Here is a 142,300-nt window from a genome sequence, read left to right as displayed (position 1 = left end):
ATTTTTTTCACCATTTTACTGTATTTGGATTTTTTCCCGCTTCCCAGTCCCACCTACAACTGCCATTATAGTCACAAGGCCCCCTTCCTCCCACATTGCGGCCCTTCTCCCCCCATAGCGGCAATTACAGGTCCCCCACTCTCCCCACAGTTGCCATTACACGAGCACCACTCCATAATAATAATCTTTATTTACATAGCGCCATCGTATTCTGTAGCGCTTTACAGATTCTGGGGAACATACAAATAAAATAAGACATTAAATTGTAACAACAGTCATGTGAGACACAGGGCCCCGTCCCCCAGAGCAGCCAAAGGGCCCGGGCCCCCCCTCCCCCAGAGCTGCCATTACAGGGCCCCGGCCCCCCTTCCCAGGAGCTGCCAACAAAGGGCCCCCCTCCCCCAGACCAGCCATCAAAGGCCCCACTCTCCCATAGAACAGCCATCAAAGGCCCCCCTCTCTTAGAATAGCCATCAAAGGCCCCCCTCTCTTAGAATAGCCATCAAACCCCCCATTACAGCAGCCATCAAAGCCCCCCCTCCACTACAGCTTCCATCAAAGGCCCCCCTCCCCTACAGTAGCCATCAAAGCCCCCTTCCCCCTGGGTCTCCCAGCGCTGCCATGATGCCATCTCCGAGTGGAGACTGTTATGCGCGTGCGCCTCTGCCACGCGCCGTGCACTCCCGCCCTTTTCACAAGTGCTGCGGCGCCCACAAGACCACGCTCTGATGTGGGCAGGCAGCAGCGTACAACATTGATGTGCGCAGCGATTCTCTGCCAGCGGCCCTGCTGGGGAATGTCTGATTCCCAGCTGTGATCGGGTGCTAGCGGAAACAGCATCTGCCAGCGCCCAATGAACCCAGAACCCCGCCCCTTCGTCTGTTCTGACTTCTCTTGTCAGCGTCGGTACTCAGGGCCCACCGGAGGTTTCTCCAGTAATCCAGTGGGCCAGTCCGACTCTGCTCCTGCAGAGGACATCCAGGTACAAACCATAGGCAAGGAGGATGATAAGGCTGGCACCACCTTCTCCACACAGCCTTCAGACTCAGGAGCGTCCCAGAGTGAGAACTGACATGTACTCGCTGCTCCCCGGAGGTGCACGTGCCAATATACACTGAATGAAAATGTCTCAAGAAAGGTGAAAACACGGCACTCACCGGTATGTGCAACGTAGAAATCTTTTATTCGGACGAACACAGGACAGGAGTGATGCACGCCACTGCTAGGCGACGGGCCGTTTCGCGCAAAAGCGCTTTCTCAAGCCTCACACCTCGCGAGATCTAAGGGTCCGGGTAAAATACCCGCCCTCGACTCGCGTTGGCTAGGCAACATCAAACAATGCAATTAAAAAACATATGGCGAGTGTCTAGGGCGCACATAGGCAATGATGCGCACAAATACAAACGCCGTGCAGTTTACATTAAAATATCTGGTACACTACAAAGCAGAAAAGCATCTTAAACATGTGCTACATGAGTTAAGGAGTGAAAAAGGGATTAGAAGCATAGATCCAGATATATGTCCATACAACAATGATACAAAAATTACCTGGGAAGAAGACAAATGGTTAAGCATGTTAGCTAGAAATTTAGACAGAGCAAGGGGGGAGGGAGGGAGGGAGGGAGAAAAAGAGAAGAAAAAGGGCATAGACCAATCAAACCATAGATGTACAGCAGGGTATAGATACATCTAGGGTACATACGGTCACTTATAATGCCGTGCAAAAGACGAATTCATTAAACAAGAATGCCTTATAAAAAGACGCTCATGTCATTCCTGTCGTTCAGTCCCATCGGACCTAGTGCGTTATATCTTAAAATCAATCTCCCTTCTCGTTGGAGTAAGTATTTTTGACGATCGCCTCCCCGGGCATCTACGTCTATTCTTTCAAGTCCCATAAATCTTAATACATTAGGGTTCCCCCCATGTTCCTCTCTAATGTGATTAATTAACCGGGGGCAGCCTTTTCCAGTACCAATGGAATTGAGGTGCTCGCGGAACCTAATAAATAGATTTCTGATAGTCTTTCCAATGTAGAAAAATTGACATGGACATAGTATTACATACACTACGAAGGTCGATCTACAATTTATGAAGGACTGAACTCTGTGATTGAAACCTGCCAGTTTTACATTATCAATTTGTAAATTGAAACGACAAAAGTTACATGTGCCGCATTTGAAGTTCCCAATCGGAATATGTTTTTCCAGCCAGGTGTTGGTGGGAACAGGTAAGTGGCTGGACACTAATTCAGTTCTAATGGAGGGACTACGTCTAAAGGTGACTAATGGTTTCTGTTTAGTGACTTCAATGAAGAGAATACAGAAAGGTATTAGAGGATGTCAAAGCATTGGTATATCCCGAGCTCCCCCCGAACTTGTCCGCGGGTGAACGTAAAGCCCTGTTGTGGCTTAAGTCCCAAGGGGACTTGGTGATAAAGCCCGCGGACAAGGGTGGTAATATAGTTCTCATGACACGTAATCAGTACATTCAGGAAGCCATGAGACAATTAGGAGATGAAAACACATATCAAAGGCTTACTAGTAATCCCACGTTTAAATATCTTGGCCAGCTACGTACATTTCTGAGACAAAGTGTTGAGAACAAAATTATTAATGAAAATACTACTAAAAAGCTTCTACCATTACACCCTAGGTACCCGACATGGTATTGTTTACCGAAGGTTCACAAAACCCTCGAAAATCCCCCCGGCCGCCCGATAGTGGCAGGGATAGGGTCGTTGTCTGAACCTTTGTCCAAATATTTGGACTGGCTGTTGCGCCCCCTCCTTTCCAGTATTCCTTCGTACCTTAAGGATACCAACTCTTTCCTGAAAGAACTCAAATCCATTACCTGGCAGGAAAATTACCACCTAGCCTCGATAGACGTCGAGAGTCTCTACACCCGGATCCCTCAAGATCTGGGTGTGGAGAGTGTACGCGACGTCCTACGTAATGCACAACAAAGTGAGGACTATATTAAATTTGTATGTGAAGGGTTAACCTTTATCCTAAAACACAACGCATTTATGTTCAATGGGAAATGGTTTGTCCAAAAGACCGGCACGGCAATGGGCACCCCTGTGGCGTGTACCTTTGCTAACATTTTTTTGGCAGTTTTTGAGAGCAAATACATTTTTTCCCTGCAGAACCCCTTTGCTAAATGCATTGTGACACTGTTCAGATATGTGGACGATATTTTTCTAATTTGGGATGGGTTGGAATCAGATTTTTTCAAATTTGTGTCTTTTCTTAATGACACCAATGTAATGAATATGCGGTTTACTGCTGTGTTTGGAGGGGACTCTCTGGAGTTCCTAGATGTAAAAGTAGCAGTTAAAGATGGAATACTCACCACTTCAGCTTTCAGAAAGCCTACGGCGACCAACTCTCTCCTCCATTTCAGGAGCTTTCACCCCCACCACACTAAAGAAGGTTTACCCTACAGCCAATTTTTACGCTTGAGAAGGATAAACAGTGAGGTGGGAGGTTTTGAAATTCAGGCTGCTGAGTTGAAGCAGAGACTAATGAACCGTGGCTACCCTGTCCCACTGATAGAACAAGCCTTAGCTAAAGCAAAGGAAACTCCGGTCAACACAATTAGTAGCTATCACAGGAAAACTCGTGGATATAGAAGAAGTAGCAATGAGGAGCGTATAGCATTTGCGTTCGAGTTTAGCCCACACGAGAGGGCAGTTCGGACTGCTATACACAGGAATTGGAGAATTTTAGAATTAGACGAACAACTCATTGAAGTCACTAAACAGAAACCATTAGTCACCTTTAGACGTAGTCCCTCCATTAGAACTGAATTAGTGTCCAGCCACTTACCTGTTCCCACCAACACCTGGCTGGAAAAACATATTCCGATTGGGAACTTCAAATGCGGCACATGTAACTTTTGTCGTTTCAATTTACAAATTGATAATGTAAAACTGGCAGGTTTCAATCACAGAGTTCAGTCCTTCATAAATTGTAGATCGACCTTCGTAGTGTATGTAATACTATGTCCATGTCAATTTTTCTACATTGGAAAGACTATCAGAAATCTATTTATTAGGTTCCGCGAGCACCTCAATTCCATTGGTACTGGAAAAGGCTGCCCCCGGTTAATTAATCACATTAGAGAGGAACATGGGGGGAACCCTAATGTATTAAGATTTATGGGACTGGAAAGAATAGACGTAGATGCCCGGGGAGGCGATCGTCAAAAATACTTACTCCAACGAGAAGGGAGATTGATTTTAAGATATAACGCACTAGGTCCGATGGGACTGAACGACAGGAATGACATGAGCGTCTTTTTATAAGGCATTCTTGTTTAATGAATTCGTCTTTTGCACGGCATTATAAGTGACCGTATGTACCCTAGATGTATCTATACCCTGCTGTACATCTATGGTTTGATTGGTCTATGCCCTTTTTCTTCTCTTTTTCTCCCTCCCTCCCTCCCTCCCCCCTTGCTCTGTCTAAATTTCTAGCTAACATGCTTAACCATTTGTCTTCTTCCCAGGTAATTTTTGTATCATTGTTGTATGGACATATATCTGGATCTATGCTTCTAATCCCTTTTTCACTCCTTAACTCATGTAGCACATGTTTAAGATGCTTTTCTGCTTTGTAGTGTACCAGATATTTTAATGTAAACTGCACGGCGTTTGTATTTGTGCGCATCATTGCCTATGTGCGCCCTAGACACTCGCCATATGTTTTTTAATTGCATTGTTTGATGTTGCCTAGCCAACGCGAGTCGAGGGCGGGTATTTTACCCGGACCCTTAGATCTCGCGAGGTGTGAGGCTTGAGAAAGCGCTTTTGCGCGAAACGGCCCGTCGCCTAGCAGTGGCGTGCATCACTCCTGTCCTGTGTTTGTCCGAATAAAAGATTTCTACGTTGCACATACCGGTGAGTGCCGTGTTTTCACCTTTCTTGAGACATTGACATCCAGGTACAAATTACTTCTCTTACAAACTGACAGAGGGCACCAAGTTATAGATCACTACTCACTAACCAAGAAGGGGCAGTGTTTTACAGAATATTACTCATATCACGCACATCTGCAGACTTTCTGTACTTCAAATTCATGCTTAGTACTTATAACACTAAGTCAAACTATCTCACCAAACAGGTCTATTTCACTAATCTTATATCCTCTCTCTGTAACAATCCTAAAAGGCTCTTCGACACTCTTCATTCCTTACTTAAACCAAAAGTTAGGCCACCTGTTACAGGCCTTGGGGCTGAAGATCTGCTCAGCTACTATAAAGATAAAATTTACTGTATTCGACAGGAAATCATATCCCAATCCACCAACTCCTTAATCCACTTCCCTGCTTCTTCATCCTTTCGCTCTCTTCCTTTGAGCCAGTGACAGAAGAAGTGTCCGGGCTCCTCTCCGCTGCTCGCCCCACTACCTGCATCAGTGACCCCATCCCCTCACATCTGGTACAGTCTCTCTCCCCAGTGGTCACTTCTCATCTCACTAAAATCTTCAGCCTCTCTCTCTCTTCTGGTGTCTATGCCTCTTCATTCAAGCTGTAGTTACCTCATTACTAAAGAAACCTTCCCTGGATCCATCCAGTGCTACTAACTACAGACCAGTCTCTAATCTCCCTTCCATCTCCAAACTCCAGGAACGCCCGGTCTATTCTCTATAACCCACTATCTCTCAGCTAACTCCCTCCTCGATCTCCTATAGAGAGCACTACACAAACTGACCAGCAGAGAGCAGCAAGTTATAGAGCACTACACATACTGACCAGCAGAGAGCAGCAAGTTATAGAGCACTACACAAACTGACCAGCAGAGAGCAGCAAGTTATAGAGCACTACTCATACTGACCAGCAGAGAGCAGCAAGTTATAGAGCACTACACATACTGACCAGCAGAGAGCAGCAGGTTATAGAGCACTACACATACTGACCAGCAGAGAGCAGCAAGTTATAGAGCACTACTCATACTGACCAGCAGAGAGCAGCAAGTTATAGAGCACTACACATACTGACCAGCAGAGAGCAGCAAGTTATAGAGCACTACACATACTGACCAGCAGAGAGCAGCAAGTTATAGAGCACTACTCATACTGACCAGCAGAGAGCAGCAAGTTATAGAGCACTACACATACTGACCAGCAGAGAGCAGCAGGTTATAGAGCACTACACATACTGACCAGCAGAGAGCAGCAAGTTATAGAGCACTACACATACTGACCAGCAGAGAGCAGCAAGTTATAGAGCACTACACATACTGACCAGCAGAGAGCAGCAGGTTATAGAGCACTACTCATACTGACCAGCAGAGAGCAGCAAGTTATAGAGCACTACACATACTGACCAGCAGAGAGCAGCAAGTTATAGAGCACTACTCATACTGACCAGCAGAGAGCAGCAAGTTATAGAGCACTACACATACTGACCAGCAGAGAGCAGCAAGTTATAGAGCACTACACATACTGACCAGCAGAGAGCAGCAAGTTATAGAGCACTACACATACTGACCAGCAGACAGCAGCAGGTTATAGAGCACTACACATACTGACCAGCAGAGAGCAGCAAGTTATAGAGCACTACTCATACTGACCAGCAGAGAGCAGCAAGTTATAGAGCACTACACATACTGACCAGCAGAGAGCAGCAAGTTATAGAGCACTACACATACTGACCAGCAGAGAGCAGCAGGTTATAGAGCACTACACATACTGACCAGCAGAGAGCAGCAAGTTATAGAGCACTACACATACTGACCAGCAGAGAGCAGCAAGTTATAGAGCACTACACATACTGACCAGCAGAGAGCAGCAAGTTATAGAGCACTACTCATACTGACCAGCAGAGAGCAGCAAGTTATAGAGCACTACACATACTGACCAGCAGAGAGCAGCAGGTTACAGAGCACTACACATACTGACCAGCAGAGAGCAGCAGGTTATAGAGCACTACTCATACTGACCAGCAGAGAGCAGCAAGTTATAGAGCACTACACATACTGACCAGCAGAGAGCAGCAGGTTATAGAGCACTACACATACTGACCAGCAGACAGCAGCAAGTTATAGAGCACTACACATACTGACCAGCAGAGAGCAGCAGGTTATAGAGCACTACTCATACTGACCAGCAGAGAGCAGCAAGTTATAGAGCACTACACATACTGACCAGCAGAGAGCAGCAAGTTATAGAGCACTACTCATACTGACCAGCAGAGAGCAGCAAGTTATAGAGCACTACACATACTGACCAGCAGAGAGCAGCAAGTTATAGAGCACTACACATACCGACCAGCAGAGAGCAGCAGGTTATAGAGCACTACACATGCTGACCAGCAGAGAGCAGCAAGTTATAGAGCACTACACATACTGACCAGCAGAGAGCAGCAGGTTATAGAGCACTACACATACTGACCAGCAGACAGCAGCAGGTTATAGAGCACTACACATACTGACCAGCAGAGAGCAGCAAGTTATAGAGCACTACTCATACTGACCAGCAGAGAGCAGCAAGTTATAGAGCACTACACATACTGACCAGCAGAGAGCAGCAAGTTATAGAGCACTACACATACTGACCAGCAGAGAGCAGCAAGTTATAGAGCACTACACATACTGACCAGCAGAGAGCAGCAGGTTATAGAGCACTACACATACTGACCAGCAGACAGCAGCAGGTTATAGAGCACTACACATACTGACCAGCAGAGAGCAGCAAGTTATAGAGCACTACACATACTGACCAGCAGAGAGCAGCAAGTTATAGAGCACTACACATACTGACCAGCAGAGAGCAGCAAGTTATAGAGCACTACAAATACTGACTAGCAGAGAGCAGCAAGTTATAGAGCACTACACATACTGACCAGCAGAGAGCAGCAGGTTATAGAGCACTACACATACTGACCAGCAGAGAGCAGCAAGTTATAGAGCACTACACATACTGACCAGCAGACAGCAGCAAGTTATAGAGCACTACACATACTGACCAGCAGAGAGCAGCAAGTTATAGAGCACTACACATACTGACCAGCAGAGAGCAGCAGGTTATAGAGCACTACACATACTGACCAGCAGACAGCAGCAAGTTATAGAGCACTACACATACTGACCAGCAGAGAGCAGCAGGTTATAGAGCACTACACATACTGACCAGCAGAGAGCAGCAGGTTATAGAGCACTACACATACTGACCAGCAGAGAGCAGCAAGTTATAGAGCACTACACATACTGACCAGCAGACAGCAGCAAGTTATAGAGCACTACACATACTGACCAGCAGACAGCAGCAAGTTATAGAGCACTACACATACTGACCAGCAGAGAGCAGCAGGTTATAGAGCACTACACATACTGACCAGCAGAGAGCAGCAAGTTATAGAGCACTACACATACTGACCAGCAGAGAGCAGCAGGTTATAGAGCACTACACATACTGACCAGCAGAGAGCAGCAGGTTATAGAGCACTACACATACTGACCAGCAGAGCAGCAGGTTATAGAGCACTACACATACTGACCAGCAGAGAGCAGCAAGTTATAGAGCACTACACATACTGACCAGCAGAGAGCAGCAAGTTATAGAGCACTACACATACTGACCAGCAGAGAGCAGCAAGTTATAGAGCACTACACATACTGACCAGCAGAGAGCAGCAAGTTATAGAGCACTACACATACTGACCAGCAGAGAGCAGCAGGTTATAGAGCACTACACATACTGACCAGCAGAGAGCAGCAAGTTATAGAGCACTACTCATACTGACCAGCAGACAGCAGCAGGTTATAGAGCACTACACATACTGACCAGCAGAGAGCAGCAGGTTATAGAGCACTACTCATACTGACCAGCAGAGAGCAGCAAGTTATAGAGCACTACACATACTGACCAGCAGAGAGCAGCAAGTTATAGAGCACTACACATACTGACCAGCAGAGAGCAGCAAGTTATAGAGCACTACACATACTGACCAGCAGAGAGCAGCAAGTTATAGAGCACTACTCATACTGACCAGCAGAGAGCAGCAGGTTATAGAGCACTACTCATACTGACCAGCAGAGAGCAGCAGGTTATAGAGCACTACACATACTGACCAGCAGAGAGCAGCAAGTTATAGAGCACTACACATACTGACCAGCAGACAGCAGCAGGTTATAGAGCACTACTCATACTGACCAGCAGAGAGCAGCAGGTTATAGAGCACTACACATACTGACCAGCAGAGAGCAGCAGGTTATAGAGCACTACACATACTGACCAGCAGAGAGCAGCAGGTTATAGAGCACTACACATACTGACCAGCAGAGAGCAGCAAGTTATAGAGCACTACACATACTGACCAGCAGAGAGCAGCAAGTTATAGAGCACTACTCATACTGACCAGCAGAGAGCAGCAGGTTATAGAGAACTACACATATTAACCAGAAGGTGGCATAAGGTTAAAACTCAATGCCCATATTGGCCAACAGATGATAGCAGGTTAGAATTAAAGCTCTACAATAGAAGCTTCACACTAGAGGTGCTGGAATTTTGTACCTTTTGAAAAAAATCAGATCTCTGACAAGTGCTTTGATCCCTACAAAGTTATATTAAGAACTTAATCAGCAAAGAATTTGCTACTATGGTGACCAGCCAGTCACGTCCCTGTGTGTCATGGCGAGAATGACAAGCCACAATTACAAAGTACACGGATTCTAAGAAGTGATAGATTTACACATAATGCGACCTGTGCCTTGATCTTTCAGTCTTGTATATGCCAATATCGCCCCGATCCTCTGCATAGATGTATATGAGGTGTGTGATGCATTGGGGGTCCCTGGTACATACAATGGAGGTGCTCAGTCTTCCCTGACATGAGCACAATACATAACACTGCTACATGTGTCGGGGTGGAGCGCGGTGAATGAGCCTCTTGTATCTGTGCCGTTATCAGAGCGGGTGATATATTAACAGAGGCAGTAAATGGCATATGTCACAGTGGTCTCCGGGGGCTCAGGCAGATGTGGGGGCAGATGTGTGATGTTATAAAGTATCTAAGATCACACATTTATCTTATCCCGATATCACCAGTCACCTGCTGCACCTCGGCTATCACCCATGTTAAGTTCAGAATAATTGACATTTGTTACAATGTATCAGCCTGGAGTCTATGGAGTTCTTCTATCTGAAGCAATGGTACATCACTACATTGTAAGTCGGGTGGGACTGACTTCTAGGACCCCCCACTGTTACTAGACATAAAGGGGTGATAGACCTTGTTCAGTTCTGTGAAGCGACACCTTGAATACATTTAAAGAGCGTGGACAACGTAGTGCACTGGATTTATATCCCAGGATTGCAGCTTTCACAAATGTACCGGAGGAGTGTCCTCACACTGTTGTGTCCTGTCTTTTCTGCATATATTTCCACCCCTAAAATATGAATCCACATTTTTACAGTCCTGCTGCTACTAACAAAATAGAGATGATTACAAAAGAGGTCTGATTACACATCTCTCCAGGGACGATACATAGCACTGGCTGCAGAGAGCACAGCAGTGTGAGGTCTGATTACACATCTCTCCAGGGACAATACATAACACTGGCTGCAGAGAGCACAGAGCACAGCAGTGTGAGGTCTGATTACACATCTCTCCAGGGACAATACATAACACTGGCTGCAGAGAGCACAGAGCACAGCAGTGTGAGGTCTGATTACACATCTCTCCAGGGACAATACATAACACTGGCTGCAGAGAGCACAGAGCACAGCAGTGTGAGGTCTGATTACACATCTCTCCAGGGACAATCTATAACACTGGCTGCAGAGAGCACAGAGCACAGCAGTGTGAGGTCTGATTACACATCTCTCCAGGGACAATACATATCACTGGCTGCAGAGAGCACAGGGCACAGCAGTGTGAGGTCTGATTACACATCTCTCCAGGGACAATACATAACACTGGCTGCAGAGAGCACAGAGCACAGCAGTGTGAGGTCTGATTACACATCTCTCCAGGGACAATCTATAACACTGGCTGCAGAGAGCACAGAGCACAGCAGTGTGAGGTCTGATTACACATCTCTCCAGGGACAATCTATAACACTGGCTGCAGAGAGCACAGAGCACAGCAGTGTGAAGTCTGATTACACATCTCTCCAGGGACAATCTATAACACTGGCTGCAGAGAGCACAGAGCACAACAGTGTGAGGTCTGATTACACATCTCTCCAGGGACAATACATAACACTGGCTGCAGAGAGAACAGAGCACAGCAGTGTGAGGTCTGATTACACATCTCTCCAGGGACAATACCTAACACTGGCTGCAGAGAGCACAGCAGTGTGAGGTCTGATTACACATCTCTCCAGGGACAATACATAACACTGGCTGCAGAGAGCACAGGGCACAGCAGTGTGAGGTCTGATTACACATCTCTCCAGGGACAATACATAACACTGGCTGCAGAGAGCACAGAGCACAGCAGTGTGAGGTCTGATTACACATCTCTCCAGGGACAATCTATAACACTGGCTGCTGAGAGCACAGAGCACAGCAGTGTGAGGTCTGATTACACATCTCTCCAGGGACAATCTATAACACTGGCTGCAGAGAGCACAGAGCACAGCAGTGTGAAGTCTGATTACACATCTCTCCAGGGACAATCTATAACACTGGCTGCAGAGAGCACAGAGCACAACAGTGTGAGGTCTGATTACACATCTCTCCAGGGACAATACATAACACTGGCTGCAGAGAGCACAGAGCACAGCAGTGTGAGGTCTGATTACACATCTCTCCAGGGACAATACATAACACTGGCTGCAGAGAGCACAGAGCACAGCAGTGTGAGGTCTGATTACACATCTGCCCAGGGACAATACATAACACTGGCTGCAGAGAGCACAGAGCACAGCAGTGTGAGGTCTGATTACACATCTCTCCAGGGACAATCTATAACACTGGCTACAGAGAGCACAGAGCACAGCAGTGTGAGGTCTCATTACACATCTCTCCAAGGACAGTACATAACACTGGCTGCAGAGAGCACAGAGCACAGCAGTGTGAGGTCTGATCACACATCTCTCCAGGGACAGTACATAACACTGGCTGCAGAGAGCACAGAGCACAGCAGTGTGAGGTCTGATTACACATCTCTCCAGGGACAATCTATAACACTGGCTGCAGAGAGCACAGAGCACAGTAGTGTGAGGTCTGATTACACATCTCTCCAGGGACAATACATAACACTGGCTGCACAGAACACAGCAGTGTGAAGTCTGATTACACATCTCTCCAGGGACAATACATAACACTGGCTGCAGAGAGCACAGAGCACAGCAGTGTGAGGTCTGATTACACATCTCTCCAGGGACAGTACGTAACACTGGCTGCAGAGAGCACAGAGCACAGCAGTGTGAGGTATGATTATACACCTCTCCAGGGACAATACATAACACTGGCTGCAGAGAGCACAGAGCACAGCAGTGTGAGGTCTGATTACACATCTCTCCAGGGACAATACATAACACTGGCTGCAGAGAGCTCAGATCACAGCAGTGTGAGGTCTGATTACACATCTCTCCAGGGACAATACATAACACTGGCTGCAGAGAGCACAGAGCACAGCAGTGTGAGGTCTGATTACACATCTCTCCAGGGACAATACATAACACTGGCTGCAGAGAGCACAGAGCACAGCAGTGTGAGGTCTGATTACACATCTCTCCAGGGACAATACATAACACTGGCTGCAGAGAGCACAGAGCACAGCAGTGTGAGGTCTGATTACACATCTCTCCAGGGACAATACATAACACTGGCTGCAGAGAGCACAGAGCACAGCAGTGTGAGGTCTGATTACACATCTCTCCAGGGACAATACATAACACTGGCTGCAGAGAGCTCAGATCACAGCAGTGTGAGGTCTGATTACACATCTCTCCAGGGACAATACATAACACTGGCTGCAGAGAGCACAGAGCACAGCAGTGTGAGGTCTGATTACACATCTCTCCAGGGACAATACATAACACTGGCTGTAGAGAGCTCAGATCACAGCAGTGTGAGGACACACCCACCGTGCACTTGGAGAATACACTATCCAGAAATATAATGAAGAAACCAAGTAACCACCTCTCGTTTATACTTTCCTTCAGAATAATCACAAGTGTTCGCCGTACTTTCTCGAAGTTAAAAATAGTTCACAGAAGAGATAAAACTTGCCAGCACTTTTCCAATGCTCTCTTCTCTGTGTTAATATAATAAATGGATATTTGTTGCACCTTTGACCATCTAGGTGCAAGATTGGAGATACCAAACACACAGGGAAGAGTGGTGGCTGCAATTCTGATCAGTGTGAACGGACTCCAAGTCACAATATATTGGAGAGTTGGCAAGTTGAGGCCATGTTCACATGTTGCGTTTACATTGTGTTTTGAAACCCATTACAACAACTCAAAATGCTGGCACACGATAGCATTTTGATTCCGTTTTGAAACGGCCGATCGCATATGCCTTTGTATGCAAACGCATATGCAATCTGCCATGGCCCGCCCCTGTGTTTTGATTCAGTTTCAAAATGTAGCAAAACGGTATCGCCTGACAGCCACCCGAGATGAGATTTGCCTAATTACATTACTGTTAACATGTGCGTTTACAAAAATGTTATGTTAACATAATGTTAACACAGTTAATGCATTCACGCATGTGTTTTGTTAACACTATGACGACGTATGCGGTAACATACCTCTGTTGAACTGTTAACGCAAATGTTAACAGTAATGTAATTGGGCAAATCACCTCTAACCCGAATTGTTAATAGTAATGTAATTGGGCAACTCACCTCTTACGTTGTAACGTAAGCGCAACCAAAATGCAACGTGTGAACGCGGCCTTATCTCTGCTGTGCACAGCTGGTTTTATTATTGGAGATTGTAGACTCCCACTAATTTTTGCAGAACATTTGATAATCTGGAACACATGCTGGATCACTGGAATGTTTCGGAGTGTTATTCTGGATAATTGCTCTTTTTCCAGTAAATAAGATGAGATGACGTTAATCACCACTTTCCTCCATCCCTGGTGCCCTGATCACTTCTAGACCCCCTGATAAATGACAACTAGTGGGAGGCTCGGCCATTAATCTCAGGAGTTAGCCGCACAATGCGGTGACATGGAAACATTGGGGAGGGGTGAACCCCTGTGCCCTCTCCTCTATACACCACAACAGGCAGAAAGTTCCCAGCATCCTCCAGTGCTCTGATCCCCGGCCTTCTATCACTACTGACTGCCCCCCATTACATGTATGCTTAGTCATGATGAGGGGCATGAACATATTTGTACTGCACAATGTCTGCCCTTTAGGACTCTGGGAAAGTTGGATGGCCACAGGCCCCCTAGAACGCTTGGTCTACGGCCGAAACGCCTGGATTATACCACGGCGGTACATGAATTTTTGATCAGTTTTTGTAAAATTTTGGGAAAACAGTGACAAACATTGGTAATTAGATTTTTTCTACATTGATCGCTGTATCTATCAATACTCTAATAATGTCACAGTGTGGGTAACATTAGAACCTGACGAAACCGATCACGTGTTCATTTATTTTTGCCTCCCCCCATTTTTTTTTTTTGCTGTTGCTATTTTTATATATTAAAAAACTTTTTAAAACTTTTGATCGATTGATTCCAAATACAATATAATGCAATATATTATAATCTCCTGTCAATACTGCAATTCACAACACCTTATGCGCGGCTTAAAGGGAACTTGTCATCAGAAATTGACACAATTTACCATTACCAGTATGATGGAAAGCAGTTTAACACCTTCCAGATCGTGTTACTTTTAATGGCTCAGGGTGGTGGCATCATTCAGAAAATCAACCTTGAAGTGAGATGTAAATTGGTTGTATGAAGTCATGGAGGCGGAGAGATCAGCATTGAAGTCAAGCTCTCCTCACCTCAGAATGAAGGAGATCGGGTTAGTGATGTCTATGGATGCAAGACCATCAATTATAGTGAAGAGGGCTTTCTGAAGTGAGTAAACCTTGACTTTAGTGTTAAACTCTCCGCCTCCTTGACTTTAGTGTTAAACTCTCCGCCTCCTTGACTTTAGTGTTAAACTCTCCGCCTCCTTGACTTTAGTGTTAAACTCTCCGCCTCCTTGACTTTATACAACCAAATTACATCTCACTTTAAAGTTGATTTTCTGGACAATGCCACCACACTGGGCCACGAGATAGACATGACCTGGAAGCTGCTAAGCTGCTTGAGGACATACTGGTAGTGGTTTATTAGGTCAATTTCTGCTGACAGGTTCCCTTTAATAGTAATTTGTACAAATCAAAAATTCTACTGTTCATAAAAAAAAAAAAAAGGAAAAATCGATCTTGACTCTAGAAAAAGCGTTGACTACAAAATAAGCCAATACCGGTAAAAAACCTCAGCTCTCATGCAAAAATAATTTTTCAAAAAAACCTGTATAAAGTTTTTGTTTGAGGGAAATAAACTACATTTATGGAATCAAAAGTAGCAACCCACAGACCATAAAAAGTAAATACATTTTGTCACAATGTAATCATACTGACCCAAAGAATGAAGATTGTTTAAAAAAAACAAAACTATCCTAATAGAATTCCTATTCTGAAGGAGAGTTTCTTCTTCTTTTATCTTCTTCAGATTATACTAAATAGATTGGATTTGGCACAAAAAAGAAAATCTGTTGATAGAAAAAAAGTGATAGAAAAAAACAAAAATTTAAAAAATATATATAAATCTATAACACTATTCGGCTCAGTTCCCAATAACGTTTAAAGCCCTGTTGTTTGGATTACGGAAATGCAAACGGTAGTGTGAACGCGGCCTAACATTGATACCAGCAGGACTAATAATAACTCCAGCCGGTCACTGTCCCCTGGTTTATAATCTGCTTATAGCAATAATATTGCCTCCTTCCATCCCCAGGACATTATGATATTTTATTCTTATGTCGGTGGCCTGGAGATGTATGGTAGAGGGGTTGGGGGGAATAAGTGCCCTATTGACCTGCTGACCCTTCAGATCAATGTGCAGATCAGGCTGGGGTCTCTGGCAGCCAGACACTTGTTGTGTGAGGAGTCATTAGAATTAATAGGTGTTAATTTGTCTGCATTGCCCCCTGGTAACAATGACGGATGAGGCAGCCATTGTGGGGAAGGGAGTGACAGATGTGTTTGGGAGTGTGTTGGCTTTCAGCCTGGTGAATGGTGGGTGGAGGGACAAGATGAACACTGGGCTGTGCCGAGGCATGGGGGGACACAATGGTGGTCACAGATGCCCACTCCCCATTTCATTAGCCTAATTACAGCCGCAGCAGAGGGTGCTGCACACTGATGGAGATGATCAGGGATGTAACCGTCCCCAGGGGAAGGTCATGTCTTCTAAAAGAGGGATCAGGGGTACAGAATATACAGAACCACAAAAGCTTACAATCTAAAGAGGAAGTCCCAAGTTTAGGATAATAATACTTGCCTATTGGTGCTGGTCCAGCAGCTGGACCCCCCATGGATCATAAGACACCTCATAGAGAATGAGCAGAGCTGTATTACACAAGTCACAAGTGCTGTGAATGTTATCCCCTGCCCATGGGGGTAATATTAAACCTGAAATTACCCCTTTAATGTTATGTCCACACGAGAGCACTCTCCTCCTAAGCCTTCATCATTAACAAGCATTTCTCATAAAACCTCCATCTATTCTGTGGCCTCTGTGTTGTGCTGTCCCTCTGTTATTCCTCCTAGAAATATATGAAATTATTGACTAAGAAATGTAATATTAATAACCAATGGGGGGGCGCTGCTTCTGCCCTGAACTACTGAAATGGCAGATCGTATAACGGCAGAGAGCGATGCGCGGCTCAGACACCAGTCATCCCCTTAATAAATAGTTACCGTCTATAAATATATCTTCAGTCGCTACTGATAAGCCAATCATGGTAATGGGCACCGGAGGCTGTGAGTAATGGACTCTTTATATTTATGAGGTCTCCGCAGATGCAGCAAGAAAAAACACCCCATAATGATTATGAAAGTGCAGCGTAACCCCTTAACTGCTGACAAGCCAGCGATGCCTCCAGCCACAGAACATTTATCACACCAGAAGATCAAATCTTTTGGTCATACCCAATAAAAGTTGATTTTTGTTATGGATCAGGACATTTTAGGATGATTTCACATACCCAATGTTTCTTAGAAAGCCATAGGGAGAAAAGTCTCTCCTCCCCTTTATATTTTCTATGCTCTCTAGAGCCACTTTTGGCTTTGGTTGAAAGAACTGCACTTTGCCAAAGTTTTGCAACTTTGTAATAGAAATCAATGAGTGTTTCTTGTTTTGTAACACCTGCACTAGGACCTTTCTGGTCATGTGCTCTGCTGTGAAGGTCCTAAAGACAATAGAGTGAAAATGCTGCATCTGAGGGTGATGGCACACGTGGCGCTTTGGACACGTTTTTCCGCCATTTTTAAGCTGTCAGTTAAAAAACGCAAGCTTTTTTTTTATGCATGCGTTTTAAAAAAAACTTGCGTTTTTTTAACGGACAGCTTAAAGACAGCCCAAAAACGCGTTCAAAGCGCCACGTGTGCCATCACCCTGGGCCAGTGATGGCGAACCTTTTTGAGAGCAAGTGCCCAAACGACAACGAAAACCCACTTATTTATTTCAAAGTGCCAACACAGCAATTTAAGCAAAAACTTATTGCTTACAGCTTTCACTGTATTGGCGTCCTGAGGACATCTATACAGTAGAAAGAGGAGAAATTCAGATTATTAATGTAGCGTCCTACCAGGGTCCCCTGTACAAGAAGAATGCAGGGCCCGTGGCAAGATATCAAATTATAATCCATCTCTGTCCACATCTTCTCACTCCTCCTGCAGGAGGAGGCCATGTGTCCTGTCTTATGAACTCTATGCTGAGGACCTGGGTGCCCACAGAGAGGGCTCTGAGTGCCACCTCTGGCACCCGTGCCATAGGTTCGCCACCCCTGCCCTGGGCAGTACACTCCAAAAGATACTGGTAGGTTGATTAGATTGTGAGCTCCATTGGGGACAGGAACTAATGCGGCAAGCACTGTACAACGCTGCGTAATCTGTGTGCACTACATAAAGAAATTATTATTACAGAAACTATGTTAGGGACAGTCCTTTACACCAATAGTAGTTCTGGGGTGTAGGTGTTCAAGAGTTTTCAAACCATAAAGTCCAACTATGTAGAACAGACCACAAAATCCCACTGCACACCTTAGGCCCCTTCCCCACTAGCGTTGCATTTCACGTCAGGGTGCAATGCGTGAAAAACTGACGTTTTTGGCTGCATTTTTGTTCCATTGTTCCTTGGAGTCATTAGCGTTTTTGCATTTTTCACGCGCGTGTTGTTTGCGTTTTTTTGCGTTTTCGGTGTGTTTTTCACGTGCGTTTTTTAAGTCAATGGGACTTTTTCAAAGGGACCATGGTTCAGGAATAAAATGTTTTATTTAATTGAAAAAGAATGTCTTCTGATAAGTGATCAGATGTATGCAAACATCTGCAATCTATTCTTCACTGTTCCGCGCGTATATTATCTCCCGACAAGTTATCAGATGTGAAGAACAGTGAAGAATAGAATAAAAACAGTGACCACAGGATCATTCAAGTGAAAAACACAGTGCAGAACACAGTGAAGAATAGATTACAGATGTTCGGCACATCTGCTTACTTGTCGGGAGATACGCGCGAAACGGCGCGAACAAAATAGCATGTGAAGAACAATATATATGTGTGAAGAAGACATTGCAGATGTATGGAAACCCCTGCAATGTGTTCTTCACACACATATATATGTGGGCGGGAAAAACGCGCGTGAAACTCAAAAGTAGAGCATGCTGCGATTTTGACGCGCGTCAAAGCAAACGCAAGCACACGCGTGAAAAACAACGCAAATGAGGAAAGGCCCATTGGAAACAATGGGACAGAGTGCAATGCAAGTTCTGCGCGTCAAAAGCACGCGCAGAACTCGTGCGTGAAAAAAGCTAGTGTGGAAGGGGCCTTAGGTTAGTACTGCTGTCTCAGTGAAGAAGCTGGAAGAGGCTGCAACATGTGTCAGCAGATAAACCACATAGCCAAATCTAGAAGCAGAGCAATCCACGTAGCTAAATGCTGCAGCAGACCAAGCCACATGCCAAATCTAGCAACAGACTAAGGGTGCAGTCACACATGGCGTTTTGAACCCGTTTTTGGCCTGTTTTTAAGCAGTCCTTTAAGAAAAGCATGCGCTAAAAAATGCATGCGTTTTTGACCGGTTTTCCCAATTATCTTAATTAAAACCAGTCGAAAAAACAGATGCGTTTTGTAACACATGTTCTTTTTTTAATGGACTGCTTAAAAACTAGCCAAAAACGGGTTCAAATGCTGCAGCAGATCAACCACATAGAACCAAGAGACAGACCAATGATGCATGGTTAAGGGTGCTGTCAGACGATGTGTTCTTAGTTCTTGGGCCGTTCTTGGTGGGTTTTTAAACGCACTGAAAATGCATGCTTTCTAGTATGTTTACCATGCGTTTTGGCTGGTTTGAATCCGTTTTTCGCCATTTGTGGAAGTTTAAACGCTGTGAAAATATTAATACAGGATTGAAACCAGCCAAAGGCATGGTATACTATAAACAAACAAACACATAGTACCATAGATTCAAAATATATGAAGTCACATTTGAAGCCCCATTCCTAAATTATAGACCAGTAAAATAGTAATTAGAAGTTTGCAGATCCGCTGGAGTTTTTTTATTTGTCTCCTTTATCAGATTACAAGAATCATTTCATTCTCTCCGCTGCCTTGTTGACGATACTCAGGACGTCTCTGGTGACTGGCAGTGAAGAGGTCAAGCGCAAAATTTAATTCCCTTAATTGGAGGTCAGGTGATCCCAGGGGGACGTAACGATCAATAAAGGGAGAATGAAAATGTACTTTGGGCGATTAGTTTCATTTACACACTGGATATTTAATTAGAGACTGAAGGTGGGAGAGCGGACACAGCGCCAGTCACCTGCCGCAGGAAAACAGCAACACAAGCGGCAAATAATAAGAGTATAATAAGAGTCTCCTGATGTCACACTTTTTCAAATATGGACTCACACACGACTCTCTAAATTCTACAGCAAAAATATCAAGGAGTCGTACAGAACAGGAGGACGGAGTTTTTAATCTAGGCTAAATAAATAGCAAATTTTCACATTTTACTTTATAGCTCTTTTGCAGCCTTATTACTTTTACAATCTATAGATCCATATTTCAAAGTCCTGCTGCTACTAACAGCATCCATAAAGGTATGATTAGACTTCTCTCCAGGGACAATACCTAACTGTGTCTGCAGAGAGCACAGTAGTGTGAGGACACATTTCCAGTGCAGTGCACAGTCCTGCTGCTCCTAACACCACAACGGTATGATTACACATCTCCAGTACCCAACATGAGCTGCAGTCTGTATGGTCTTAATGGCTGGTAAATTCCTCCTTTAACAAATGAGTCTGGATTGTAGCCTGTAATAAGTATATCTGGCTCACCGGGAGAAATCTACTAGTGATCTCTGATCACTGGAGGCTCCACTCTGTATACACATCCTATAAATCAGTGATCAGGCAGTGAGCCCTCTAATGGTACAGAGTGGTACTGCACAAAATAGCCAGTTAAGTAATATTGGCACCATTAACATTGAATGGCTAAGTAGCCGTGTGATTGACCTTGCTAAGAGTTTAGAATTGTGTCAGCTATGGATTAGAAATATCTATTACATAAACATGAGGCTTAACCAGTTCATCACTTTAATGAGGCGCTAGTAGCATTCCCCTTCCCCGCACCCAGCCAATTTCCTGATTAACCTGCCACTCACAGCTCCGGGGGCACAGAGGCGGACAGCTTCCAGTCTGATCTGTAGAAGAGGCTCACGTGTCCCCCTATTTATCCCTCTTTTGCATGTTGTGGTCTAGTCTTTGCAGAATTGCCGAGGTAGTATTTCATTTTATTGTTTTTTTTTTTTGCAATAATTACACTATAAACTACCAATACAGTGGTGGCGAAAAGTATTGGCACCCCTGCAATTCTGTCAGATAATAAAAAAAATTGCAAGCAGAAATTCTTTGGTATAATTATCTTCATTTAATTTGTCTTCAATAGAAAACCACAAAAAGAATTGTCAAAAAGCCAAATTGGATATAATTCCACACCACAACATAACAAAGGGGGTGGACAAAAGTATTGGCACTGTTGGAGAAATCATGTAATGCTTCTCTAATTTGTGTAATTAACAGCACCTGTAACTTACCTGTGGCACCTAACAGGTGGTGGCAATAACTAAATCACACTTGCAATGGATTAACCCCTTAACGCTCTGCGCCGTAGCTCTACGGCGCAGAGGTATAAGGGATGTATGAAGAGGGCTCACGGGCTGAGTCCTCTTCATACAGAGGTGGGGGTTTTTGCATTTTGCACAAAACCCCCACCGCTAATAACCGCGATCGGTGCTTGCACCGATCGCGGCTATTAACCCTCCAAACGCCGCCGGCAAAGTCGCCGGCGGCGGTTAAAAGACGGCGGCGCGCGGGCGCCGCCATCTTTTTTTCGATCGCCACGCCCCCGAATGTCATCGGGGGGCGGCGATCGGTTACCATGGTAGCCTCGGGTCTTCTTTTGACACGAGGCTACATGGTTTATGCAGGTTCGTTACAATGAGCCAGTGGCTCATTGTAATGTATTACCTGCAAAAATGCCATATATTGCAATACTGTAGTATTGCAGTATATGGTAGGAGCGATCTGACCATCTAGGGTTAATGTACCCTAGATGGTCTAAAAGATAGTGAAAAAAAAAAGAAAAAAAAAAGTTTAAAAAATAAAAAAAATTAATAAAATATTAAAAGTTCAAATCACCCCCCTTTCCCTAGAACGGATATAAAACATAACAAACAGTAAAAATCACAGACATATTAGGTATCGCCGCGTCCCAAAATGCCCGATCTATCAAAATATAAAAACGGTTACGGCCGGCGGTGACCTCTGAGGCGGGAAATGGCGCCCAAATGTCCGAAATGCGACTTTTACACCTTTTTACATAACATAAAAAATGAAATAAAAAATGATCAAAATGTCGCACAGACCTCAAAATGGTAGCAATGAAAACGTCGCCTCATTTCGCAAAAAATGACCCCTCACACATCTCCGTGCGCCAAAGTATGAAAAAGTTATTAGCGTCAGAAGATGGCAAAATTTTTTTTTTCTTTTTTGTACACATTCGTTTAATTTTTGAAAATGTATTAAAACACAATAAAACCTATATAAATTTGGTATCACCGCGATCGCACCGAACCAAAGAATAAAGTAGGCATGTTATTTGGAGCGAAGAGTGAAAGTCGTAAAAACTGAGCCCACAAGAACGTGACGCACGTGCGTTTTTTTTTCAATTTTTCCACATTTGGAATTTTTTTTCAGCTTCGCAGTACACGGCATGTTAAAATAAATAACATTACGGGAAAGTAAAATTTGTTACGCACAAAATAAGCCCTCACACAGGTCTGTACACGTAAAAATGAAAAAGTTATGGATTTTTGAAGTTGGAGAGCGAGAAATTAGCCGAAAAACCCTCCGTCCTTAAGGGGTTAAAGTAGAGTCAACCTCTGTCCTGTGTCCTTGTGTGTCCCACACTGAGCAGGAGAAAAGAAAGAAGACCAAAGAACTGTCTAAGGACTTGAGCATCAAAATTGTGAAGAAGCAGGAGCAATTTCAAGGCTACAATTCCATCTCCAAAGACCTGAATGTTCCTGTGCCTACCATGCGCAGTGTCATCAAGAAGTGTAAAGCCCCCGGCACTGTGGCACCTCCCTAGATGAAGAAGTGTAAAGCCCCTGGCACTGTGGCTCCTCCCTAGATGAAGTGTAAAGCCCCTGGCGCTGTGGCTCCTCCCTAGATGAAGTGTAAAGCCCCTGGCGCTGTGGCACCTCCCTAGATGAAGAAGTGTAAAGCCACTGGCACTGTGGCTCCTCCCTAGATGAAGTGTAAAGCCCCTGGCGCTGTGGCTCCTCCCTAGATGAAGTGTAAAGCCCCTGGCGCTGTGGCACCTCCCTAGATGAAGTGTAAAGCCCCTGGCACTGTGGCTCCTCCCTAGATGAAGTGTAAAGCCCCTGGCGCTGTGGCACCTCCCTAGATGAAGTGTAAAGCCCCTGGCGTTGTGGCACCTCCCTAGATGAAGAAGTGTAAAGCCCCTGGCACTGTGGCTCCTCCCTAGATGAAGAAGTGTAAAGCCCTTGGCACTGTGGCTCCTCCCTAGATGAAGAAGTGTAAAGCCCCTGGCACTGTGGCTCCTCCCTAGATGAAGTGTAAAGCCCCTGGCGCTGTGGCACCTCCCTAGATGAAGTGTAAAGCCCCTGGCGTTGTGGCACCTCCCTAGATGAAGAAGTGTAAAGCCCCTGGCACTGTGGCACCTCCCTAGATGAAGAAGTGTAAAGCCCCTGGCACTGTGGCACCTCCCCAGATGAAGAAGTGTAAAGCCCCTGGCACTATGGCACCTCCCTAGATGAAGAAGTGTAAAGCCCCTGGCACTGTGGCACCTCCCTAGATGAAGAAGTGTAAAGCCCCTGGCACTATGGCACCTCCCTAGATGAAGAAGTGTAAAGCCCCTGGCGCTGTGGCACCTCCCTAGATGAAGAAGTGTAAAGACCCTGGCGCTGTGGCACCTCCTTAGATGAAGAAGTGTATAGCCCCTGGCTTTGTGGCACCTCCCTAGATGAAGTAGTGTATAGCCACTGGCTTTGTGGCACCTCCCTAGAAGAAGAAGTGTAAATCCTCTGGCACAGTGGCACCTCCCTAGAAGAAGAAGTGTAAAGCCCCTGGCGCTGTGGCACCTCCCTAGATGAAGTAGTGTAAAGCCCCTGGCACTGTGGCATCTCCCTAGATGAAGTAGTGTATAGCCCCTGGCGCAGTGGCATCTCCCAAGATGAAGAAGTGTAAAGCCCCTGGCACTGTGACTTCTCTCTAGTTGAAGAATTGTAAAGCCGCTGGCACTGTGGCACCTCCCTAGATGAAGACGTTTAAAGCCCCTGGCGCTGTGGCACCTCCCTAGATGAAGTAGTGTAAAGCCCCTGGCGCAGTGGCATCTCCCCAGATGAAGAAGTATAAAGCCCCTGGCACTGTGGCACCTCCCTAGAAGAAGTAGTGTAAAGCCTCTGGCACTGTGGCACCTCCCTAGAAGAAGAAGTGTAAAGCCCCTGGCGCTGTGGCACCTCCCTAGATGAAGTAGTGTAAAGCCCCTGGCACTGTGGCATCTCCCTAGATGAAGTAGTGTATAGCCCCTGGCGCAGTGGCATCTCCCAAGATGAAGAAGTGTAAAGCCCCTGGCACTGTGACTTCTCTCTAGTTGAAGAATTGTAAAGCCGCTGGCACTGTGGCACCTCCCTAGATGAAGACGTTTAAAGCCCCTGGGGCTGTGGCACCTCCCTAGATGAAGTAGTGTAAAGCCCCTGGCGCAGTGGCATCTCCCCAGATGAAGAAGTATAAAGCCCCTGGCACTGTGGCACCTCCCTATATGAAGAAGTGTAAAGCCCCTGGCACTGTGGCACCTCCCTAGATGAAGAAGTATAAAGCCCCTGGCGCTGTGGCACCTCCCTAGATGAAGAAGTGCACTACAGTCCGAGGGTACAACAGTGTACCCAAAACAACAACCCAAACTATCCACCAGTATCTTAATGAAATGGGACTTTATGGTAGGAAACCCAGGAAGACCCCACCTTCTTACACAGAAACATAAAAAAGCTAGGCTGGAGTTTGCCAAAACTTACCTGAGAAAGCCTAAAATGTTTTGGTAGAATGTTCTCTGGTCAGATGGGACAAATGTAGAGCTTTTTGGGAAAAGGCATCAACATCGAGTTTACATGAAAAAAGAAAAAGAGGCCTTCAAAGAATGATGTTTTGGCAGTCTCATGGTCAGGAACAGGTAGACGGTCAAGGCAGGCGGCAATGATGCGAGGTAGGGGACGGAGCAAGAGGTCAGGGCTGGCAGCGAAGGAGCAGAATCAGGAACTGGTCCGGAGTCACAACAGGAGGACAACACTTGGGAAGGAAACACTGTGGAAAGCCTCCTCATAGGCATGAAGCACTAAGATCTGGGAGGAATGCTGGGAGCCGCCGGTCTTTGTAGAAACCCGGGAAGTGGGTTGCGCCAATCAGCGCTGGCCAGCTGGAATGGGAGCAGGAACGTGGAGAGGTGAGTGAGCTCGGAAAGGGGCACCACCACGGACAGGGGCACGGGCGTGCCTGCGATCCAAGACATAGATCGCAGGGGCACCTATCTATGTGCATATTGTACGGCTCTTAAAATATGTGCCGCTCTCTCAGCCAAAAAGGTTCCTGACTAGAGATGAGCGAACATGCTCGTCCGAGCTTGATGCTCGGTCGAGCATTAGGGTACTCGAAACTGCTCGTTGCTCGGACGAATACTTCGCCCGCTCGAGAAAATGGCAGCTCCCGCCGTTTTGCTTTTTGGCGGCCAGAAACAGAGCCAATCACAAGCCAGGAGACTCTGCACTCCACCCAGCATGACGTGGTACCCTTACACGTCGATAGCAGTGGTTGGCTGGCCAGATCAGGTGACCCTGGGATAGACTAGCCGCTGCCCGCGCTGCTCGGATCATTCTGTGTCTGGATGCCGCTAGGGAGAGAGCTGCTGCTGGTCAGGGAAAGCGTTAGGGTGTTCTATTAGCTTACTGTTAGGCAGGAGTGATTCTCAAAGAACCCAACAGCCCTTCTTAGGGCTACAATAACGTTCTACTTTTTTTATTTTAATTTGCATCTAGTACCATTTTGTGAGGAATTAGCAGGGGGACTTGCTACCGTTGTGTTTAGCTCTTAGTGGCGCACATATCCATAGCAAAGACCGAAGTGGGAAAATTTAGTAGGGGTTGGATTTCAATTAGGCACTAACTCAGTGTCATCTCATCTGGCATAGTAGTGTGCTTTGATACTTGGCTAGAAAATAGCCATAGGAGAATACAAAGAGCTTACTTACGCCTACAGTAGCGTTCTATATATTTGATTTCTGGTTGATCTGCTGGTGGCTGTAGTTTCTGCAGTGCATGTACTTGCCAATTCTGAGCAATTTGTAGTGAGACTTGCGACCGCTGTGTTCTGCGCTTAGTGACGCACATATCCATAGCAAAGACCGAAGTGGGAAAATTTAGTAGGGGTTGGATTTCAATTAGGCACTAACTCAGTGTCATCTCATCTGGCATAGTAGTGTGCTTTGATACTTGGCTAGAAAATAGCCATAGGAGAATACAAAGAGCTTACTTACGCCTACAGTAGCGTTCTATATATTTGATTTCTGGTTGATCTGCTGGTGGCTGTACTTTCTGCAGTGCATGTACTAGCCAATTCTGAGCAATTTGTAGTGAGACTTGCAACCGCTGTGTTCTGCGCTTAGTGACGCACATATCCATAGCAAAGACCGAAGTGGGAAAATTTAGTAGAGGTTGGATTTCAATTAGGCACTAACTCAGTGTCATCTCATCTGGCATAGTAGTGTGCTTTGATACTTGGCTAGAAAATAGCCATAGCAATAGGATAGCATTGTTTGGTTTTAAAAACTCAAAAAAAAAAAAAAAACACAAAAAAAAACAAAAAACACAAAAAAAAACAAAAAACACAAAAAAAACCAAAAAAAAGTTAAAAAAAAAATAAAGTTATAACTCTCATTTTAAAAATGTTTAACCCGAGGGCTAGGGGTAGAGGACGAGGGCGGGGACGTGGGCGTCCAACTACTGCAGGGGTCAGAGGCCGTGGTCCTGGGCGGGGTGAGACACCACCTGCTGATGAGGGAGCAGGGGAACGCCGCAGAGCTACACTCCCTAGGTTCATGTCTGAAGTTACTGGGACTTGTGGTAGAGCACTGTTGAGGCCAGAACAGTGCGAACAGGTGATGTCGTGGATTGCTGACAATGCTTCGAGCAATTTGTCCACCACCAGTCAGTCTTCCACGCAGTCCACCCATGTCACCGAAATCGCCACTCCTCCAGCTCCTGCACCTCAGCCTCCTCCCCCCCAGTCTGCCCCCTCCCAGGAAAATTTGGCATTTGAACCGGCATACTCTGAGGAACTGTTTTCTGGACCCTTCCCACAGTCACAAACCACTTGTCCGGTTGCTGCTGAGCAATTTTCCGATGCCCAGGTTTTCCACCAGTCACAGTCTGTGGGTGATGATGACCTTCTTGACGTAGTGGAAGTGTGTAAAGAGGTGTCCGACGATGAGGAGACACGGTTGTCAGACAGTGGGGAAGTTGTTGTCAGGGCAGGAAGTCCGAGGGGGGAGCAGACTGAGGGCTCGGAGGATGATGAGGTGACAGACCCAAGCTGGGTTGAGAGGCCGGGTGAACACAGTGCTTCTGAGACGGAGGAGAGTCCTCTACCAGAACAGGTTGGAAGAGGCAGTGGTGGGGCCAGACGGAGAGGCAGGGCCAGAGCTGGTGCATCAGCGCCAAATGTGTCAACTAGTGAAGCTCCCGTGGCGAGGGCTCTTGCGGCGAGGGCTAGATCTTCAGAAGTCTGGAGGTTCTTTAAGGAAACACCGGATGACCGACGGACTGTGGTGTGCAACATTTGCCAAACCAGGCTCAGCAGGGGTTCCACCACTACTAGCTTAACTACCACCAGTATGCGCAGGCATATGAATGCTAAACACCCCACTCAGTGGCAACAAGCCCGTTCACCTCCGGCCGTGCACACCACTGCTCCTTCCCCTGTGTCAGCTGCTAGTCAGCCCCCTGCCCAGGACCCTGCCACAAAAACCCCATCGTCGCCTCCACGATCCTCCACAGCATCCACCAGCGTTCAGCTCTCCATACCCCAGACGCTGGAGCGGAAACGCAAATATAGTGCAACCCACCCGCACGCCCAAGCCCTTAATGTGCACATCTCCAGATTGCTTAGCCTGGAGATGCTGCCCTATAGGCTAGTAGAGACCGAGGCCTTTCGCAACCTCATGGCGGCGGCCGCCCCTCGGTATTCGGTCCCCAGCCGCCACTACTTTTCCCGATGTGCCGTCCCAGCCCTGCACCAGCACGTGTCAGACAACATCATCCGTGCCCTGACCAACGCCGTTTCTGACAAGGTCCACCTGACCACGGACACGTGGACGAGTGCTGCCGGGCAGGGCCACTATATATCGCTGACGGCACATTGGGTTAACTTGGTGGAGGCTGGGACCGAGTCTGACCCTGGGGCTGCTCATATACTGCCGACGCCGAGGATTGCGGGGCCTACCTCGGTCCAGGTGTTTCAGGCCTACTATGCCTCCTCCTCCTCCCACCCCTCCTCCACCTCCTCCTCTGAACTACCATCCGTGGGCACGGCGCCATCAGTCGGTAGCTCTAGGCACAGCAGCAGTGCCGTCGCTAAGCGACAGCAGGCGGTGCTCAAACTGCTGAGCCTAGGCGACAAAAGGCACACCGCCCAAGAGCTATTACAGGGCATCACGGCGCAGACTGATCTGTGGCTGGCACCGCTGAACCTCAAGCCGGGAATGGTTGTGTGTGACAACGGCCGTAACCTGGTGGCGGCTCTGCAACTCGGCAGACTGACACATGTGCCATGCCTGGCCCATGTGTTAAATCTGATAGTTCAGCGTTTCCTCAAGACATACCCCAATCTGTCTGATTTGCTCACGAAGGTGCGCCGCATCTGTGCGCATTTCAGGAAGTCCAGCCCAGATGCTGCCACTCTCAGGGCAGCGCAGCGCCGCCTCCAACTGCCCGCTCACCGACTGTTGTGCGACGTGCCCACGAGGTGGAATTCAACACTGACCATGTTATCCAGAGTTTACCAGCAGCGCAGAGCGATTGTAGACTGCCAGATGTCAACTTCCACCAGAACTGGTAGTCAGGTCAGTCAGCTTCCTCAAGTCTACAATGAGGAGTGGACGTGGATGTCTGATATCTGTCAGGTGCTGAGTAACTTTGAGGAGTCAACACAGATGGTCAGTGGCGATGCCGCCATCATCAGCCTCACCATCCCGCTGCTTGGCCTGTTGAAAAACTCTCTGGTCAGCATGAAGTCGGAAGCTTTGCGCTCGTCACAAGAGACAGGGGAAGAATATTCCCTTGTTGATAGCCAAAGCACCCTCAGGTCTGTTTCTCAGCGCATATCGGAGGAGGTGGAGGTGGAGGAGGATGAGGAGGAAGAGGAGGAGAATGTTGGCGAGACACAAGAGGGGACCATTGTTGAGTCCTTCACTGTTCAGCGTGTATGGGCAGAAGAAGAGGAGTTGGAGGAGTTGGAGGAGGAGGAAATGGACAGTCAGGCCAGTGAGGGGAGTGAATTCTTACGCGTTGGTACTCTGGCGCATATGGCAGATTTCATGCTAGGCTGCCTATCCCGTGACCCTCGCGTTCAAAGAATTTATTCCAGCACCGATTACTGGGTGTTCACTCTCCTGGACCCACGGTACAAGCAAAATCTTGCCACTCTCATCCCTGCAGAGGAAAGGAGTGTGAGAATGCATGAATACCAGCAGGCCCTGGTGCACAAGCTGAAACAGTATTTCCCTTCTGACAGCGCTAGCGGCAGAGTGCGTAGTTCTGCGGGACAAGTAGCGAGGGAGAGTAGGCGAGCAGGCAGCTCGTCCAGCACTGGCAAGGGTACGCTTTACAAGGCTTTTGCCAGCTTTATGTCACCCCAGCAAGACACTGTCACCTGTCCCCAGTCTCGGCAGAGTAGGGCTGATCTTTACAGAAAGATGGTGAGGGAGTACGTAGCTGACCATACCATCGTCCTAAATGATCACACAGCTCCCTACAACTACTGGGTTTCAAAGCTGGACATGTGGCACGAACTGGCGCTGTACGCCTTGGAGGTTCTTGCCTGCCCTGCCGCTAGCGTCTTGTCCGAGCGGGTTTTCAGTGCAGCTGGTGGCATCATCACCGATAAGCGTACACGCCTGTCGACTGACAGCGCTGACAGGCTGACGCTTATTAAAATGAATAAAGGCTGGATTTCTCAGAATTTCCAATCTCCACCAGGTGAAGGAAGCTCAACCTGAATAATTGATCCACTCCTCCTCCTCCTCATTTTCCTCCTTCTCCTCCTCTTTGTACAGTAAAGCAGAGGAAAATGGCTATTTTTTGACAGGGCCCACTGGCTCTTGCTATAGTACTTCATGCATTTAATTTTTCTGGAGGGCCACCTACCCGGTCCTCTGTTTGAAACAATTTTTGTGAGTGCCACATACAGGCACTCAATCTATTCCATTTTTCTGGAGGGCCACCTACCCGGTCCTCTGTTTTAAAAAATGTTTGGGACTGCCACATACAGGCACTCAATCTATTCCATTTTACTGGAGGGACACCTACCTGCTCCTCTGGTTTGAAAAATGTTTGGGACTGCCACATACAGGCACTCAATCTATTCCATTTTACTGGAGGGCCACCTACCTGCTCCTCTGGTTTGAAAAATGTTTGGGACTGCCACATACAGGCACTCAATCTATTCCATTTTACTGGAGGGCCACCTACCTGCTCCTCTGGTTTGAAAAATTTTTGGGACTGCCACATACAGGCACTCAATCTATTCCATTTTACTGCAGGGCCACCTACCTGCTCCTCTGGTTTGAAACATTTTTGGGACTGCCACATACAGGCACTCAATCTATTCCATTTTACTGGAGGGCCACCTACCTGCTCCTCTGGTTTGAAAAATGTTTGGGACTGCCACATACAGGCACTCAATCTATTCCATTTTACTGCAGGGCCACCTACCTGCTCCTCTGGTTTGAAACATTTTTGGGACTGCCACATACAGGCACTCAATCTATTCCATTTTACTGGAGGGCCACCTACCTGCTCCTCTGGTTTGAAAAATGTTTGGGACTGCCACATACAGGCACTCAATCTATTCCATTTTACTGGAGGGCCACCTACCTGCTCCTCTGGTTTGAAAAATTTTTGGGACTGCCACATACAGGCACTCAATCTATTCCATTTTACTGCAGGGCCACCTACCTGCTCCTCTGGTTTGAAACATTTTTGGGACTGCCACATACAGGCACTCAATCTATTCCATTTTACTGGAGGGCCACCTACCTGCTCCTCTGGTTTGAAAAATGTTTGGGACTGCCACATACAGGCACTCAATCTATTCCATTTTACTGCAGGGCCACCTACCTGCTCCTCTGGTTTGAAACATTTTTGGGACTGCCACATACAGGCACTCAATCTATTCCATTTTACTGGAGGGCCACCTACCTGCTCCTCTGGTTTGAAAAATGTTTGGGACTGCCACATACAGGCACTATCCAAATTAAATTGTCTCCATAGCAGCCTCCACACGTTGTCTCCATTGCTACCTCCAAAAGTCGTCCATATAGCTGCCTCCATACATCGTCCCTTTATCAAACGAGGTGTGTCAGGCAGAAATTTGGGTTGTTTTCATGGATTCCACATCAAAGTTGTTAACTTTGTCGCCACCCTGCTGTGTTATCCACAAAATATACTGGCAAACTTTTACCATTTAGGGATATTATTTCAGAGCTTCTTGCGCATCTGTTTACATTCCCCTCACCCGGCATATCCTAAACTTATAAGAACGCTACTACACTTGATCTTATACAAAAGGTTCTTAGAAGTGCTGTTTGGGGAGTAGCCTAGAGACAGGGGCTTGGATTGGCGAAAGCTCGCCTGGCAGCGGAGCGCCAGCTCCATGCGCATCATGCGCTTCTTGCGCATCTGTTTACATTCCCCTCACCCGCCATATCCCAAACTTATAAGAACGCTACTACACTTGATCTTATACAAAAGGTTCTTAGAAGTGCTGTTTGGGGAGTAGCCTAGAGACAGGGGCTTGGATTGGCGAAAGCTCGCCTGGCAGCGGAGCGCCAGCTCCATGCCAAGATCCAACTAACATAGTTTTAACTGCAGCACCTTTAATCTACTACTAGTTCACTGCCTCCATACATGGTCCCCTTATCAAACGAGCTGTGTCAGGCAGAATTTTGGGTTGTTTTCATGGCTTCCATGTTAACTTTGTCGCCACCCTTCTGTGTAATCCACAAAATATACTGGGAAACTTTTATCATGTACCGATATTATTTGAGCGCTTCTTGCTCACCTCCTTTGGTTCCTCTCTGCCACCCATTGGTTTGAAGCCTGAGTCCATTTAGGGTATGTCGCCATGCCACTCTCTAGCCTGCTGCCGCTGCCTCTGCATGCCGTCCCCTATAGTGTCAGGGTCAATTATTGGATGTTTTAGATGCTATCTAGCTTCATTCTGTCACTCTGTCATGGCCATGCTGTTGCCCATAATTTTGGCATAATGGTGCGATTAGGCAGCCTCAGAGGCATCCATGCATGCTGCCCCTGCTGTTTCCTGTCCATTTCCGTGGTGTTTCCATCCTTTTCTGAGGTTCCCAGGTGTTTGGCCAAGCTTCCCTGTGCAGAGCCTTGGTCCCCTTGAAAAATGCTCGAGTCTCCCATTGACTTCAATGGGGTTCGTTATTCGAGACGAGCACTCGAGCATCGGGAAAAGTTCGTCTCGAATAACGAGTACCCGAGCATTTTAGTGTTCGCTCATCTCTATTCCTGACCCATGAACTAAGGCTTTGAAGTATGTTGTTCTGCTCGCACAACACGACAAGGTGAGTGAGCACTTACACATTATAGCATAGACTTATACCTAGTAATCATCTACACATTGGGGCACATTTACTTACCCGGCCCATTCGCGATCCAGCGGCGCGTTCTCTGCACAGGATTCGGGTCCGGCCGGGATTTAAGAAAGTAGTTCTTCCGCCGTCCACCAGGTGGCGCTGCTGCGCTGAAAGTCATCTCATCGCGCCGGAATGCACCACCTCGGACCAGGTGAAGGTAAGCGCTCCCCAAGCGACACTTTTTCTGTTTTTAAATGCGGCGGTTTTTCCGAATACGTCGGGTTTTCGTTCGGCCACGCCCCCTGATTTCCGCCGCGCGCATGCCGGCGCCGATGCGCCACAATCCGATCGCGTGCGCCACAATCCCGGGGCAATTCAGGTCCAATCGGCGCAAATCGGAAATATTCGGGTAACACGTCGGGAAAACGCGAATCGGGCCCTTAGTAAATGACCCCCACTGAGCGCCTCATAATCACACTTTTTGCATCTGTCATGTAGGTTTGTAGTCGCTGTCAAGGTGGGTCGGCAAGGGAGATTCCTTCCCCGTGTCTGCGTACTTTATGAAAACCTGTGAACATGTTTGCAGGTTCATATTAAAAACTTTGGCAGGTTAGACCTAGCTATGCCTCTTAATGTATACACAGGGACAGGGGGGCATGGGGTTGCATACAGAAAACTAAATTCAGTTTTAGCTAAAGAATATCTACAAAGTACATCTCCAAATGGTGAGACCCAAGATCAGTGTGGCTCCAAATGGTGAGACCCAAGATCAGTGTGGCCCCCATGGTGAGACCCAAGATCAGTGTGGCTCCCAATGGTCAGACCCAAGATCAGTGTGGCTCCCAATGGTCAGACCCAAGATCAGTGTGGCTCCCAATGGTTAGACCCAAGATCAGTGTGGCCCCCAATGGTGAGACCCAAGATCAGTGTGGCTCCCAATGGTCAGACCCAAGATCAGTGTGGCTCCCAATGGTCAGACCCAAGATCAGTGTGGCTCTCAATGGTCAGACCCAAGATCAGTGTGGCTCCAAATGGTGAGACCCAAGATCAGTGTGGCTCCCAATGGTGAGACCCAAGATCAGTGTGGCTCCCAATGGTCAGACCCAAGATCAATGTGGCTCCCAATGGTCAGATCCAAGATCAGTGTGGCTCCAAATGGTGAGACCCAAGATCAGTGTGGCTCCCAATGGTGAGACCCAAGATCAGTGTGGCTCCCAATGGTGAGACCCAAGATCAGTGTGGCTCCCAATGGTGAGACCCAAGATCCGTGTGGCTCCAAATGGTGAGACCCAAGATCAGTGTGGCTCCAAATGGTGAGACCCAAGATCAGTGTGGCTCCCAATGGTGAGACCCAAGATCAGTGTGGCTCCCAATGGTGAGACCCAAGATCAGTGTGGCTCCAAATGGTGAGACCCAAGATCAGTGTGGCTCCCAATGGTCAGATTCAAGATCAGTGTGGCTCCAAATGGTGAGACCCAAGATCAGTGTGGCTCCCAATGGTGAGACCCAAGATCAGTGTGGCTCCCAATGGTCAGACCCAAGATCAGTGTGGCTCCCAATGGTGAGACCCAAGATCAGTGTGGCTCCCAATGGTCAGATTCAAGATCAGTGTGGCTTCAAATGGTGAGACCCAAGATCAGTGTGGCTCCCAATGGTCAGACCCAAGATCAGTGTGGCTCCCAATGGTCAGACCCAAGATCAGTGTGGCTCCCAATGGTGAGACCCAAGATCAGTGTGGCTCCCAATGGTGAGACCCAAGATCCGTGTGGCTCCCAATGGTCAGACCCAAGATCAGTGTGGCTCCCAATGGTCAGACCCAAGATCAGTGTGGCTCCCAATGGTCAGACCCAAGATCAGGGTGCCTCCTAATGGTCAGACCCAATCAGCTTGGTATGCTCGTTGTTGTGCATTAGGAATGCACAGGTTATTTTTGGAAAACCTGTTTTCATATATAATAATGGCATCTAGTTTATGATTTATTCCTATATCTCCAGGAGGAATAACAGAAGAACAGACACGGTCAGGAGAGTGTGGAGGTCCACTGTAGACCACAGCTGACTTGCCAGGTGTATTAGGGGTTAATATAGTTGCAGCTATGTTTTCCCCTGTTCTGGGATGACTGATTCCCATGGTTTGTTGATGGATAAATCAAAGCGTCTGCCCAGACCTTGGCTTTTTTATTAATGTCCATCATTAACAAGATAATGACCAGTGATTGCCAGCGAAGTAATTATTAACCACTGTCCACACTGGACTGCAGCACACTGGAATATGGTGGATGGGGCATGAATAGGAATATCCATGTTACACTGCCACGTAATACTGGAGATCTGAGCCTTATACAACACAGATGCACACTGGTTTCCCTCTACCATACTGGGTGGGTAGCGAAGGGCTCAGTTACATTTTGGGATTGTACAGCAGATACATTGTAAGTCACTTTCTATGTGGAGGGCCCTGGTCTTCTCTGCATAACATAGACAGCCCATTCATTTCAATTAGAATAGTGTAATACTATATTTCTCCTGAGGGGGCGCTGCAGGGAAATTGAAGACTTTCTGCCCCGGGTTCCCTTCCAGGTCACAACTAATCCCTGGTGGACCATCATAAGACCATCCTGAAAAAAAAATTGGGAAGGGGGGGATTGAGGCTACCACATTTTATGGGGAGGAAGACATTTGTTAAAACAGAATTGGATAGAAATTAGATATTGGTGATGCAATGAATTCCTGACACAGACATGACTGCTGTAGCCTATGGACAAAAATCCTAACCCTTGGTGGTAGCCAAGGAGGAATAAAATGAATTAGCCCATGCACACCAGGCCTCAAGCACACAACCGTATATATCAGGGGTCATGAGCCTGTCGCACAAAAAAGCGGGGAGCTTGCTGCTGACATTGAATTTGGTTATGCACGGTCATAGTGCAGGGGGGCCAGCCGGTTTCACCACATGGCAAAATATGCCACATGCCCGTGTTGCAGTGTGGCTGCACGACTCCTTTGGAGAAGGGAGAGGTGTGCAGCTCAATCCCTCCCACCTCCACCAGGCTGAAACAGACAGCAAACGTTCACTTGTGAGGCTGGTGGCACACGTGGCGTTTTTTAACTCATTCTTTAGGCAGTTTTTGGGCCGAATTTAAGCAATCTGTTAAAAAAAGCATGCGTTTTTAAACGGACTGCTTAAAGATATCCAAAATACGGGTTCAAAACGCCACATGTGCTGCCGGCCTTAGCGGCCCGTTTCAGCACATGGCTTTGTGCATGTGCAACATCCCCCATCGGGGCCTAGCCTTTTCTTGGGGCCTGGAGACAGCCGGGGCCCGCAGTACCTGAGTGGCTGGCGGTTGCGGCCTAGGCACGCTAGTGTCACGGTGCTTGGTATGGGGAACCGGAGGGCTGTCCTACAGCCTGGCTGGTCTCCAGCAGGGTGGTGTTGGCAAGAAATGATGAGGGAGAGACTGCTGTAGCGGATCTCCCTGGGGCAACCCTTTGGTGTCTAGAGTATGAGTCTCTGTGTGGTGGACAGGGTGCCCGTGATGGTAACAGCCTTAGTAGTAGGGACCAGACGGAGGCAGAGGTTGAACAAAAACAACTTACAGTTCTTTATTGGAACCGACAGGAACCGCAGCAACGTGCCTTAACAAAATGGTGGAGTGCTGAGATGCATTTGGAGGGAGCCACAGGAGGTAGAGCGCCAGCCTGGATGCAGAGGGCAGGCTGGGAGGTAGCTGTGTCCTAATAGGAAGCTTCAGCTTGTCCTGGAGAGCTTCAGGTATCACCCTTGAAGGTAGGATGATACCCCTTTCCTCACTAACTCTTATCTATTAGCTCCACTCTTCAGGCAGGGGCTAGGCCAGTGATGGCAAACCTTTTAGAGGCCGAGTGCCCAAACTACAACAAAGACCCGCTTAGTTATTGCAAAGTGCCACCACAGAAATTTCATTTGTGATTTATACTCCCTTCTCTGCCACAGTTTTCATTGATACCAGCACCCTGAGGACACCAATAAAGCAGAAAATAGTCCCAGGTAGCACTGTCACTTTAAAATACCTCTGCACAGCAAGTCCTGGGCTGTCTGGGACTGTAGGAATATACCTGGAGTCATCTCTGGTGATGGCCTGAGTGCCCACAGAAAGGGCTCTGAGTGCCACCTCTGGCACCAGTGCCATAGGTTAGCCATCACTGGGCTAGGCTCTTCCTGCTCTGGTATGGTATGCTGGCTGGATAGAGTTTGGACTGGGATAACCCAGTCTGCTTCTTCTGATCTGAGCTAGGCTAAAATTAGTCTCTTCTAGTGTCCTGCAGACCCTCAGGTCTGCCTGGAACTGAACCCTTCTCTCTCCTGAGAGAGACTGCTCTTCTCTGGAAGGTTCTTGACAGGGTCTTGTAACTCCCCTGGTCAGGTGGTGGCTACTCCTCCAATTACATCTCAGCTTACATTGGGCAGAATGCAATACAAGTGATTGGACGACAGATCTTGCATCATACAAAACACTTAACTCCTGCCTTGCCAGGCAGGTTCTACCACTGCAATGTCCCCTGTGTGCTGTAGTGACATGCTGTGGGACGTATTCGCAAGCACTCCTTCGCCTTGCATCGGCGAGGGTGTTGCACATGATGCCTTAAGTGTATACTCTAGAAAATCCTCCAAAATACACCTAAGGCTGCGGTCACACGTGGCATTTTGAAAACGTTTTTGGCCCGTATTTCAGCAGTTCGTTAAAAAACGCATCCGTTTTGACCAATTAAGATATCAATTAAGATAATTGGTAAAACCTGTGAAAAACTGATGCGTTTTTTTGACTGACTGCTTGAAAACGAACAAAAACGTGCTCAAAACGCCACGTTTCAACACAGCTTAAGGGTGCGGTCACACGTGTTCAATACATACGATTCAAAACGCATTGCAACAGCTAAAGAGAGATTTGCAATTGTGCAAAAAGATAAGTGGATTTATTCCATGTTCAAAGTTTTGTACACATTGGGGCAAATTTACTTACCCGGCCCATTCACGATCCAGCAGCGCGTTCTCTGCTCTGGATTCGGGTCCGGCCGGGATTTATGAAGGCAGTTCCTCCGCCGTCCACCAGGTGGCGCTGCTGCGCTGAAAGTCATCTCAACGCGCCGGAATGCACCACCTCGGACCAGGTGAAGGTAAGCGCTCCCCAAGCGACACTTTTTCGGTTTTTAAATGCGGCGGTTTTTCCGAAAACGTCGGGTTTTCGTTCGGCCACGCCCCCCGATTTCCGTCGCGCGCATGCCGGCGCCAATGCGCCACAATACGATCGCGTGCGCCAAAATCCTGGGGCAATTCAGGTACAATCGGCGCAAATCGGAAATATTCGGGTAACACGTCGGGAAAACGCGAAACGGGCCCTTAGTAAATGACCCCCATTGAGCGCCTCCTGCTCTTGTGATTTCTTTTTTTTCAAGTTTTCTGGGGTAGAAGGACTGAAATAATCACACTTTTGCACCTGTGCCACCTCCGAGTCATGTAGGTTTGTAGTCGCTGTCAAAGTGGGTCGGCAAGGGAGATTCCTTCCCCGTGTCTGCGTGCTTTATGAAAACCTGTGAACATGTTTGCATGTTCGTATTCAAAACTTTGGCAGGTTAGACCTAGCTATGCATCTTAATGTATAGATATAGAGAAAAAAGGGATGAAACACAGCGCAAGATATGTAGCACTTAGTCTAACAATGGAAAACAGGAATTGGCAGTATATGCCTAGCATAAATCACAACAGAGATGGTGACTCGTATCTGGGTAGTAGAGCTGCTGCAGTAAACCTGACATCCAGTACTTCTAGTTGTAGCGGATGCTGTCGGAGGGTTTAGAGAAGGGAAAAAAACAGGCTGGAACCGCGCTGCTCAATGTTCATATTTAGTCAAGATTACAGTGGACAACGCGTTTCGGAAGCGGAATGCCTCCTTCATCAGGTCCGTACACACAATTTCTATAACAAAAAATAAATAAATACAAATATTCTGCTAGATAATAAATACATATATAAAAAAGTAATACATATATATATATATATATATATATATATATATATATATATATATAAAAAACATATAAATAGAGACTGTAAGATGGAAGAGCATCTGAGAAATTATACTTCAGTTGACTAGTAGCTGTAAGCATATGTAATAACATATGTGTTAGGTTACAAATGTATAAAATTGTTTAGTATATAAAAATATATTTGAATAGACACAACCAAATGTCATAAAACATAAAAGAATTGGAAGTACATATTTCTACATAGTTGATAGTAGTTAATAGTTAGTTAAAAAACAAAGAGGATAAAACCAAGTTAGAGATAGTCAAGTGAAGAATATCAATTATTCAAATAAATAAATGAATATTTCATAAAGTTAATGATAATAAATATAATGATAGTAAATAGATCCCTACCCTATTGTTCTCCCTTAGATGATTGGTCCCAGATGTGAGGGAAAGGGTCCCAATGTGGTTCTACAGGTTAAATGGTAAAATGAGGGAGAAGGTAATCAATGTCTTATACAGAAGGAGAGCGTGGTGGGTAAAGTGTAGGTACCTTAAAAGGGCTGGGATCAGACTAGAGTCAAATGGTTGAAAATCTGAGGGTAGACATAATAATATGAGGTGGGATGGGAAATATGATAGTACGATTGGTGTAAGAATAGCAGTACTTACAAGAGATGAAGTGCGAGCCGGCGTGGGTGCTGTGTTGCGCGCCCCTGCCGGCTTCGCTGATGGTTTAAATGGGCACCAGAATTAAGTGGTGCGCATGCGCGTGCGGAGTTGCGCATGCGCAGTGATGAGACATTATGTAATTCCTACGGAGTGAAGTGCGCATGCGCGTGCGGATATACGCGCGTGTGCTGTGAAGACGGGACCGGAGTAATAGATGAGACGGTTAGATGCATGGAGCTATGGCTAGTATTATGACTAATATAATGAAATGCTGAACATGTAAGAGTGCATTATAAATAAACTATAATGGTAAGTACATGAACTTAAGGATAAACTTTTAAGGTAAAAATCGGAGGCAAATGATGGAATGGTGAGAAATGGGTTAGATACGTTCCAGAGTTTCATTTAATCCATAAGGACACATAGTATTCAACTTAAAAATCCAATAATTTTCTCGTTTGATAAGCTGTGTCAAACGATCTGGGTGGTCCCTAGGGATCTGTTCAATAGGCAGAAGGGAGAGATGGTTAATATCATTATTGTGGTGTTGATGGCAGTGTCGTGAGACACTGTGGAGTTGGAAGCCACTCTTAATTTTACTTCTATGGGTGTTTATTCTTTCCCTTAGCGCCTGTGTGGTTCTGCCAACATACTGAAAAGGGCAGGGGCACTGGAACAGATATATAACATAATCCGATGCACAGTTTAGGAATTTATCAATTTCGAAAGTTTCTCCTGTAACAGTGGAGCGGAAGGAGTGTGTGCGGTGTGAAATAATATCACACGTGAGGCACCTAGTGCTGTTGCATTTGAAGCTCCCTTTTAGATCCGGGAATAGAGATGGTTTCATTCTCCCGAGGTGGTCTGCCTTTTTGATTGGTCGCATCTTTGTAGGGGCTAAGATGGTTTTCAGCGTGGGGGCTCTTCTAAATGTAAGTTGTGGGTTAGGTGGGATGAACTCCTTTAGGTGAGGGTCCTTAAGGAGAATGGGCCAGTATTTTGATAGCACGGTTTTAATGGTCCTATGATCCGATGTGAATGTGGTGATGAAGTTTGGTCCTCTGTCTTCAATTTGGTCTGTGTTGCTTTTTTTGTTACTTCTCTTTGGTAACAGGCAATCTTTTTGTGAGAGTTTCTTGGTCTTGGAGTAGGCGTCTTGTATGATGCTCTGTGGGTAGCCTTTTCCCTTGAATCTTTTGCGCAGGGTTTGGGACTGTTTGTGGAACGTGGTATCTTCTGTGCAGTTTCTTCTAATCCGTTTAAATTGGCTATACGGAACATTCGTAAGCCAGCTTTTAGAGTGCGCGCTGTCGAATTCTAAAAAACTATTAACATCCACTTGTTTGAAATATGTGGATGTGGATAAGCCATTTTGTTACTTATTAACTGATATAAGGAGGTCGAGGAATTCGATCTGGGTTGCAGAGAAGTTAAGGGTGAGTTTGATTCCCCATGTATTAGAGTTGATTTCATTGACAAACTCGAGGATTTCCTGTTCGCAGCCATCCCAGATAATTAGAATATCATCGATGTACCTCTTGAAAAGTACAATTTTGTCTAAAAAATGGGCGTTTTTAATGATCAGAGTGTTCTCGAACTCCCCCATGTAGATGTTCGCATAACTCGGGGCGAAGCGCGTGCCCATTGCCGTTCCTCGTTTCTGTTGGAGAAGCTCTTTTTGGAAGGCAAATACATTGTGTTCGAGGATGAAACTAATACTCTGAATCAGAAAATCCGTTTGGGGGAGAGGTAAGGTCGGATCTCTTTGAAGAGTATTTCGTACTGCTTTCACCCCCAATGAATGTGTGATGTTTGTATATAGTGAGGTAACATCAAGGGTAAGAAGTTTCATTGAGGGTGTCCAGGCGAAGTTTTCTAATTCCAAGATTATCCCACCTCATATTATTATGTCTTCCCTCAGATTTTCAACCATTTGACTCTGGTCTGATCCCAGCCCTTTTAAGGTACCTACACTTTACCCACCACGCTCTCCCTCTGTATAAGACATTGATTACCTTCTCCCTCATTTTACCATTTAACCTGTAGAACCACATTGGGACCCTTTCCCTCACATCTGGGTCTAAGGGAGAACAATAGGGTAGGGATCTATTTACTATCATTATATTTATTATCATTAACTTTATGAAATATTCATTTATTTATTTGAATAATTGATATTCTTCACTTGACTATCTCTAACTTGGTTTTATCCTCTTCGTTTTTTAACTAACTATTAACTACTATCAACTATGTAGAAATATGTACTTCCAATTCTTTTATGTTTTATGACATTTGGTTGTGTCTATTCAAATATATTTTTATATACTAAACAGTTTTATACATTTGTAACCTAACACATGTTATTACATATGCTTACAGCTACTAGTCAACTGAAGTATAATTTCTCAGATGCTCTTCCATCTTACAGTCTCTATTTATATGTTTTTTATATATATATATGTATTACTTTTTTATATATGTATTTATTATCTAGCAGAATATTTGTATTTATTTATTTTTTGTTATAGAAATTGTGTGTACGGACCTGATGAAGGAGGCATTCCGCTTCCGAAACGCGTTGTCCACTGTAATCTTGAATTAAATATGAACATTGAGCAGCGCGGTTCCAGCCTGTTTTTTTCCCTTCTCTAAACCCTCTTAATGTATACACAGGGACAGGGGGGCATGGGGTTGCATACAGAAAACTAAATTCAGTTTTAGCTAAAGAATATCTACAAAGTACATCTCCAAATGGTGAGACCCAAGATCAGTGTGGCTCCCAATGATGAGACCCAAGATCGGTGTGGCTCCCAATGGTGAGACCCAAGATCAGTGTGGCTCCCAATGGTGAGACCCAAGATCAGTGTGGCTCCCAATGGTGAGACCCAAGATCAGTGTGGCTCCCAATGATGAGACCCAAGATCAGTGTGGCTCCCAATGGTTAGACCCAAGATCAGTGTGGCTCCCAATGGTCAGACCCAAGATCAGTGTGGCTCCCAATGGTCAGACCCAAGATCAGTGTGGCTCCCAATGGTCAGACCCAAGATCAGTGTGGCTCCCAATGGTCAGACCCAAGATCAGTGTGGCTCCCAATGGTCAGACCCAAGATCAGTGTGGCTCCCAATGGTGAGACCCAAGATCAGTGTGGCTCCCAATGGTCAGATCCAAGATCAGTGTGGCTCCCAATGGTCAGACCCAAGATCAGTGTGGCTCCCAATGGTCAGACCCAAGATCAGTGTGGATCCCAATGGTGAGACCCAAGATCAGTGTGGCTCCCAATGGTCAGACCCAAGATCAGTGTGGCTCCCAATGGTCAGACCCAAGATCAATGTGGCTCCCAATGGTCAGACCACACCTAAGGCTGCGGTCACAAGTGGCATTTTGAACACGTTTTTGGCCCGTATTTCAGCCGTTAAAAAAAAGCATGAGTTTTTTGAAAACGCTTCCGTTTTGACCAGCTTTAATTAAGATAATTGGTAAGACCTGTGAAAAACCGGATGCCTTTTTTGAAGGACTGCTTAAAAACGGGCCAAAAACGCATTCAAAACGCCACGTTTGAAGAGAGATTTGATATTATGCAAAAAGACAAGTGGACATCGAGTAAATCCACTTATCTTTTTGCACAATTCAACGTCTGGAGGCTGTTATTACTTTTCTACATACTATTTTCTAGTACCTGAGGCCCTGTTTCTGTTCTGTTTGGATTATATATTTATATATATGAATTTTCAATGTAAATTTGGTGAAAAGCTGCACAGAAAAGATGCCAGGGATATGACTTGCTCCATAGTGAATACAGTGTAGTTGTGCACTTCTATGGAGTCTGATATACTGTAGTTAGTGAGCGGAGCCCGGTAAAGGGTACAGGGTACTTCTGGTCTCCCATTCTCCTTTTTCACAGGGTTTCCCAGTGCTACCAAATACTCCTAAAGCTAGCAAAAGAAAATTAGGAATGTACATAAATAATGGATGGATAGAGGTAATGTATAACATATTACCCCGCAGTCAGCTTTCTCCTGCTCCTCTAAGTATGTGAAGATATTGATTTATAGATTTATGACCCTGTTGTGGTTCTACCCCGGCCTCTATCTTCTCTGCGGGAGACCTGGGTTTCTCATCCACAGTCCTAACTCCTTATCACCGTGGCCTGGGAACTCACAGACGGACATGTAATTTGTAGTGTAATTTGCCTGGAATTTGGGTGAGAGGTGCAGGAATTAGGAGCAGGTGACAAATGTCTCTGTTATCAAGAAGCAGGAGCTCATTACCCGGCCATAATGACTGATGATGGAGGTGCGATAGTGCAGGGGTCATAGACGTACACACCGGAGAGTACACTGCGGAGACACGCTGCCATTACATTCTACATTATACAACTATCAGATCCTGAAAAAATGATACAATCTCTCCCACCTATCAATGATGCCAGTTAGATATTGTCCCTGGAGGAAGGTGTAATCATACTATTGTGAATGCTGTTAGTAGCAGCAGGACTGTGACAAATGCCCCAACATGTATCATTTGTTATCTTTTTTTCCCCTTTGTCTCTGTTTTGCTGGGTTTTTGCGACTTTTAAGGGTGATGGCACACGTGCCGTTTTGAACGTGTTTTTAGTCATCCGTTTTGAATTAAAACGATTGGGAAAAAACGGACAAAAACGCATGCGTTTTTTTTTACGATCTGCAAACGCACAACTAAAAACGGCCTAAAAATGGGTTCAAAACACCTCGTGTGCCGCCACCCTTTGGTGCTTGTATAGAAGATACATTAGGAACACTGCAACAGACACACCCACCGGTGAATGTAAAACCCTGGCTTAGTCTCCTCCCCCAAAAAAATTGTAAAAAGAAAATTAAAAAACAAGTCAAAATAAAGATACATGTCCCCCATGAGATTGATATTTCATGATTGTAGCTTTTCCATGTGTTCCAGGGAGTTTCCACGCTCTGTTGTGCTCTGTGCTCTCTGTAGCGAGGGTTAGGCTGTGTTCACATGTTAGTAACGTTAGAGTTTACATTGCATTTTGTAAACGCAAAATTTAACAGCGATGTAAATAGGCAAATCTCCTCTCTCCTCTGAACCCTAAAGGATTGTCCCTGGAGAGATGAGTAATCATTCCAAGATGGTACCTTTTCCAAGGGCACTGGGATTGTGTCCTCACACCACTGTGCACTTAGCTCCCTGCATGACTTCACCTCCCTTCTGTTTTGATCACAGTCCTGCTGCTACTAACGACATACACAAAGGGCTGATTACACATCTCTTTAGGGCTTCTACCTGCATGGACAGATTCCATTTAATGAGCGTGGGGATCAATTGGCCATGGTTCATTTCAAGCTCTTTGCTACTTCATCATTCTTGGTAACAGTCTATACCCTACCATTATCTATAGCGCCTCATGTGCCTCAGTCAAGCCTCCAATGAACCCAGTGACCCACAAGAAGAATCCATGAGAGAGGGAAATGTTATATGAGATCACTCCCAGTTCAGGGGACCCAGAAATTGCATTAGTCTGGGCATAGTTCAGGGTCCCCACTGTCTGTGATAACCCCTTGTGTGGGTAGAGTATTGTGAGCACATGAACTGCATGAACTCTACTACATCACCGCTACCTGGTGTGATGGAATATTAATATGTTTACTGGAGAGATAAGAGAGCCTGTAGCGGGAGGGAGTTTAGGTAGATCAGGTCTCATTATGGCTTCAATATGGTCTTCTAGTAAAAAGTGAAGTGTTTTAGGCCTGTATAAGAAGGGGTTATCTATAAAACTGGACCAAGGCAGGAAGAATAGAAAACTACCTGTTCTCATCAGGGCAATAGAGCAGCAGACTGGTGACGGAGGTAGGTGGTGGACCCAGCGATTGGAGACCGGTCGGATAAGGATATGGATAAGGGTCAGACAAACCCTTTAAATAACCACAACCTTTCCAAAAAAAAAACATTCATAATTCAACTATTCAAATATAGGAAACTAACTATAGATCACAGAAAACAATATTCTCTCTTTACCAGCAATGAGTGGATCCAAACCGCAGCGTTTTCCAGTCGCACGTCCAGTTCACCCCCATGATTGGTGTTGGTACTGATCACAGGGGTTGGAAAATACAAAACAAAAGTTACAGCTCACCACAACCCTCAGGGTGCGTTCACACGTTGCGTTGAGTCGTGGTTTTTGACACATTCCCCTGGCTTCAGCCTTGATCACATGCAAAAGTTACATTGTGTTTTAGCAAATGCAGTGGAAACACAATGGGGCAGATTTACTTACCCGGCCCATTCGCGATCCAGCGGCGCGTTCTCTGCACAGGATTCGGGTCCGGCTGGGATTTAAGAAGGTAGTTCCTCCGCCGTCCACCAGGTGGCGCTGCTGCGCCGAAAATAATCTTAACGCCCCGGAATGCACCATCCCATAGCAGGTGAAGGTGAGCGCTTCCCAAGCGACACATTTCGGTTTTTAAATGCGGCGGTTTTTCCGAATACGTCGGGTTTTCGTTCGGCCACGCCCCCCCCGATTTCTGTCGCGCGCATGCCGGCCCCGATGCGCCACAATCCGATCGCGTGCGCCAAAATCCCGGGGCAATTCATGTACAAGCGGCGCAAATCGGAAATATTCGGGTAACACGTCGGGAAAACGCGAATCGGGCCGTTAGTAAATGACCCCCAATGTAACCTCAGCAGGTGATCAAGGCGGAAGCCTATTGAATGCGTCAAAAACACATCAAAAACGCGCCCTCAGGGTGCAGCCAGCCGTTCAGTTTTTCTGATGCAGTTTTTGACACCAAAAGCAGATGGGTGAGGATTTATCATTAAGAAGTGGCTGCTCCTCTATTTTCACTCCACTCCTGTTTTGGGCATCAAAAACTGCATCTGAAAAACTGGACGCAGCCTCGTTTCTCGAACTATACTCTACGCCAGACAGAGCACTCATGTGTAATGTTTCACCCGCAGAGAAGCCAGGGTATGTGAGAATTTTTTTTCTGCTTTTTATATATATTTTATTTATACAGGCAGTCCCCTGGATACGAACAAGATAGGTTCTGTAGGTTTGTTCTTAAGTTGAATTTGTATGTAAGTCGGAACTTTATACTTTATCATTGTAGCCCCAGCCAAATTTTTTTGGGTCTCTGTGATAATTGGATTTTAAAAATGTTGGGTTGTCATAAGAACCAGGATTAATAATAAATCTTCATTACAGACGCCTGTGATAACTGTTACAGCTGATTATTGTGGCCCAGGGCTAAAGTACAATAAATTACCAACATCCAGAGGTCTGTTTGTAACTAGAGGTTGGTCGTATGTAAGTCGATTGTTCTTAAGTAGGGGACCGCCTGTAGTATATTCGATGGTGGAGCTTTTGAGAATACTAGTTCTCTACATCAGACATAATGTTATGCATGAAACAGAAAATTTGCAGCATTTTATATTAGCAAAGGATAATAAAAAAAAAAACCTTTAAAACGACAGATTGATAAATACAGGGACATCTTATAAGATGCTGCTGATTCTTCTTAACCCATTATCGACCAGGCCCTTTTTTGTTTTTGTATTTCCATTTTTAACGCCCCACTTTCGAAAATGTGTACGTTTTTTTTTTTTTTTTTTTTTATTTTTCCATGTACAGATCTGTGACGGCTTGTTTTCTGCACTTCATAGTGACGGTGTTTAATATTCAATGCCTTATACTGAGGGCCGGGAAAAAAAATTCTAAATGAGGAAAAACGCATTTGCACCATTTTCTTGTGGGCTTGGTTTTTACGGTTTTTCACTCTGTGCCCCAAGTGGCACCTCTACTTTATTCTTTCGGTCGGTACGTTCACGGGGAAACTTTTAGGAAAGTAAACAACATTCTGTATTCTGCAAAAATTCTTAATTCAGGCATCTTCTCTTCTAAGAACTGTCTGGTTTAATTCTTTTGAGAGATTAATTGATGATACCATGTTGAGGATTGTACAACCTTTTGATCAATTATTATTCAATTTTTTTATATGTTGCAAAATGTCAGAAAAAGTAGGAATTTCCGACATGCGGGCGCTATTTTCCGTTACAGGGTTAAACGCTCAAAATAACCCTCATTATATTTTGAGAGATCAGACATTTTGGGATGCGATGATACCTAACATGTTAGCACCGATTACGGGTGTTTGCTGTAATATGCAGCAAAAACTCACCTTGTATGGAAAGGGCTCCGCCCCTAAGGTCTCTTCATACACCCGCAGCCAACGAGTGACTTACTAATAAGGAAGTCAAGGGTTAAAGGGAGAAGAGAGAAATAAGCAACAACAGAAGATGCTGGAGATAATAGTAAGTTTCTTTACACACATCAGTTCAGGTCAGTACTTCACTGTAATGTCCTATATGATCCTACTGAGGCTATGCAGGGTATGGGAGCTAGTCTCCATCCACAATTTCTGAAGCAACCGAGAAGAACACATTGGCCCACATTTATTAGAGCCCCTGCGCCAGTTTTTTTTTTGTCTTACTGTGCAAGTTCTTTTCAGTGCAATCTGCCTGCACATGTATTTATAAAGTGTCCGCGATTCATTTGTGTCGCTTTACCCGACGTGATACAAAATTCTGCACATAAAGGGGCATTCCGGATCACGTGACACATTTATCATGCAACAGAAATGTAACGCTCGCCCCATGTTAAAGGTGCACCAAAAAAAGTTAGCGCACTCTGTCGGAGCAGTGCAGGGGGCGCTACTACACAGGCAACTGCACATAGTGGAGAGTGCACCGATTCTGATAAATGTGGGCCATAGATCCTGGAGAGAAGGTAACTGCTAAATAACGTATAATATGTGACATATAATGGCCACAAATAGTGATACTCCAGTGGTACGCGCACTATATTTAGGATGCTTAAGAGGTTGGGTACTGTCCTTCTAATTAGAATTGGCAACAGTAGACTTTGTAGACATAGTGCAAGCAGTTCATGGAGCAGAGGTCACCGTTTCTTCATCATGGGGTTAGGTGTGTACAGTCATATTGACAGATTTACATGACACAGAACAGATAAGTAAATTATATAACCGCTGTCTGGGAATCACATTGATAGGGACGGGCCAGAATAGATACACAGAGGACATCTAAAGTCACTAAGTTCACTTCTAGTCCTTTTATGGCCCCAGAATATTCCTTAGTGAAAACCCTTAAAGATATGCCATCGATAGTTAATTCTAGACAACCCCTTTAAGAAATTAGTCAGTCGGCCATGACTAATGCAATTCTGTAAATATAAAAAGGGTAATCTTATGTTTTATATTTAGGACATATCCCCAGGATATAGCGGATGAGCTACAATACCATATATACCCATGTCTGGTGCAGTTTTTAAGCATCCGTGTTTTTGCTAATCCTGATCAACCCCTTTAACATTGAAGCCTCTGTCTGCAATGAAGGAGTATAATACTATTATATCTGGTCTCTGTGATGTATCCGTCACAGCGCTCATCTCCATCATTGGAGCAGGCTATGCTTTATACAGAGGGGCATTAAATCATAGCCAGTGCGGGGCTGGGGGAGTAGACGCTGCCGTTACCTCTGATTTCCCTTGAGTAAATTTGCTCTATATCAGGCTGCCGTCATGCAGCAATACGGCTTATTAAATGAATGGGAGGAGCGGGGCGTGGAACGAATAGATAATGTAATTTCAGCAGGACACGGCCATATATCTATATATACACTCTGTATTCTCATGTATGTGCAGAGTCATCGCCAGGCTTTGACATCCATATCCCTATGACATCATGAAATATAAGAAGTCAATACACCCTTCTATAACTATTGGGTATCGTGAAGGTCCTAGGTGACCCATCAACGATTAAAGGGTCTGTCCCACCAAAGACACTTATAAAAAACACTTCCAAAAGTGAATGTGCAACTGGGGTTGAATTTCTTTCAATATGGCTGCACAAAACTAATTGTCTACTAATGCAATTCTACCTTAGAGGGGAGTTCACAGCACATATCCTTGCCAAATTGTTGCAAATGGGATGGGTCCGGACAGGGTTTCCAAAGGTCCCTTAGTATGGGCTGCCTCTACCATCCACAGAATTTACGGTAATTGCTTCCAAATTTGGACAATGTGATCTGAGAAATCAAGTGACCGCTTACAAGACTCCGCACAGGTCTGGGTATATAATTTTAGACCATAGCTGCACCTCAATACTTAAAATCAACTTTTTGCCCTACAAAATCTATTAATTACATTATAGGGTTTAATTCCTTATTCAGACGGCTTGAATGCATTCCCTACTCATGGACAAGATGTAAAATCCAGGCAGCAGCTTTCGTATCATTTATCCATTACACCAATAAAGTTATCTACTTTACATATGCAAATACATTTTTAATGTTTTTAATGTTTAATTTCACCGTATATACTCGAGTATAAGCCGACCCGAGTATAAGCCGAGACCCCTAATTTTACCACAAAAATTGGGAAAACCTATTGACTCGAGTATAAGCCGAGGGTGGGAAATGCATTGGTCACAGCCTCTCCAGTATGTAGCCAGCCAGCCCCTGCCCCAGTGTATATAGCCAGCCATCCTCTGCCCCAGTGTATATAGCTTGCCAGCCCCTGCCCCAGTGTATATAGCCTGCCAGCCCCTGCCCCAGTGTATATAGCTTGCCAGCCCCTGCCCCAGTGTATATAGCCTGCCAGCCCCTGCCCCAGTGTATATAGCCTGCCAGCCCCTGCCCCAGTGTATATAGCCTGCCAGACCCTGCCCCAGTGTATATAGCCTGCCAGCCCCTGCCCCAGTGTATATAGCCAGCCATCCTCTGCCCCAGTGTATATAGCCTGCCAGCCCCTGCCCCAGTGTATATAGCTTGCCAGCCCCTGCCCCAGTGTATATAGCCTGCCAGACCCTGCCCCAGTGTATATAGCCTGCCAGACCCTGCCCCAATGTATATAGCCTGCCAGACCCTGCCCCAGTGTATATAGCCTGCCAGCCCCTGCCCCAGTGTATATAGCCTGCCAGACCCTGCCCCAGTGTATATAGCCTGCCAGTCCCTGCCTCAGTGTATATAGCCTGCCAGCCCCTGCCCCAGTGTATATAGCCTGCCAGACCATGCCCCAGTGTATATAGCCTGCCAGCCCCTGCCACAGTGTATATAGCCTGCCAGCCCCTGCCCCAGTGTATATAGCCTGCCAGACCATGCCCCAGTGTATATAGCTTGCCAGCCCCTGCCCCAGTGTATATAGCCTGCCAGCCCCTGCCCCAGTGTATATAGCCTGCCAGCCCCTGCCCCAGTGTATATAGCTTGCCAGCCCCTGCCCCAGTGTATATAGCCTGCCAGCCCCTGCCCCAGTGTATATAGCTTGCCAGCCCCTGCCCCAGTGTATATAGCCTGCCAGACCCTGCCCCAGTGTATATAGCTTGCCAGCCCCTGCCCCAGTGTATATAGCCTGCCAGCCCCTGCCCCAGTGTATATAGCTTGCCAGCCCCTGCCCCAGTGTATATAGCCTGCCAGCCCCTGCCCCAGTGTATATAGCCTGCCAGACCCTGCCCCAGTGTATATAGCTTGCCAGCCCCTGCCCCAGTGTATATAGCCTGCCAGCCCCTGCCCCAGTGTATATAGCTTGCCAGCCCCTGCCCAAGTGTACATAGCCCCCCCCTTCCCCGTCGTGCAGCACAACAATACCAGATGGATCGCACAGAAGATCTACGGGTGCCGCCAGAAAGGCGAGTTTTGATTTATTTATTTTTTTGACTCGAGTATAAGCCGAGTTTGGGTTTTTCAGCACATTTTTTGTGCTGAAAAACTAGGCTTATATATATATATATAAGGTACTCTATTATCCTTTATTTGTTTTTTTTGTTCCTTCTGTAAACCATGAAGTGTTTTCAGGTAGCTCTATAACAAAAACCTGACTAAGAATTATGTCTTAAAAAAACAAAATCAAGCAAAATATGCACAAAACTGTGCAAAAAAAAAAGCAATGCTAAGATCATTTCATAATTGTTTTCCTTTAAATCTTCAATTTTGTATTGATTTTCAAAAAAAAAGTTAAATGGAAAACACTGTTTCATTGAATTGCTGCTTTGCCCTTACCTCCCGAATAAGGAAGCAAAATTGATATAAAAAAGTTATACACAAGTTATATGTATAGACCCTAACTCCATAATAACATAATTCCATCAAAACAGTGACACAAATTCAGATACATTTATACAGTTCGGCATTAAGATGAATCACATTATATAAACATGTAACATACAATATAAAATGCTTAAAACAATCACTTGAAGATGTTTAAATGGTGTTTTTCCAATTTTTTCCCCCTACTTTAAGAAAACACAGTGTTCTGTGTACAGACGGATTTTTATGCCACTTTTCCATTTATAGGATTTCCTATTAACGGACAAATGAAACAAATTAGAGAAAAACATCCCCAATCAGATTTTAAGATATGTAATAAAAATACCCTTAGATATTAATACTCCTAGATCATTTTATTACTTGTTCGAGATCAAAATGGAACAACGAAAATAATTTAGGGGAAGGACAGCATAGAAAATACTCACAGATATGAGATTTGATTGAGTATTTTATGCGATTACCACATTTATAAATTAATATATTTTTTTTTAGACATGGTTTCTTTAAAATGTAAATCTTTTTGCAAATATATATATATATTAAATAACACTCAAATGTATTATATATGTACATATACATACAACAAATATATACATGCATATACACATACATATACATAAGTCACACAAATATACAGGCAGTCCCCGGGTTACGTACAAGATAGGGTCCGGAGGTTTGTTCTTAAGTTGAATTTGCATGTAAGCCGAAACTGTATATTTTATAATTGTAGCTCCAGACAAATTTTTTTCTTGCCCCAGTGACAATTGGAGTTTCAAATTTTTTTGCTGTAATTGGACCAAGGATTATCAATAAAGCTTCATTACAGACACCTTACAGCTGATCATTGCAGCCTGGGACTATAATAAAGCATCCAGAGAGCTTCACCAGAGGTCACAGTGGGCAGAGGGGTCCGTCTGTAACTATGGGTCGTCTGTAAGTCGGGTGTCCTTAAGTAGGGGACCGCCTGTACACACAAGCACACACTGCAGTTCATGTAGCTTTGGTTTAGGTTATCTCCTATAAGATTGCATCATCTTTTACACCCTGTATACAGGTCATTGGGGTGCAATACCTCCTAACTGTAATGAGTGATAGTTTACAATCTATACACATAATAAATAATAACTTAGTGAGTGTCCTGTCGGAGCTGCACTTCACATAACAACGCAGGCTGCTCCACCGAGATATCATGTGATAATGTGACTGGCACTTCTCCTACCTGCATCATGGAGAATTCAGTGTCACATCTGCAATAACAGAATTCGCTGCACAATACACCCTTTATCTACAAGAAGTTTCCAGAGGTAAATATAATCCGGATACAGGCAGTCCCGGGGTTACGTACAAGATAGGGTCCGGAGGTTTGTTCTTAAGTTGAATTTGTATGTAAGTCGAAACTGTATATTTTATAATTGTAGATCCAGACAAAAAAAATTTTGGCCCCAGTGACAATTGGAGTTTAAACATTCTTTGCAGTAATTGGACCAAGGATTATCAATAAAGCTTCATTACAGACGCCTTACAGCTGATCAGTGCAGTCTGGGACTATAGTAAAGCATTCAGAAAGCTTCACCAGAGGTCAGAGGGGTCTGTCTGTAACTATGGGTTGTTTGTAAGTCGGGTGTCCTTAAGTAGGGGACCGCCTGTAGTAAAAACATTTTATTCATTAATTTTGTCCTCAAGAAGTCCAATCATTCTAATTATATAATTTCTCTAATAAGAATCAAATTGTCTTCTGAACTTTGTGGAAACCGACCCGGGATAGAAAAACAAAATAAAAATAATAATTTTAAAATGATAAATGACAATTGATTAAACCAATATAAAAGCACAGAAAATTTTTTTAAGAAGAGCTAAGGCTAAATTCACACTACTGTTCCTTCCCACCGTTACAAAAAGAGAAGAAAGGAGGTTTAATGTATCAGTTCAAAATCCCACTGACATCAATGTAAATTTTATGTCATCCGTTTTTTCAAACATAGGAAAAGTCCTGCAGCCTCCATCATTTTTTTCCTTCCAAAACACGCATGAATAACGGATCCCTGCTTAAACGGAACATAATGGACGGCATAAAATCTACATTGATGTCAGTGGGATTTTTAAGTGATATATTAAAAATCCACTCTTTACTTTTTTTAATGGATTTAAGGAATGAAGGGAAGGAACGGTATTGATACATGAGCTTTAGTTCACACTTCTGTTCAATCCTCCGTTCCTTCCTTACCCCTGTAAAAAAAAAAAAAAAAAAGAACGAAGGTTTAATGTATCAATTGAAAACCCCATTGACATCAATGTGAATGGTAAGTCATCCGTTACCGTCAGGTATTTTTTTTGCCTTTTTGTTTTTTTAAGTGGAGAAAGAGTCCTGCAACCTCCATAATTTTTTCCTTCAACAAACGCGTGCATAACGGATACTTGCCCATAACGGAGGACAGAAAATTTACATTGATGTTAATGCTATTTTTAACTGTTAAACCTCCGTTCCTTACCTTTTTTTTTTAACGGAGGTAAGGAACGGAAATTTGAACGGTAGTGTGAGCTAAGCCTGATATATATATTGGCTTGAGAAAGGCTCGTGTTTGTGAGAGCCGAAACATCGCCTATTATGGATTAAAAGACCAACGTTTTTCAACTTAATTCTTTTTTTGTGTGCACACACAGACAGTCCCCGGGTTACGTACAAGTTGGGTTCTTTAGGCTTGTTCTTAAGTTGAAATTGTGTGTATGTTATTAGTCATAATATTAATAATAATATTGGCAATAATGTAACATTCATTTTGTAATAAAATCCATGGAAACATGATAATGATAGAATAACAAAAACATAATAATGCTGAAAAGAATACAAAAAAAAAATACCCTACTGAATGTTTTTTTTTTATAATATTTGGTAATATTTACAGGCAATTTATATTTAGGAAATGATTGACACTGATTATTTAGCCACTGCTTATGGACTATCATTATCCACTGAATTTATCATATAATAAAAATTAAATAATTTAATCCTTTTAATATTGTATTTGATATTTTTTAACCATCTTGATTCAATTACGGGGATGCGTTTATTGCTATTATTACTAGTGTTTTTCTTGTGTTTTGACCCTAGTAATTGTTGTAGCACATTCCCAAATTTGCATTAATTATATATTTGTACAATACTTTTCTTTTCACTTAAAAATTATATGATGGTTATTATTTTTGTAAATGTTCCTTTAACTGTAAACCATATTTATCTTCCTTATATAAATGTAATAATCCCTGTTTGCCTCTTTATGGCGGCGCGGCCCTGATATGGAGGCTTGGGAAATTGTAACCTTTAGCAAATTGACATTTAATTGTTTTATGGTTTTGAGGATAAAGTCAGCAGCTGTTGGGCACAGGGAAGCGCTCAGATCAGTGATGTGCCCCCGCTGTAGGCTGAGCTTGGCCTGACATCAGGTGACTACAACAAAGGAGGCATTGTCACTATCACAGGGGACCCGTCATAAAGTGATAACCTGTTTATAGAGCCGCCTCTTTATCTGGCTGATGTGCTAGAAGGACCTGATCACTCAGGAGAGATCAGACACGGTCAGGAATAATTAGCTGTCATTACATTAACACTGATTAAAAGGGGCCAATTCTACTTAGAGCAAAACAACCATCAGGATCGGTAATGAGGAGGACAGAAGACCACCCACTTACCTGGGAGTATAGGGGCTTCACTATAGGGTCTTCAATTATTACCAGTTCCAAATATTATAATATGCAAACTAGTATTGTATCTAGGGGAAAGCATAGAAATAATGTTTCACTATTAGTATAGCAAGAACCATATATGGACTGAGCCAAAGATAGATAGATAGATAGATAGATAGATAGATAGATAGATAGATAGGAGATAGATAGATAGATAGATAGATAGATAGATAGGAGATAGATAGATAGATAGATAGATAGATAGATATTAGATAGATATGAGATAGATAGATAGATAGATAGATAGATAGATAGATAGATAGATAGATAGATAGATAGATATAGATAGATAGATAGATAGAAAGATAGATATTAGATAGATATGAGATAGATAGATAGATATGAGATAGATAGATAGATATGAGATAGATAGATAGATAGATAGATAGATAGATGATAGATAGATAGATAGATAGATAGATAGATAGATAGGTAGATAGATAGATATGAGATAGATAGATATGAGATAGATAGATAGATAGATAGATAGATATGAGATAGATAGATAGATAGATAGATAGATAGATAGATAGATATGAGATAGATAGATAGATAGATAGATAGATATGAGATAGATAGATAGATAGATAGATAGATAGATAGATAGGAGATAGATAGATAGATATGAGATAGATAGATATGAGATAGATAGATAGATAGATATGAGATAGATAGATAGATAGATAGATAGATAGATAGATAGATATGAGATAGATAGATAGATAGATAGATAGGAGATAGATAGATAGATAGATAGATAGATAGATAGATATGAGATAGATAGATAGATATGAGATAGATAGATATGAGATAGATAGATAGATAGATAGATAGATATGAGATAGATAGATAGATAGATAGATAGATAGATAGATAGATAGGAGATAGATAGATAGATAGATAGATAGATATGAGATAGATAGATAGATATGAGATAGATAGATATGAGATAGATAGATAGATAGATAGATATGAGATAGATAGATAGATAGATAGATAGGAGATAGATAGATAGATAGGAGATAGATAGATAGATAGATAGATAGATAGATAGGAGATAGATAGATAGATAGATAGATAGATAGGAGATAGATAGATAGATAGATAGATAGGAGATAGATAGATAGATAGGAGATAGATAGATAGATAGATAGATAGATAGATAGATAGATAGGAGATAGATAGATAGATAGATAGATAGATAGATAGATAGATAGGAGATAGATAGATAGATAGATAGGAGATAGATAGATAGATAGATAGATAGATAGGGGATAGATAGATAGATAGATAGATAGATAGATAGATAGATAGATAGATAGATAGATAGATAGGAGATAGATAGATAGATAGATAGGAGATAGATAGATAGATAGGAGATAGATAGATAGATAGATAGATAGATAGATAGATAGATAGATAGATAGATAGATAAATATGAGATAGATAGATATGAGATAGAGAGATAAATATGCGATAGTTATTATATAGACAGATATGAGATAGATACATAATTACTTAGCTATAAGACAGATTCTTATGAACACCTTCTATACCCCCATACAGGAGATTTATTTATTATGTATATTTAGTCATTTTGACCATTGGTGGACCTTTTTCTGTGAATGTTGTCTATGTAAATGAATCTGTTGTAATTGTTCTAATAAAGTGTAATTTTTATGCTTTCTACATTTTGGTTTTCATTTCCTCTTTTTTGTGGTGTTAATATCTTCTTAAGAGACAGATATAAGAGATAAATATGAGAGAGCGTGATAGATATTAGATAGGCAGGACAGATATTAAATAGATATTAAGTAAATTGTTACGAGACAGATATTACAAATGCTTAACCGGTGAGGAAGCCTTCACCCTTGGTTTTATTTGTGCATCCATATTTTATTAATTGAACTTTCGGTATGCTACAGGTTTTTTAATGATAAATATGTGGCAGATAGATAGATATGCAATGGAAAATAAGACAAGACAGATCAGTTTTCCCCAGTTATTCTGCACCAGTTATTGGTGGAGGAACACACAGAACAGGTGTAAAACCAGACCATGATATTGTTCCTGTCTGTTACCTCCTGGTTTTTGTTCGCAATAAGTGATGCAAAACACAAATCAAATAACAGATATCGCATAGAAAGTGAAAAGAGGACAATTTTATATTGAAAGCCCAAAATTTGGGATCTTGCTTAAAGAAGGTTCAGGCGCGAGTGCCGAAAAGTTGTACTTTGGGTGAATATAGATGCCTGTATATAGATAGAGAGGTCTGGTCTTTATATACAATTTATTTACAGAAAACTATTGATCTTCTATTTATCTATCTGAGAGTTTATATGAGACATATGTTATAGATAATAGAAAGAATGGATAAACATGTAATTGCTACATTCATACTATACCTACAGTATATACATGTTATATACATAAAAGAAGAAGAGAAAAAGATATTTCTATAGGAGGGAAGTGCAACAAGCTATGGATGGGATATAAACCAGTACATGGTTCCTTGATACAATGTATTACACTTACACCCTTTGTTATATACACAATTTGTATACTTACATACATTGTTACATTCACTTTTAAGCTGACTTTCTTATGTTTTCCTTAGATTATCTGATTTGTTATATATTGTCATATATTTACTCTGTGTAGTAATTCCAACAATATAATAAAATAATAATGGATCAGGATGTTCCATCACCCAAGCAGCTATATGACTTCTCCTATAATTACACATTAACTTTCTGTACATCGCTTTATGGTTACCTGTGTAAAGTACGAGCTATGACTATTATCTGCAGCCGCCTACTGACTGTCTGATATCTACAGATGGACCTGTTCACTGCACAATAGCTTCCTCCACACCTACTTCAGTGTGAAGTCTATGTCATCCTGGGCAGAGGAAGAGTTAACCCTGCTGTGCCCTCCCTGAGGATGTGACCCTGACTGCTGCCACCACCTTCTGTCATGGTCCAGCGCTGCAGAGATGGACACTGAGAGGATGGACCGGCCTGGATCTTATCTCTAGAGGGTTTGGCTTGTGGCAATGAGAGGCTAATTAGCTCATTAGTAGATTGTCCTGCTGCCACTTAGCACAAGGGGGGATGAGGTAATTGTCTGACAGCCAATGAGAAGCTGGCACCAAGCTCCAGGAGACAAGACAGAGGCTGAGAAAGCTGCAAGGACTCAGTTGGAAACTCAAGTGCAAAGAACCAAGAACTTTGCTGAGTTTGTACATTTAGCAAGAAACAAGAACAAAAAACGGAAGACTTGGATTTTTACCCTGCAATCTCCAGAGGTGCTGATTGTATATACAATGAATAGTAGGTATCTCAATGCTTGGTGAAGAAGAAGGACTACATCCTCATCAACCTCTCTGTAGCTTCAAGATCTATCAGCTTCTGAGATCTGCAGATCATGCAACATATTAACCCCAACTACTAAGCAAACTCCTGCAGAGAAGGCTAGGGACTACCGCCTCATACTCCTTCAAAACTTCTGGATCAAGAGCATCTGACACCAGACTATTCACATCTGTAATACCCCAACCTCAAGATGTCTTATTACCTCACTTTCTACTGAATCAATCACTGGGGGGACCTCGGAGCTTGAAATCACTTATCTGACAAGAGCAACATTGAGTCAGGACCAGTAGCCCCAAGATGCTATTACCCTAGGGTCTGTTAATAATAGGACCCTGCAGGAGACCCCAGCACCCACATTCATTCATATACTCACCCAAACTCCATCAGAGCCTTTGATCCAGGGTCCAGTCCGGTGCTACTACAACCATGCAGAAAGTCATGGAAAATTCACAGAAGTTTCGAATTGATGCCCTCCTGGCTGAAGAGCGCCCTCGTGTGGTCCCAGCTCAGGGCAGAGAGCTCAGTTTATCTGCCCCTGTATCACAAATGTACCCCAAGACTGGGTTTCTACCTCTCCATGGACTGTACCCTGCACCTTTGTACCACATGCCCACCTTGGGCACTGTGCAGCACCCCCACTTTCCATACAGTGGATTCTCAGGGGTTCCTGCCCCAGGACCAGAGCATATTAAAGCCTCCTCACTGCCCCTGGAGCACTGGCTTAGGGCAGGACTGCTCCTGCACAGGGGACCTGAACTGCATGGTAAGTGCCAAGGAATGAGGGCATAATAATGGGAGGGCTATGTAAGAGGGGAGTCCTTTAAACGTATAGTCAAGATTTAGAATATCCAGTATTATCCCGGTCTACTAAGACACATAGATTTGAAGTAGTGACATAGATATACATCTAGCTAATATATTTCTACGTATCCGTAATATTTCTATGTATCTCATAACAATATATCTATGTTTATCTATGTATCTGATTTCCATCCCACATCTATTTTTCTATCATTCTTTGTATCTCACATGTATTTATGTAACCTATATGTATTATTTTCTATAGTATCTCAATCATTCTGGTAATCAAACTAATATTTTAAAACTATGTATCTCATATTTATCTGAAATCTCAAAGCCTAATATCCATCCAATCTCTCTCTGCTTCTTCTATCTATCCATCCATCACTGATCTAACTTGCCATCTCTATCAAGGCATAACAGGTATATATAACATGTACCACTACAGGTGGAGGATTTACGAGGTCAATCAGTACTTTCTGTACAGATAACCAGCTACGGAGACACAGATATTTCCAGCCTTCTCTTTCGATCTGAACTTATTAAGACTTGGTTAAAAAGGGAAAATGTTGCTTGAGAAATTCCCATGTGCCACAATGTAAATATTCAGTGATGCAATTTTTGTTTCCTAATAGTATCATTTGCACACATGCAGATCCACAGTTTAGTAATGAATGGCTGAGAACATGCGGAGGGTGGACTTTCAGGTGGCTCTGAGCCTAGTGTAACAGGTGTCTTTATGGCCTTGAAGATTGTGTAATAGGGGAACCTGGGCCCCTAAGGACTGTGTGACCCGGGGCTTATGACCCTAGGACTGGAGGGAGGTAATGGCTAGGGATCTGATGTAAAGGGAAGGGTAGTGTGGCCAGAGAGCTGTGTAACAGGTGGGCCCCTGCACTGTGGTGTAGACTGGTGTCCTGCCAGGATTTATCTGTTTTCCAGCTCATGGCTCCCCAGGGACTAGACAATGAGCTGCTCTTGTTCCTCAGTGAAAATCAATTGGAATAAATGTCAAGAGTTTATTTCAGAGTCCCTGAGGAGGTCAGAGGGGGAGCAGAGGTCACAATGCATTGTATAAAGCCTCTGAGCTCTGTGTAATGAGAAATGACCAGCTAGTGCCTATAGTCTCCTCATAATTGCCACACCTTGGGTAGATACTGACATTATCTGCAGGTCATCACATACCACATTATTTTACTCCATTATCATTTTGCAGTTTATATAATTTTTAAAGAACCGTTTGTGGACAGAGACTTAAAAGAAACCCTAAAAAGAATGGGGAGAACATACAAAACTCAGAAAAAGGGGCCATTGCATAGTTCATATCACTACATCCCACAATCCTATGACTTGTCCCCCAAATGCACCCACCTGTCCATTACCCCATGGACAGCTCCTATATACACCCCCCGTATAGCTTCCCAGGTGCCGCACACCAGCTACAGGGGTACATGTCTTCTTGAATGTTGCATGGTGGCAGTGCCTACCACTTCAATCTCAGGACCAAATATACCAGTGCAGACTGCCAGGGCATGCTGAGAGTTGTAGTTCCCGGATGCATGTGCTTCTGCATTGTGGAGGTTTTCCAGTGACAATCTCATAAGAGCACAGAGTAATCATCTCATTTAGATAAGAGATAGAAGGAAATAGCGTTGCTGCCCACGCCAGATTCCAGGATTGATTTATACTCCAGATAAAGCTGTGGAAGATGTTCATTCCAGGTGTATGTTCTCTACCGCCCCTAATATATATGTATATACCGCTTTCCGTATGTACAGCAATAGCAATGTCCATATTTACTTGTGACAAAACACTAAGGAGTTACACAAAGAGGAGGGACTGAATATATTCCATCCATGAAGTTGTTGAACAACGTGCAAGTAAATTTCCTTGCATCCTCCTGCACCGGCCAATGTATATTAGACACTGTTGTATATTAGACACCTGCTTCATATAGAATCAGAAATATTACACAAGATCACTCCAAGGCAATTCCTTTTAGTTGGATGTAGTGTCTAAAGGGGTTGTCTGGTACATACTTAGTGACCCCCTATTCTTAGCATATGCGATTAATATCAGACCAGCAGTGGTGGACACCCCACTAACATCCTCATCCTGTTTCAGTTCAGTCCGAAGCGAATAGGGCTTAGTTGCGATACCATAAACAGCCACTATACAATGTAAAGAGCTTTGCTAGACAAGGTCAGTCTGATGGAAAGTGTTGCAGATCAGAAATTGATCTTAGGCATTGGTGATTAATAAAAACAATCTTGGTGTAATCAGGCTGATCATTGTCCATTAGCAAGTGTGACCACCCCTATAAAAGCAGAAGTTTTGGCAGTTTGCTTTTCTGGATCATCATAGGGAAGCAATCATAGGGACCCTGCATTACGTCCCATCACATCTTGTGTGCGCGCCGCTCGCTGTGTATACATCCACATACAATAAGGTATATTTGCCCAGAACAATCTCGGTATCCGAGCAGCCGTCCAGTATTTATCCTACGAGTGGATTCTCCATATTGGAAAGGTAATGACACTGACATGAGATTACTGTTTAATTAGATTTATAGAAGTTAATTTATCACCGGGCGGACATGACAGCTGCGTAGCGAACAGGAACTGCACACGAGAACTTTGTATCTAGATAATTCTATGGTGAAGAGATGACGCTTATCACCCTGCGTGTAATGTGTGTTTAATCACTGAACTACGGATACCACAGTAATGAATCTATATTATCCATTGTCACCTATATCATATACAGTATGTGCTACAGACAACATACAGCACACGTGATAGACTTGGATACACCTCCATAGCATAAAGTATCACACAGTATGAACTTAAATACTGTGTGATGATATTGACATCACCTTGTTATTTACCATGATGGACCTAGATACAGTTGTAGTTTTGCACATTATGGGAGTAATTACAGTGTTACCACATTGTCAGACATGAAAGACTGATATTCAGGCTCAGTAACACATGATAGGTTTAGATACATCAGTTCAGCAGAAAGTATTAAATATTCTGGTTTAGTTACAATGTTATAGCGGACATGATCACACATAGTTGGCTTAGATACAGTGTATCAGACAGGAGAGGCTTAGATATTTCAACTCAGAGCAAAGCAAAGTGTTTTAAATATTATGATTTAGTTACAATGTTTCAGTAGACATGATGGAACATAATGAGCTTAGATACAGTGTTTTAACTAGCCAATAGTTAAAAATAGGCTTAGATTCACCAGTTAAGCAGACACAGTATACATGAAGTTAGTTACAGCATCACACATGATAGGCTTGGAAATACTCATTCACATTATTACACTAATAGATTTATATTAATTGGCTGGGCTTAGATACAGCAGTTCTGCAAACAGTATCACACGTCACAGATTTAGATGTACATGTACTATTGGCTTACATACACTTGCCCATTAGACGGTATCACACACGTGAGACTTAGATACACCTACTGAGTAGGTCAATGTTACACAATAGTGTAAGAGGGGGCTCAGTGGTTAAGGAAGCCACACTAGTATTAGTGATTAGAGGAGACAAGGTCGGGTGTTAAGTTCGTGGCCCCAGAATTCAGTGGCATTGTGCTGCGGAGCTGACATTCCTCCCGTCTCTTCCCATCTGTTTGTTTCCCAAGGACATCGCAGTACATGAGGACGAGTGGGTTTGGCTGCCATAAATTGTGGCGTTAAGTGGCGACATTGTGCTGGGAGATGACAAGCTGTAAACTCCTCTCTCTTTGTCTTATTGCTTCTCAGTGGCTCTAAATAATTATGGAGCTATAGCCCGCTGACCCTGCACCCCCTCCATACAGAACAACAGCCAAATCCAATAATCAACCTCCAATACTATGTATAGAGCAATGCCGCCATACAAGCCTAGTACCTGCCCATGTAGTGCGGTTCATTCATGTGTATATATATATATGCACATGTGTAGTCTGCTTGTAATATTATACGATTAAGTAACTCAACAAGATTGGGGTGTACCCCTGTATGGTACTTTCTCCCAGTATTATACGGCATAGGCTTAGATACATTAGCTCTTCGAGAGTTTAATTGATATAAAATTGATATAAACCACTTTAAAAGTGAGTTTTCCAACTTTCTAGATTCTAGGTCGGATACATCGGCAAAATGTATCACATTACACGTTTAGACACATCAGCTCATCAAACACTGGCAAACATACATGCATTAGGTTAGAAGACAGTATCACACAACAGACTTCGATACATCAAATAAAAACACTATCACACATGATAAGCTTCAATACATAAACTCACACATAACAGAAGGAGACACGTTAGCATAGCAGGCAGTAGCACACATAATAGGCTTAGATACATCGGCTCAGCAGACAGTATCGCACTCGATAAGCTGAGAAACTGCGGATCTCTGGACATTATTATACGTAATAGACTTAGATACATCAGCTTAGCGTGCAGTTTCACACATGATACACTTAAATGGACCTAAGCTTAGCAGGCAGTATCGCACATGATAGGCTCCGATCCATCATTTAGCAGGCAGTATCGCACATGATAGGCTCCGATCCATCATTTAGCAGGCAGTATCGCACATGATAGGCTCCGATCCATCATTTAGCAGGCAGTATCGCACACGATAGGCTCCGATCCATCATTTAGCAGGCAGTATCGCACACGATAGGCTCCGATCCATCATTTAGCAGGCAGTATCGCACATGATAGGCTCCGATCCATCATTTAGCAGGCAGTATCGCACATGATAGGCTCCGATCCATCATTTAGCAGGCAGTATCGCACATGATAGGCTCCGATCCATCATTTAGCAGGCAGTATCGCACATGATAGGCTCCGATCCATCATTTAGCAGGCAGTATCGCACATGATAGGCTCCGATCCATCATTTAGCAGGCAGTATCGCACATGATAGGCTCCGATCCATCATTTAGCAGGCAGTATCGCACATGATAGGCTCCGATCCATCATTTAGCAGGCAGTATCGCACATGATAGGCTCCGATCCATCATTTAGCAGGCAGTATCGCACATGATAGGCTCCGATCCATCATTTAGCAGGCAGTATCGCACATGATAGGCTCTGATCCATCATTTAGCAGGCAGTATCGCACATGATAGGCTCCGATCCATCATTTAGCAGGCAGTATCGCACATGATAGGCTCAGATCCATCATTTAGCAGGCAGCATCGCACATGATAGGCTCAGATCCATCATTTAGCAGGCAGTATCGCACATGATAGGCTCTGATCCATCATTTAGCAGGCAGTATCGCACATGATAGGCTCCGATCCATCATTTAGCAGGCAGTATCACACATGATAGGCTCCGATCCATCATTTAGCAGGCAGTATCGCACATGATAGGCTCCGATCCATCATTTAGCAGGCAGTATCGCACACGATAGGCTCCGATCCATCATTTAGCAGGCAGTATCGCACATGATAGGCTCCGATCCATCATTTAGCAGGCAGTATCGCACATGATAGGCTCCGATCCATCATTTAGCAGGCAGTATCGCACATGATAGGCTCCGATCCATCATTTAGCAGGCAGTATCGCACATGATAGGCTCCGATCCATCATTTAGCAGGCAGTATCGCACACGATAGGCTCCGATCCATCATTTAGCAGGCAGTATCGCACATGATAGGCTCCGATCCATCATTTAGCAGGCAGTATCGCACACGATAGGCTCCGATCCATCATTTAGCAGGCAGTATCGCACATGATAGGCTCTGATCCATCATTTAGAGGGCAGTATCGCACATGGCCTTTATATAGTGTTATATTATGCCGCTGCAGGTATATGGTACAGTCTGTAGGGGGGGGGGTTGATTTGACAATGACCCTGGGCTGGAGTGTGGCAGAAGGAAGCACATCATCCTGGGTAATTGGGCAGAGAGCTGACTCTCTATAGCCGTATTGTCCTGATGACAATAGAGCTCCCTGCTTTAGTGTCCTGTTAGAGTGATCTCATGGGAGGGCTTCATTTTCTGCCCCATTACCCTGAATGAAGAGATCTCAGCTCTGAATACAAGGCTCAGTGTTATTAACAAAGTGTTCTCCTCCCCAGTGACCGCAGATTAGTGATCCGGGCGTGAGTGCCAATGATGCCTTACAGCGGAGTTTGTCTACAGGGCGGATATTTGGCTTCTGAAAGTGAAAATTGTGTGAGACCGAACAGGTTTATTTATCAGAGATTATTAATGTGTGTGAAGAGGGTTTCTCTGCCTGTTTATAGAGGTGTTTAGCTCTTTATTAGATCATCATTTACCATTAACAACCATTAAGTTATAGGGCAGAGACAGAAGCCAGAACTAGTCTGCAAATATTCCGAAATCCAGGATCTGGTACTGCTGCACTCACTATTCTGCTGGTGCAGTCACTGTGTACATACATGACATTACTTATCCTGTACTGATCCTGAGTTACATCCTGTATTATACCCCAGAGCTGCACTCACTATTCTGCTGCTGGTGCAGTCACTGTGTACATACATGACATTACTTATCCTGTACTGATCCTGAGTTACATCCTGTATTATACCCCAGAGCTGCACTCACTATTCTGCTGCTGGTGCAGTCACTGTGTACATACATGACATTACTTATCCTGTACTGATCCTGAGTTACATCCTGTATTATACCCCAGAGCTGCACTCACTATTCTGCTGCTGGTGCAGTCACTGTGTACATACATGACATTACTTATCCTGTACTGATCCTGAGTTACATCCTGTATTATACCCCAGAGCTGCACTCACTATTCTGCTGCTGGTGCAGTCACTGTGTACATACATGACATTACTTATCCTGTACTGATCCTGAGTTACATCCTGTATTATACCCCAGAGCTGCACTCACTATTCTGCTGCTGGTGCAGTCACTGTGTACATACATGACATTACTTATCCTGTACTGATCCTGAGTTACATCCTGTATCATACTCCAGAGCTGCACTCACTATTCTGCTGCTGGTGCAGTCACTGTCTACATACATGACATTACTTATCCTGTACTGATCCTGAGTTACATCCTGTATTATACTCCAGAGCTGCACTCACTATTCTGCTGCTGGTGCAGTCACTGTGTACATACATGACATTACTTATCCTGTACTGATCCTGAGTTACATCCTGTATTATACCCCAGAGCTGCACTCACTATTCTGCTGCTAGTGCAGTCACTGTGTACATACATGACATTACTTATCCTGTACTGATCCTGAGTTACATCCTGTATTATACCCCAGAGCTGCACTCACTATTCTGCTGCTGGTGCAGTCACTGTGTACATACATGACATTACTTATCCTGTACTGATCCTGAGTTACATCCTGTATTATACTCCAGAGCTGCACTCACTATTCTGCTGCTGGTGCAGTCACTGTGTACATATATGACATTACTTATCCTGTACTGATCCTGAGTTACATCCTGTATTATACCCCAGAGCTGCACTCACTATTCTGCTGCTGGTGCAGTCACTGTGTACATACATGACATTACTTATCCTGTACTGATCCTGAGTTACATCCTGTATCATACTCCAGAGCTGCACTCACTATTCTGCTGCTGGTGCAGTCACTGTCTACATACATGACATTACTTATCCTGTACTGATCCTGAGTTACATCCTGTATTATACTCCAGAGCTGCACTCACTATTCTGCTGCTGGTGCAGTCACTGTGTACATACATGACATTACTTATCCTGTACTGATCCTGAGTTACATCCTGTATTATACTCCAGAGCTGCACTCACTATTCTGCTGCTGGTGCAGTCACTGTGTACATACATGACATTACTTATCCTGTACTGATCCTGAGTTACATCCCGTATTATACTCCAGAGCTGCACTCACTATTCTGCTGCTGGTGCAGTCACTGTGTACATACATGACATTACTTATCCTGTACTGATCCTGAGTTACATCCTGTATTATACCCCAGAGCTGCACTCTCTATTCTGCTGCTGGTGCAGTCACTGTGTACATACATGACATTACTTATCCTGTACTGATCCTGAGTTACATCCTGTATTATACCCCAGAGCTGCACTCACTATTCTGCTGCTGGTGCAGTCACTGTGTACATACATGACATTACTTATCCTGTACTGATCCTGAGTTACATCCTGTATTATACTCCAGAGCTGCACTCACTATTCTGCTGCTGGTGCAGTCACTGTGTACATACATGACATTACTTATCCTGTACTGATCCTGAGTTACATTCTGTATTATACCCCAGAGCTGCACTCACTATTCTGCTGCTGGTGCAGTCACTGTGTACATACATGACATTACTTATCCTGTACTGATCCTGAGTTACATTCTGTATTATACCCCAGAGCTGCACTCACTATTCTGCTGCTGGTGCAGTCACTGTGTACATACATGACATTACTTATCCTGTACTGATCCTGAGTTACATCCTGTATTATACCCCAGAGCTGCACTCACTATTCTGCTGCTGGTGCAGTCACTGTGTACATACATGACATTACTTATCCTGTACTGATCCTGAGTTACATCCTGTATTATACTCCAGAGCTGCACTCACTATTCTGCTGCTGGTGCAGTCACTGTGTACATACATGACATTACTTATCCTGTACTGATCCTGAGTTACATCCTGTATTATACCCCAGAGCTGCACTCACTATTCTGCTGCTGGTGTAGTCACTGTGTATATACATTACATTACTTATCCTGTACTGATCCTGAGTTACATCCTGTATTACACTCCAGAGCTGCACTCACTATTCTGCTGCTGGTGCAGTCACTGTGTACATACATGACATTACTTATCCTGTACTGATCCTGAGTTACATCCTGTATTATACTCCAGAGCTGCACTCACTATTCTGCTGCTGGTGCTGTCACTGTACATACATGACATCACTTATCCTGTAGAGAAGTAGTTACAAATCTGCAGGCCTCAGAGCTTCACTCTATCACTCTGATGATATGTTGTCACGTCAGCTGTAGGGAAGCTCAATCAAATGTGATAAATGCAGTTATCTGCTAGTAATATTATCTACCCATCTATGAATAACTGTACAGTCAATGAACCTGACATCTGCAACACTTCAGAGCAGGTAAGGCTCACCAGTGATCTTCATGTCATTTTTAAGGACAATTGGCTGCAAGATCTACTGTATAAATGTCACAGATGGGAGAAATTAACACCTATATGGTTGTTGATCACACGTCTCTGGAGATCTCTGTGTTACAATTACTACTTGTGGATGTTATTGCATACAATGCCTTGTTGTGCAAATCTGATAGCTACCAGCCAGAGGGAAACTTACAGATGGTACAGAAAGAATTACATTTTTTATCCTTTGTTTCATTGCAGCCAATTGCTGAGATCCAAAAAACTTTTTTTGCTCATTAATGTGCACCCTGCCCCTTTGTGTCATTGTCTTGTTGGAAGTTCGGCCCAGTCTGAGGTCTAGATCATCTGGAAGAGGTTCTCATCTCTGTACTTGGCCGCGTTCATCTTTTCTTCAACACCCAGTGGCCCTGTCCCCCCCACAGCCTGATGCTGCCCCCCATGTGTCACTGCTGGGATTGTATTTGGCAGGTGATGAGCGGCGCCTGGTTTTCTCCACTACTTAGAATTAACACTAAAAAGCCCGACTGCTGGAGGCTGCAGTGACTTCCATCTCCCTCCTGCATCTCTGGAGCTTAGCCACAGGGATCTTGAGGTTCTTCTTTACCCTCTCATCAAGTCTCTTCTGCCACTATTGCTTAGTTTCGAAGAGTTGTCGTCGTCCAAAACTTCTTCCATTTAAGGACTATGGAGGACACTGTGCTTTAAGGAACCTTGAGTCCCTAAAATTCTTTTGTAACCTTGACCAGATCTGTGCCTTGCCACAATTGAGCTCCTTGGGCAGTTGCTTAGACCTGATGATTCTCATGTGCTGTGTCATGCACTGTGAGCTCTTATATAAACAGGTGTGCGACTTTCCTAATCAAGTACAATCAGCTGGATAAAAAGAAAACACAGCTGGGTTCCAGTGAGTGAGTAGAACCATCTCAAGGAGGATCAGAAGGAAATAGACGATATGCGAGTTAAATATGAATGTCACAGCGGAGGGTCTGAATACTTATCACCATGTAATATTTCAATTTTTATTGTTTAATAAATTAGCAAAAATATCTACATTTCTGTTTTCTTTTCTGTCAGAATGGGGGGCAGAGTACACATGAATGAGCAAAAAAAGATTTTTTTTATTTTTTATCTTACCAGTTGGCTACAATGAAATAAAGAGTGAAAAATTTAAAGTGAAAAAAATCAATACTTTCTGTTTCCACTTTAACAGCAACATTCTCTGTGTTGTGGTCAGACCATGTTACTGCAGATTGACTAATAATTTCAATAACAGCTTAGCTGCAATACCCGAGTTCAGCCCCTACACAGGGAACGGCGCTATTTGCTTCTTGTTCTAGTCTCTGTTCTTCTTGTTCTAGATGGGGGCACATTAATGAGCAAAAAAAATACTAACTTTTTTGATCTTATCAATTGGCTGCAATGAAATAGTTAAAGGAGTCTGAATACTTACCGTATTCCCTGTATGTACCAGCTATGATATCAATTAACTACCAGCCATATGGTCCCCATAACAAAGACAGAGTAGGCTGAAGTGTATCTAGCACACAGCTCCCAAATAATGACCCCATAACATTGCACCCCCTTGGACATCGCACAAAGGTTTCCAAAGAAAGGAAATTAGTTGCTTTGTTGAGATTTTGAGACCTCTGTAATCTGTCATTGAAAGTAAATAATCCTTAGATAGATGCAGGACTTTTCTCACAACAAGCAGAGCTCTTAAAACTAAATCCATTAGGCCAGCGGCACACGTGGATTTTTGAACCCCTTTTTGGCCGTTTTTAAGTAGTCCGTTAAAAAACGCACATGTTTTTTGAAAATGCATTGAAATGCAATTAATTGGTAAAACTGGTCAAAAATGGATGGGTTTTCAAAAAACGCATGCATTTATTAACGCATGCATTAGTTTTTTTAACAAAAAAACGGCCCAAAACGCCACGTGTGCCGCCGGCCTTGGGGCCTGTGAGTACCCAGAAGTACTAGCGCTATAGGGTTGGTCACACAGCGCCTCCTCCCTTGCTGACGCTCTAATACGCTCACTCTCCCCTCTTGATATGTGCAACCACCATGACTAGAGATAACCGAGCCTCTTTATTAATTAGAAGATTCCAGTAACAAAGGGCCACATTCTCCTCCTCAATTAGTGGCAGCAATTAATTTTTTTTTTTTTAATTTTGTGCTTTTTGTGGACAGAAGATAAGAAGTGTTTTATTACTGCGCTCTACAGTAATAGAGACGCAGCGGACTGTCTGTAGAGCAGGTACATGTACAGATAAGATACACACAGAGGAGGGTAAGGTTTATCAAGTCCTGCACTCATTTAACTTTTTGGAAAGCTGGTAAAAAAAAAAAAAAAGTGTGTATACGCAGCCTGGCGATATGCCGGAAGCCACATCTATCAGCTCAGACCGTGTAATAGGTGGCAAACATTGTTCCTCTACCAGGGGTCTAGAAAGGTGGGGGGGTATAGTTTCCCTTGTGCCAATATTAGACATTTACAACTGCACTAGAATTTACCTGCAGCCTAACATAATTTTATCAAATCTGATCTTATTTTGATAAAATTATTATTATTATCTTATTATCAATCATTGCCACAATGAAAATTAGTGGCTACAATTTTACCTTTCGTGTCGGTCATATTGCAGGGCTAATGTAGAATTAGACTAAGGACTGATCTATGACAATACCGCAGCCACTGGAGTCCCCTGCCCCCCAACCCTAAACTAGAACTATGTGGGGGCGTCTTCCCTTACGCCACCTCTAATTCTATATTTGTTGGTTGCTGCTTATTAAATCCATATCCAAATACATAGAAGGCGGAATCTGTGCGCTGGCTGAGTACACACAGTCTGCACCTGTTCCCGTGAGAGGTTCTCATTGTGGTCAGGGGATTCACACCTAATAGTAATATTGACACGAGCAGCAAATTTCCCCTTTACGTCGACCGTGCGCTCCCTGCACTCTGACCCCTGGGCTGTGATCCAGATAACACTGTGTAAACTCCTCTATAAACTGCGCCTCTATCTGTGTTTGTAGACCAATCATTAGTTATTAGGAAGCAGATAAAGAGCCGAGCGCAATCCAACGCCAGCGACTAAAGCGTTTATTAATTTACCTGGGGCCGGCACCGCGTAATCCTCCACCTTCTGTCCCAGCCTGACACAGACCTGCAAGTCATACAGGAGTTATTCAAATAGATACAAACCTGATAGAAAAACTTAAAATATCCATGTCAAATATTTGTTATCATGTCTATTGAATTATAAACTCAGCCCCCTAACCCCTCGGATGAGGGGCAACTGTAAAATCTTAAATGGCAACCCCAATTTTTTTTTTTTCATTGAAGAACCGGGGATTTCCTAGGAAGAATTACAATGATTTGACTTTCTGTCTTTTTTCAGATGGCAACATCTGTTACTAAAAATTGAAATAGATGTTTGCAATATTTTTCTAAAAGCTATACAATGTTACCAAATTCAACATGTTACCTCCTCCCGTGCAGGACCACACTTTGCTGTCAAAATTTTTAGACAGACAATTTAGTAGACAATGGGGGTCATTTACTAAGGGCCCGATTCACGGTTTCCCGACGTGTTACCCGAATATTTCCGATTTGCGCCGATTGTACCTGAATTGCCCCGGGATTTTGGCGCACGCGATCGGATTGTGGCGCATCGGCGCCGGCATGCGCGCGACGGAAATCGGGGGGCGTGGCCGAACGAAAATCCGACGTATTCGGAAAAACCGCCGCATTTAAGAACGGAAAATGTGTCGCTCGGGATGCGCTTACCTTCACTCAGCCCGAGCCGGTGAACTCCAGCGCGTTCCAATTCTTTTCAGCGCAGCAGCGCCACCTGGTGGACGGCGGAGGAACTACCTTATTAAATCCCGGCCGGACCCGAATCCACCGCAGAGAACGCGCCGCTGGATCGCGAATGGACCGGGTAAGTAAATCTGCCCCAATGGATTGGAAGAAGAGATGAAAGTGAAAGTGGCAGCTTATTCTCCTGACTTGTGGCCATTAGATGAAAAGTCTAAGCCGTGTAAATGAAACCAACCACTCAATGATCTTTAACGCCTTAGTGACCGCCCCTACGGATTTCTCCATCGATCACTAAGGGGCCTTAGGCTAGGTTGAAGGCTTTCTCCATCGGCCTAACCTAAGGTCTGCACGGGACATATTCGGTATCACTGCATCCCAAAATTCCCAACGCTTATTCCCAGTGGTGAACCCCGTAATGTAGAAATGTGCTCAAATGTCCGAATCACCACTTTTTTGTCCTTTCCTAAATTTAAAAAACTGATCTAAAGATCGGACAGTCCAGAAAATGGTGGCAATAAATACTTCAGCTCGTCTTAAAAATTTGAGAGAATGCTGTCCGATTTGTGATCTTTCTAGCGTCGTAATAAAACAAAAGGAGACTTATAAAATGACGACAAACACAAAGCTGAGATATGGTAAATGTCAGTCTCACTACCCAAATTAGTTACTAACTATCAGTTTAACAGAACATTTTGAAGTTTGAAAATTTGCCAATTTTTTCAAAATGTTTACCAAATTCACCTTTTTTCATACACAAATTCAAAATATATCAACCAAAATTTCCCACTAACTTGAAGTACAAAATGTCACGGAAAAACAAACTCAAAAAACACTTGGGTAAGTTAACCCCTTATCACCGACACTAGTTTTCATCTCAATGACCAGACTCGATTTTTCAAATCTGACATGTGTCACGATAATTGCTTATAACTTCGGAACGCTTTAACATATCCCGGTGATTTTGAGAATGTTTTCTCGTGACACATTGTACTTCATGTTAGTTGTAAAATTTAAGTGATAAGTTTTGCGTTTCGTTCCGAAAAAAAGTGAAAATTTGGCAAAAGTTTGTAAAAATTCTTCATTTTCCAAGTTTGAAATGTTCTTCTTTCCAGACAGGAAGTAAAACTACCCAAAAAGTTTGATAATTAACATTTACGGAATGTCTGCTTTATATTGAGATGATCTTTTATGTGTCCTCTCATTCTTCTAGGATGTTATGAGGCGCAGAACTTTAGGTGCCATTTTTCTCATTTAATGAAAATTGCCAAAACTCACATTTTGAGGGACAGCTCCAAGTGACTTTGAAAGGCCTAAATAATAGTAAAACCCAAGCAAGCAAGGACAGCAAGCAGAGATCTAGAAAACCATGAGGAATTGATACAGAAAATATATTGGAAAATTGCATAAGATGTGTGAGAGGCGGAGACTCACATTACACCCTCCCCCAATGTGTGAGAGGCGGGGACTCACATTACACCAGCCACCGATGTGTGAGAGGCGGAGACTCGCATTACACCAGCCACCGATGTGTGAGAGGCGGAGACTCGCATTACACCAGCCCCCGATGTGTGAGAGGCGGGGACTCACATTACACCAGCCCCCGATGTGTGAGAGGCGGGGACTCGCATTACACCAGCCCCCGATGTGTGAGAGGCGGAGACTCGCATTACACCAGCCCCCGATGTGTGAGAGGCGGGGACTCACATTACACCAGCCCCCGATGTGTGAGAGGTGGAGACTCGCATTACACCAGCCCCCGATGTGTGAGAGGCAGGGACTCACATTACACCAGCCCCCGATGTGTGAGAGGCGGGGACTCGCATTACACCAGCCCCCGATGTGTGAGAGGCGGAGACTCGCATTACACCAGCCCCCGATGTGTGAGAGGCGGAGACTCACATTACACCAGCCCCCGATGTGTGAGAGGCGGAGACTCGCATTACACCAGCCCCCAATGTGTGAGAGGCGGAGACTCGCATTACACCAGCCCCCGATGTGTGAGAGGCGGAGACTCGCATTACACCAGCCCCCGATGTGTGAGAGGCGGGGACTCGCATTACACCAGCCCCCGATGTGTGAGAGGCGGAGACTCACATTACACCAGCCCCCGATGTGTGAGAGGCGGAGACTCGCATTACACCAGCCCCCAATGTGTGAGAGGCGGAGACTCGCATTACACCAGCCCCCGATGTGTGAGAGGCGGAGACTCGCATTACACCAGCCCCCGATGTGTGAGAGGCGGAGACTCGCATTACACCAGCCCCCGATGTGTGAGAGGCGGGGACTCGGATCACACAGGGCCCCCATGTGTGAGAGGCGGGACTCGCATTACACCAGCCCCCGATGTGTGAGAGGCGGGGACTCGCATTACACCGGCCCCCCCATGTGGGAGAGGCAGGGACTCAGATCACACCGGCCCCCAATGTGTGAGAGGCGGGGACTCGGATCACACCGGCCCCCCATGTGTGAGGCGGGGACTCGCATTACACCGGCCCCCCATGTGAGAGAGGCGGGGACTCAGATCACACCGGGCCCCCATGTGTGAGAGGCGGGGACTCACATTACACCTGCCCCCGATATGTGAGAGGCGGAGACTCAAATTACACCAGCCTCTGATGTGTGAGAGGCGGGGACTCACATTACACCAGCCCCCGATATGTGAGAGGCGGAGACTCACATTACACCTGCCCCCGATATGTGAGAGGCGGAGACTCACATTACACCAGCCCCCAATATGTGAGAGGCGGAGACTCACATTACACCAGCCCCTGATGTGTGAGAGGCGGAGACTCACATCACACCGGCCCCCCATGTGTGAGAGGCTGAGATTTGCATTACAGTATCACATATCACCTACCCTGAACGATGTATAATCTCAATGCAACCCTCATTACAGTGGCCTCTACTTGGGGCTCCATTTCCACGTCCAGATTTTTAAAAGCAGGTGCAGATCATAGTGCACGAGAACATACTGTAACATCTCTACTACTCCTTTTTGTTATGGCCTTGACAATATGGGGCAGCTGGTTTTAATGTCATGGTCTAATGACATGTTTGCTGTAATGTTTATGTATCATCCAGGATGGTGATTTATGGAATAACAGTAAGGGTACGTCCACAGGTGGCAGTAACGCATGCGTTTTCACACGCATCACAACCACTGAGAACAGGAGATTTGCCCGATTACATTGCTGTTAACGTTTAGGGTGCTTTCTGCCTTTGAAGATAAGTGATATCAAGTGGAAAGATCCTTTGACCAAAAATTACACACATGAGTCTTGGAAGTCTTGTGATGTCAGGTGACCGCTGTGTTTGAAGTTGGTAATTTATCGAGACACACGGCGCTCGGTATCAGATGAGAGATCCGATAAAACCAATCATTCCGTCTTTAATGCTTTTATTAGTTTATGGTTTTGTTCCCGGGTATCTTTACTTTATCTGTTCCATAACGAGGATTCAAGTTCATTACAAAGTTATGATCACCTCTCAGCGAGATCAGGACTGGAGTTACTATAATACAGAACAGACGGCCAAGAGCGAGGATACAATGAGGGTTATTTATCATACGCGGGCACTCGTGTGATAGCCCCAGCGCTGCTCCGCCACAGCCAGATACATCAAGAGGTTCCGACCTCCTGATGTATCTGTAGGGGTCCTGAGCAGTGTTTATTTCTATGCCAGGACCTGCCTGTCACAGAAATAAAAGAACCCATTGAATTTTCACAAATAAAAATTTGGCGGCTGCAGCAAGTGCGCACATGCATGGACAGGAACGCCCCGCTCCAGCCCTCTCCCCACCTGGTGTGAAGGAGGCGGATTGGGGAAAATAATCACAAGAGCTACCTACAAGCTCGCATTTGCTATTATTTCAGGACTTCTACGCAACTTTTGTGGTGCAGCAGCCCTGATAAATGTCCCCCACTGACACAGATACTTATTCCGAGGACACTCCTTTGGGTCCACACTGTCACACAATGCTGCACCTCTGCAGCCAAGCAATTTGAACACTACTAGGGTCTTTTCATCAGGTGTTAATGGAAGGTGGGAATAATATCCTCTAGTGGGGTTCAAGGGTCCAGCATTGCTAATTTTGTTCATTTTTAAATCTATTTTACTATTTTCATTAGAAAAGAGGGGAGTCTTCTACATAAAACCAACAAATAGGTGATATATTACAAGTCATCCTTATACATTTACTGTGCACCAAATGTATGATTATTGATGATCGCAAGCTGATATTTCTGTCTATTTTACAGTTGTATTAGTGATTCCTTCACTAGACACCAGGCTTGTCAGTTATTGCTCCAGGTTGTAGATTGTATTTCCACATTTACCAGACTTTCTGCATTATAAAATGTTATAGTAATGTGCGGTACTTAATCTAGGGCTTTTTTCTTACATTGCAGCCTCAGCTCAGCCTGGGCTGATGGGGAAGTGCAGACGCCCCCGGACGGCTTTCACCAGCCAACAGCTGCTAGAACTGGAAAACCAATTCAAGCTGAACAAGTATCTGTCCCGACCAAAGCGATTCGAAGTGGCGACTTCCCTTATGCTGACCGAAACCCAGGTGAGCAAATACCCAGGATTTACCCATCACAACTAAGTCTGACCTTAAGGGTGCTGTCACATGGTGCGCATTCTTGGTCAGTTCTTGACTGGTTTAAATCCATTTTTCTTAATTTTTTGGAAGTTTAAGCATCTTTAAAAAATGTTAAAACAGGATTTAAACCAGACAAACACATGGGTAACACGCAAAAACACAAGCCTTTTCAGTGCGTTTAAAATGCGCCAAGAATGGTCCAAGAACGCACCGTGTAACATCGTCCAAAGATTTGCTTGGGTCAATGCATAGTTTTTAGTTCAGGGTTTGTGTTCTTTTTGTTCCTTTGCATATGACTCTTAGCTTTTTGGCTGCTAAGCTTATTTCAGATGCAGTCACACCCTCAAGTGGACATCAGAGGAAATACTAAGTCTTTTTGCTGGTGATGATTTTTTCTTTTTCACTGAAAGGGGGTGTTGTACCAAGTTTAATTGTTGTCCCCTATACACAGGATAGAAGATAACTTTCCAATCAGTGGTGGGTACAATTTTGGGACAAGAATGGACTCCCATCAATGTAGAGAACAAGGTCCTATTCTTATTGATTGATGGAGGGCCAGGGCGAGGCACAACACTCACGTATCTCCGGCACTTTAAACTGTGCCGGAGTGTTAGAGATAGTCCAGCACTGTGCTCTGCAATTTCTGATGTTCCCATAGTATTGAATGTCGTGGCAGGACCCCCTTCTCAGGAAGGCGAGGACCCCCCACTGAACACATTGTTATCTTCTCTCCCGGTAAATATCATTTTTCCCAACTAAATCCAATGAGAGCAAACAACTGAAATATTGTAGAACTGGAGATTATAGGGGCTTATTTATCAAGCCCCGAAATAACTGAAAATGCTGGGCTACCATACGCACAAACACCCCTATGTGTTTATACATTTAGCCCACAGGAGATTGGCTATGCTGAATTCAACTGTAACAAACCCTCCGCTCTCAGGAGTATTACAAGTCACTGAAAATAATGTAGCTTTCCCTGATATAAATCTCCTCTTCACCTTTATCTACAGGTAAAGATTTGGTTTCAGAACCGCAGAATGAAATGGAAGAGGAGCCGTAAAATCAAAGAGCAGGGACCATCCAGCCAAGCGGACAGACAGAAATCTGGAGGCAAAACGCCACCCAAGGACGGCCATGATGAAGATGAAGAAGAGGAGGATGATGAGGAAGAGGATGCGGGATTCCGACAAGCAGAGTGCAGCACGGACATCTTGCGACTTCCTGCGCAGTGCGGCTACAGCCCAGAATCATTTTGCTCCGAGGAAGAGAATGCAGCCATGTCCTCCCTATAAGAGACTGGCACAAGGACTGTGGGCACAAGGAAGCCAGACATGCCCTTTATTTATTGACCATGGACAAGTGACTCCATAGACATGTGGAGGGTTGATATATTTAATTTATATGTATTTAACTAATAATCTGCAGGGTTATAGGGGAGGGGGAAGGGTGGTACAAGGGGTTAGACTACACTGGTGATGTATAGAGGTGATGGATCTTAAAAAGTAATGTAATTTCTCATCCTTTTTGAGACCTCTGCTTGCAGTTAATTACAAGCAAAATAGGGGGAGATGTATCAAGTCAAAATTTACAGACTTCTGGTGTAATTTGCACCACATAAAATGCTTTCCCCCACATTTGTCAAGGCTTTTAGACCCGTTTTTAACACTTTTCCGACATGTCCCACTAAGGGGGCGTGGTCTGTGAAAGGGGTGTGGTATCCAGAAAAGGGGCGTGATCTGGTGGAAAATAGCTTGTGCGTCAAATATTTTAGACTTTGCGCCACATTGTTTAAAACAACTCTATGAAGGGGGAAAGAAGAACATGACAGATTTAAACTGCACCAAAATTTAACATCACGGTAATAAATTCAACAAGAAATTAGTGTTGTCTGTCTTTGCACTGGCGGGGCCTGCGCCACATTGTAACATTTCCGTTCATTTTATCTATAAAACACGCATCTGGACAAGTCTCTGAGCTACACCGCAAGCTCCACTGTGATACATTTTACCCACACTGATACATTGTAGCAAGGAGAGAGAAAGTGGTGTCCACACTGGATACAATAGTCACAAACCTTCAACAGTGGGTGCAGGCGTGCAGGACCCCCTGTAATTAGGTGAATAATGATGGTAATGAACAAAGACATTGGGGCTCATTAACTAAGGGTCCGATGACCACGTTTTCGTCAGGTTTCCTGACTTTCATGCGGCGCAAATCGGGGCATGGCCACCCGACAAATTCGGACTACGCGTAGGATTTAAAACTCCGGCAGGCTTCAGCGGGGAGGTGTCTGATGCAGGAAATCGGGCACATGAGCTATGTAAATCACGCCGGACTTCATCTTCAACAGACCGTCCGGATCGGGGATTGCAACAGGACCGGGTAAGCAAATTTTCCCCATTATGTGAACTAAAATCCACCCTGCATTGTGCCAATCCCCCCTACAGACTTAGCTGTAATCATATTTAATCATATTCATACGAATGCTGAGCATTGATGCGTCTTTCCATATAGTTAGAGCTTCAGTAATTGACATGAGCTAAGGTTTTCTCATCACCTTATTGCAGAATAGTTATGATCTATAGGAAAAGAGATGGATGAGGTCAGTGCACAAGATTATTGACTATAATATAATTATTGAGTGCTATGACCCCAATGCAAGTCCCGATGACCTCCACTTCTGACCCTGCAGCAATCACTCTATCTTTATATCTGGGGGAAAAGAAATAGATTAGAAAATCTATGGGCTTGGAAGCTGAACAGTATATACTAAACTGAAAATCATTACATCTATGAACTGGAATATTATGTGACATTCCAGTGTCATGCAAGTTACATATATACAGTGTACAAGCTGGGTGATCATTTCCAGGAATTAGATGCTCATAATACAATGGTTGATTTACAAGGGCATAGATACTGATCCTGAGTTACATCCTGTATTATACTCCAGAGCTGCACTCACTATTCTGCTGCTGGTGCAGTCACTGTGTACATACATGACATTACTTATCCTGTACTGATCCTGAGTTACATCCTGTATTATACCCCAGAGCTGCACTCACTATTCTGCTGCTGGTGCAGTCACTGTGTACATACATGACATTACTTATCCTGTACTGATCCTGAGTTACATTCTGTATTATACCCCAGAGCTGCACTCACTATTCTGCTGCTGGTGCAGTCACTGTGTAAATACATGACATTACTTATCCTGTACGGATCCTGAGTTACATCCTGTATTATACTCCAGAGTTGCACTCACTGTGTATATACATGACATTACTCATCCTGTACTGATCCTGAGTTACATCCTGTATTATACCCCAGAGCTGCACTCACTATTCTGCTGCTGGTGCAGTCACTGTGTACATACATGACATTACTTATCCTGTACTGATCCTGAGTTACATCCTGTATTATACCCCAGAGCTGCACTCACTATTCTGCTGCTGGTGCAGTCACTGTGTACATACATGACATTACTTATCCTGTACTGATCCTGAGTTACATACTGTATTATACCCCAGAGCTGCACTCACTATTCTGCTACTGGTGCAGTCACTGTGTACATACATGACATTACTTATCCTGTACGGATCCTGAGTTACATCCTATATTATACTCCAGAGCTGCACTCACTATTCTGCTGCTGGTGCAGTCACTGTGTACATACATGACATTACTTATCCTGTACTGATCCTGAGTTACATCCTGTATTATACCCCAGAGCTGCACTCACTATTCTGCTGCTGGTGCAGTCACTGTGTACATACATGACATTACTTATCCTGTACTGATCCTGAGTTACATCCTGTATTATACTCCAGAGCTGCACTCACTATTCTGCTGCTGGTGCAGTCACTGTGTACATACATGACATTACTTATCCTGTACTGATCCTGAGTTACATCCTGTATTATACCCCATAGCTGCACTCACTATTCTGCTGCTGGTGCAGTCACTGTACATACACGACATTACTTATCCTGTACTGACCCGAGTTACATCCTGTATTATACTCCAGAGCTGCACTCACTATTCTGCTGCTGGTGCAGTCACTGTGTACATACATGACATTACTTATCCTGTACTGATCCTGAGTTACATCCTGTATTATACCCCAGAGCTGCACTCACTATTCTGCTGCTGGTGCAGTCACTGTGTACATACATGACATTACTTATCCTGTACGGATCCTGAGTTACATCCTGTAGAGCTTTTATTTTATATAAAAGTAAAAAACATAACAATACAAACAAAACATAATATACAATATATACAATCTTACCTGCTGGTCCAGCCCCATTCATACCTAGCAAAAACAATAACTTAAAATACACCGAAATGAATAAACACCAAATACCACAACCCCCACCCAACCGATTATCACAACCTAAACCAAACCAATAAACAATGACAAGCCACACCCACAAATAAACTTAAATGACTATAAATATACATAAACCCACCCCACACCCTCTAATAACAAACCACCCCACACAGATCACATCCCACACCCATATTTATTTATTTTTTTTAAATATATATAATAACAAACACATAATACAGAATACACATAACACTACACTAAACTAAATCCCTCGCCCGCACCCTCCCCTTCGCCCCAGACACTGGTCTAACGTCCAAAGTTTGCGTTAAGTAGTCCAGTCCAGTGTCCAAGGTCAGTTCATAAGTCCCACCACCATCACCCCCCTCCCAACCTAACGCTATGTCCCAAACCCCACTATATACAATATATACAATATATACAGTATTTACAACATAACAAAGAAAACAGAATACAAATAAAGTCTAAACAACATAAATCCAAACCACATAAAGCCCAGGTTCGGCGCCTGCAAGCCCCAACATCACTACATGCCCAGAACACAAAACAAAAATCTACAGTGCAGCATCAGCCCAACACCAGGAGAGGAGATGACAGACTAAGGGACACTAAAGGAGAACCCCCTCCAAAGGAGAGAGGCCCTCCCCGTGCCCAGCCTCTCATACTCCAGAGAGCGCACCTTCACCAGGTCACCCAGAATGTTCCTAACCACCTCATCCACCGGGAGGATTTTACGCTGCGTCGATACTAAACACCCGTGTGGTACCTGACCACTAGACTGACTAGGAATAACGTGCAGCGGTCCCGGCCACCCAGGCCTCTGAATGCTCCATTGGCCCACTCCGCATAGGAGAGACCGGCCAACCCGGGCCAATGGATGGAAGCGCCCACCCGGCTGTACACCTCTGTGTTAAAGGGGCACTGAAGCAGGAAGTGGTCCATGCTCTCCAGCAGGCCACCGCACTCCTCCCGGGGACAACCCCTTTCCTCAGAGCTCCTACACTTCAGATTGTCCCTCACACACAGCTTTCCATGGAAGCAGCGCCAAGTCACGTCCCAGAACTTCAAGGGGATCCTGATGGAATTCAATAAACTCAAACCTACCCCAAGATCCCGAATTGGGCAATCCCTGAGGGCCAGAGGCTTCTGGAAACGGGCAAACAGAACCCTCTTATCGAGGAGTTTCCTCGACATGGTCCTGATCTCCCACATTCCCAGACCCCACCGGCGAATCACCTTCAGAACCGGGGTAGCGTAAGCCGGAAGATGCCCATGCGATGTGCGAAGATCCTTCACTCGCCCTCCTGTCTCCCATTCCTGGAAGAAAGGCCGAAACCATCCCCTGCAGGAGTATACCCACGGAGGAGCCCATCCCCTGCAGGAATATACCCACGGAGGAGCCCTCTCTTTCCAGAGGTTTGCTACATTGATCTTAAGAAAGGTATTCACTAGGAACACCACAGGGTTGACCATACACAACCCTCCTTGTCTCCTCGTGCGGTAAGTAACCTCCCTCTTGATAAGGTTCAGCCTATTCCCCCATAACAGCTGGAAGAACAGACTGTAGACCCGAGTCCAGAGGGGTTCTGGCAACATGCACACACTGCCCAGATAAATCAGTAACGGGAGCAGGTAAGTTTTGATCAGATTAACCCTTTCTCTGAGGGTCAAAGACCAACCCTTCCACTGGTCCACCTTCTGAGTGGCGATCTTAAGCCTGCCGTCCCAGTTTTGCATGGGGTAATCCCCCTGGCCAAATTCGATGCCGAGAACTTTGGCAGAGTCCTGGGGCCCTGGAAGAGTGTCCGGGAGATCAAAGCCTGGACCTCCCTCTCCCAGCCAGAGACTCTCACACTTATCCCGGTTGATCTTGGACCCAGAAGCCTCTGAGTAGCGGTCAACCTCTGACATCACCCATTGCGCCTCCCCTCCCGAGGACACGAAAAGGGTGACATCATCGGCATACGCTACCACCCTTAGAGTGGTTCCGGTGCTGCCCGATCCATCCCGACTCCCACCAACGGCCCACGATCAACCCTCCTAAGGAATGGGTCAATCGCAAACACGTATAAAAGTGGGCTCAGAGGACAACCCTGGCGAACACCAGACCCGACCTCAAAAGAGCGGCCAATCCAACCGTTCACAAGCGGAAAACTCTCTGCCCCTGTGTACAAAACTTTAAGCCAATCAACAAACTCCCCCGGCAGGCCATACCTCAGAAGGACAGACCAGAGGTACTCGTGGTTAACCTGATCAAAAGCTTTTGCCTGATCCAAGGACAGCAAGTACCCCTTCCAGTTACCAGCCCTGCCCTGCTCCACTGCCTCCCGGACACAAAGCACAGCACTAAATGTACTGCGGCCTGGAACGGAGCAGTGCTGGGTCCCCGAAAGGAGCCGGGGCGCAAACTGCACCAGCCGATTAAACAGCACCTTTGCCAAAACCTTTCTGTCCGTATTGAGAAGCGCTATGGGACGCCAGTTCTCAACACGAGATCGGTCCTTACCCTTTGACAGGATGATCAGGGCAGACCTCCTCATTGACTTCGGCAGAGCGCCCGAGGAGAGACACTCATTATATACCTCAGTCAAGAGGGGAACCAAGGCGTCCTTAAAGGTCTTATAAAACTCGGATGTTAAGCCATCCGGACCCAGCGATTTCTTGAGGGCGAGCCCTTCAATCGCCCGGCTGACTTCCTCTTCCCTGATGATCTCTGTCAAAACATCAAGAGAGGGGTCTACTCCTGGCTCAGGGACAGTTTCAGCCAGGAAAGCCGACATCACATCCCGATCTAGATCCTTCCTGCCCAAGAGTTGTGAGTAGAAGGATCTGACGACCTCCAGGATCCCTGATCTGGACCTTTTCAGGGATCCCGTACTGTCAACCAGTCCCGTGACAACTTTACCATTCACTGACATCTTGCAGTTTCTGTAAGGGTCGGGCGAGCGGTATTTCCCGTAATCCCTCTCAAAAACCAAAGATGCGTGTCTATCGTACTAACACCTCTTCAGCAAGGATTTCACTCTGGAGATGTCCTCACGACTACCTCCAGTCGAGACGAGATGCTCGAGAGCTGGCGGAAGAATCTCGCCACCCTTTTCTTGAGCATCTCCCACCACTCTGACTTACTGCTACAAAGGCCCAGCAATGGTACCTGGCTCTGAAGAAAGTCCTCAAAGGATTGTCTTATCTCTGCTTCTTCCAGGAGAGACGAATTGAGCTTCCAGTAGCCTCTTCCCATCCGGGGGGTCTCTGTAACATTCAGAGAAAACAAAATTAAACAGTGGTCGGAGAACTCCACCTCAACAACGGACACTGCTGAAGAAATGGCTTCCTCCTTTAAATAAAACCTGTCTATTCTAGACCTGCAGCTACCCCTATAATAGGTGAACCCCGCGTGGCCTGGGGTGTGCCGGATGTGGACATCCACCAGGCGAGCCTCACTAGCTATGCTATTAAGAGCGACGCTATCATAAGTCAGCTTGTCTCTGGAACCTCCCCTATCCTGGGACCTCGTGACAGCATTGAAGTCCCCTCCAAAGACCACCTGCCGACTTGTAAAAAGGTAGGGCTTGATCCTCATAAAGAGACACTTCCTGTCCCACTTGGACTGGGGACCATAGATGTTAATAAGACGAAGTTCTTGTCCCTTCATGAGGACATCCAGGATCAGGCACCTCCCCATTTCTAACTCAATAACTCGTCGGCATTCTACCGGTGCGGTAAAAAGGACCGCCACTCCGCTATACGGCTCGGCCGCAAGAGACCAATAGGAAGGCCCGTGTCTCCATTCCCTCTTAGCTTTATACACGGCCGCCAAATCCGGCAGCCTGGTCTCCTGCAAAAATAAAATGTCGGCTTCAACGCGGCCGAGAAAATCAAAGGCCGCAAATCTAGCCGCATCAGACTTAATGCTGGCAACATTAATGGACGCCAGCGTCAACGGAGTGGGTGCCGCCATCATGAGTGATTGAGTTAGACGGCTTTCTTTTTCCCACCGCCCTTCTCTTCAGTTTCAGAAGAGGACCCTTTCCCTCTCTTTTTTGAAACTGTAGTGTCCATATCAGCTCTTTCATCCTCGTCTCCGGACTCCAGGTCAGTCTCCCATTCTGAGGACGAAGCATCCTCAGCGGAAGACTCAGCATCTCCTGAAAGCCCTCCCGCCCTCTCCGGAACCTCACCCTCAACCTCTGAGGCAGAGACGTTGTCAAGGGCTTGGAACCGGTTGGAAAGACCAACCAGAGGGGAATAAGTTTTACCTTCCTTTGGCTTCTGAGTCAGGGTGAGAGAAGATTGTAAATCTCCCTTCTTTTTCTTTTTCCTTTTGCCCTGCTTGCGCTTTTCCTGTAGCCACGCCCTACTATCCTCATCCATACTCTCATAATGGGAGGATTCTGAGAGCGTGGCCGCTTCCTCCCTCTGGATCCTCCTGACCTCCTCATCCAACTCATCATTCCTCGGGGCCTCAGCAACAAGATTGGGCTGAAGGACAGGGCCGGGGGCAGTGACCCGCGACTCCCCCACCTCCCTGTCCCTTTGGCGCCTCTCCTGACGCCTCTGTCGTCATGGCGTCACTTTCTTATCTTTCTTCCCTGGCCCCTCAGTTCCTCCGCCTTTGCTAGTCCCCTCCCCAGCAGATTCGGCCTCATGGCCTTCACCCACCGGAGCCAGAACCGCATTAGCAAAAGAACGAGGACAACGGCTGAACGGGTGACCTAAGTCACCACACAGGTGACACCGAATCTGCTTACAGGATGCAGCGAGATGGCCGACACCCCCACACAACGCGCACTTCTGCACGGTGCAGTTTGCGCTGAAATGTGTGGGGTCACCGCACCTGTGGCACAGCTTAGGCTGACCCTGGTAGAAGATCTGGATGCGATCCCTCCCCAGGAAGGCTGATGAAGGGATGTGGGCAACCGAGTTACCTGAAACCTTTAACTTCATCATAAAGGTCCAGGCCCCTGACCAGATACCAAACTCGTCCCGATTTTTCCTTGGCGTCTCTAATACTTCACCATATCGCCCAAGCCAAGTCATGATGTCATAGCAAGAAAGTGATTCATTACGGGTTAAAACGGTCACCTTCTTGACCTGATTTTGGCGAGACACTGCCTGAACAGCAAAGTCTCGCCAACCGGGCATGTTCTTTTTCAGCTCATAATTCCCCCAGAAGAGCTCAAGTCCCTCCGGGCGAACAAAACTGACATCGAACTCAGATGTACCATAGGGATGGATCAAGGCAAAGATGTCTATTGCCTTGAAGCCCATCTCTAGGAGGAGCTCAACCACCTTAGTTCTAGGTGGACACGCATCACTGCCCCGCCACCTAAGACGGACCACATTCCTACGGGCGCCACCTGGCCCGGCTGTCGGGAGGGACCATGCAGTTTCCCCCCCTCTATTTTCTCGGAAGGCTCCAAGGCCGTGCCTCTCTATCCAGAAGGACAGATCAACCTCTCCACCCTCTACAGTGATTGATCTTTCCCCTTTTCTCAGAGCCTCCAGAAGACGCTGCTGCAAAATATTGCCCCTAGGGCCCGAAGACGAGGAGGATGCGAAATCTCCCCCAGCAGTGACACTGGCATAACTTCTGCCACCGCTGGGGGTTGCCACCGCTGGGGGCACAACAGGACCAGATCCCACCATACCCCCACTCATAACAGCCCTCTTATTACCTGCAAAACATCCCGCAACACCATCACCTCCCACCATAGCATCACCACAAGTCCCAGCAACACCTCCAGCCACACCAGTATCTCTACTCACAGGAACCTCCCCAGTTACAGCAACACCTCCCACCATAGCAGCACCACTAGTCCCAGCAATACCTCTCTCCATACCACCATCTCCACTCACAGCAGCCCCGCCACTCACAACAGCCCCCTCATCCACAGCAACACTTCCACTCATAGTAACAACATCACCTCCCACCATAGCAGCACCACTAGTCCCAGCAATACCTCTCTCCATACCACCATCTCTACTCACAGCACCACCATCACCTGCATTTTCTCCCCCTGATAACGATCCTTCAGCCACAGCACCATTCACTCTCGCTGGACCAGCAGTAACTTTTTCGGCGTCAGATGTCAGTTTGCGTTTGCTCGCCGTCCGTCTTTCACCAGTCTCTACAGGATGTCTATTTTCATTATTACCAATTCCAATACAAAACAGGACTTTTTTTTCCATGGAGAAATCGCCACCGCTGGGAGGACTGGGACTTTGACCCGTAACCGACGCCGACACCAGGCTGCCCCCCCCTCCCCCTGGGGAGCAGGCCACAGTGCCAGTGCTAGATGGAGCGCCCCCCGCGGGGCGACACTCAGTGTCCGGCCTTTCAGCCGATGCTTTCCCTGCTCCATCTCCACTACTACAAGCAGAGATGGAGCCTTGCACCTCGCCACCTGGCTTTGTAATCTCCCTGCACCCTTGCACCGGGTCCACAGCAGAACTCGGGGGGGTTTGGGTAGCAGGGCTTGCACAGTGAGCTGACGTTGCGCTTTGCCCGGGGGGGTTTACAGGGAGGGGGGTAAAGATGAAACGTACCTCTTCTTGCTGCTTTGGCCTGGTCTTCTTACTCTTCCTCCGGCTGCTCCCCCCAGCGGCTTCCTCTGGGAGTTCATCACCAAACGAAAAGTTCTCCATGCACACTGGGGACTCGAGCAGCCGGATCTCTGCCATGAGCGCCCCTCCCTGGCTGCCGGTGTCACTGTCCTCCCCCGAGCGAGGTGTTACTGCTGGCTGTCCTGCAGGGGGCCCACTGCACGAGGCCTGCTGATCTTCCTGCAGGCCGCCAGGTGGGAACTGCTGCTCGTTATCATCATCATCATCCTCCTCCTCCTCCTCCACCTGGCTCGCAGGCTGCAACCCCCTCAGCCTTTGCTCTCTGTTATCAGCCATGTCTGCAAATCTGTCATCATTCAACAATTTTTCCTTGAATGGACCGCCGTTCTCACTAATAAAAGTCTTTCTTATAAGAAGCTTCTCAATGTCTGATTTTAGCCTTTTAATTTCACCGGTAATCTCTGACCTCTGCTTCCCCATTGCTGTATTCACCCTGGCGCGGGCACATCGCAGCTCCTCCCGGAGCCTCCTGATGGTCTTAGTTGCCTCTTCGTACTCACAGAGGTGGCTCTGGACCCGGGAGGCATAGGTGGACAAAGACTCCCGGGGCCCCTGCACCGCCCAGCCTCCCCCCGCATGGTCAGCCTTACCTCTGTGAGCACTCCGCTTCATGGCTCCAGCCCCGGAAGGACCGCTCTCACCCGCACCAACATGGACATCCAGCTTCTGGGTTCTCCGCTTCTCAGGGGGAGCAGGAGCCGTATTGCTACGACTCCGGGTGGAACGTCTCACCCCTGAGTCCTCCATAGCGCTGGCCGGTTGCTGTCCTTTCCTGCCTCCCGCCGGCCTAGACCGGGAAGCAGGAGCCTGGGGCTTGGCTCCCTCACTCATCCCCAGGAACCTAACTCCCTCCCTGGGAGAGGAGAGAGCAGGCCCTGGGCGGGCAGATCTTCCTCCAGGAGCTCAGGAGCACAAACACACAGCAGCTCCACACACATCCACACCCTCTGCTAATGAGATAACGATCTCCAGAGCTGCACTCACTATTCTGCTGCTGGTGCAGTCACTGTGTACATAAATGACATTACTTATCCTTATCCTACTAATCATACATTACATCCTGTATTATACAAAACTTTCAGAACTTTATTGTTCTTGGGATCCATACAAATTTGACACAAAAATTCCATATGTACTTAGGTATTCAAAGGGAGTATATATGGTCTTTGCTCACACAAGTGGTACATTCATGCACAGCCTTCTTGCCAAGATGTTTGTCCCCCAAGTTACTTGACCAATATTTAATTGGGGACAATTAAATTCAAAATTTTGAAGAAATTCTACACTACGACATATGAAAGATAAAGCCACTTCTGCTAGAAAATAAAACACCTTATAGACACATGTCAAGCAGTGAAAATTCTTAGAGAAGGATGAAAGGGAAGGGGGTGAGGGAAAATGGAAGGACGTCAAAAGATTTAAATTGTGCTCCTCGCCTGTGCGGTGACAGCTTTAATTTGCAAAGTACAAGCATTAAAGTGATGGATGTGCCGCTGTAATCCGTGCAGTGAGTGCGGGGCGTCAGGATCCTTGCAGTGGCCATTCTAATTTATGACTCTGCTTGGGAGAGATGGGCAGAGGGCCCAGTTATGTTTCCCGGCCTCGGAGTGCTGATTTATGGTTCCCGCGGTGCATGACTCACCGTGTATACACAGACTGATCTCATTAGCGCTTCATTAATCCCACTTATCCCCAAGTCTTAAACACCGGCCCTCACTCCTCTTGTAAAATACACCTGTAATCTGCACCACACACTAGAGGCAAAGGCCACCATGGCCGCCAGACTCACTTATTGGTTGATTGAGGTTCACTGCAGTAAGGATCTAATGACTCTGGATGTCATCCATCTACTGTCTATTCATTAGCATGGTAATAAAGCAGACAGCTCTGTCCTAATAGGCCTAATATACAAGGCTTAGGGTGCCCATACAAGACATGGCATGGCTACATGTGGCATGTCCCAATTGCCAGGCAACATTTGTTTTTGGAAGAATAATTGGTGCCATATATAAAGTACAGGGGTGGTTGCTGGACCGCACCATGTACAAGCACTCTTAAAGGGACTGTTCATGACTTTAATACCAATTATCGATCATTAGAAGAGGAGAGGTCATCAATGCTAGTTTGCTAGATGGCCAAGAGCATGTACAGTGAGCTGATCATGGTGAATGCAGGTATGAACTTAGCCTAAGATGTATAAGTGCACCCTAATCCTTGGATGTGGAGTCTGCAGGGATGCAAAGCTCTTATTTGCTGGCAATGCCATACCTAAGCATACAAACCCATCAGGCATGCGTTTTTTGAAAATGCAACCGTTTTTGACAGGTTTGGCCAATTATCTTAATTCAAACCTGTCAGATACGGATGTGTTTTCAAAAACCACATTAGCTTTTTAACAGACTGCTTAAAAACGGACCAAAAATGCATCCAAAAGCCACGTGTGCCATCACCCTTAGGGCGATGCCACACATGGCGTTTTGAACTCGTTTTTGGGCCGTTTTTGAGTAGTCCATTAAACGCACGTGTTAAAAAACGCATCTGTTTTTTTAAAACGCATGCGTTTTGTCAGGTTTTCGGAATTTGCGCAATTAAAAACCACGTGTGTCTTCACCCTTAGGGCGCATTCAGCGTCGCGTTCATGGCAGGGCCAATGTATGCCCGCGGTACGTGTGCCCGCCCTGAGGGTGCGGTCACACAATGAGTTCTCGGACACAATTTAAACGCTTTGAAAATGCATGCGCTTTTGCATGTTTCCCATGCATTTGGCTGGTCAGAAATTAAGAAAAATGGATTCAAACCAGCCAAACGCAGTGTAAACATGCAAAAGCGCATGCGTTTTCAGTGTTCATAACGCGACACAAGCGCAGAGGGGGCGGGCTCGGGCCGATCGCATATGCGTTTCCCGGGAAACACATGTGATTGATAACCCGATCGAATGCGCTTCTCTATCACATGTGTTTCCCGGGAAACGCATATGCGATCGGCCCGAGCCCGCCCCCTCTGCGCTTTTGCATGTTTACCCTGCGTTTGGCTGGTTTGAATCCATTTTTCTTAATTTCTGACCAGCCAAATGCATGGGAAACATGCAAAAGCGCGTGCATTTTCAAAGCGTTTAAATGGGGTCCAAGGAACTCACTGTGTGACCGTACCCTCAGGCCGGCGCCAGACGTGGCGCTTTGTCTGCGCTTGCAAAAGCAAACAAAGTCGCGCCCACAGGGGCGGGCCTCGGCCCGATCGCATCGGCGTTTCTATGGAAACGACTGCGATCGGGAAACGAGCCGCCGGAGTTTCGCATTAAATTAACGCAAAACACCGGCGGCTCGCTGGGAAGAGGAATAGGGGATGATCACAGCTTACCGCACCCCTCTCCATTGGAATATACAGCGCACGGCGCCGTATCATGTAGAAAGATAGGACATGTCCTATCTTTTCCCGGGCTATGGAGCAGTACGGTGTTAATTTAACGCAAAACACCGGCGGCTCGTTCCTGATCGCAGGTGTTTCCATAGAAACGCCGATGCAATTGGGCCAAGGCCCGCCCCGGTGGGCGCGACTTTGTCTGCGTTTACAAGCGCAGACAAAGCGCTACATGTGGCACCAGCCTAAGGGTGATGCCACACATGGCGTTTTGAACCCGTTTTTGGTGGGTTTTTAAGTAGACCGTTAAAAAACGCATCCGTTTTTGACCAGTTTTAATTAAGATAATTGGCAAAACCTGTCAAAAAAAGCATGTTTTTTAACGGACTGCTTAAAAACGGACCAAAACCGCCACGTGTGCACCCTTAGCGAGCACAGTACCCTGTTTCCCGTATTACTGGAGTAATGTTCTACACAGACGGGTCCCTAACAGCCCCACACGCACCGATAGCGTCTCACCTCAGGATACGGATTAACCCCTCAGTGCACCTCTATAGTCACATCCCTGCAATTAAAAAAAAAATTACTTTTGAGAATTCTTGGCAAATACTTTGGCCACCACCAAAAACAAGCATATTACCCATAGAATTCACACAAATATCTCATATTGTGAGGTAAAGCTAGCTGATAACTCGTGCTTGCCGTTCACTCACCAGACGTAACGTTTTAAGCGGGAAACCCCGCCTCTACCCGCAGGTGACTCGCGAGCTTCGCCTTCTGACAGGTTTGACCCCGCGCGGCCGCCGTGGTTGTCAGGCAACACAAGTGCCTGGAGAGCCGCGTCCCGTCACCTAGGAGACGGAGCATGGCCGCCAGCGAGAAGGGAGACCCGTGAGGAGGGAAAGCCGGGGGTGAGAGACTCACAGCCTCTATAACCCTATACATGTACCAAATGCTATATACTGCGTGAGGTATGGAGGATACTGTCTATGGAGGGCTGTATGTACATAATGTAAGGGGGTGAGTGGGGGTCCTGTTACACTAGACACAGTTTAATGTAAGGGTTCCCCTATAATTTCCAGTATGGCTGCCCCTCTCATGCCTGTTATAATCTGGTGTTTGTCTGTGGTGGGATAAGATTCTCCTCAGAGTTATCAGCCCCATCCACAAGAGGCAATTGTCTGACTGCACCATCCCCTGAGGTATGATGGCTGCCCAGCGGGGCTGATAAATAGAAAGAGACACAGGCCCCTAGTGTAATGGGTAACTTGAAAGAATGGTGAAGTAGGAAGGGTATCTGCTCACCTGAAGACACCTTGTGTCTTATGCGTCTAGAGCAGATACTCGTTGTTCCGTCTGATCTCCAGTGATCGTTGGTAGGGTATGCTGCGTCTTCCCGGAGTCTGGTACAGATGTAGTGCCGGATAGGGAATCACAAGGATATGTGGATTTGAAAAACCCGGGTTGGTGTAAGACGCGCTGCCCCAATTAAGCTATGTCCGACACAGATAATGACGTTCAATTATTTATTCGAATGGTAAATATAAAAAATTGAACTTCATTATCTGTGTTGGACATAGCTTAATTGGGGCAGCGCGTCTTACACCAACCCGGGTTTTTCAAATCCACATATCCTTGTGCCAGCGGGGCTGATGACAGTTCTCCTTCTTAAAGGGAACCCATCAGCAGGGTGCTCTGCAGTGCTCTGTGCTCTGTGCAGCCAGTGTTATGCATTGTCCCTGGAGAGATGTGTAATCAGACCTCACACTGCTGTGCTCTGTGCTCTCTGCAGCCAGTGTTATGTATTGTCCTTGGGCAGATGTGTAATCAGATCTCACACTGCTGTGCTCTGTGCTCTCTGCAGTCAGTGTTATATATTGTCCCTGGAGAGATGTGTAATCAGACCTCACACTGCTGTGCTCTGTGCTCTCTGCAGCCAGTGTTATGTATTGTCCCTGGAGAGATGTGTAATCAGACCTCACACTGCTGTGCTCTGTGCTCTCTGCAGCCAGTGTTACGTACTGTCCCTGGAGAGATGTGTAATCAGACCTGACACTGCTGTGCTCTGTGCTCTCTGCAGCCAGTGTTATGTATTGTCCCTGGGCAGATGTGTAATCAGATCTCACACTGCTGTGCTCTGTGCTCTCTGCAGTCAGTGTTATGTATTGTCCCTGGGCAGATGTGTAATCAGATCTCACACTGCTGTGCTCTGTGCTCTCTGCAGTCAGTGTTATGTATTGTCCCTGGAGAAATGTGTAACCAGACCTTTATGTATGTTGTTATTAGTAGCAGCAGGACTGTGATATATGGAATTATATTCCAGGACTGTGCATGGGGTGTGTCCTCACACCTCTTTGTCCTGTGCTCTCTGCAGCAGATCTGTGACATATGGATTCCTAGTCCAGGGTTGTAGCCTCTTGGATTGCACTAGGCATCTGTCCTCACACTGTTGTGCTCTTATGTCTGTGAGCTCAAAGTAACTGCTGTAGTATTCAACTAGGAGTAGGCTACAGCTTTAACTCTGACAAGAGATGTGGAGCTGCTCAATACAGAGATCAAAGAGCACAGAAGTGTGAGGACAAGTGCATAAGAAGAAACGACAGTCTAAATATAAATCTATATTTCACAGTCCTGCTGCCACCAACACACACAAAGCTCTGCAGACATCACAGAGCACAACAGTGTGAGGATGCTACAATTCTGAAATATAAATCCATATTTCACAGTCCTGCTGCTACTAACATACTCAAAGGCATGATTGCACATCTCTCCAGGGGAAACACCTAACACCTAACACTATCTACAGAGTGCTTAGCGAACAGCAGTGTGAGGACACTCCACCAGATGAAGAATATTTAATCCTTAACTATATAAATCCATATTTCACAGTCCTGCTGTTACTAACGACATACACAAAGGTCTGATCTCCCCAGTGACAATATATAACACGGTCTACAGTCTACGTGGTCATATCATGTGCAGAAATAGTAATGACTAATTTCTTATGGAAGTTTAATCTCTTTAATAGCCGGACAAAGTTTTTGCAGCCCAAGTCCTCGTTCACACATTGAAGATTCCTTCAGGAATTTGCAAGTAGAATATTAAGAGGATATTAAAAGGGGAGGGATATAAATATTTACTAAGTATATTTTCTCTGTATTAAGAAAACTGGAAAATGGATCAAAATACAAATAAAGTGACTTCTTTTTGTAAAAGTGCACCTCTAAAGATACAGGTGTGAGAGATAATTGGTAAATGTGGTGAGATCTAATATTCTATCCCCCATGTATTTGTGTTGTAGTTTGACGTTTCACAGGATCCTTATTCACTTCAGAACCGGAGATAAAATGCTCGGACCTGTTCATATGAGATCTTTGGACTCTGGTCCCTTTGGAGGACAGACCCGAAATCCTTCTATAAAATTGGTGAGTTCATAGATGTAGTGGATCCCCATTAGGGTGATTTGGGCAGCCGCCTTGGGCCCCATAGTCTTGCAAATCGAATAATCGAGTCATAGAATCTGCCAGCACTCTGAGCAGTAACAGGCAGAACAATCTTTAGGTTGCGTTCACATGATGTGCTTACATTGCATTTTGAAACGCCTATATATACAGGCGGTCCCCTACTTGAGGACACCCGACTTACAGACAACTCATAGTTACAGACAGACCCCCTCTGACCTCTGGTGAAGCTTTCGAAATGCTTTTCTATGGGCACTGTCCCACGTTGCGTTTGCAGACGCAGACAAAACCGCGCCCACCGGGGCGGTCCGCGGTCCGATCGCATCGGCGTTTCTATGGAAACGCCTGCGATCGGGTACGAGCCGCCGGTGTTTTGCGTTAAATTAATGCAAAACACCGGTGGCTCGTTCCCGCTCTCAGGCGTTTCCATAGAAACGCCGATGCGATTTGACTGCGGACCGCTCTGGTGGGCGCGATTTTGCCTGCGTCTGCGTTTGCAAACGCAACGTGGGACAGCGCCCTATAGTCTCAGGCTGCAATGATCAGCTGTAAGGTGTCTGTAACAAATCTTTAGTGATAATCCTTGGTCCCATTACATCAAAAAAATGTTTAAACTCCAATTGTCACTGGGGCAAAAAAGTTTTTTGTCTCTATCTACAATTATTTAATATACAGTTTCGACTTACATACAAATTCAACTTAAGAACAATCCTCAGGAACCTATCTTGTACATAACCCGGGACTGCCTGTACTGCATACTAAGCACACCACCATATAGTGGCTGCACCTGGTATTGCAACTGAGGCCCATTCACATAAAGGTGATTGCAAATTCGCCACATATCACAAACCTGGCAAATGGAAGCGACACTAAACAGAGCTGAAGGTGATCATTGAGTATTCCCAGAACTGAACCCCCAACATTTTTATATTGGTGACAGGTCACCAATATTAGTCCCACAAATCCCCTTTAACCCTCTGTTATCACCAGTGTTATAAAGCTAATAAATAAAATATCTATTAATTGTATCAACTTTTTTTCCTTTTTTTTTTCTCTTATACTGTGCATTGCAGCGTCACGTCTCCTCTGATGCACACCCCCGGTCTGTTATACGGAGGAAGGTGAAGGAAAAGGAGAGCATCTTAGGGTTTGAGGTGTGTAGGTGTCTACACTGGCAGCACTGGGAACTAGGAAAGGAGAGCACCAAGAATCTTACCCTGAAGAACGTCCGTCTCCGAACGCAGAAGATAAAATTCAGGTGACAATAGGCCTGACTATAAACGGTGACCTTATCTTTCTGATACCTGGAGACTTTGGTTGTGTTTGTAGCACAAATTTCTGCTACAAAAATTTTCCAATTCACCTAAGCAGGACATTCAGAATTCCCTAAACGTGATCAGTAGGTAGGCAGACATTTTTAAGCAAATCTGTCACATGTGAATATACCTCTAACAGCCATATCAGATAAATATGCATACAATTTGTGGAGCAAACCTAATATACTTGATAGGTGCTCCCTTCCTTTATTATATATCGCAAATAAAAACTTTTCAGGAAATTTAGCTGCCTGTTACCACCACTAGGGGGAGCTCTATATGTGTATTTTTTGACATTACTTGACATGGTTCCATTATTTTTAATGGAAATAAATAGTACAACAGTTCAGCTTTTTTCCCTTATCCTAACAGAAGGATGACTGCAATTTTAGCTTTTAATTTTCACTCTACGATTTCATTATTGGGTAAAAAGTGTTAGTTGCAGGCAGTGCTCCTCAGTTGCAGGCAGTGCTCCTCAGCTGCAGGTGTTGCTCCTCAGTTGCAGGCAGTGCTCCTCAGTTGCAGGCAGTGCTCCTCAGTTGCAGGCAGTGCTCCTCATTTGCAGGCAGTGCTCCTCATTTGCAGGCAGTGCTCCTCAGTTGCAGGTGTTGCTCCTCAGTTGCAGGCAGTGCTCCTCATTTGCAGGCAGTGCTCCTCAGCTGCAGGTGTTGCTCCTCAGTTGCAGGCGGTGCTCCTCAGGTGCAGGCAGTGCTCCTCAGTTGCAGGCAGTGCTCCTCATTTGCAGGCAGTGCTCCTCATTTGCAGGCAGTGCTCCTCATTTGCAGGCAGTGCTCCTCATTTGCAGGCAGTGCTCCTCAGTTGCAGGCAGTGCTCCTCAGCTGCAGGTGTTGCTCTTCAGCTGCAGGCAGTGCTCCTCAGCTGCAGGCGTTGCTCCTCAGCTGCAGGCGTTGCTCCTCAGCTGCAGGCGTTGCTCCTCAGCTGCAGGCGTTGCTCCTCATGTGCAGGCGTTGCTCCTCAGCTGCAGGCGTTGCTCCTCAGCTGCAGGCGTTGCTCCTCAGCTGCAGGCGTGGCCCCTCAGCTGCAGGCGTGGCTCCTCAGCTGCAGGCGTTGCTCCTCAGCTGCAGGCGTGGCTCCTCAGCTGCAGGCGTGGCTCCTCAGCTGCAGGCGTGGCTCCTCAGCTGCAGGCGTGGCTCCTCAGCTGCAGGCGTGGCTCTTCAGCTGCAGGCGTGGCTCCTCAGTTGCCGGCAGTGCTCCTCAGTTGCAGGCAGTGCTCCAGTTGATAGGGATGGTTCATACAGATTCATTCATTCTCGTACACAAAGACTATAACGTTAATGTTCTGTTTGTGTCACAGTCCTCCTGTCACCACTTTCTTCAAGACTTTGTTCCCGCAGACCGTCACACTGAGCGCAGGAACATCCTTTTCTCTGCCGATCACATTCCGACCCCTAGAGAAGGTAATTATAGTCCCTGGATGGTTACTGTGGTGAGAGTAGGCATTTGATACGCTGTTGATTTTGTAAGTTTTCCCACCAACAATGAATGGAGAAGTCTGTAATTTTTTTTAATTTTTTTTAGCAAAGCTACTGTAGACCAGACCTGAAATAAAATTTAGAAAATCACATTGTATGATTAAATAATTTATTTGTCTTGTAATTTGTATGGTTTTAATAATAATTATGCATTGTTTTGAATGAAAAAAGTATTTGATACAATCGTAAAACAGATATTAAAGGGAACAAGTCAATGAGGCGGAGAGTTCAGCACTAAAGTCAAGCTCTCCTATCTACTATAATTGACATCATGCACCAGACTTCAGGAGAGCCAGTTGGTGACGTCTCTGGACACAGAACTGTCATGTACGATGAAGTGGGTATTCTTAGACGATGAGAACTGAACTTCAGGGCTGAGTTCTCCTCCTTCATGACTTATACAACCAATTTACATCTCACTTCAAAGTTGATTTTCTGGATGATGCCACCGCACCAGGCCATAAAAGGAAGTTTTAATGTGGTCTACAACAATCTGGTCGTGGTGTATTTCTGCTGACAGGTGCCCTTTAACCCCTTAACGCCAATGCCATTTTTCGTTTTTGCTTTCCATGTTTCACTCCGCATCTTCAAAAATATATCACTTTGTATTTCCAGGTAAAGAATTGTGTGAGGGCGTAAAAAAATGGAAATCAAAGTGACAGTATTTAATATTCCACACCATGTGCAGGAAAAAAATTCCAAATGCAGTGAAATTGGTGAAGGATTTGCACCATTTTCTTGTGGGCTTGGATTTTACAGCTTTGACTCTGTGCCCCAAATGACAAGTCTATTGTATTCCTTGGGTCGGTATGATTAAGGGGGGTAACAAATTCATATAGGTTTTATAATTAAAATTCTTCTTGTGCTAATAACTTTTTCATACTTCAGTGTACGGAGCTGTGCGTGGTGTCATTATTTACGAGATAAGATGAAGTTTTCAATGCTACCATTTTGAGTATTGTACGGCCTTTTGATCACTTTTTATAAAAAAATTTTATATGTTGCAAATTGCCAAAAAAAGTGGCATTTTTTGACTTTGGGTGCTATTTTCTGTTAGGGGCTTTAACGCCCCTATTGTATTTTGATAGATCAGACATTTTAAGATGCGGCTATACCTAACATGTTTATGGTTTTAACTGTTTATTTATATCAGTTCAAGGGAAAGGGGGGATTTGAATTTTTAAATCAATTATTTTTTTTTTTTTTTACCTTTAAAAAAAAAATTGCTTTACTATTTTTCAGACCCCCCTTGGATACTTTAACCCTCGGTTGTCTCATTGAACCTACCATACATTGCCATACTACAATATGCCAGTACAGGGGGTCCCCTACTTAAGGACACCCGACTTATAGACAACCCCTAGTTAGAGACGGACCTCTCTGCTATATGTGACCTCTAATGAAGCTTTCTATATACTTTAATTTAGTCCCAGACTGCAATGATCAGCTGTAAAGTGTCTGTAATGAAGTTTTATTTATAATCCTTGTTTCCATTACAGCAAAAATGTTGAAAATCCAATTGTCACTTGGACAAAAAAAAATTAGTTTGGAGTTACAATGATAAAATAAACAGTTCGGACTTGCATACAAATTCAACTTAAGAACAAACCTAAAGAACCTATCTTGTACGTAACCCAGGGACTGCCTGTATATGGGGATTCTGCACATCATCTATTACAATGTGCAAATCGCACATTGTAATAGGTAGGCTAAAATCCGGCAGACGGGATCTTTGTATGACCCAAGGCTTTCATGGTAACAAATCAGCGCTCTCCGATTAATAATAATCTTTATTTATATAGCGCCATCAATTAGGTCACGGGTAGCAACAATCTAAGCCGGTATGGCGGCTCCCATGCGTCACTTTTTAATTCCGCCAGTGGCTTTGCCTGGGGCGATTGAAGGGTTAACACCCGCGGGTGTTACCCACCTTGTATGGAGAGACTCAACCCATAAGCCCTCTCCAAACACCCACATGCGATGTGTTAAGTACTACGTCACATGTCGGTAAGGGGTTAGAGGAAATCTACTTTTGAGACCAAGGATTATAAAACACGAGTGGATGTGATACCAAAAGGTTCTATTTCGGTCTCCTATGACCACATGTCCTTCTCCCATGCCTCCTCTGGATCATCTAGATGGTCAATGGGGAACTTCAAAAGGACCAGGGCATGTGCCGGCGTGAGCTGGGGGAGCTTGCTTGTCTTGCAAGATTTTAATCCATGACGGTGTAATGCGTTACTTATGTTAATCTTTGCAGAAAATACAGGTAATAAGTTCTCAGTAGGCAGACAGATCTGAGAGAGACATAATTATTGCTGATTGGTCGGTGATCCAAAACTTATTTCATGCAATCAAATGCATATTAATTATTTAAAATCATACAACGTGGAGAAAAATAGGCAATGTAACAAATACTTGCCTAACCCCTCTGTACAGTGATACATTTATTCTTGTCCTGCATCGCCATCTTGTGGTTACAGTCGGAAATGGTGTAACAATATTGTGCAACTTTATAATATAGGCTTCTAATGGGCGTTTAGTTTTGGAATCAAAGCAGTCATGATTATTGGCACGTACCCCTAAACCGTTTTGATGTGTTTTTATTGGGTCTCCATTGTAGCGGGATTATGAAGATGCAATCACTTTTGAGACAGAAGAAGGCAGTTTTTCGGTGGCTCTACGTGCAATCCTCCCCCGCCATGAGCTACAATTCCCTGAACAGCTTAACCTCTCCACCTGCGCTGTGCATGACACATCAGAGGCCACCTTCATCCTGCGCAATGTGAGGTAAGGTATCACTTGCTCCATTTTTAGGATCACATTCTATACACTAGGATAATGTGCTCAGTAGTTTATGTGTCTTGCCTCTTCAGTCACTTGCAGACCCAGTTCCGGTGGGATGTGCCTGAGTCATTCCTGATGATACCAGGCAGTGGGGTACTTGATCCTAGGTGTGAGCTTCGGACCAAAGTCATATTCCAACCTCAGCTCGCCCTTGTGTATAATGCGACTGCAACCTGTCACTTTGGTGAACAGGAGGAATATAATAGGATCATTCAGTTTACTGCAATAGGTAAGTAAAAGTAAAACTGTGGATTATTCAGGTCAGTCATGAATCTGACAACTTAAGAGTGACTGCTTGGGGGTCTCTCACATTTGGGACATTTTGTAATGGATCTGACTTCATATTTGCAGCAAACATAACTGCGTGCATCATAAACAGTAAAAATCTAACTTAAAATCCTCTGCTGTCAATTATGCACATGATTCAATGCATGCATCACCCAATGTAAAGAAATGAGCACTCCAAATAAGAAAAAAGTACATGCATTGTACTGGAAATTAGCAGCGCATGATTTAAACAGCAGGTTCAACCCAATTCCTCCATGTGGGGGGCCCTGTTATGTTACAGACCAGAAGCCTCCTGTTATGTCTTTGCCTAATTGCTTAACTAACTTTAGTGTGTTCTTTGCAGCCAAGTATCCGCATCTACTGGTGACTGTGCCAGGGGAGTCGGGTAAAAGAAAAGTAGAAGAAGGACCACTAATGGATTTTGGATCTGTTGGCGTGGGCATGGTATCAGAGAAGATCATTGAAATACACAATCTGTCTATGGTACGTCCCTTACTTTGATTTTGGCAGTGTATCGGTTGCCTATATTGTTAGAGGCTGGAATTCTCCTGTGAATAGATGCCCCTGGACTAGCCCTGGATTTTCATTATTTCAACACTCCATATGCCGTTCTAGGCAAAATTGCATCTACAGTGTTACTTAATGAGGCATACATATACAGATGTAACAATGATTGTGTGCACCTGCATGACATACTAGACATGGGCCCCATTCACTACACAAGCAGCAGAAGAAACATAGAATTGCAGTTACTGTTACATTTGTTAGGACTATGTTATTAACTACATTACTCCACTCATCTTTGTCATATATTACATGTAACTATGATCCGCTTATGTCCTTGCACCTGCAGGTAGATTCTCCTTTCCATATTGAGCGAGAGAAACATCCTTCTCAGGTGGACTGTAACTTTTCTTGTGAAGTTTCTCGTGGGTTGGTTCCTGCTCAAGGGAAGCAGACAGTTCACCTGCAATTTCGCCCACGGATAGTAGGTCTGGAGAGCGTGGACTACTTCCGTGTTATTCCAGCTGGGAATCTCACTAGGACGGTGATCAAGGTTTCCGGAACCTGTAAAGGTAATGATGCAGTACATGTTATGATAGGATATCAATGTTTTAAGTCTCTACATAAGAGCTGCAGGGTGGGGCAATCATACTTAGACAATGGCAATTTAAGTGGCCTAAGGGAGGGGTTGTGACTACAGAGGATGGAGGCCATTACTTGCTTTTTGGGTGATCACCAATGAAAGTGGTCACTTACTTGCTTTATGTTTAAATCCTTATTTTGCAGGGCCCTGTGTTTCCCTCCAGGCGTCTTTAGTGAATTTTGGTTTATTGCAATTGGGGGAGAAGATTCTTCGAACCCTAGAAATTACCAACACCTCAGATGTGCCTGCAGTCTACCAGTTTGACATTGACAATACTGAAAGCGTTTTCTTCTTTGACCTCCCTTATGGAAATCTAAGACCCATGGAGACTCGGAGCATAAAGATCACCTTCTCTCCAATGCACCCAATCCCACATTACCGGAGGGTCGCTTGTCTGATCCATCACCAGGTATCTCCATAACAACAAATAATAACAGGCTGTAAGGACGTGTATTCAAGGATGTTTAAAGATGACTTCTTCTTTGTCTAGGATCCTGTTTTTGTGGACTTGATTGGCACCTGTCACTCGGATATGGAAAAACCTGCCATTGTTCTTCCAAAGCATCTGTCTAATTACAGAACTAATATGGCACGTGGTCTGTCTGTCTACTCCCCTGACATTCTGGACTCCATGCTGGAGAGCGGAAAGCTCAGCACAGACGACACTGGAGCACTCACTGTCATTGATCAGGTTACATTTACTGTAGAGGTGTTTCATTAAAGGTGTATTCTGACATACATTGATTTGATATGAATGTGTCAAGTCAGCTGTCGTATTATTACAGGAAAATAAACCCATAGAACGAGGCAGTGTGACTTTGGAAATCTTTTTATATTTGTTATCCATGGCCTTCTTCCTTCTAAAAATCTACTTTTTTAATTAAGCTAAAGAGCCAGAAGGGCTCTGGGGAGGTTACCAGAGCCCTTTCATGTTGTAGCTTCACAGGCTAGAATCACAGCACATCTCCTCCTAGAATCTTATATTCAGCACACAATGGGAGGGGGATATGCTCCTACACAGTGTAACTGCCTGTGAAGCTGCAGCTCAGAGGGGCAATATCCCCCAGAGCCCTACTTGATCATTAGTATAATTTTAACAGTTTTAGAATGAACAAATATAAGAGGATTACTACAGTCCCCATGCCTGGAGCTATGAGTATTGTCCCTGCTTGGTTTTGATGGCAGATTTCCTTTAATATTTGTATTTTACACCTAATCTGCTATTTTTTTTTTGTTCCAGGGTGATGGTAAACTGTCTCCTGCCCCCAGTGATGCCACCTCCGAATTCTTCAAGGATGAATTCAGCTCTGAAACCTCCAAGCCAATATCCCATATCACAATGAGCACCCGAAACTTTGACTTTGGCCGATGTCAGTGCAACTCCCAAGAACCTCTTCCACTCTCTCTGACCAATCACACGAGGGGTAAAGTAACCGTCATCTGGACCTGCAAACCAAACAGTTCTTTCCAGATCACCCCCGAGCGCACTGAGATTCCACCCCTCAAGTCCATGGCTTTTAGGGTGGTCTTCAAGCCAGCTCAGATAGACACTTTGTACGCCTCAGAATTGGAGGGGTTCGTCTTTTATAAGGTAAGAATTAGAGAATTATAAACGTTTGATCAGCGATAAAATGTGTACATTTTAAACACATATACGTTTTGGCATTCCCCTTGCCCTGTGAAATTTTATACCCTAAAATTGTGCAATTGGAAAAGACAACTCCTCTGAAATCATCCTCGTGCTGCAAAAAAAAACTTTTAGGCTGTGGATTTGAATTGCAGATGACAACTTTTTCAATCTAAAGTTTTGACCCCTCGTCCCACCACAGGCGAATTACAGTTAAAAGCCATTGCAGAACCGAGCAACTGTGTGTCAGGACCGGCTGAAAATCTGATATATATGATGTGGTGAATTATATTTGACGCATATTGGTATAAAATAGGATTAAGCATGATGTCAATCTTTGGCCTGCAGGTTCTGCGTGATTATCGCAATGTGAAGGAGATCACAATTTGTCCACCATGGTGCATTACACTTCGGGCGAGGGGCCACACTTTCGCACTAGGACAAGAACATTTTGTACCCAGGTGTAATCTAGATTCTCAAAGGATGGTAAGAAATGTAAAGGTAAGGTTTATTAGTATAATTTAAAGAACCAAGATTCAGATTCTGTCCATTTGTTGCAGGTTTTTCCTCCAGTTGCACAAGATAGTCACACACATCGTAGTCTACTGCTGCAGAATACAGGACATACTATAATGACCTTTGTGGTGGATGAGAAGAGCTGCCCTGGTGTCCAAGTGAATCCCAGTTCTGGTCATGTAGACCCTGGATCCCATCAGATTTTATTGCTGAGGACCAGTCCAAGTGAAGGTGGACTAACAAAACACACTGTGCCGCTGCAGCTGAATGACAGCCCCGACTATACTCAGGTGAGTGCTCACTTCATTGATCACTGACAGACTCCTTTCATGCACCATACTCACTTGCTAAAATGGCCTCATCACCATAATGCTGCATTCCCACATAGCGCTTATTTTGTACATTTTGAAACACGATGCAACAGCTGAGGATATTTTTGAAAAATACATTGTGTTAATATACAAAACGCAATGTTAACTCAGTGCATTTATGTTCAGTTAACATTTACTTAACAAAGTTTTGTTATTACATTGTTTTTTACTTACATGTTCTAGGATCTGTAGATGTCCCACAGACTGTATCTTATATACTTTGCAGTAGTTACAGATTCCTCATTATACCATCAAAGCAGATTGAAGCAGGAGGTAGAGGGCCCTTCACCGGCCCTTGGTAGTCTTTGTGCACCTGAAGTGGTTTTATTCAGCTGCAGATATTTTGTTTGTATCTGCTTGTACTTGATGATTTTTTTGCTAGTCCGTTGTACGCATCCAGCTGCTTCTTTGTTTGTTCAGATTCCTCATTATGTGTATCAAATTTAATTCTGCAGGAAATTGCCTTGTTCTCGCGAGCTGAAACCACACAACTTTTTCTAGAGGAAGAAGGAAAACTTTACTTTAAACCAACTTGCGTAGGAACTCAATCCGAGCGCTCATACGCCATAAGGAACTTGTCCAGAGTCCCGATACACTTTGAGTGGAGGATCCAGCAAGAACACCTGCAACACGTTTCAGTTACTCCCAGATCAGGGATCATCAAACCAAATGAAATCTTGGTAAGTACATGACATGTAGGGCCAACAATAGCATAATGTCAGCAGAGGATACTGTTTAATGGTTGCATACACATTTGATGAAAGTTGGTCTAACCTGCCATGCTCCATGGGGTTGTCCTGACTCTCTCACAAATATGGAGGAAAGTAATGATCAGGCATGTTGCCTCTCAACCTTCCAGAGCCCCTCCTGGGTGGTAAGTTAAGCCAGTTTCCCCTTGTGCAAGGAGGGGGTTGCTGGATGGCAGCAGCACCTCCTGTTGTGTGAACTCTGCTTGCATATTTTTGTTTTGTCTGTCAGGCACAGACGTGGTCATTTGTGCCACAGGAAGAAAAAATCTACTTTGTTAAAGCCACTGTGCTTTCATGGCTGACTGGTCAAAGCCCAAAGCAGAACCCAAAAAATCGCTTTATCCTGCGAATCACTGGCGAGGGCTGCAGAGGGTGGTTATCAGTAAGTAATGCATAAAGTCCTGTTCTGTGTTTCAATGTCATATTTCCCACCAAATATATCTATCACCATTTCTTCTATAGACAGATCAGGAATCAATCGACCTGGGTAATGTTTTGGTTGGAAGTTTTCAGTCATTTGATTTGCTTTTATCAAACGATGGGGATTGCACCCTGGAGTATAGACTCAGAGCTAAACAGGAGGCTTCTGGGCCGTGTGACCCTGATGACATCATCAACGACCCTGCGGGTAAGTAATGCTCGGACATGATAAACACAAATGTGACACATGACCTCACGTTAATAAAGCCTTTCAGCTTGGATTACTAGGACGAAGCCTAGTGAACAGTGTTGACTTAAGGCTGCATTCACATGTTCCGGTTGGATTGCTTTTCTAAAAGCAGTCCAACCGGAATGGGGGGGGCATTGACCCAATGGCATACGTGTTTTAAGTAAAACGCATCTGATCGATAGCAAGACCCATATGCTTTGCATGTAAACAATACAAAACACATGGTGGTCCACACCAATTGCATGTGTTTCACCAAGCCCCTCTCCATTCCAATTGGAATTTGTGTATGCAGCCTCAAAAGGTTCTCCCAATTAAAGGTTATCCTATGGCACACACATGCATTAAATGCAATACCTTTTAGTGAATCAGTGCCCATGCCCATAATTTTAAAGAGAACCTGCCACCAGGAATGTCATTATTAGCTGGTGACAGGTTCTTTTGCTATGCTGATTTAAAAAAAGGCCTTTATCAGCATTCTGAATACTGCTAGCAATTAATAAAACTTTATTTTACATTAGCTGGTTCCCTGCCAGCAGCTTGTTGTGAGTCCCGGGGTAGAAGGGTCAGCTCCCTCCACCCCTTTTCCTGTCGTATGCATTTAGCAGGCAGGTGAGGGTGGGTGATGGTGTGAAGGAGAGGAAATATGTATGAGGAGACAGATACTTAAGCACACAGGCTGACACATTTCTGCCCCTCTTTTTGTGTAGTGTAGCCAAGCTTATACCTCTGACTAGCCAACCTTAAACTAAATCCTATCTATCTTTATTTAGCTCTGGAGTTCGAACATGAGAGGGGCTTCCTGCCAGCACGTACCAAACTAAGGATCAGAGTGACCGCCAGACCTGCCCGTCGCGTCTCCTACATTTGGACCATCAGCTACTGCATCCTTTCTCCTAAAGGTGCGTTTATTTCTATGTATCCTTACTGTTCTATAGCAAGGTAGCAGTAAAGATAGAAGCCAGGCAATTGTCCAGTAGATTCAGCATCCATACACTTCTATTTGACAGATCATTAAAAAAAAGTACATTTTCCATGGAGATCTAAATCCAGATATTGCTGCTTACTTGTTGCTCATTCAGCTGCTCTATCAAAAGTGAATGGAAGTCAAGGCCAGAGCTTCCGGCCTCCACATCAACATGGAGCCAAGTGCATGTTCTAAATTGCAATACCTCACATGCCCTGTGAACAGATGTGGCAGTATGTTTGAAAGCATGTAGCTTACCTGCTCAATGTAAGCTTATATGGATGTTAGTCAGAATTTTTATAACTATTTATAACCATTTTGCAGCTCTGGATCCTGCAGTTGCCATCAGTGAGGAGCAGTTTCTATGCACAGTGACAGCACAAGGGGTATACCCAAGTTTTTCTGTGGTGGATGCGTGTCCGTCAGGCTGCGCCAGTTCCCTAAGCAAGACCCAGCTCTGGAAACTCTTTTCTCTGGAAAGATTAAACTCCTGTCTACAAAGTGACCCAACACCAGGGGAGCTGATATACAGGGTGCCCACACGTCACAGGTACCACCAGTCTGACCCTGGGGCATAATAGTTGAAATTATTTATCCTACAGAAGGTGATATAAAGGACTTTTCTTTCTTTTCACACAGCATCCGCAGATGTCCCTCTGTGAATACTCCAGTCCTCTTGGATTTCAACTTTGGAGCTGCACCAATAGGGTCAGAGCCTTTTATGTCACTACTTCTCTTGGAGAATAAAGGGGTACTACCTGTAAGCTGGTAAGTGTGTAATGAGGCTGGGACAAGCTGTGGCCTAAATAATTGGCACCTTCTGTGCCTCCCTGTTATGTGGTCCAGGTCAAATGAGCACAACATTAGATATATTTATTAGACCAGACACCTTATATTATTGCTTAATGCTCCAGTCTTAAAGGACATCTACCACCGGGTCATGAATTGTAAACCTAAAACACAGACATGCAGTTTTGTGCCCCCTCTTGCAGGATTTGCTCTCCGTTTAGCTTCATATGCCCTTGTTTTTAAGAAAAAAAAGGCTTCAAATTTATGTAAATTAACATGAGGGGCTGCAGGCTCCATCAACACCTATGGAGACTGAAGCCCCTCAAGCTAATTTGCATGATTTTAAAAGCCTTTTTTTGTAAAACGCAGTGCAAAAAAAAGCTAAAAGAAGAGTAGAAGTTGCCAGAGGGGGCACATACCAGTATGTCAGTGTGCCTGGTTTACAATCCTCAATCCTGGTGATAGATATCCTTTAATGCTCACATGCCATTGCAGGCACTTTTTCTTGTGGGCAAGAGTCTGGAGCAGCAAAGGCACTCTGACCGCTTTGTAACTACACCTCCCCATACACAGGGAGCTGCCATGTCCTGTGTGTCCTGACATGTTTCTATCATAGCCAGCAGTGGTCAGGGGTCAGCATGGGGGCTCTGACCCCTCTGTGACTACAACCCCATACACAGCGAGCTGCCATGTCCTGTGTGTCCTGACATGTTTCTATCATAGCCAGCAGTGGTCAGGGGTCAGCATGGGTGCTCTGACCTCTCTGTGACTACACCCCCCATACGCAGCGAGATGCCATGTCCTGTGTGTCCTGACATGTTTCTATCATAGCCAGCAGTGGTCAGGGTCAGCATGGGCGCTCTGACCCCTCTGTGACTACACCCCCCATACACAGCGAGCTGCCATGTCCTGTGTGTCCTGACACCTTTCTATCATAGCCAGCAGTGGTCAGGGGTCAGCATGGGCGCTCTGACCCCTCTGTGACTACACCCCCATACACAGCGAGCTGCCATGTCCTGTGTGTCCTGACACCTTTCTATCATAGCCAGCAGTGGTCAGGGGTCAGCATGGGCGCTCTGACCCCTCTGTGACTACAACCCCATACACAGCGAGCTGCCATGTCCTGTGTGTCCTGACACCTTTCTATCATAGCCAGCAGTGGTCAGGGGTCAGCATGGGTGCTCTGACCCCTCTGTGACTACACCCCCATACACAGCGAGCTGCCATGTCCTGTGTCCTGACACCTTTCTATCATAGCCAGCAGTGGTCAGGGGTCAGCATGGGCGCTCTGACCCCTCTGTGACTACACCCCCCATACACAGCGAGCTGCCATCTCCTGTGTGTCCTGACACCTTTCTATCATAGCCAGCAGTGGTCAGGGGTCAGCATGGGCGCTCTGACCCCTCTGTGACTACACCCCCATACACAGCGAGCTGCCATGTCCTGTGTGTCCTGACACCTTTCTATCATAGCCAGCAGTGGTCAGGGGTCAGCATGGGTGCTCTGACCCCTCTGTGACTACATCCCCCATACACAGCGAGCTGCCATGTCCTGTGTGTCCTGACACCTTTCTATCATAGCCGGCAGTGGTCAGGGGTCAGCATGGGCGCTCTGACCCCTCTGTGACTACATCCCCCATACACAGCGAGCTGCCATGTCCTGTGTGTCCTGACACCTTTCTATCATAGCCAGCAGTGGTCAGGGGTCAGCATGGGCGCTCTGACCCCTCTGTGACTACACCCCCCATACACAGCGAGCTGCCATGTCCTGTGTGTCCTGACACCTTTCTATCATAGCCAGCAGTGGTCAGGGGTCAGCATGGGCGCTCTGACCTCTCTGTGACTACACCCCCCATACACAGCGAGCTGCCATGTCCTGTGTGTCCTGACACCTTTCTATCATAGCCAGCAGTGGTCAGGGGTCAGCATGGGGGCTCTGACCCCTCTGTGACTACACCCCCCATACACAGCGAGCTGCCATGTCCTGTGTGTCCTGACACCTTTCTATCATAGCCAGCAGTGGTCAGGGGTCAGCATGGGCGTTCTGACCCCTGTGTGACTACACCCCCAATACACAGTGAGCTGCCATGTCCTGTGTGTCCTGACACCTTTCTATCATAGCCAGCAGTGGTCAGGGGTCAGCATGGGCGCTATGACCCCTCTGTGACTACACCCCCCATACACAGCAAGCTGCCATGTCCTGTGTGTCCTGACACCTTTCTATCATAGCCAGCAGTGGTCAGGGGTCAGCATGGGCGCTCTGACCCCTCTGTGACTACACCCCCCCATACACAGCGAGCTGCCATGTCCTGTGTGTCCTGACACCTTTCTATCATAGCCAGCAGTGGTCAGGGGTCAGCATGGGCGCTCTGACCCCTCTGTGACTACACCCCCCATACACAGCGAGCTGCCATGTCCTGTGTGTCCTGACACCTTTCTATCATAGCCAGCAGTGGTCAGGGGTCAGCATGGGCGCTCTGACCCCTCTGTGACTACACCCCCCCCCCCCATACACAGGGAGCTGCCATGTCCTGTGTGTCCTGACACCTTTCTATCATAGCCAGCAGTGGTCAGGGGTCAGCATGGGCGTTCTGACCGCTCTGTGACTACATCCCCCATACACAGCGAGCTGCCATGTCCTGTGTGTCCTGACACCTTTTCTATCATAGCCAGCAGTGGTCAGGGGTCAGCATGGGCGCTCTGACCCCTCTGTGACTACACCCCCCATACACAGCGAGCGGCCATGTCCTGTGTGTGCTGACACCTTTCTATCATAGCCAGCAGGGGTCAGCATGGGCGCTCTGACCCCTCTGTGACTACACCCCCCATACACAGCAAGCTGCCATGTCCTGTGTGTCCTGACACCTTTCTATCATAGCCAGCAGTGGTCAGGGGACAGCATGGGTGCTCTGACCCCTCTGTGACTACACCCCCCATACACAGTGAGCTGCCATGTCCTGTGTCCTGACACCTTTCTATCATAGCCAGCAGTGGTCAGGGGTCAGCATGGGCGCTCTGACCCCTCTGTGACTACACCCCCCCATACTCAGCGAGCTGCCATGTCCTGTGTGTCCTGACACCTTTCTATCATAGCCAGCAGTGGTCAGGGGTCAGCATGGGCGCTCTGACCCCTCTGTGACTACACCCCCCCCCCCATACACAGGGAGCTGCCATGTCCTGTGTGTCCTGACACCTTTCTATCATAGCCAGCAGTGGTCAGGGGTCAGCATGGGCGTTCTGACCGCTCTGTGACTACACCCCCATACACAGCGAGCTGCCATGTCCTGTGTGTCCTGACACCTTTCTATCATAGCCGGCAGTGGTCAGGGGTCAGCATGGGCGCTCTGACCCCTCTGTGACTACACCCCCCATACACAGCGAGCTGCCATGTCCTGTGTGTCCTGACACCTTTCTATCATAGCCAGCAGTGGTCAGGGGTCAGCATGGGCGCTCTGACCTCTCTGTGACTACACCCCCCATACACAGCGAGCTGCCATGTCCTGTGTGTCCTGACACCTTTCTATCATAACCAGCAGTGGTCAGGGGTCAGCATGGGTGCTCTGACCCCTCTGTGACTACACCCCCATACACAGCGAGCTGCCATGTCCTGTGTGTCCTGACACCTTTCTATCATAGCCAGCAGGGGTCAGCATGGGCGCTCTGACCCCTCTGTGACTACACCCCCCATACACAGCGAGCTGCCATGTCCTGTGTGTCCTGACACCTTTCTATCATAGCCAGCAGTGGTCAGGGGTCAGCATGGGCGCTCTGACCCCTCTGTGACTACACCCCCCATACACAGCGAGCTGCCATGTCCTGTGTGTCCTGACACCTTTCTATCATAGCCAGCAGTGGTCAGGGGTTAGCATGGGCGCTCTGACCCCTCTGTGACTACACCCCCCATACACAACGAGCTGCCATGTTCTGTGTGTCCTGACATGTTTCTATCATAGCCAGCAGTGGTCAGGGGTCAGCATGGGCGCTCTGACCCCTCTGTGACTACACCCCCCATACACAGCGAGCTGCCATGTCCTGTGTGTCCTGACACCTTTCTATCATAGCCAGCAGTGGTCAGGGGTCAGCATGGGTGCTCTGACCCCTCTGTGACTACACCCCCCATACACAGCGAGCTGCCATGTCCTGTGTGTCCTGACACCTTTCTATCATAGCCAGCAGGGGTCAGCATGGGTGCTCTGACCTCCCTGTGACTACACCCCCCATACACAGTGAGCTGCCATGTCCTGTGTGTCCTGACACCTTTCTATCATAGCCAGCAGTGGTCAGGGGTCAGCATGGGCACTCTGACACCTCTGTGACTACACCCCCATACACAGCGAGCTGCCATGTCCTGTGTGTCCTGACACCTTTCTATCATAGCCAGCAGTGGTCAGGGGTCAGCATGGGCGCTCTGACCCCTCTGTGACTACACCCCCCCATACACAGCGAGCTGCCATGTCCTGTGTGTCCTGACACCTTTCTATCATAGCCAGCAGTGGTCAGGGGTAAGCATGGGTGCTCTGACCCCTCTGTGACTACATCCCCCATACACAGCGAGCTGCCATGTCCTGTGTGTCCTGACACCTTTCTATCATAGCCAGCAGTGGTCAGGGGTCCGCATGGGCGCTCTGACTCCTCTGTGACTACACCCCCCATACACAGCGAGCTGCCATGTCCTGTGTGTCCTGACACCTTTCTATCATAGCCAGCAGTGGTCAGGGGTCAGCATGGGCGCTCTGACCCCTCTGTGACTACATCCCCCATACACAGCAAGCTGCCATGTCCTGTGTGTCCTGACACCTTTCTATCATAGCCAGCAGTGGTCAGGGGTCAGCATGGGCGCTCTGACCCCTCTGTGACTACATCCCCATACACAGCGAGCTGCCATGTCCTGTGTGTCCTGACACCTTTCTATCATAGCCAGCAGTGGTCAGGGGTCAGCATGAGCGCTCTGACCCCTCTGTGACTACACCCCCCATACACAGTGAGCTGCCATGTCCTGTGTCCTGACACCTTTCTATCATAGCCAGCAGTAGTCAGGGGTCAGCATGGGCGCTCTGACTCCTCTGTGACTACACCCCCCATACACAGCGAGCTGCCATGTCCTGTGTGTCCTGACACCTTTCTATCATAGCCAGCAGTGGTCAGGGGTCAGCATGGGCGCTCTGACCCCTCTGTGACTACATCCCCCATACACAGCGAGCTGCCATGTCCTGTGTGTCCTGACACCTTTCTATCATAGCCAGCAGTGGTCAGGGGTCAGCATGGGCGCTCTGACCCCTCTGTGACTACATCCCCCATACACAGCAAGCTGTCATGTCCTGTGTGTCCTGACACCTTTCTATCATAGCCAGCAGTGGTCAGGGGTCAGCATGGGCGCTCTGACCCCTCTGTGACTACACCCCCCATACACAGTGAGCTGCCATGTCCTGTGTCCTGACACCTTTCTATCATAGCCAGCAGTGGTCAGGGGTCAGCATGGGCGCTCTGATTCCTCTGTGACTACACCCCCCATACACAGCGAGCTGCCATGTCCTGTGTGTCCTGACACCTTTCTATCATAGCCAGCAGTGGTCAGGGGTCAGCATGGGCGCTCTGACCCCTCTGTGACTACACCCCCCATACACAGTGAGCTGCCATGTCCTGTGTGTCCTGACACCTTTCTATCATAGCCAGCAATGGTCAGGGGTCAGCATGGTCGCTCTGACCTCTCTGTGACTACACCCCCATACACAGCGAGCTGCCATGTCCTGTGTCCTGACACCTTTCTATCATAGCCAGCAGTGGTCAGGGGTCAGCATGGGCGCTCTGACCCCTCTGTGACTACACCCCCCATACACAGTGAGCTGCCATGTCCTGTGTCCTGACACCTTTCTATCATAGCCAGCAGTGGTCAGGGGTCAGCATGGGCGCTCTGACCCCTCTGTGACTACATCCCCCATACACAGCAAGCTGCCATGTCCTGTGTGTCCTGACACCTTTCTATCATAGCCAGCAGTGGTCAGGGGTCAGCATGGGCGCTCTGACCCCTCTGTGACTACACCCCCCATACACAGCAAGCTGCCATGTCCTGTGTGTCCTGACACCTTTCTATCATATACAGTGGGTTTAGTGGCACTTATTGATCTCTGTCACACCGACTTGGGTGCAACCACAAAGGGTCTTAACACCAAAAAGAGCCCCAATAAGAAAATTCGAAAAAGTTTTTTGTGTATGTGGGCACGCTCAAAAACGGTTTCGGAAGTGAATCACAATATTTAATACCACATTCAAAGTATAAATAAAATAGATAAAAACATTCACAATGGTCTTGATATAATAACAGATGGTTTAAATTTCTACATGTACTGGAATTTGATTATTACTCGATAGCTCTGACAAATATGAAGTGTGTATACACTTATGTGTTTACTGTAAACTTATGTGTTTACTGTAGACTAATGTGTTCACTGTAAACTTTTGTGTTTACTGTAAACTTCTGTGTCCACTGTAAACTTCTGTGTCCACTGTAAACTTCTGTGTCCACTGTAAACTTCTGTGTCCACTGTAAACTTATGTGTTTACTGTAAACTTATGTGTTTACTGTAAACTTGTGTGTCTACTGTAAACTTGTGTGTCTACTGTAAACTTATGTGTCTACTGTAAACTTATGTGTTTACTGCAAACTTATGTGCCCACTGTAAACTTATGTGTTTACTGTAAACTTATGTGTTTACTGTAAATATCAGATAAAACAACGTTACACAAAAATCAATTGAACTTGCATGCATGAAAAAATATTAAAATGTCCAAAAAATTGTCAATCCTAAGAAAAACAGAAGACAAAAGACAAAAAACAATAAATGTCCAAAGTTGTGGGTCCTAAAAAGTAAAAAGTAAAAAGTAAAAAGTGAAAGTCCAGAATCAAAAACGGAATTCAGCTTTGTATAGTAGATTGATATCCAGGAGGTTTTGCTATTTAAACAGGATGCAGGGCCCTACACCTGTAAAGACTCATATATATTTTCGCCTTTTTACGAGATTTAAAATAGAAGTATAGACACTCACGGTTGGTTGGCAACAAAGGTTCTGATTGTCCTTAGAATTATGTTGCTGCTCTCGATGTACCGGGGTGGAGAAAAAACAATCCAGATATCCACATATGTTGTGGTTAGCGGCTTTCCACATGTAGTGGAGTCTGTGGACGCCGTTTGGAAGCGTGGTCTCAAGGCGTTGCGGGATGTCAGTCCACACGCATCCGCTAGACTGAATGGATCCTCCTCCTCCTAATCCAGATCGAGCGACTGAACTGTGTCGCAAATAGTGCGACTGTAATATGTCGCAGATGGTGCCGTGCTACTCACTGGGTGCGGTCTTGCTCGTCAATGGATGTAGTCTTTCAAGCTGAGGCTCCAAGTGGTGCACTTTAGTTTGTAAACTTTCTCAAGTGAGTGTCTTTTCTTTTCTTTTGTAGGCGATATTGTTATTGCAAATGAGTCATAAAATCAGTAGCTAGACGCGTTTCGAAGCGTGATGCTTCTTCCTCAGTAGCTCTATATTTAAAACCTCCATGTTGGAACACTTCCTTAAATACCCCTTCCGGGCTCAAGAATTATCCGGTTTGGATTTTTCCGGATTGGGTTAAATTACAAAGACCTGACCTGGATCAATCTACTTTGATGTGTTTCAATTCTTTTTCGGATAATGCTGCATTGTTTCAATACATTAATTGAAAAAACCATAAATCATAGACTAAAATTGTAAATATTCATGTTGGACAGACATATTAAATGAAAATGTAACAAAAAATATACACAGAATAATATACAGACACTAATGTAATAGTGTAAAATAGGAGTTTTTTTGGGGAAGAGGATTTTGTAACGGTATTACCCAAGTTTCTATTTTGTCGACTAATCGACATAATCTTGTGTCCATAGTTTCAAAATATATGGAAGACACCATTCTCTGTAGGGTATTTTTGTATATATATATTTTTTGTGCACATAGTTCAGTACAAAAGATACTTATAGATAATGACCAATATATGTATATATATGTAAAACGGTTGGGGGATTTTCATGGGTTTCATAATGGGTGGGGGAAGCTGGAAGGGGCCACATGTGCTGGTATACAGCCGGACTAATGTTGCCTGCGTTACGGCTGCCTCCATCCAATTTATAAAAAACCAAATATTTCGAGTTCTGCATTGAGACCCTTTGGTGCCATCGTGTCGAAGGTGAAAATGAATCTTGATTCCATTCTGGACATTTTAGCGATATAGTCTCCACCCCTCCAGTCTTTTTTTACTGATTGTATCGCACAGAATTTTAATTGTGTTGTATCCATGTTGTGGGCTGTTTTGAAGTGTTTTGACAGAGTATGGGTTTCTAAACCTTTCTTAATATTCCTTAAATGTTCAGCGATTCTCTCTTTTAGGGGTCTGATCGTCCTTCCAATATACTGTTTTTGACAGGGGCACATTATCATGTAAATTACTCCACTACTGTTGCAAGTGAGGAGTTCATTAATGTTATGTGTTGATTCATTGCTAGATGAAGTGACCTTTTGAGTGCGTTTCGTAAAAGTGGTTTTCTTACAACAAACACAATCTCCGCATCTAAAAAAGCCTTTTAAATTCAGCCAGGTTTTATTTAGGGTTTTTGATTTGGTCTTGATAGAGGGAGCTATTTGAGAGCCTAAGTTGGGAGCTTTAGTGTAAATAATGGGTGGTTTCTCCGGTAAAAGTGTGTGGAGTGTTCTATCATTCTTCAAAATGTCCCAATGTTGGGTAATGATTTTCTGTAGTTTTTTGTATTGTGTGTTATATGGAAAAATAATTTTACTTTGATTCTCTCGTGCGGTATCTAGTGAAGTTTCTTGTGAAAGTGGAATTTTTTCTTTGATCAAATCCTCTCTTTTTAATTGTCTCGCTTTTGTTAAAGCAGAGGATAGTGTTGTAGTAGTGTAATTCTTTTCTTGAAACTGTACTGTTAATTGGTTAGCTTCTTCTTCAAATTTTTCAGTGGTCGTACAATTTCTCCTTAAGCGTCGATATTGACCAAAAGGTACATTTTCAAGCCATCTAGGAAGATGGCAACTATGTTTAGATATATAACTGTTTTTGGATGTTGGTTTTATGTATGTGCTGCATTCTAACTTGTTATCCACTATATCAATTTGCAAATCTAGAAACTCTACCTTTGTTTTGCTTATATTAGGTGAAAATTTCAAATTATATGTGTTTGTGTTCAATGTTGAAATGAAATCATATAACTCTGTCTCACTTCTGTCCCAAATCAGGATGATGTCATCTATATACCGATGCCAGAGCACCAGGCCGTCGCCAAGCCTGCAATCTATAACTTGCTCCTCCCAATAAGCCATGAACAGATTAGCAAAGCTTGGCGCGAACCTGGTGCCCATGGCCGTACCGGATACCTGTAAATAAAAATCCCCTTCAAAGTAAAAATAATTATGTTCTAAGATAAATCGGATACAATCCAATAGAAAATTAATTTGTTCGTCTTTTAGGGTAACTGTTTTTCTCAAATGGTGTTCCACCGCTTCAACACCTAAGTCATGTTTGATGCATGTGTATAAAGAACTTACATCTAATGTTGCGATGGTCCAATTGTGTTTCCAATCTAAATTTTCTAATATCCTTATGATTTGAGTGGTGTCTTTCAGGTAGCTTCTTGTTTTTTTCACATATGCTTGGAGGAAATGATCTATATATTGAGAGAGATTTGCTGTTAGGGATCCTATGCCTGAAACTATAGGTCTTCCAGGGGGTTTGGACGTGTCTTTATGAATTTTAGGCAAACAATAAAAAATGGGTATTCTGTAGTGTTTGTGTAAAATATAATTATGTTCTTTTTCTGTTATTACTTGTGCTGATAGAGCTTTGTCGACAAGAATGTTTAATTGTTCTGTATAGGAGTCAGTGGGGTCGCATAAAAGTTTATGATATGTGTCCGTGTCTCTCAATTGTCGTAGACATTCAATGTTGTAGTCAGAGGTGTCTTGTAACACAATCCCCCCCCCTTTATCTGCTGGACGTATGGTTAAAGCATTATTTTTCTGTAACATTTTTAATGAATGTTGTTCTGATTTAGTTAAGTTTGAATATTTATTTGTTTGTTTCAGCTTATTGACATCTTTCTTGCAGGATATTTTAAAGGATGTCATTTCTTTGCTCATTTCTTGCCGTGGAAAAAATTTTGATTTCGGTTTTAGATTAGTGTATTGGTGTAGCCCTAAACTTGTAGTGGTCTTCTCTAATGGATTTTTTAAAAAATATTTCTTTAAGCATAAATTCCTCATATATTTCTCTATGCCTACATATATTTCAAATTTATCCAAAGGGTGGCTAGGTGCAAATTTTAATCCTTTGTTTAACAGACTGACGTGATTTTTGGTGAGTGATATTTTACTTAAATTAAAAATTCCTAATGTGTCCAGTTCACCATTTGTTATAACTTCCCTACTTTTGTCTTCGGAGTGGTGTCTATTTCCGTGTCCTCTTCTAATCCTCTTTTTCTTGTGTGATGTCCTAGATGTATTTTCTGTGCTGAAACGGGTGAACTTTGTGTTGTTTGTGCATATGTCTGTGGTCTGCTGTGTGTGCGATCCCTGGTTTGTCGGTGGTTCCTCATTTCGTTGTGCTCTGTCCATGTTTTGGGTGTATACCTTTGTGAGTGTTGGTGCAATTGTTCGTGATTCGGTTGTTGGTAATTGAGAGATTGTCTGTAGTTCGATTGTTGGTGGTTGGGGTTGTAGTATGATCGTTGGTGTGTGTGTGTATGATATTTCTTCTTGCTGTAATCCGTGGTGTGATGAGGAACTCTCCCCATGGAAACCCCATCACACCACGGATTACAGCAAGAAGAAATATCATACACACACACACCAACGATCATACTACAACCCCAACCACCAACAATCGAACTACAGACAATCTCTCAATTACCAACAACCGAATCACGAACAATTGCACCAACACTCACAAAGGTATACACCCAAAACATGGACAGAGCACAACGAAATGAGGAACCACCGACAAACCAGGGATCGCACACACAGCAGACCACAGACATATGCACAAACAACACAAAGTTCACCCGTTTCAGCACAGAAAATACATCTAGGACATCACACAAGAAAAAGAGGATTAGAAGAGGACACGGAAATAGACACCACTCCGAAGACAAAAGTAGGGAAGTTATAACAAATGGTGAACTGGACACATTAGGAATTTTTAATTTAAGTAAAATATCACTCACCAAAAATCACGTCAGTCTGTTAAACAAAGGATTAAAATTTGCACCTAGCCACCCTTTGGATAAATTTGAAATATATGTAGGCATAGAGAAATATATGAGGAATTTATGCTTAAAGAAATATTTTTTAAAAAATCCATTAGAGAAGACCACTACAAGTTTAGGGCTACACCAATACACTAATCTAAAACCGAAATCAAAATTTTTTCCACGGCAAGAAATGAGCAAAGAAATGACATCCTTTAAAATATCCTGCAAGAAAGATGTCAATAAGCTGAAACAAACAAATAAATATTCAAACTTAACTAAATCAGAACAACATTCATTAAAAATGTTACAGAAAAATAATGCTTTAACCATACGTCCAGCAGATAAAGGGGGGGGGATTGTGTTACAAGACACCTCTGACTACAACATTGAATGTCTACGACAATTGAGAGACACGGACACATATCATAAACTTTTATGCGACCCCACTGACTCCTATACAGAACAATTAAACATTCTTGTCGACAAAGCTCTATCAGCACAAGTAATAACAGAAAAAGAACATAATTATATTTTACACAAACACTACAGAATACCCATTTTTTATTGTTTGCCTAAAATTCATAAAGACACGTCCAAACCCCCTGGAAGACCTATAGTTTCAGGCATAGGATCCCTAACAGCAAATCTCTCTCAATATATAGATCATTTCCTCCAAGCATATGTGAAAAAAACAAGAAGCTACCTGAAAGACACCACTCAAATCATAAGGATATTAGAAAATTTAGATTGGAAACACAATTGGACCATCGCAACATTAGATGTAAGTTCTTTATACACATGCATCAAACATGACTTAGGTGTTGAAGCGGTGGAACACCATTTGAGAAAAACAGTTACCCTAAAAGACGAACAAATTAATTTTCTATTGGATTGTATCCGATTTATCTTAGAACATAATTATTTTTACTTTGAAGGGGATTTTTATTTACAGGTATCCGGTACGGCCATGGGCACCAGGTTCGCGCCAAGCTTTGCTAATCTGTTCATGGCTTATTGGGAGGAGCAAGTTATAGATTGCAGGCTTGGCGACGGCCTGGTGCTCTGGCATCGGTATATAGATGACATCATCCTGATTTGGGACAGAAGTGAGACAGAGTTATATGATTTCATTTCAACATTGAACACAAACACATATAATTTGAAATTTTCACCTAATATAAGCAAAACAAAGGTAGAGTTTCTAGATTTGCAAATTGATATAGTGGATAACAAGTTAGAATGCAGCACATACATAAAACCAACATCCAAAAACAGTTATATATCTAAACATAGTTGCCATCTTCCTAGATGGCTTGAAAATGTACCTTTTGGTCAATATCGACGCTTAAGGAGAAATTGTACGACCACTGAAAAATTTGAAGAAGAAGCTAACCAATTAACAGTACAGTTTCAAGAAAAGAATTACACTACTACAACACTATCCTCTGCTTTAACAAAAGCGAGACAATTAAAAAGAGAGGATTTGATCAAAGAAAAAATTCCACTTTCACAAGAAACTTCACTAGATACCGCACGAGAGAATCAAAGTAAAATTATTTTTCCATATAACACACAATACAAAAAACTACAGAAAATCATTACCCAACATTGGGACATTTTGAAGAATGATAGAACACTCCACACACTTTTACCGGAGAAACCACCCATTATTTACACTAAAGCTCCCAACTTAGGCTCTCAAATAGCTCCCTCTATCAAGACCAAATCAAAAACCCTAAATAAAACCTGGCTGAATTTAAAAGGCTTTTTTAGATGCGGAGATTGTGTTTGTTGTAAGAAAACCACTTTTACGAAACGCACTCAAAAGGTCACTTCATCTAGCAATGAATCAACACATAACATTAATGAACTCCTCACTTGCAACAGTAGTGGAGTAATTTACATGATAATGTGCCCCTGTCAAAAACAGTATATTGGAAGGACGATCAGACCCCTAAAAGAGAGAATCGCTGAACATTTAAGGAATATTAAGAAAGGTTTAGAAACCCATACTCTGTCAAAACACTTCAAAACAGCCCACAACATGGATACAACACAATTAAAATTCTGTGCGATACAATCAGTAAAAAAAGACTGGAGGGGTGGAGACTATATCGCTAAAATGTCCAGAATGGAATCAAGATTCATTTTCACCTTCGACACGATGGCACCAAAGGGTCTCAATGCAGAACTCGAAATATTTGGTTTTTTATAAATTGGATGGAGGCAGCCGTAACGCAGGCAACATTAGTCCGGCTGTATACCAGCACATGTGGCCCCTTCCAGCTTCCCCCACCCATTATGAAACCCATGAAAATCCCCCAACCGTTTTACATATATATACATATATTGGTCATTATCTATAAGTATCTTTTGTACTGAACTATGTGCACAAAAAATATATATATACAAAAATACCCTACAGAGAATGGTGTCTTCCATATATTTTGAAACTATGGACACAAGATTATGTCGATTAGTCGACAAAATAGAAACTTGGGTAATACCGTTACAAAATCCTCTTCCCCAAAAAAACTCCTATTTTACACTATTACATTAGTGTCTGTATATTATTCTGTGTATATTTTTTGTTACATTTTCATTTAATATGTCTGTCCAACATGAATATTTACAATTTTAGTCTATGATTTATGGTTTTTTCAATTAATGTATTGAAACAATGCAGCATTATCCGAAAAAGAATTGAAACACATCAAAGTAGATTGATCCAGGTCAGGTCTTTGTAATTTAACCCAATCCGGAAAAATCCAAACCGGATAATTCTTGAGCCCGGAAGGGGTATTTAAGGAAGTGTTCCAACATGGAGGTTTTAAATATAGAGCTACTGAGGAAGAAGCATCACGCTTCGAAACGCGTCTAGCTACTGATTTTATGACTCATTTGCAATAACAATATCGCCTACAAAAGAAAAGAAAAGACACTCACTTGAGAAAGTTTACAAACTAAAGTGCACCACTTGGAGCCTCAGCTTGAAAGACTACATCCATTGACGAGCAAGACCGCACCCAGTGAGTAGCACGGCACCATCTGCGACATATTACAGTCGCACTATTTGCGACACAGTTCAGTCGCTCGATCTGGATTAGGAGGAGGAGGATCCATTCAGTCTAGCGGATGCGTGTGGACTGACATCCCGCAACGCCTTGAGACCACGCTTCCAAACGGCGTCCACAGACTCCACTACATGTGGAAAGCCGCTAACCACAACATATGTGGATATCTGGATTGTTTTTTCTCCACCCCGGTACATCGAGAGCAGCAACATAATTCTAAGGACAATCAGAACCTTTGTTGCCAACCAACCGTGAGTGTCTATACTTCTATTTTAAATCTCGTAAAAAGGCGAAAATATATATGAGTCTTTACAGGTGTAGGGCCCTGCATCCTGTTTAAATAGCAAAACCTCCTGGATATCAATCTACTATACAAAGCTGAATTCCGTTTTTGATTCTGGACTTTCACTTTTTACTTTTTACTTTTTACTTTTTAGGACCCACAACTTTGGACATTTATTGTTTTTTGTCTTTTGTCTTCTGTTTTTCTTAGGATTGACAATAATTTTTTGGACATTTTAATATTTTTTCATGCATGCAAGTTCAATTGATTTTTGTGTAACGTTGTTTTATCTGATATTTACAGTAAACACATAAGTTTACAGTGGGCACATAAGTTTACAGTAGACACACAAGTTTACAGTAGACACACAAGTTTACAGTAGACACACAAGTTTACAGTGGACACACAAGTTTACAGTGGACACAGAAGTTTACAGTAAACACAAAAGTTTACAGTGAACACATTAGTCTACAGTAAACACATAAGTTTACAGTAAACACATAAGTGTATACACACTTCATATTTGTCTGAGCTATCGAGTAATAATCAAATTCCAGTACATGTAGAAATTTAAACCATCTGTTATTATATCAAGACCATTGTGAATGTTTTTATCTATTTTATTTATACTTTGAATGTGGTATTAAATATTGTGATTCACTTCCGAAACCGTTTTTGAGCGTGCCCACATACACAAAAAACTTTTTCGACCTTTCTATCATAGCCAGCAGTGGTCAGGGGTCAGCATGGGCACTCTGACCCCTCTGTGACTACACCCCCCATACACAGCGAGCTGCCATGTCCTGTGTCCTGACACCTTTCTATCATAGCCAGCAGTGGTCAGGAGTCAGCATGGGCGCTCTGACCCCTCTGTGACTACACCCCCCATACACAGCGAGCTGCCATGTCCTGTGTCCTGACACCTTTCTATCATAGCCAGCAGTGGTCAGGGGTCAGCATGGGCGCTCTGACCCCTCTGTGACTACACTGCCCCCATACACAGTGAGCTTTAGTGTCCTGACACCCATTGGAACCAACAGAGCCTCTTTCAGCAATTTTCATTCTTCACCCACCAAAAGCCTGTTTTTGGTTTTTGTTTCTCCCACCAAAAGACCTACCATTTCTGTGACCCTACAATTTATTGGCATCAGAGTTTGGCCCATTTGCAGTCACTAAGATGCTTTCCCTTCCTATTTGCCTGCTTCCATCACATCATTTTAAAAAAACTAATGCATAATCGATCACACGGCCCCCATCTACCATGTACATGTGTGTTCTTATGTTGGAGAGAAGCCTTTGATTCCTCTCGGATGGCAGGACCTGTTAACATTTGTGTTTACACATTAACATTAGTGTTTTGTAAACTGAATGTTAACAGCAACGTAATTAGGAAAATCTCCTCTCCTCAGTTGTTGCATTGCGTTTCAAAACGCAACGGCTGCATGTTTTGTCAGTGAATTTAATAAGCTAGTCTAATAGATGACAATTGTTTAGATATTCTACTCCTTTCTAGGGATTTTTTGTTTCCAATGGACCAGCAGATAGAACTAGAATTCTGGGCTGAGACCTGGGAGTTCGACCCCAGCGAAATTCACCAGATGAGAATACAGGACAATAAACTGTTCACCATTAGCCCCAAATCGGGGAATCTAAACCCAGGCCAGCAGCAGACGGTGCAGCTAACATACAGGTAAGTGAGACAGAAGCACTGGTACATGGGGGATCCTGACATCAACAATGTCATATAGAATATACAGGAGCACCCTACCTAAAGGGGCTGCTAGTATAATGGGGTCAAATCTGGGGAACGGTGTCCTTCAAGTAAAGTAGTCCTTCTTTTTTTTAACCTGTAAAAACACAGCTGCATCCCAAAACACAAGAAAATGATGCGGTTTCAACTGTTTTAATCACCCCCAATAGAACAGTCTGAATGCACGTAATATCACAAAATGTATTTATGTTACATGCTGGCAGCTAATGCGACTCTACAGATGTCTGACTTTTGTGTTCTCTTCTTGCACAGACATGATTTTGTTGGAACTGATCGCCTGCCTGTCCTGTTAAAAGTGTCTCATGGCCGAGAGATTTTGGTACGTGAAACTCAAATCATTATTAACAGGTCAAAAGCTTGTAGGCGGCATCCACACATGGTGCGAGGGACTTGGAAAGATCACATATGCGATTCCACTAACACGTGCAAATCATGGTGCTCTTTACCAATTGTATGCAGGAGGAATATGCAATCGGGCCAAGCCCCTCCCCATTGTGCTTGAACTGCATCCATGTGTGAACGAGGCTCAAGGACCCTTCTTCCTAAATACTCACCATCTGCTTCCTGAAGACACTGTGTATATATTGTTAACTTCATATTGAGAACATGTATCATTCATGTGATTGTATACCATTCCAGCTAAACTTTATTGGGGTCACAGTAGAGAAGGAACAACGCTATGTACATTTCACGTCCACAAGACATCGCTTCACACCAATGGCCATTGGCAGCTCAAGTCCTTCAAAACAGGTAGGATGCTTTAAGAAAGAGCTGTCACGATACTGGCTGCTACTATAAGATTTGGTGTCGCCATATGAATTGTGATCATAAGGGGTGACATCATATAAGGCAATTATTCTTCTTGAATAGGATTTCCAGCTGGAAAGTACTTTGCACAATTTATCTTCCTCTTCTCACATGGTGCAACTGAGATATATGATCACACTCCTCCTTCTATATCTGTAGGTCTATGAGCTGTACAACGGGGGCTCTGTAGCTGTAATCTATGAGATCCAACTGGAACCACTAAGAGAAGTTCAGGAACAGAACTATCACCACCCCATATTCCAGTGTCTGAACCCCCGAGGGGAAATACAACCAGGAGCAACAGCATCTGTGGAATGGATCTTCTCACCACTGGAGGCTAGGACTTATTCAGTAAGCCTTATCTGCACTGATAATTGTTCCAGGCATTGTGTACACCTATGGGCCCCGTGCTATGGGTTATATCCTGGTATTGACCTCTTTATTTTCCTTTATTCACAGGTGACTGTTCCAGTTCACATTTTAGGGGGAGACTCTGCCCTGATCACTTTTGAAGGGATTGGTTATGATCGCAGCGTTCTTGGGGACACAGCAATATTCGAGGAAATTTCCCCATTATCAGCTGTGCCCCGACTCACAATACCTGGTCAGGTGAGGATATTGATCGTCATAGGAGGCCATGACTCTTGATCTGTTGTGTTCATGTGTACAATGTGCTTTTCTCCTATAGATCCCACACTTGACCCAGCAGAAATTGGCATTTGGGGATATACCTGTTTTCGGCAAATCCAGCCGGCTGGTGTTCTTGAACAACACTTCTGAGTTCCAGGCCATCTTTTTCACATGGTATGCAGCATCGCCTAATGCCAGCGAGGTGGGTACAGTAACTTACATCATTTTAGTGGAGTAAGAATTTTGACAGAAACAGGGATATACCCTGCGATGTAAAGGGTGTGTATACAAAATGGCAGATTATGTTCACAGTCCACTCTATATATGGGGCATATGGACCTGTGAAGTTGAAATGGCACTGACCTTACCAATCCTATACTGATCACCTATGCTAAGGATAAGTAATCAATATTTACCCCATTAAAATCAACATTGTTGATATTTGCGGGAATAAGAGGGTGCACTGCGTTTTCTCCATATGAGACTTACTATACTGACTTAATTTTACAGAGTCTCCAAGTCTCCCCTCTCTCTGGCGTGGTACGACCAGGGGAAAGCATCAATATTGTGGTCACCCTTCAGTCTGGAGAGCAGGCCTCCTTCTATACGCTGGAACTTGTGTGTGAGGTAAGTACCTGAGCGCTGCATAATAGTCATTGTCTTCTATGATGGAGCATCTGTCATGCATTATTTCTGTGCAGGTATTTATGGAGAGAGCCCTTGCACAGTACGAGCAAGATCTCCGAGAATGGGAAGAAGAAGAGGAGCGGCAGTCATTGGAGTTCGCAATTACGCATCCAGCTACTGATAAGAAGGGTCAGGCAGCGGCGGTGAGTCTATACGTATGAGACTATCCCTAAAAGACCATGAGAACAGTATGTATACTCAGTAGGGGAACTTCATTTGTTATGTGATAGTCACATCCACCACTGCCTTCTGCAGGTCTCCTGTAGACTCCATCTTTATGGAATGCTGCTTTGGATGTAACTGGAGTGTATAACAATCTTACACAAGATTTAAAAATATTTGTTGACTGAAACCAAAATCTTTTGCACTGATTGTATTATTATTGATTATTATCATATTTCATGACTTAAATTTACTTCTGACCTGTTTATGTCCTAGTGTACGGTACAGTCCACAGGTCCCGGGATCATTCCTGCTATGCAACAATCGGCAGAAATAAGGAGATACAAGGTATATTCAACTATGACTTGTGTAAGGTGCTATTTGACATTCTCTTCAGTAATTGTACGGACCAGTTAGTTCCTATTGTGCCCAAAAGAAAATAACCACTAGGGGGCAGCTTTATCCTTACAAATGTGCAGTGTTTTATAATGTTTTTATTTTTCCAACTAAATACAGTAATAATATCAATTAGATGGCACTAGGGCGTCATCATATTTTTTTTAATGCAAACCGGTGACTTTTCTCACCCCTTTATATATTTTAACAGACCCTACCACCTATCAAGAATGCAGATTATGCCCGAGCACCAGCCAGTCGAGACAGAGAAAACCGCAATGCTATGAAAGAGGCTCCGAGAGTCCGGGCGAGACCCCAACCCCCTGCTCCATTGCAGCTTCACTTGTCAGTGACCGGGAGGTCCCATCACACTCCAGATTTTCTCAGCCAATACCAGAATGAATTTCCACGCCACTTCCAGCAGCGGTGAGTGATCAGTCATTCTTAAAGGTGGAATACGTGACTAGTTTGGAGCTGTGACCCCCCCTGTAAATTACCATTCAAGACCAGTACGATTTTTTTTTTATGTTTTATGACACTTGGAATACACAATCTTCTGTAATTGCTTCACACACAGAAATGAATGGAGTCTTCTAGTAAAACTGGAAATTCCACAACTCCAGGCCCCGGATTGTCTGACGTTTCAGACAATCCAGTCCTTATACACTGAGATCTACCCTTTTATTATGTTATAAGGGAACTGATGTTTCTGGGTGCCAGCGGGTAATTACCTAGCACACTCATAAGGGAAGACCCACACCTAAACATGGAAAAAAAGGTTTAATAAACAAATACTTCTAGGTGGAAAGTGTGTGTGTGTGTGTGTGTGTATATATATATATAATATGGTTTGTTTGTGGACTGTTACCATGGAGATCTATAGGTCTGCATTGGAGCTGTATGTCCCTGTGGGAGTAGTGGGGTTCCTTGTGATCAAACCCGCTATATATGGCCATTAATAAAACTACTACCGGTAAGGCAGCTCTGAAATTTTCCTCTGAAGTGTTCCTCTTTTACTAGGATCACATTTATATATGTGTTTCCAGATTTTGGAAACCAAGCAGATGACTATCAATATCTTGGCAGTCTTCTCTTCTCATAGGTCAGGAGTCGTCTGACTCGCTTCATATCCTGGAAAATTGTAAGTGTAAGGTGTGTTCCATAAACTTATGGGGCCGACATAGTTTCCATGATTTGGATGAATTGTTATGACATCCATAGAAAATTTGGAGATATAATTTAGTGCACTTTGAATGAAACCCCTTTACCCTTATATCTGCTTCAGAAACAGGAACTGAAGGTTTTATTTTACCTTTCTGATTTGTTTGGTCATTGACAACTGCTGCAACACAACTGTCTGGTGTTCCTTATCTTCTCACTCCCGCAGAATAGTGAGTGCAGCTCTGGAGTATAATACAGGATGTAACTCAGGATCAGTACAGGATAAGTAATGTCATGTATGTACACAGTGACTGCACCAGCAGCAGAATAGTGAGTGCAGCTCTGGAGTATAATACAGGATGTAACTCAGGATCAGTACAGGATAAGTAATGTCATGTATGTACACAGTGACTGCACCAGCAGCAGAATAGTGAGTGCAGCTCTGGAGTATAATACAGGATGTAACTCAGGATCAGTACAGGATAAGTAATGTCATGTATGTACACAGTGACTGCACCAGCAGCAGAATAGTGAGTGCAGCTCTGGAGTATAATACAGGATGTAACTCAGGATCAGTACAGGATAAGTAATGTCATGTATGTACACAGTGACTGCACCAGCAGCAGAATAGTGAGTGCAGCTCAGGAGTATAATACAGGATGTAACTCAGGATCAGTACAGGATAAGTAATGTCATGTATGTACACAGTGACTGCACCAGCAGAATAGTGAGTGCAGCTCTGGAGTATAATACAGGATGTAACTCAGGATCAGTACAGGATAAGTAATGCCATGTATGTACACAGTGACTGCACCAGCAGCAGAATAGTGACTGCAGCTCTGGGGTATAATACAGGATGTAACTCAGGATCAGTACAGGATAAGTAATGTCATGTATGTACACAGTGACTGCAACACCAGCAGCAGAATAGTGAGTGCAGCTCTGGAGTATAATACAGGATGTAACTCAGGATCAGTACAGGATAAGTAATGTCATGTATGTACACAGTGACTGCACCAGCAGCAGAATAGTGAGTGCAGCTCTGGAGTATAATACAGGATGTAACTCAGGATCAGTACAGGATAAGTAATGTCATGTATGTACACAGTGATTGCACCAGCAGCAGAATAGTGAGTGCAGCTCTGGAGTATAATACAGGATGTAACTCAGGATCAGTACAGGATAAGTAATGTCATGAATGTACACAGTGACTGCACCAGCAGCAGAATAGCGAGTGCAGCTCTGGGGTATAATACAGGATGTAACTCAGGATCAGTACAGGATAAGTAATGTCATGTATGTACACAGTGACTGCACCAGCAGCAGAATAGTGAGTGCAGCTCTGGAGTATAATACAGGATGTAACTCAGGATCAGTACAGGATAAGTAATGTCATGTATGTACACAGTGACTGCACCAGCAGCAGAATAGTGAGTGCAGCTCTGGGGTATAATACAGGATGTAACTCAGGATCAGTACAGGATAAGTAATGTCATGTATGTACACAGTGACTGCACCAGCAGAATAGTGAGTGCAGCTCTGGAGTATAATACAGGATGTAACTCAGGATCAGTACAGGATAAGTAATGTCATGTATGTACACAGTGACTGCCCCAGCAGCAGAATAGTGAGTGCAGCTCTGGGGTATAATACAGGATGTAACTCAGGATCAGCACAGGATAAGTCATGTAAGTACACATTGTACAGCATTTTACTATTTAAAAAATAAAGTAAAGATCTAATCTATGTACAGGCCATTTAATTGTGTAGGTTCATGTATTTCTGAGCTGGATCAGGCATTTAAACTGGGAATTGTAATAATCCATTTTCTAGTCCATATAAAAAGAAGATGGAAAAACCTTCTCCAGTTATCCTTCAACCCGAAACAGGAGAGCCGGACAGAATCAAAGAGAAACCGAGTGCAGCACAGCAGGAAATGGCTCGGGACGTCATGACCTCAATCATCAGGTAATGTCATGTGGCTGTTCTCATGTTGTTTGCATTTGATATCATTCCCCCACCAATCAACATGTTTTCTTTCCTATAATGTGAACAGGGGATGACATTAAATCATGGGACAACCCATTAAAGTACAATTCTGTATTGAATTTTCAAAAATCATGAAACTAAATGTGTCTACGCCATCAAATACTCAAAGGCCTGCAAACTGGGGCTTTACAGGGGGTGTGAAACTACAAGTCTCAGCATGCCACTCCACAGCTTTCCTTCCATGTTTGGACTTGTACAATATATAGAGAGCAAAAGGTCACACACAACTGGGCTAAATAACCTCATCATCTCACATAACACTGCTCAATATACACGCAGGGTAATTATAGTGTATAGAATAATTACAACAATTATATACATTGAATATTTACAGGGAGAAGTACAATAGGAGAGGGTTTCCAAGGCTCATATTTCCAATGCAGAATAACCTGGACCCACGTTTAATGCCTCTGAATATTATTTTAAGCATATGACCACCTATAGCTCCTTGCTGTAACTTGTACATTGTGTATCCTATAGGAATCTCCTGGACGACAAGCAGTTTCATGAAGCGCTGGCAGAGATTCAGAATGAGCCTCTACCCTACTTCACCCAGATCCGCAGCACAGAGACTGTCCCAGCTCCTGCAGATGCCTCCAGTCCTACAGTACCGGGGACAATGCAGACAAGATCTAGTACCCCTGGATCAGAGAAAGGGATGTCACCAGGGTCCCAGGTGGTCCCCACAGACATGGCACATGAGGAGGCCCAGACCAAACCTTCACTTGTGCCGCAAGGAGAACAGAAGGAGAAGGTTAAAAGGTAAAGTGCAGATAATACAATTCCAGCACCCCAGGGTCAGAGACTTTTGAATATTCCTAACCCTTGGGCACAATGATACTTAGGCCTCATGCAGTCTGCATCCTGTAACTGGGTAAGCACAAGGCCGGCTACAGGAGAGTGGAGGGGTAAGCGCTACTCACCCCTCTCCATAGAAAGCTTGGTGGCACCGTGATCTGGTGCATTTACCTCTAGGGGGACCGTGATCTGGCTACAAATGTTGCGGCCAGATCACGGCCCCTATAGCAGTCGTGTGCATGAGGCCTTAGGACTCATCCACTTTGCCGTCTTATGGATTTGTCTTTCATAGAAGTTTGTGAAGTTGTACACAGTGAAGAGGTCATAGTGTCATAGCCCCAACCGTTACTCAGCATCAGGCCCCCACCAGTCTGATATTGATCACCTATCCCAAATATAGACTTATTAACTATTAACCAGTGATATATTATCAGTTAGTCAACTCGTGCTCACCACCAGGGGGCACTCTAACTCCATATCACGGATCCCTGCGTGTATATACTTGTGCAGCAACAGATGGACTGGACCCTGTCTCTATTCTGCTTGTAGGTGTAAACAGGTGTATGTGTCATACATATAACATTTCTCATACTATAAAATCTTAGATAAATATTAATTTTACAATCTTCCTCTTTAGTCAAGCTGTTGCATTTTAGGTCAGTCATAGTTAATTTATAACAAGCAGCAATTTATCAGCTATTGGTGTCTGTAAAATAGCTAGATAGACACAGTTAACCATGGATCGTCCCGGGAATGTGCTTGTAATCCCAGCAAGTTTTCCCAAAGGAAATAATTGAAATGCAGACGATTCGTTCTAAAGCCCAAAAGTATTTAGTCACATGTTGTACAACGTCTACTCCTTTATTTCTTCTACTTCTTCCATACTGTGTGAGCGAGGGAGGTACAGTACAGTACAGAGGGCGGAAGGGGCTCACATAATGCTTGTATTAGGAAATTTTGCTTGTAAAGTTACAGTTTTTCTAAAATGCAAGCTTGTCTTATAAAACACTTGCAGACCAAGTTACACGTAATCCACAAATCCACTGTATATAGACCGATATGAGATATATTACTGGGCGCATATGTAATCATATAGGACATTACGTATTACGGCCATCTGTACAGTTCTGGATATGAGATGTGTAACAACTGGGGTGGGGGTAAGAGCCACCTAGATAGATCTGAGTAGGAGAAAAGATCTTCAAAGCTGAAAATTCCTTTCTAAGGCGACTTTCACACGAATGTATGGGAGACGTAAATACGTCCCCCATAAAGGGCCGTGTTCCTTTATGGAGAAGGACAGGGGTGAGCAGCGCTCCTCCTCCTCTCCCCGGCGCCGACATGTGCCCGCCGTGCTACGGTATGGTGGGCACACATCAGTGTGAATGTAGATTAACTCTAATATATGTTGTTGGGTTTCTGGGGATCTGCTGTTAGTGTACAGTCTGATGATTCCTCCAGCAGGTTCATATCTTCCTGGTATAAATTTTTCTGCCCCTTTAGATAAGCAGTGTCACAGGGAGACCCTATAAAATCACATATATGTGCACTCTGATTAAGGGTATTACCAGCCACAACTCCTTAGCAGGGTTATTTGGGGACCCTTTAAACAAGAAGTGCCTGCCCTGTCTTTGATAACGTAGGCAGGTAGATGATCCATTTCCAGGACTTGTGCTACCATCCTGTTGTATCAGGAGTACAGTGAGCCCGTGACTTGTGCCACCTCCTGATGTCACTGATCCTCGCTGCTACAAGTCACCAGGGAGACGGCACAAGGCGCCATGAGATCAGCTCCACATATACAGATCATCTTCATACAGCACTGGACAAATACAGTGTCACAGGATAGAGTCACCCGCTTGGGACGTGTTCTCTTTATTCACTGAGACTGTAGATAACGACATCTGGCTTTGTGCTTTATAAAAGCTCAATTTGGTATCACAGATATTTGCTCATATTGACCTGAATCTGACTCTTCACTTACAAGTGATAATTGCCCCTTGCAATTTCACTGATCACAAACTGTCCCTCTACTGTGACCCCTGGTGATCTACAGGGAAAACACTTGTTGTTCTATTTCGCTGCAGCACCCCCAGAGGGCAAACTAAGCATTACACCACATCCATCTATATAACCCATATATCAGTGGACAAAGCAGGTCCTCCAGAGCGAGAGTCACTACTTACAGACAGTATTTGAGTTGAGGATCCTGAGAGGGTTCACTGTACTAACTCAGAATTACCTAATAGGCAATTAACCCTTTGTGCACAGTGATCCACTGATTATTGTACTGATTACTGTACCGACTATTCAATATTCTGAACTTCACTATTTTCCAGGACACCAATGTTCAGCCAACTCGTGGAGGCCATACTGGAGAACACACTTCAGAACATAATGACCGAAGCCAATCGCGGAGAAGTCGTTCTTACCACCCGCCCTCGTGTCATCGCTCTGCCACCTACAACCCCCAGGTATGTCATTGGGGGTGGGGGGGGGGGGGGATATGATGTATTGGCTGTCACCTGGAGAGTGGATTCTGCTCACACATGTATAGCCAGTCACGAAGTGTAGTCATGGAAAATAGAGAGATGATCAAAAACATATAGGGGCACGTTTACTTAGAAATCTGGAAAATTCACTAAATGTGCTATTTCAGTCTATAATGTAGCGTGCGAGTCATGAATCTGTCGCTTCCCCGCGCTGGCCCGACAGAGTTCAGCATCTTTTTTTTGTGGTGCACTTTTAACACAGGATGAGCGACACAATTTGCAAGTTAAATACTACGCTCAGTCCGAATCAGTCTGACCGACCGCCGGCACTTCCCCTAATTTGTGTCGCATGGAAGCAGTGGGGCTGCACCACAATAGCGGCACAGACAATTTTTAACCTAGAAGAAGGGGCACAGTCAAACGTGTGGGGGAAAAGCCCTTAGTAAATGTGCCCCTTGGCGTCTCTTCTTAGTGTATTTATAGGCAGTCATATAAATAACATTTGTATATATTGTGGTTATAGCTGTTGGCTGGTGGGTCCTAGGGGTACATGTTGGCGTACAGAACAGACGCTCTACTCCAGGTGACAATTCACAGCTGTGTCAACACCTCACAGATATTACATCCTGGCTCTCTGTTTGACAGGGGGATGACTCCGACCTCCTCAGCCCGCACTGTCTCCATGTCTCACAATGTACCAGCAACATCGAGCCCTCCTGAAGATCCAAGATCTGATCCCCCTGTGGAGATCCAGTCGTGAAGCACAGAGCAAAACCTCCAGTAGAGATGTTACTACACACATGGCGAATGAAGAGCAGCTTAGATTACATATAGACGATGAAGACCCATGTAGATTACGTTTAGGAGATTTCTAAGTAGGACATAAATCGCACTATAAATCCACAGTTTATATGTCCTATCTGACCATAACCTACACAGAAGTGCCCGGAAGAGGCCCTGGCAAGGGGTTTTCTTTTGGCTTCATAAAATCGGCTCAGGAGGAAATGGCATCAAATAGAAAAGCTGATAAATCCCTGCAACTCCAGTCCCACAAGAGGAGTCCCTGTGTGTCCACCCATGTTACCACTGCTGATAATCACTGGCCCCAGGAGTGACTGTAATATATATCATAAGACCGCTGCTGACAAGCACTGGCCTCAGGGGTGATGGTAGAATATATATCATAAGACCGCTGCTGACAAGCACTGGCCTCAGGGGTGATGGTAGAATATATACCATAAGACCACTGCTGACAAGCACTGGCCTCAGGGGTGATGGTAGAATATATACCATAAGACCGCTGCTGACAATCACTGGCCTCAGGGGTGATGGTAGAATATATATCATAAGACCGCTGCTGATAATCACTGGCCCCAGGAGTGACTGTAGAATATATATCATAAGACCACTGCTGACAAGCACTGGCCTCAGGGGTGATGGTAGAATATATATCATAAGACCGCTGCTGACAAGCACTGGCCTCAGGGGTGATGGTAGAATATATATCATAAGACCGCTGCTGACAAGCACTGGCCTCAGGGGTGATGGTAGAATATATACCATAAGACCACTGCTGACAAGCACTGGCCTCAGGGGTGATGGTAGAATATATATCATAAGACCGCTGCTGATAATCACTGGCCTCAGGGGTGATGGTAGAATATATATCATAAGACCGCTGCTGATAATCACTGGCCCCAGGAGTGACTGTAGAATATATATCATAAGACCGCTGCTGACAAGCACTGGCCTCAGGGGTGATGGTAGAATATATATCATAAGACCGCTGCTGATAATCACTGGCCCCAGGAGTGACTGTAGAATATATATCATAAGACCGCTGCTGACAATCACTGGCCTCAGGGGTGATGGTAGAATATATATCATAAGACCGCTGCTGACAAGCACTGGCCTCAGGGTTGATGGTAGAATATATATCATAAGACCGCTGCTGACAAGCACTGGCCTCAGGGGCGATGGTAGAATATATATCATAAGACCGCTGCTGACAAGCACTGGCCTCAGGGGTGATGGTAGAATATATATCATAAGACCGCTGCTGACAAGCACTGGCCTCAGGGGTGATGGTAGAATATATACCATAAGACCGCTGCTGACAAGCACTGGCCTCAGGGGTGATGGTAGAATATATATCATAAGACCACTGCTGACAAGCACTGGCCTCAGGGGTGATGGTAGAATATATACCATAAGACCGCTGCTGACAAGCACTGGCCTCAGGGGTGATGGTAGAATATATACCATAAGACCGCTGCTGACAAGCACTGGCCTCAGGCGTGATGGTAGAATATATATCATAAGACCACTGCTGACAAGCACTGGCCTCAGGGGTGATGGTAGAATATATATCATAAGACCGCTGCTGACAAGCACTGGCCTCAGGGGTGATGGTAGAATATATATCATAAGACCGCTGCTGACAAGCACTGGCCTCAGGGGTGATGGTAGAATATATATCATAAGACCGCTGCTGACAAGCACTGGCCTCAGGGGTGATGGTAGAATATATACCATAAGACCGCTGCTGACAAGCACTGGCCTCAGGGGTGATGGTAGAATATATACCATAAGACCGCTGCTGATAATCACTGGCCTCAGGGGTGATGGTAGAATATATACCATAAGACCGTCGCTGACAAGCACTGGCCTCAGGGGTGATGGTAGAATATATACCATAAGACCGCTGCTGACAATCACTGGCCTCAGGGGTGATGGTAGAATATATATCATAAGACCGCTGCTGATAATCACTGGCCTCAGGGGTGATGGTAGAATATATATCATAAGACCGCTGCTGACAAGCACTGGCCTCAGGGGTGATGGTAGAATATATACCATAAGACCGCTGCTGACAAGCACTGGCCTCAGGGGTGATGGTAGAATATATATCATAAGACCGCTGCTGACAAGCACTGGCCTCAGGGGTGATGGTAGAATATATATCATAAGACCGCTGCTGACAAGCACTGGCCTCAGGGGTGATGGTAGAATATATATCATAAGACCGCTGCTGACAATCACTGGCCTCAGGGCTGATGGTAGAATGTATGGCACAAGGCCACTGCTGACAAGCACTGGCCTCAGGGCTGATGGTAGAATATATACCATAAGACCGCTGCTGACAAGCACTGGCCTCAGGGGTGATGGTAGAATATATATCATAAGACCGCTGCTGACAATCACTGGCCTCAGGGGTGATGGTAGAATGTATGGCACAAGGCCACTGCAGGATTACACAAAACATTTGTAATGAACTTGATCATCAAAAGGACTCAAAATGCTACTTAGAAATGTACATGTATAGGAGCTCTATGGTGGTCCACTAAAAATAGTCACATACTTCTCCCATTCCCCTGCCTCACCCCAGCACCTATTCTCCCTGCAAGAGGTGGATTTAGCATATGTGGATTTAGGGACCCTAAGTGCACATAAAGGAAATATGCCATCAAAATGAAGCATGATAAACTAGGGACACTTATCAGGGGCGTTACCAGAGCCCTTCACAGGCCGTTACACTGTGCAGGAGTATCTTCCCAGGAGTGGGCATCGTCCTGACTCCTCAAACCAGGTGCTTTCTTAACAACCAGTACAGAAGAACCTGACATGATTGCCAGATCTATCCCCTGCTCTGTTTCCTACTGCACTGGACCACATTGGCATCTACCGACTCCACAGAAAATGCTAGAAGAGGCCGCTCATCCGGTCACTGGTCGGAGTAGTGATACATCGTGGCCAGTGATTTGCTGAACTGCTTCCACTAGCGTCACTCTGGAGTCTGAAGATGCTGCAGAGGTAGTGGGAATCACAAGTGTCTGTACCAAAGCCCCTATCCGTGTAATTTTATCTTAGTCTAAACCTCTTGACGTGTAGAGAATCAAAGTACCTGGAGAAACCAGCAGAGAGTGGGAGAGCATGCAAGCTCCGGGCAGATGTGGTGCTTGGTCATAATCAAGCACAGGCTCTCAGTGTGGCACGGCCACAGAGCCACCACGTGGCCGAGGGCACGTCAGCAAGACTTGTGCAGAATCAGCACTTACATGATGGTGATCTGCAGGGGTTAATCAAGAGAGCATTGGGGGTTTTTAATATATTTTATGCCATTCCCTCCTTTAAAGGGGTTGTCATGGAATTATAATTGAAGGCCTATGTGCAGGATATAATTCCTAGTCATCCCCTTAAATGTCAATTATTCCTGATTGTCAATTGAATGTATGAATACATTAGTATCAGTGACATTGTGGAGGTACAGTGAACCTCATACCTCGCTGGAAGCCTCAGGATATACATACATGTACTTGCATATCTTGATTTAAACATTAATCCATGGATTGTAACCATAGATGTGACCTTGTCCGCTCCACCTCAGTGATTTTGTGTCACGGCGCCATTGTGTTCAAATTGTTTAAAAGACAATAAATTATTTGGTGACCCAGTTCCCTCCATGCACAACCTCTGCAGCTGCCGGGACTAGTAGTCCAGTCTTATGTACATAGAATGTGTCATTTGTACAATCTGCAGCTTTCTAATAGACTTTGTGTTCCCATTGTTCTCCTTTTTCAAGATCTGTGCTTTTTGGCAATGAACAGAAACTTCGGATCAGATTTCCGAGCCAAATTATATGTACTGGCCATTGTGATTATTGTAAATAGTCTTGACTTGGTTATACACCATCTTTCCTGCACTGATACATTGTAACAAACCAGGTTAATAGTTACATTTTTGGTTCTTGATTAATCGTGGATTTCACTCATTCACTGACAGAGCAGAGGTCTTGGAAATAGGGCTGAATTGAAACAACAAGGTCGCAGAAAGCTGAAGAAGATTTTATCATGCAGCGTAATTCGTTGTGTATCCAGGTATCGTGTATATTTACTTACTCCATTGTTCGTATTGTGTAGCCTTCACGTCACCTGCCTTCCACCCTACAGCCACAGAGCCGCCCTGTGAACCCTACACCACTTCTCCATCCAACCGGATCTAGATCTGGATCCGCGCCCAACCATTATTATACTGAGAACGTCCTGCTTTCCAGAAACCGGGTCACACCGTGCAGACGTGTACAGCAGTCATGTGTGCACCCCGGCTATGATGTCATTCTCTGCAACTACAAGTCCCAGCATAGACTGGTGATTAGTCATCAGGATTCTACTCCATCCGGCCTACTACGAGGAACCCAGCATATGTCTGTTGTACTGACCCATAGTAACAGCTGCTCAGCAGTGCTAAGACCCCTTGTAGTATAGATGCAGGAAGCTGCGATATTGAGTTTCCTTCTCTATAAGTACATATAGGTGAACCTGCCTTATCTTATCAGTGAGGAAGGACCTTTCCACCAAAACTGCTTCTTATCTCCGCACCTGCAGCTGCTCAGCCCCTTTAATGCATTAAAGTCTATAAATGGAAGCTTTAAAGGGACACACCTCAGATTTCCTTCAATTAAGGATTTAAGAAAAAAAACAAAATACCAAAGTCTTGGAGGAGCTGCTGACCTACAGCATTAGCTCAGTGATATCATTGCTTTATGTTATCTGGTCCAGTGACACTTAGTCCAACAATGTTGGCAATTATATGCGCAATGTGGCACATGTATCATCACTCTGGCTTTGTCTGTGTGTTTTAAAAAATTTTAGGAAATGTGCGACTTTCAAAAGTAAAAACCGCAAAAAGACTCCAAAAGTCGCAATCAGTTCTAAGCTAATTTCTATGCCTGTTCAGGGGCAGCCGTAGATTTGTGCCAAAATGTGCGCCTTTTTAAAAAAATGTCACAGCTTTCAAAAGTGTAATCAGGCGATAACTCAGGGAACGCTGAATAAATTGTGGCACTCTGAAGGGAAACTGCACCATGAAAAGTCTCAAAAATTAAAGAAAAAGGCAAGTTTGTTACATGTGCCCCTGTGACTCCACCAACAGAATAGTGAGTGCAGCTCCGGAGTATAATACAGGATGTAACTCAGGATCAGTACAGGATAAGTAATGTCATGTATGTACACAGTGACTGCACCAGCAGCAGAATAGTGAGTGCAGCTCTGGGGTATAATACAGGATGTAACTCAGGATCAGTACAGGATAAGTAATGTCATGTATGTACACAGTGACTGCACCAGCAGCAGAATAGTGAGTGCAGCTCTGGGGTATAATACAGGATGTAACTCAGGATCAGTACAGGATAAGTAATGTCATGTCTGTACACAGTGACTGCACCAGCAGCAGAATAGTGAGTGCAGCTCTGGGGTATAATACAGGATGTAACTCAGGATCAGTACAGGATAAGTAATGTCATGTATGTACACAGTGACTGCACCAGCAGCAGAATAGTGAGTGCAGCTCTGGGGTATAATACAGGATGTAACTCAGGATCAGTACAGGATAAGTAATGTCATGTATGTACACAGTGACTGCACCAGCAGCAGAATAGTGAGTGCAGCTCTGGGGTATAATACAGGATGTAACTCAGGATCAGTACAGGATAAGTAATGTCATGTATGTACACAGTGACTGCACCAGCAGCAGAATAGTGAGTGCAGCTCTGGGGTATAATACAGGATGTAACTCAGGATCAGTACAGGATAAGTAATGTCATGTCTGTACACAGTGACTGCACCAGCAGCAGAATAGTGAGTGCAGCTCTGGGGTATAATACAGGATGTAACTCAGGATCAGTACAGGATAAGTAATGTCATGTATGTACACAGTGACTGCACCCGCAGCAGAATAGTGAGTGCAGCTCTGGAGTATAATACAGGATGTAACTCAGGATCAGTACAGGATAAGTAATGTCATGTATGTACACAGTGACTGCACCAGCAGCAGAATAGTGAGTGCAGCTCTGGGGTATAATACAGGATGTAACTCAGGATCAGTACAGGATAAGTAATGTCATGTATGTACACAGTGACTGCACCAGCAGCAGAATAGTGAGTGCAGCTCTGGGGTATAATACAGGATGTAACTCAGGATCAGTACAGGATAAGTAATGTCATGTATGTACACAGTGACTGCACCAGCAGCAGAATAGTGAGTGCAGCTCTGGAGTATAATACAGGATGTAACTCAGGATCAGTACAGGATAAGTAATGTCATGTATGTACACAGTGACTGCACCAGCAGCAGAATAGTGAGTGCAGCTCTGGGGTATAATACAGGATGTAACTCAGGATCAGCACAGGATAAGTAATGTCATGTATGTACACAGTGACTGCACCAGCAGCAGAATAGTGAGTGCAGCTCTGGGGTATAATACAGGATGTAACTCAGGATCAGTACAGGATAAGTAATGTCATGTATGTACACAGTGACTGCTCCAGCAGAATAGTGAGTGCAGCTCTGGAGTATAATACAGGATGTAACTCAGGATCAGTACAGGATAAGTAATGTCATGTATGTACACAGTGACTGCACCAGCAGCAGAATAGTGAGTGCAGCTCTGGGGTATAATACAGGATGTAACTCAGGATCAGTACAGGATAAGTAATGTCATGTATGTACACAGTGACTGCATCAGCAGCAGAATAGTGAGTGCAGCTCTGGAGTATAATACAGGATGTAACTCAGGATCAGTACAGGATAAGTAATGTCATGTATGTACACAGTGACTGCACCAGCAGCAGAATAGTGAGTGCAGCTCTGGGGTATAATACAGGATGTAACTCAGGATCAGTACAGGATAAGTAATGTCATGTATGTACACAGTGACTGCATCAGCAGCAGAATAGTGAGTGCAGCTCTGGGGTATAATACAGGATGTAACTCAGGATCAGTACAGGATCAGTAATGTCATGTATGTACACAGTGACTGCACCAGCAGCAGAATAGTGAGTGCAGCTCTGGGGTATAATACAGGATGTAACTCAGGATCAGTACAGGATAAGTAATGTCATGTATGTACACAGTGACTGCACCAGCAGCAGAATAGTGAGTGCAGCTCTGGAGTATAATACAGGATGTAACTCAGGATCAGTACAGGATAAGTAATGTCATGTATGTACACAGTGATTGCACCAGCAGCAGAATAGTGAGTGCAGCTCTGGGGTATAATACAGGATGTAACTCAGGATCAGTACAGGATAAGTAATGTCATGTATGTACACAATGACTGCACCAGCAGCAGAATAGTTCGTGCTGGCTCATTCCCCTGTGAACTGCTGACGGGTGTGGTTGTCTGTGACTGAGCTCCTGCACCACCTGGTGGAAGACCAATCCACCCAGGCCTGCTCTCTCCTCCCCAGGGAGGGAGTAGGTTTCTGGGATGAGTGAGCCAGGAAAATCCCAGGCTTCTGCCTCCCGGACCAGGCCGGCGGGGGGCAGGAGAAGCCAGTTGCCGGCCAAAGCGGAGGGGGTAAGAAGATCTGCCCGGAGCCAAGGACGCAGCGATGTGACCTCGGCTGCCACCCCCAAGACCCAGGGAAGCTGCAAGGTCTCCAGATCACAGAAGATCAAGGCAAGTAACATCAGCCTGAGTGCTCCTCCTGGAAAGCTGAGTGACTGTGCGGGAAAGCTGGGTGGTTCAGCTGAAAAGCTGGGTGCTCACGGAGGTGTGCAAAAGGCATGGGGTGATCTTAAGGCCCGGGAGTCTGCTACCATCTATGGCTCCCGGATTGCTGAGCACCTCCGTGAGTACGAGGAAGCTGGCAAGGCGCTGAGGAGGCTCCAGGAGGAGATAAGGGAGACCTTGGCCCTAGCGGGGGTGGCTACGCAGAGAAAGAAAAAGTCTGATCTACTTACCACCATAGACAGACTAAAAGCCGAGGTCACCGCTCTGCAGGAGAAGCGACATCTTATCCGCGAGCACAGCGGTCCGTTCCGCGAAAAGTTGGAAAACGGCGCCCGGTTTGAGGAAATGCGCCTGGAGCAGCTGAGAAAGCAAAAGGGGCTTCAGATCCAGGCGGATGATGGCGATGATGAGGAGGATGAGGAAGACCTGCCGTGTCCGTCTGGTGGCCTGCGCCAACACCAGCAGGCCTCGCACGACAGGCTGCCTGCAGAGCAAGCGCCATTACCATCAGGCTGCGGCTCTGCCAACCTGGAGGAGGAAAGTGATGACAGCGGCCAGGGGGGGGCGCTAATGGCTCAGATCCGTCAGCTTGAGTCCCCAGTTCACCTCCAGAACTTTTCCTTCGGCGATGATATGCCAGATGACGACCTAAAGAGAAAGAAGAGAGCCAGGAAGACCAAGGCGTCTCAGG

General features: G+C 44.8%; 2 protein-coding genes and 2 long non-coding RNA genes across 6 annotated transcripts; 2 read left to right on the top strand and 2 right to left on the bottom strand.

The window, feature by feature from the left end:
- Positions 1-38,047: 38,047 nt before the first annotated feature.
- LOC140075922 (uncharacterized) lies at positions 38,048-45,412 on the bottom strand. Its single transcript, XR_011849481.1, has 3 exons — positions 45,337-45,412; positions 45,127-45,250; positions 38,048-38,217 (listed from the first exon to the last, which is right to left on the bottom strand). It is a non-coding gene; the product is annotated as an uncharacterized lncRNA (long non-coding RNA).
- Positions 45,413-51,364: 5,952 nt separating this feature from the next.
- Positions 51,365-92,090, bottom strand: LOC140075921 (uncharacterized). Of its 2 annotated transcripts, none has more exons than XR_011849480.1 (5): positions 91,976-92,090; positions 91,782-91,827; positions 71,617-71,668; positions 55,123-55,202; positions 51,365-51,687 (listed from the first exon to the last, which is right to left on the bottom strand). It is a non-coding gene; the product is annotated as an uncharacterized lncRNA (long non-coding RNA). The 2 variants fall into 2 exon arrangements; XR_011849479.1 differs by lacking the exon at positions 91,976-92,090 and adding an exon at positions 91,903-91,971.
- Positions 58,110-78,877, top strand: LOC140075919 (uncharacterized). The gene is made up of 3 exons (XM_072122341.1): positions 58,110-59,313; positions 76,731-76,891; positions 77,938-78,877. Exons 1-3 carry the CDS (start codon positions 58,977-58,979, stop codon positions 78,217-78,219), a joined length of 780 nt encoding a protein of 259 aa, XP_071978442.1. The 5' UTR covers positions 58,110-58,976; the 3' UTR covers positions 78,220-78,877.
- CFAP65 (cilia and flagella associated protein 65) lies at positions 92,033-134,366 on the top strand. 2 transcript variants are annotated; one of them, XM_072122336.1, is made up of 33 exons: positions 92,033-92,173; positions 94,564-94,687; positions 95,797-95,981; positions 97,355-97,457; positions 100,156-100,322; positions 100,409-100,608; positions 101,011-101,150; positions 101,521-101,743; positions 101,958-102,223; positions 102,305-102,505; positions 103,055-103,405; positions 103,790-103,927; positions 104,002-104,247; positions 104,784-105,008; positions 105,307-105,459; positions 105,540-105,705; positions 106,518-106,646; positions 107,036-107,261; positions 107,351-107,479; positions 123,658-123,834; positions 124,168-124,234; positions 124,555-124,665; positions 124,882-125,073; positions 125,182-125,331; positions 125,411-125,554; positions 125,863-125,979; positions 126,054-126,182; positions 126,478-126,549; positions 126,809-127,023; positions 129,592-129,726; positions 130,288-130,569; positions 132,945-133,079; positions 133,743-134,366. In XM_072122336.1, the coding sequence occupies exons 2-33, from the start codon at positions 94,610-94,612 to the stop codon at positions 133,855-133,857; spliced, it is 5,367 nt and encodes a 1,788-aa protein (XP_071978437.1). In that variant the 5' UTR covers positions 92,033-92,173; positions 94,564-94,609; the 3' UTR covers positions 133,858-134,366. The 2 variants fall into 2 exon arrangements, with proteins under 2 accessions (XP_071978437.1, XP_071978436.1); XM_072122335.1 differs by having other exon boundaries at positions 92,066-92,233.
- The last annotated feature ends 7,934 nt before the right edge of the window (positions 134,367-142,300 follow it).

Source organism: Engystomops pustulosus, chromosome 8, assembly GCF_040894005.1.
Source record: "Engystomops pustulosus chromosome 8, aEngPut4.maternal, whole genome shotgun sequence".
NCBI classification, from domain to species: Eukaryota; Metazoa; Chordata; class Amphibia; order Anura; family Leptodactylidae; genus Engystomops; species Engystomops pustulosus.
Note: the sequence above shows the minus strand (reverse complement) of the source record. Positions and strands in the feature narration are given on the sequence as shown.

Coding starts and splice junctions, on each gene's coding strand:
- LOC140075919 (XM_072122341.1), top strand. CDS start 58,977: ATGCAGAAAGTCATGGAAAATTCACAGAAGTTTCGAATTGATGCCCTC. Junction 59,314..76,730: donor CAGGGGACCTGAACTGCATG/GTAAGTGCCAAG, acceptor CTTACATTGCAG/CCTCAGCTCAGCCTGGGCTG. Junction 76,892..77,937: donor TTATGCTGACCGAAACCCAG/GTGAGCAAATAC, acceptor CTTTATCTACAG/GTAAAGATTTGGTTTCAGAA.
- CFAP65 (XM_072122336.1), top strand. CDS start 94,610: ATGCTCGGACCTGTTCATATGAGATCTTTGGACTCTGGTCCCTTTGGA. Junction 101,744..101,957: donor GGTTTCCGGAACCTGTAAAG/GTAATGATGCAG, acceptor CTTATTTTGCAG/GGCCCTGTGTTTCCCTCCAG. Junction 127,024..129,591: donor CCACGCCACTTCCAGCAGCG/GTGAGTGATCAG, acceptor TCCATTTTCTAG/TCCATATAAAAAGAAGATGG.